We start from the raw sequence: 144,179 nt of genomic DNA on the forward strand, positions 1-144,179 counted from the left end.
GAACAGTAGCCAAGGGTCTAAAATGAGCCCAAGGCACTGGTATTTATAGTCCAGCCCATGACTAGGGCCTGTTTGGCTGCTAAGGTCTATTTCCAAAATACATTTTTGACTAGATTTTTAGCCATTCTGGGTACTCAAGTGGGGTCCACAATGATCCAGGGGTATGAGGTGGTCCCTCAAACTCCCCTCAACCTATGGAGGGTACCCATGCCCAATATGGGTGGTCCCCATAATTTAAATCCTTTAAATAATGTTGTTTTACGCTCTGGGCGATGTCTCTGGGTGATGTCTGCATCGCCCAGTGATTTCAGCAAGGCTGAAACTCTATGGGCTTGCACAGGGGTTTGATCCAAGGTCGGGGCCTTGTACCCATATGTCACTTAGGGTCTTTTACACACATTTCCAGGGGTGGGACCCATAGTTATGGAGAGGAGAGAGAATACCTGGAGTCCAGGCAATACATTATGCTATAAGCTGTGCAGTTGCAAGGGTCAGTGATCCATCTACTGACAAGCATATAGGAAGACATGCATAGGGTTTCTTCATCAATTTCAATCACTGGGGTGATACTCCACAGTGTGTTTGGGTGCCATGTCTGGGGTTCCTGTCCTTCAGTCAAGATTCCAGTTAGTCAGGGCCAGGGTTTGATATTCGATAGGCCCATAATGGGTACGGGAGCTTTTCTAGCCAATCCTTATGGGTATTAGCCATTTTCTACAGTATAACTTTGATATTCTTGTTGGTTGCTTCCATTGCCCTATCAGTCTGTGGTTTATAAGTCGTAGACCAATGCCTTTAGATACCAAACTTAGTGCAAAACTTGTCCGCCTTTCCCCAGAAATGTGCCCCTTAATCGGATATTAGGGCATGTGGCACTCCATATCTGCATCTAATGTTCTCTTTGATGAACTTTCCTACCTTTGCAGTTATCAAGACAGCATAAGACTATGCCTCCACCCATTTGATGAAATATTCTATGGCCACAAGGATGAATTCCATTGGATGCCTTTGGCGTGACTTTCCCAATTATGTCAATGCCCCATGTTGAGAATGGCCAGGGAGCATTTAACAAATGGAGCTCTGTTGGAGGGATGTGGAAGATATTGGCGAATATTTGGCATTTGTGATATCTTAGCATGAATGACGCGTAATCAACTTTCATGGTTATCCAATAATATCCTATTCTGAGAATTTTCTCAGCGAGCATCCTGGCAGTCATGTGTGGCCTGCAGATTCCCTGATGGATTTCTTCCATGGTGACTTGGGCCTGTTCCTCATCTATGCACAGTAGTTGTATACCATCGTAGGACCTTTTGTATAGCTGGTCGCCTTAAAGTACAAACTACGTAGCTTGCTTCCGCAACCTCTTCTGTTCATTGGCTATGGAATTCAGAGGATATTTGCTTTCTCTAATGAAATCAATGATGGGTACAGACCACTACCTCCCATCAGTTGTTAGAGCATTTACTGACTCTTCATATACTGGTCCATGCCTTTTATCTACCAAAAATGGGCAAACTTGAGTATCTGGAGTGCATTCAACCATTGCAGCCAAAGTAGCTAGGGCGTCGGCGAACCTATTATTGTCCGTCAGCAAATATTCATAGGTGATTTCATCGAAGCTCTTAATCAAGTTCTTCAAATGTTCTTGGTAAGGCTTCAGCTTTTCATCCTTTTGTCTTCCACTTCCCTTTAGTTTGACAAATAACGATCGATGAATCTCCATAGACTCTCAGATTCCTGATCTCTAGTGCCATGGCGGCTTTGAGGCCAGTTGCACATGCTTCATATTCTACGATGTTGTTGGTGTAAGGGAATTCTAGCCGAAATGCAGATGGCAAGTAGAGATCATCTAGGGTTATCAACAGTATTCCTGCCCCATATCCTCTCTGATTGGTTGCACCATCAAAGTACAATTGCCACCAGTCTTCATAGTCTTCATTCTCCACACATGCCAAATCCTCATCTGGGAATGAGTCTTCCAACAGTTGTGAATCTACCCCGGTTGGGTATGCTGCTAAATAGTCTGAGATTACTCGTCCTTTTATGGATTTTTGGTTAACATATGTTATGTTAGATTTTGACAATAGCAATAACCACCTGGCCATCCTTCCAGTCAATGCTGGCTTCTCGAAGAGATATTTAATCAGATCCATCCTTGAGATGAGCCAGATTTGATGTGCAATCATGTAATGTCTAAGCCTCTTGGTCGCCCACATCAAAGCAGTACATGTATTTTCCAATGGGGTATAACGAGTTTCATACTCCAACAATTTCTTGCATAAGTAGTAAACTATGTGTTCTTCCCCACTCTTCTGATCTTGTTGCGCCATCATGGATACCATTAATATTTCGCCGATAGATAAGTATAATAGCTGAGGTTCTCCCAATACTGACGGAACAAGGATGGGGGGATTCATCAGGTATTTTTTTATCCTTATGAATGCCTCTTGGCACTTATCATTCCATTGCTTCGATTCTTCTTTCTTTAGGAGCTTGAAGATGAGTTCACATATGGTGGTTAGTCGGGCTATGAACCAACTTATATACTGAATTCTTCCTCAGAAACCCCAGATTTCATTTTCTATTTTTTGGTGCTAGCATTTCTGTTATGGCCTTTATCTTGTTGAGATCTACTGCTATCTCTCTCTCGTTGACGAGAAATCCTAAGAGTTTCACTGTTGTTGCTCTAAACACGCACTTCTGAGGGTTCAACCTTAGCTTGTACTCCTTAATTCGTTCGAAGAATTTCCTCAACACCGTAAAATGCCCCTGCTAAGTGACCAACTTGACAATCATGTCATCCACATACACCTCCACTTCTTTGTGTATTATATCACGGAGAATGGCCGTTGCCGTCCTTTGATATGTTGCCCTAGCATTCTTCAAACCAAAGGGCATAACCTTGTAATAGTAAGTTCCCCAGGTGTGGTAAACACTGTATTCTCTCTATCCTTTGGACTCATGTTGATTTCATTGTATCAGGAGAATCCGTCCATGAATGATAACAAGGCGTGTTTTGCCGTGTTGTCGACCAATATGTCAATATGTGGCAAGGGAAAGTTGTATTTGGGACTAACTTTGTTGAGGTCTTGGAAATCCACGTACATTCTCACTTTCCCATCTTTCTTGGGAACGGGGATAATATTGGACAACCACTGAGGGTACTGTGTCACTTGTAGAAATCCTACTTTCCACTGCTTTATGACTTCTTCCCTGATCTTCTCACTACATTTAGGTTGCACCCTTCTGGGCTTTTGCTTGACCGGCCGTGCATCTGGATAAGTAGGCAGTTGGTGTTGCACTATCTTTCGATCGATGCTGGGCATATCTTTGTTTGACTAGGTGAACACTTCTTGAAATTCCTTCAATGGGGTTATCATTTGACCAACTTCCTCTTTGCTGAGCGAGGCACCAATTTTAACCATTCGTGGGCATTGTTCAGTTCCCAAATTTATGGGGCATATGTCCTCTCAGACATGTTAGGCTTTTCTTTGTTTTAATTACATTATTAAATAATGATGTTTTAGGATATCCTCGTCATCGAAAGAAGAATCAAAAGAGGAATCAGATGGAGAGGAGACATACTCGGAATGGTTGATTTCATTCATGATAAGAGTAGGAATACAAGCAAACTCGACAAACTAGAAGGCACTACCCTTCTTGATTCCAACAGACTCATTGACAAACAAGACTAACTCGGAGCTAACTACTCACTAAGATTCTATCTTACTAAACCTTTCAGAGACACTAATCCAGTTCACAATTGGCTCTTGGACAGGGTGAGTTAACAGATAAGGTTTTGGCCCTTCTTCCTCCCTCACAGAGATCATGACTATTTCAAATAGTCCTCTGATGTTCAGTTCTTCTTCAGTGGCTTTCAACTTCATCTATTATACTTTGAGGTCAATCCAATCGATGTCTTCCTGAAAGAAGATTTCAAACTTTAGCTGGAGACTTCCACTGTCGTGATCGAACTAAGGCTCAATATTTCCATAGTAAGGGAAGCTGTCACCTTCTTTGACAAAATATCCATTTAAAGTCTTAAAGTATGGAGATGATTTCTTGGCCTTCTGACGTTCTTGGCTCATGTGCTTAGGAAAACTTTCTTTCTCTGATACCTTGTATCCTAGCCATCGATGGTTGTCATAGGTAGGAAAGTCAGGGAATTTTGGAATCCCTTGTTGGTTCCTTCCTAATCCGAGTCCCAAAAAATATCCCATGTTGCTCATCATCTTCAAAATTGTTCCCGCTCCATGCGGATGGGTAATTGCATGAAATTATCTCCTTCATTTCTGAGGCCATTACACTAATTGCCCCAATCTCAAATCCTCCCAACTGGATATCTGCCAGGGCTTCCCCACCAACTTTAATGCTTGCCAAGGTGTAGATAATCTCTGGGTTGCCAAAGATAGTGATCATTTTTCCTTAAAAATAGATAAATTTCATTTTCTGATGCAGGCTTGAGGCTATTACTCATACAGGATGCAGCCAAGGCCGTCCCAACAACATGTTAAATGATGCTTGGATGTCAATTACTTGACATTCCAAAGTGAACAGAGTAGGTCCGACTCAGATTTCTATGGTCAAAATGTCAATCACCTTCCTTCTTATGTTATCATATTCTCAAATTGTCTGGGCAGATGGCTTTATTTGGGTTAGATCCAACCCTATACAACTTGTAGCCTTAAGTGGTATGACATTGAGAGCTGATCCATTGTCAATCAGAACTTGAGAGACTCGGTTCCCATTACACTTTATTGTAATGTACAAACCTCGATTATGGTCCTTTCCTCTAGGCGGGAGATCATTTTTTGAGAAGGAGAAAAACTTCATGGCATAGGTGGCCCCTACAATGTGTGATAGTTCTTTAGGACCCATTTCTATGGGTACTTGAACCTTGTTGAGTGCTTTCAAAACTGCTTCCCGATGTAACGGGGAGACCATCAATAATCCCCAGATAAAGATGTTAGCTTGTACTTTTTTCACCTGGCTTAAAACCTAATTTTCTATCTCGTACTTGACTTGACTGGGAGCAAGTACATAGGGCTTTTCTACAATCAATCCTTAATCTTTGAAGTTCTTTCCACTTTGGGTTTTTTAAACCTCGGGCTCCTTCCCTTTTATGATGGGTTTGACTGGGCACAGCTCTTCATCTTCCAAGTCACTTTCAGTTATCACAAGGGTTCCCACTATAGGACTCCTCCTTCTTGGGCTAGTGACTTCGTATTCTACTTTCAAAGCAACAATCGTCTTTCGGGCCTTCTGCAGAATTTTGGATAAGGCTTCTTGTTTTTCATAGAGGTGTTTAATGAGCTGGTCATGATCTGGCCTTCACGGTCCTACTTGCATCATCTATTTGATCATCTTAAAGATCTCGCTGGCTAATTTTTGAAATCTCATTGCATCGGATAAAGATCCAAAGTGTTCTTCCTTTTCTGATGAGCCTTCTTCATCACTGGATATGACCAGATAAATGTTTTCCATGGGATCTTTCATGGGCTCTTCCATATTGATGTTACAAAGGTAAAACCAGTGGTCATGTGCTTGCATGCACTCATGGTATTCCCCACTTCCTTGGTCTGGAGATGCTGGAGGACTTCCACATAAATCTTTCGCCAGGGCAAACACGATTGTGATGGCATATTCCAATTCTTTCATGAATCTAGGCAAAGGCCACTTATCAACTACCGAGTGGTATCACTGCAACACCTTCTGATATCTTACATCTGTAGGAGCTACTTCGAATAGTATTTAATGAATATTATCCACCATTCAGAGGATTTTCTTGCTTGAAGGGGAGAGCCCAAGCTCTTGGTCAACAAATTTCCTCATACTGGTTGAGAGAAGGTTCTACCTCCATTTTAGATGCTTCGTCAGGTGATTCATCACCCGTATCTTTATCCATTCCCTCTTCATTCAGATTTTCATTGGATGCTTCTTCATCACTTGAATCATCCCCTTCTTCTTCACCGTTATCAACAAGGTGTTTTCCTTCTATTGGGTCAAAGTATGGGTCTTCAGTATTAATGTTACCGATCCAAGTCTCCCATTCTTCTGTCATCTTCGGGGGCCCAGAATATGGCCAGTTGTCTGAGTACAACATGGGATCTTAAGGAGGATTCCCAAAGAAATCCTTCTCCAAAGAGAGATTTAATCAGGTCATGTTCCTTAAGTCATGTAATGTTCTCTGGGGAAAGTCTTCTTCCGTTGGCAACTCTATCTTCTCGCATTATGCCGCAAAGTGTTCGCACACCTTGTTTGGGAAGTAGGAAGTAGCCTTATATAGGATGTCATGAGTGGTGGACATTAGCTCAAGAATGTCTAGCACTTAGTAGAAGATGCTCATATTCCATTCGTCAAAGTCTTCCCCTTTGACGCACTATACCCTTCTTCGATTTACTGGAGACCCTACTTCTTCGTCATCGCTTCTTCCTTCGTCTTCTTGAGGGACAGGCTGAATGAAGTTTGTTGGGTTTGCTTCATCATCGTCAATCTTGATGCTATTTATCCATTGTAGGGTTTCAACGGAGAACTCATCTTCAGATTGTGACTCAAAGTCTTCTTCTTCACTATCGTTGGTCCCTCCTCCCATCTGGATAAGGAAAGTGTCTCCAGATAGAGTTTCACCAAGGGCTAGTGTAGATACAGCTTGGATCAGACTTGGTGTGATCTCTTCAACTGTTCTCATGCTGTCTTCTGATGACCCCTCCTCAATGGGTTGAATGTGAACCATGAAATTTTCTTCGTCTTCTGAATTCTCCACATATGCCATATGACTAATCTCATAGTCGGTGAACCCGAATGTTCTCAGTTGCGCATTGGGTCCGAGGCTATCAAGCCCATTCTCTAGAAACTCAAGCTTCATCATCCGATGGTCCAAGGCCAGGCCTTTTCCTTGGTCACAGCGCTGTCCGTCTCCTCTGAACTTTCTGTTGTAGTTTGTCCTTGCACAATAAACACATATCATCATTCTTGTCACTCTCCATTTCTGAGGTTACATACTCTGGCCACAAAATGGTGTTGGCTGACTTTTGACCATCTCTTCTTTGTGCATTTCCTTCAGGAAGTTGCTGATATTGGTTCTTGCTTCTATAGAGAGATCCATCTGCCACATGAGGCAAACTTTGTCCCTCTATACTGTTCTCAATTCCCTCAAAGGTTCTTTCACAGGTTGGATTAGAGTAGTTGGGTCCAAACCCATTGTCCCTTCTTCCAAAGCATTCACAGATCCCATGGATGATCTTGAGGAGTCGAGTTCATCTTCATCAAGCGAACCATTCAGGGTGGCAAATGTTTTCAGTATCTCACGCCGCTGAGGGTATAGATACTCATGATACACTCCATATAGATTCTCTAGGATTATCTCCACTTGCTCTTCCTCCATTAGAGGGGGCTGCATCCTTTCGGCTCCTTTACAGAACCTTTCGATGAAGTCGGAGAATCCTTCATTCGGCTCTTGCTTTAGTGCCTCCAATTCTTTTCTTTTCTTTGTAATCTCCTCAGTTTGGGCTGCTAGGATAGCCCTATAGATTCGAGTGTCCATCATCTTTCACTCTTGCTTCACAGGTTGAATCAGGATCGTCACCTTAAAGAGAACATCCTCTTGTAACATGTTCAATTCATGATCTGGCAGAGGGCTGGTAGTCACATTAGGCTGTTAACCTGTCTTCAATTAAATTTTCCTCGCATCTATCAAGTCTTGGATTGCATGCTTGAGGTGTATGCATTTTTTTAGCTGATGGCCCTTCTGACTGTGGTAATAACAATGCCACTCTAGCATATATTCTGGAGGTGGATTGGCTTTATTCACGGGCTGTGGCGGTACAACATCCAACGTCCCTTCCCTCGTGAGTTTGAAGAAAAGGCGAGTGGGTGTTATACTACCAAAGGTGAAATGTCTAGGAGGGGTTGACTGCTCAGCCTGGATCACCAAAGGAGGAACAATTATTGGTGAAATTTGCTTCTCATTGTACTGAACGATAGTTACTACATTCACTTCGGGGCCTTTCCTTCTTTCTCCTTTGTTGTTCTTGCCAGAATAAGATTTGGAAGCCTCTTTGGTTGAAGTCTGGGCTTGTTTTCTTTTGAAGAGCTTGTCCTCAATGCGCTTCCCAATGGCTATAAGTGCTTCGAAGGTCTTGATGTGATGACAGTAGAGGCGATTAAGGTATTCTCCATGTAGGTTTTCCAATATGATTTCCACTCAAGCAGTTCCACATCTTGGATGTCTTTTCATAGAACTTTATGATGAAGTTAGAAAATCCCTCGTCGGCTTCTTGGTTAGGGTTTCCAACTCATGTCGGGTGATGTCCACTTCAGTGTTGTAAGAGTACTGATTGGTGAATGCCTTCACAATCGCCGACCAAGTTTGAGTTTGAGTTTGGTCCAATTGGGTTAGCCACCTTAGAGCTGATCCTGCTAACGAGTAAAGGAATGCTTGTTGTATTTGATTTTCTTTGAGATTCCACGATTTGGCTACTATAATAAAAATCCTAAAGTGAGCTTGGGGATCTCCTATTCTGTCGAACTTGTCAAGCTTCCATTTGAAATCTTCGGGTATTCTTTCTCCAACGAAGCAGACCATGTCTTCTTCTGGTTTCTCAATAGCCTTTCCTTTCATTGTCACTTTGAGCTTCTCAACTTTCTCCTTCATCTACTTCTCCCTCTCCGTTTCTGGTGGGTCTTGGTGAGCATTGATGGCTATACCCTCTTCTTCTATTATGATCGTGGGGTGCACCCTAGACATCGTTGGGGTCATCCATGGCTCCCCGGGGGTCGGTGCATTGTCTGCTCGAGATTGACCTTGCATTGACTGGACCAACTGCTTAACTAGCTATTTCATCTCCGTCATTTCCCTCTGCATGCTAACCATTTCCTGACTCAGTGCTTCCTCTGAAGTATTGGCCTTTGATAGATCCATGGTGCCCGTGCCAAGGGGCGACCTTGTTGGACTTTGTGTCGGGGGACCAGAAGTCAAGGGAGGTGAACTAGAATTTTTAACAAGATTAGAAGGTGGAAACTGGTGGAGAATGGCTCGGTTCAATCGGCCGACATGACAATTCCACATGGGTAACGAGAATTTTCTTTGTCACAAAATTGTGCCTTACAAAGGTAGAAGAGGACAAATTTAGGACAAGTGATTCATTTTTTATCTTGTTTTAATATTTTATATTTTTTTTTGTTTACAAGTAAATATACACACACACATATCTATATATACAAACAAAGTGATAGTGCGCTTTTACTTACTTGATTCTATTTTACTCGGGCAATCGATGGTAAGATTTGAATCTACGTTCACGACTGCTCGTAAATAACCCTTGCGATCTTGTGATATGATGCAAGCTTGCCATAGATCCTTCAACGTATAATAGTTCTCGGAGATCAAATTTGAATAATCATAAGGAGATCTAATCGAGGACTTCTTAATGACCTACCTTTTCCTAATACGAAGCACGTCTCGTCAGAATTCAATCATTGTTGCATTATTTAGACAGTGTATCTTTCTCCGAGGGACAATCGAGGCTACATTTTTTAATACACTAACCTAAACGGACCTGTGACATGCACCGAGGGACAGTTGAGGGACATTCGAGGGTCAAATAAAGTTCTTCCCCTGATCGGTATTCTGCATTAAGAGAAAGTACGTTGCTGATATTTCCACTTTCGACCTCGAAAAGCTACGAGGCTAGTTTGTGGCATATCCTAGTCATATATGGTCAAATTTCTTACATGATGCATGCAATAGGTAGGCTGATAGGTCAGAATAAGGGCACCCTTGACAGGACCGATATACCTATTGCTCGTGATAGCGAATTGCGGGTACATTGTCAAGCCTACCCCTGACTGACTGGAATTTTGAATGAAGGACATGGACCTCTGACCAGTCACCTAAACACACTATGGAGCATCACTCCAGTAGTTGAATTCAATGGAGAATCCCCGAGGATGTCCTTCTATATACCTGTTAGAAGATGGATTGCAGACCCATGCGGCTGCACTGCCCACAGCATGATGTAGTGCATCAACCCCAGGTATTCTCTCTCCTATCTATAAATGTGGGGCCCACACCTATACAGATGTGTATTAAACCCTAGATGAGGTGTTGGTGCAAAGCCCAAGCCCTGGGCCAAGCACCTGTGTAAGCATAGGGCCTATACAGCATTGTTGTATTCTCTGGGCGATGCACTGGGCGATTGGCCCAATCACCCAGAGAATCGCCCAGAGTGGCTAAATTGTGTATTTTGGACTCCAGACATGTGGAGACCACCTATACAGACCATGAACACCCTTTAGGGGTATATAGGAATTTTAAGAACCATTACCCACCCCTGGAACCAGGTGGACCCCACCTGTGCAGCCAGAATGGCCCAGAATCAAGTTAAAAATGCATTCTGGAAGGAGGGCCCCAAAGCCAAACAGACCCCAGTAGGGGCCAGCATTATAAATCGAAGGGGGCAGTACATAATTAGTTTACTGCCCTAGCTGAAAATAGAAAAGGAGAGAAAGAGAGGAAGAGAACAGGGAGAAAGAGAAGAAGAGAAGGAGAAGAGGAGGAAAGAGAAGGAGGATCACTGAGCTGCTGCCTCCCCTCTGTTCCTACAGTACATTCATCCTCAGGTAATGAACCTTACCACCTGATGCTGCTGTTCTCAGTATTTCCTTATGGATCCCTGCTCTGTGTGGTGTTTCTAGCTAAGTAAAGCCCAGAACACCTTGGAACTGCTTTAGGATGCCTCAGATCTAACATGCAAAGTTGTTGTATGTAAGATCTGAGCATTTTATATATGATTTCATTGTTGTTTTACAGCTGGGACTAAAATCAGTCTCTGTGCCAGATTGCACTGCCCAGTTACACCCAGAACAGGCAGTCTGGGCATGGATCTGCACATGCAGGATGATCCTTACTTAGATTAGTGTAGGGACAGCATCCTACCATTACTATGTACGTAAAACTACCCTTGCATGCAGCCCAAATCGTGGCTCTGAGCTGGAACACAGCCTAGGCTGCTGTTCTTTGAGCTGTCTGGACAGCTCCTGGTTTCCAAATGGGTGAACCAAGCCAAGAACCATTGGAACCATTGGATTGCACTCCAAATGTGGTCCATAACCATCCCACATGCATCCATGGTCGATCCCATGGCTGCCCATGCAGAAAAATCTAAGAAACCAGGCCTAAACTCGTCTCAAACAGGCTCTGGGCGATGCACTAGGCGATTGGCCCAATCACCCAGTGAAACGCCCAAAGATTTATTTTGGGCTGTATCACTGTCCAGACTCTATGGGCCTTCACCAGTGGACCATATACTATGTGTGGAGGTGGTAAATGACCAAAATACCCCTCCTCACATATGTTTAATGATATCCATACCTTGGGTACCCAAGTGGGCCCCATAGGGCCTGGTCACCATGTCAGGGTTGGTCCAGCTAAACTGCTGACCTGGGAACTATTTTGTATGACTATCTAGAGCATCTATAGCTGACCATACTGCTTTGTACCAAATCAGATCCCATTCCACATCTTTGGATGATGCACCGGGACATGGATCCGAAAGCCCAGTGCAAGACCCAGAGAATTCCAAGTAACACCAAAATAAATACCGAGTTAGATCAGTGAGCCTAGACCAACATTAGGTTATCAAAACAGTTTGAAATATAATTGACAGACATTCTTGATTTAATAAATTAGGAATTGATCCCGTGCTCGACGTGCACAGCCAGACATCGGCCGGAGCTGAACCAACAACTGAACCAGTACAATCAGGCCAAGGTGAGTTAAATTACACCGTGTATGTAAATGTAACATAACTAAGATGCTAAAATGAATTATAATATATTAATATTATGCTATTTACTTGTTGCATAAACCTTGAAATCTGAAACAAGAATATGTTGACTGTTGGAATCTGTGAATGAACATTAAATGTTGTGTGTGGATTGCTAGACTAGATGCCGTAGCTAGCTTGAAAATGAGGCCTATGGTAGCCCATAGAATGGGATGCGGTTGACACCACCCGACTCATACGATGCCATATAGATGCATTGGGCTAGAGTTTCATCACCCGTGCTACACACCGTTGCCAACAGGGGTTAAGGTGTTGGATGCCTGTGGGAGTGACCATATGAATGAGTGATGAGCACATTTATGTGTGAAATCTTAGGGCATAAAGCATACATTTTTCCACATTGGACAGAGTTACTTCGGTTCTTTCTTGTGCTTTTCAGGTTTTAGGTGAATTCTTGTGAAAATGGAGCAAAAAATGCTAAGAAAAGTTGGAAGCGCCCAGGAGTCGAGAAAATCAAGTTTGGATTGAGGACTGAAAAAATCACACCAATTAGTCAAATTTGAACATGATTACAGTGGGCCCCTTAGCATAATTTTGAGGTGTTTATAGTATGGATGCTTAGTCCATCCAATCAGCTTTGCAATGGTTCAAACGGCACTTGATTCCGAGTTGAAACGAAGAAGTTACGGTCGTTTCCGTGGACAGGGTTTATTTATAATTATTGACAGTTGGCTGGGGACAAAGTAAAGCGGAAGTTCGGATTCTAGGGACCTTAGCCCAATTATTAGAAGTTATCTTTCTGTCAGCCGAAAGATTCTATTTGGAAGGCTCTGGAGCAGTCCAACTTCAACTTAAGATATCTTGGGCTCCCGAACTCCAAATTGGATGAAATTTGGGTCTATTTTGGGTGATTTTTTGTAAGAAAAACAACAGTGAGGCCCATATAAGCATCACATGCTCCACATTTTTTGAAGGATAGATTTAACATTTTATTAATTGTGAGTGGAATCCTAGTCATCACCCTTGCTCTCTCTCTCCTCCAACTTTCCAAGGACACTTTTGGAATTCTACTTGGGATAGATTTCTTTTGAAAGATATTCTCTCACCTATGGAAGGTTGAAAAGTCAAAGATATTTTGATCTCATTGCTTGAAGAATATATCTACAAAGAAAAGGAAGCACAAGTTAGAATTAGAAAGTTACTTTTTAATAAATAGAAGATTTATGTATCTAGGATTCTTTTCTCTCCCTCTTTCTACTTTTTTTATTTTTTTCTTGGGATTCAAGGCAATGTAAAGGAGGAAGGAGAAGAGAATATTCTTTTTTCTTAAGGAATATTTCTCCTACCACTTCTCTCTTCTCTCTTCTCCCTTCCCCCTATAAATACCCCTTGCCCTTTGGGTTGTAAGTGAGTTTTTTTTTAGTTAATTTTTAAGTTAGTTCTAGTTCAGTTTTTTTAGTTAGTTTTAGTTTAGTTTTAATTCAGTTTTTAGTTCAATTCATTAATAAAATTTCTTCTTTTCTCCTAGTTTTTGCTTTCTAGTTTTGAGTTTTGATTTTATGCTTTCAATTCCTTGGTTGTAATGCTTTTGATTCATGCTTTAATTTTATGTCTTCAATATGATTATAATAGTTTTAGTTTAAGGCTTCCTAGTCTAAGTTCCTATGTTGATGACAAGACTTGGAGATTTAGAAGAGGAAGCCATGGTAAGTTTATTCAAGTATTCATGCAAGCAAGTTCAATTTGATTCAGTTCACTGTGCATTACTTTTAAGTTAGTTAAATAGAGTGGTGTATATCTCCTCGTGTTTGACCAGTAGCTACGATTGACCTGTGCGCTTGCGATATTATTTTAACTCAAACAAGTTTTTAGCGCCGTTGTCGAGGAGATTATTGTCCACTTTATTTTTTTTATTTTTAAGTAATTTGAAGTGCTTTATTTTATTTTACCTTTTCTTCTATAAAAAAAAAAAATTCAGCTTTTGAAAACCTCATCTTGTTTCTCATCTGTTTCAAAGACTGTGCGCGTCCAATCTAAAGTCCTTCTTATACTCAAACCCAATCTCTTTTGGTGTCCCTCATAGGATTAAGTTGCCTATGATGCTGCATCTTGACTTGGTTGGGTGGAATGACATATGACTTATCTTTGGAGGTGATCAACTTTGATAACAGGAAAGCAACATAGTGAGAGATTTTGAAAACAGAAACGTATAGTAGTCCTCCACTCTACATCAGAATCCACTAGGAGTCGCCCGTAGGTGGCTCATGAAGACTATACGGGTTCCCTTACTATCAACCTATATGGCAACCTTACAGCTTTGGAACCACTGTTTTGATTTTTGAGGGATAGATGCACTATCTACCTTGGGCTCCCTCTTGTTTTTAGTGAATTTTTTTCTAGTCTTTTATTTTTCTTTAATTTTTCTAAGGGATACCTCAATTTGGGATAGGTGGTTAGTTTAGAATAATGGGAGATACACTTCCACATATGACTTTGGGGGAAAGATGGAACTATGTTAAGGCAACCATGACTTTAGAGGATATGTTTAAACAGGCTAGGGAAGCCAAAACAAGTAAGATAGAGAATAATTTTGCACCACCCCGGTACAATTTTGCTCCCCAACCCAACTATGAGCTTTCGGGAAATTTTGATTGGTCACATCCCCAGACAATCCATGTTATGGAAGAATGCCCTAATCTTTATGGGGGTAGCTATGGTGATGAGAATGTGAGTCCTCTATTTTAGTACAATTCTTTTGGCACTTACAATCAGGGGTGGAGTGAACACCCCAATTTCTTGTGGGATCAATGGAATAACCAAGCTGGACCTCCCAATTTTCAATATCATGGTCAGTTTGGTCCTCCAATGCCCAACCCTCCATTGAATCTCAATGGGCCACCTCTCCTTGAACCATATCACCAACCCCCTGAGTTTCAGAAAATGGGTGAGGAGGCCAGAATGAGTGAGCTTGAGAGGAACGTTGCCCTTTTCATAGAAAGAAGTAATAACATGGAGAAGCAACTCTCTCAACTGATCACCATGTTACAGGAGAAGGAAATGGGTACATTACCTAGTCAGCTTGAACCTAGTCTATGTTACTAGATTTCTGTTCAAAATTAACCACCCCATCCCTAGTTTAATGATGTTGAAAGTCCACCACCCCGGTTTGAGGTTAATGAGAGTCACTCCCAACAAGATGCTTTTCATGATGATTTATTTGTTGAGATTGAGTCTCCTAAAGATATTAGTGAAGCGAGGTTTTATGAGCTACCTGGGGAAATCCACCTTTTGCCAGAAATTTTTTATTTTAGTGAGCCTAGCGTTTTTATTGATTTGGAATCTGATTTTCATGAAAGCATAGAAACCCAAGAAATTCGATCTCCTCCTCTCTCTTTGGAAAACCCAGAAGATTGTCATTTTGAGGATTCCATTCTCACATGTTGATTTATCCAAACCTCCTAGGTTTGGTGATTTTATTGAGGAGAACAATGTTAATCATGATGCTTTTGAAGTATATTTCCATGATCCTTATTTGGTAAACCAAGTTATGCAAAGAGCGGATAATTGTATTGCTAGGATTGATTTGAGTAAACCTCCCATTTTTTATGATTATTTTGATGAGGTTACTGATATTTATTATCCTTTTGATGCTTATTGTGATCCATTTTTGGTTGGTTTTTTAAAGAATGACAGGTGTTCTACATTGCAAACGGGAGAGAAGGGACGGATTTATGGCCTGAGTTTTAATGCCTTCATTTTTCACTGTCCCATGAGGATAGATTTTTCTATTAGATATTTCTCAGTTGTGCTTAGCTTCCATATTATTTCTTGCTTTACTAAAATTCATGGTCAAGTGTTTTCTGGTTCTAAAGCGATTTCTCCATTTACTGGCCATGAATTGAGATTTTTGTTGCTGCTCCTAGCACTTTTTATAGAGCTCATGACTCTTTATGATCCTCTTTGTTGATTATATCTGGTAAGCACCTTCATCTCCTCCTTTGTCCTTATTCTTTCTTTTATGCATGCATTGAGGACACTGCATGAATTAAGTGTGGGGGGGATGTTGGGCTTAATTGGTAAATTTTGATTATGGCAGTAGTTTGGTGTTGTGCATACATTCTTTGATTGCGAACCAAGAGAAAGAGGGAATTAGGTGTCCTAGCATGCTAAATAATAAAAAATCCCTTTTCAAGGATGGTAGTTGGTTTGTATCCTGTGATGGGGATTGAGTTTGAAAATATGAGCATTATTTCATTTGATGGCTAGATTTCTCTATGTGTTTTATGAACCCTTTGATCTTTTGGCTAGTAGTTGAGACCAATTTGTTTGTGGCAAGACAAGGCATGAAAATGAAAGTGAAAGAAAAAAAAAAAAAAAAAAAAAAAAAGGAAAGTGGAATTCCATGGGACTAGACAAGGCACTGTGCCTCATGAAGCAGGGTGACTTGATTGAAATTCCTTGGAAGAAAGCTCAAAAAAAAAAAAAAAAAAAAAAAAAACTCTTGCATCAATGTCTCAATGTCTTATGGATATATGCAAAAAGCGAAGCTACCAAGTATTTGGGTGTCTAGTGTATGCTCCACCATGTCATTCAGAGAACAGTAGTGGAGTAGAAATAGAGTTTGTGGTTGAGAAAGAAAAAAAAAAAACTTTTGCCTTAATGCCTGAAAAAAGAAAGTATGGTCAACAATACTCAATGCCTAAGTCTTTGGTTCCATCGATGTTATGAGTGGTTTACTTGAAGGTGAGTAGTGTTCAGAAAATATGAGGAGATCCCTTGATCTTAATGCATGCTTGTTACTTGAATTGATGTGGGGTGATAAAATTCAAATGTGGGGGAACCTTTGGCTCCTTGATCTTTAGTTGAGCATTTTTTGGGATTATGTGCACTATCCTACTTATGCCATGATTAAAACTTGCAGCATTTATTTATAATTAAATTTTGGGTGTACATTCACTACAAACACCCACGAGACACAACTCGTCCACTATGGGTAATCTAGGGATTTAAAGGCTTGTTGCACCTGCTAAGTGCAACCGTGATTCCTACAAAAGTGAGTCAGGATTTTTTGCATTCTAGGTTAGTTTTTCTTTTTGTTTACTTGAGGACAAGTAACGTTCAAGTGTGGGGGAATCTGATGAGCACATTTATGTGTGAAATCTTAGGGCATAAAGCATCCATTTTACGACATTGGAAAGAGTTACTTCGGTGCTTTCTTGTGCTTTTCAGGTTTTAGGTGAATTCTTGTGAAAATGGAGCAAAAGATGCTAAGAATAGTCGAAACCGTCCAAAAGTCGAGAAAATCAAGTTTGGATTGAGCACAGAAAGAATCACCCCGATCAGTCAAATTTGAACATGATTACAGTGGACCCCTTAGCATAATTTTGAGATATTAATAGTATGGATGCGTAGCCCGTCGAGTTAGCTTTGCAACGGTTCAAACGGCACTTGATTCCGAGTTGAAACGAAGAAGTTACGGCTGTTTCCGTGGATAGGGTTTATTTGTAATTATTGACAGTCGGCCAGGGATAAAGTAAAGCGAAAGTTCAGATTTCAGGGGCCTTAGCGCAATTATCAAAAGTTATCTTGCTGTCAGCCGAAAGATTCCATTTGGAAGGCTCTGGAGCAGTCTAACTTCAACTTGAGATATCTTGGGCTCTCGAACTCCAAATCGGACAAAATTTGGATCTATTTTGGGTGATTTTTCGTAAGGAATACAACAATGAGGCCCATACAAGCATCACATGCTCCACGTTTTTTGAATGACAGATTTGACATTTTATTAATTGTGAGTGGAATCCTAGTCATCACCCTTGCTCTCTCTCTCCTCCAACTTTTCAAGGGCACTTTTGAAATTCTACTTGGGATAGATTTCTTTTGAAAGATATTCTCTCACCTATGGAAGATTGAAAAGTCAAAGATGCTTTGATCTCATTGCTTGGAGAAGATATCTACAAAGAAACGGAAGCACAAGTTAGAATTAGAAAGTTACTTTTTAATAAATAGAAGGTTTATGTATCTAGGATTCTTTTTTCTCCCTCTTTCTATTTTTTTTATTTTTTTCTTAGGATTCAAGGCAATGTAAAGGAGGAAGGAGAAGAGAATATTCTCTTTTCTTAGGGAATATTTCTCCTACCACTTCCTTCTTCTCTCTTCTCCCTTCCCCCTATAAATACCCCTTTCCCTTTGGGTTGTAAGTGAGTTTTTTTTTAGTTAATTTTTAAGTTAGTTCTAGTTCAGTTTTTATAGTTAGTTTTTGTTTAGTTTTAATTCAGTTTTTAGTTCAATTCATTAATGAAATTTCTTCTTTTCTCCTAGTTTTTGCTTGCTAGTTTTTAGTTTTGATTTCATGCTTTTAATTCCATGGTTGTAATGCTTTTGATTCATGCTTTAATTTTATGTCTTCAATATGGTTGTAATAGTTTTAGTTTAAGGCTTCCTAGTCTAAGTTCCTATGTTGATGACAAGACTTGGAGATTTAGAAGAGGAAGCCATGGTAAGTTTATTCAAGTATTCATGCAAGCAAGTTCAATTCGATTCGGTTCACTTTGCATTACTTTTAAATTAGTTAAATAGAGTGGCGTATATCTCCTCGTGTTCGACCCGTAGCTACAATTGACCCGTACGCTTTCGGTATTATTTTAACTCAAACAATGAGAAAAGAAAAGAAAAGAAAAGAAAAGAAAGAAATATTATTGCACCGAAAAGGTAATTATGGGCTATAAGCCAGAGAAAAGAAAAATGATAAAAAGGATGGATGCCTCACAGGTTAATCCCAGAGGGCTGGTCGGGCTGACCTTGGTGACTAATGCTGGAGCTGACTAGTCGTCTCCAACAACTCCATGGGTGTATCGCGAGAAGGGGTTAAAAGCCCACACCAGGGATACATGTATTGGGGATTGTAATAGTACTAACCTGCCTTAGTTGTGATGTTAGGTGGCTAATAAATAAAATGAACTGCACCTCATGTAGGACTTATGGTTGTGATTGCATGTGCATGCATGGTGATGTATTTCATTCACGGGTTCGATGGAGCTCACACTCTGTTATATATGTTTTTCTGTTAGATGATCCTATAGGTGGATGTTACTGTGGCGAGGAGACTTATCACTCAGAGGCGAGCTATGGTGGTTATGATTGTATAGGTATGGACCCGGACGGAGGTCATACCGTCAGTGCTAGTATTTTTGGTGACAGCTGAGGATGACCCTTGAGGGGTGTTGCTACAAACTTTTTTTTAATCTTGGGGACTCCTTTTGTTTTTGTCTAAGTTTTTCCCCATTTTATTTTACAGTTTTCTTTTTGGGGCTCGAGTTATCCTGCCCTGTATAGATTTCTTTTGTTTAAGAGCTGCATATGGTAGAGATAGGTACTACTGTTTTCTTTGTGGGAGTGAGAGAGGGAATGAACAAACATAGTACTGTACATATTTTCATTTCCTGTACTGCTAGTCTTTTTAAATCTTTTTATGTAAATATAGCTTTCCGTAGCACTTTGAATTTTACATGATGTATTATGGTGGATGTGTGTGTCTGTGAATGGATTAACTGCTTCTAGATCCGTGGGATTTGGCGGATTGCTGTCATGCAATTCGGGTCACCTACCTAATTCTCCCAAGGGGTGGTTTGGGGTGTGACAGAATTTGGTATCAAAGCGAGAAGCTCTTTCTACATTCACAAACAGCGGAATAGGAATAACAAACTTGCAAGAAAGTAAAATAGTAACAATTAAAAGTTATAGGGAGGCGAATGTAAATAAAAGACAAAACATAAACATTAAGCTTTACTAAGAACTGAAATGTGGCAAAAGCCACTACATAAAATTTCAAATGGAAGTACTACTTCCAACTACATCTGCAAAAGAATAAACAAAAAAAAACTACATAATCCATGATAAAAAATAAAAAAAAACTACATTCAAGTCAAGTTAGAGTAAGAAGCCTAAATCCTAGGCTAGGAACCGATACTGGAAGGCTACTCCTGGGGTGGAACATCACTTGGTGGAGGCTGAGTCTGTCGAGAGTCAACGCGATAGTAGGAGTCCCAGAAATATAGGCACTGCTCAACAAAACCTACTCTCCCCTCCAGGGAAGTGAAGCCCTGATCCATCTGCGTCGACATCTGAGCTAGCTGGGTGTGGAGACCCCGAAACTGTGCCATCATATCAGACCACCCATAGGACTCTGGCATCTGAGAACTAGAAACACCAGTGGCTCATAGGTGGGCAGATCTACAAACTGTGCACTAGTACCCACTGGATCACCCTGCTCACCCAACTTTGGCCCCTCTGCTACCTCCTGATCCATCTCCATCTCTTCCTCGAACTCTGGATCGCTCTCTGGCTCCCCCTGCATCTTCATCTTCTGGATCGAGGTCTTGCTGATGGGTTTGGACCTGTCACCATTCTCATACTCTCTAGTAAGTGGAACCCCGAAGTAATGGAACACAAGAGTTAGGAACTTCCCATAGGGCAGGTTCCCATCTGATGGGTTCTGAGCGTGGTAAAGCATCACCTACATTAGTAATATGGGAGGTTGATCACTGGACTCCCCTTGTTGGCCCCCAGTAGACAATATGTGATGTATGCCTGGAGCATAGAAATACTACCCCGGTTCCCGCCCTTTGGATAAATATTATAAGAAATACACCTACTGATGATCCTGGCTGTAGGCTTGTAATCAGCCTCAGACTTTGGAACCCCATCTGTCCCAGTCAAAGCTCTGAAGACCATCCTCCTGGTCTTCGAGGAAAACATGTTAGAAATATCTACCTGAGGCTTGTAGTAACACCTATCACCTGTGTCGGGTAGTCCAAGAATCTTTGCTAAAATGGCAGTGGCGAACTTTATATCTACTCCCTTCACCCTGCTCTCCAAACCAAATCCTTGCACCCCAGAGGCTAGTACAAGGTTGCAATAGAAGTACCGAACTAGGTTCGGGTAACATGGTAGTGTAGGTGACAACATCAATGCCCAGCCTAGGGCATTAAAGCTGGCATAGAGCCCATATTGGTGGAAGTCACTAACTTGCACCACCCTTCCATTCTAATGTTCTTGGATTTGAACTTTGCCTAGTCTTGCGAATGCTCGTATCTAGAGAACCAAAAGTGGTCAAACTCTGGTTCCTCGGATGAGGAATCATCTTCAGGCGATGCAGCGGGTACTGTCGAAGGTGAAGAAGGCATAGGATCAGACCGCAGGCGCTTGCGGGTCACTGCCTTCCTCGCTGTACTGTGTCTACCACTTGTGGACATGGTTGTTGCGAGCAAGAAGGGAAAAAAAGAATAAATTAGGACTTGGAATCAGAAATTATAACTAAAATAAAATGGAAAAATGTGGACAGTAGTCCAAAGATGAAGAAAATGTGAAGAAATCTTACCCTAGACGCGCGTGGATGCTCGGAACACTTGTGAAGACACTTGGATTTTGTGTGGAATCAGTCAAATAGGCCTTTGGAGCTCTGCCCTAGGGGTTTGGGACACTTAGAATGAAAAATGGATTGAATATGTGAGCTCTCAGACTGATATAACCTATGCACTGATTCTTTGGGGGTGCACTGGGTGATGGAGCCAAATGCCCAGTGAAATGCCCAGAGAATGGATTTTCAGCAGGGTTTGGACTATTGATGAATGAACTTATGGTTTCTACACTAAAATGGCATGATTAACACTACTACTATAGCATTTGAATGATTATGTGAATAAAACAATAATAATATATTTAATAATAATAAATAATAAATAAAAATAAGCAATAATGAATAAATAAAGCAATAATAGGCAAAACTATATAGGTGTATACCAGAATAAGATGAGAAAGTAAGAAATTGGGGGAGATAAATTTCTCTCTGTATATGGCCTAATATGAGCATAATTATTATATTTAAATACTATATATTGATATATACATGTATGTATGAACCACTGTATGAGTGATGCTGTGCAAAACTCAAACATAGATACGTAGGCATATGGCAATTTGTGGATGTAGAGTCTTGGGAACTTAGGCATTACCTAGGACATTGTACCTGCAAGTAGGCTATACTCTACCCATAACCTAGCCCAACTAAACCCAATAGGTTACAGAGTAAAAAAAAAAAAAAAAAATACCCAAGCACTGCACCTATTCTTACCTAGGAAGTGTGTGACTCCAGTAGATTACTGTAACCTTGTGTGCAACTTCGAGCTGACCCATTTAATTTTTTGCCTATGCTACTTTATTTACCAATAGTGCTGAACATAATTTTTAAGTTAAGTAGCCACAGTAACTTGATACTTAGAAATTCTCCATGACAGGACTTAACTGTGTTGTTCGGGCGAGGAGACCCCAACAACATGCTTTACATTAGACGACTGAGGAAGAGACTAGCTTGGATACGAGAGATACAGTCCCGGGGCCGAGGACCAACTGATTGTCTTCTTGGCACTTGCAGATACTAGTGGACAGAAGGGCCGTGCCATCTACCTTTCCCTAGCAGACGAGGTTAGGGGTGATATAGGATACCTTTACATACAGGCTCTTATCACCAGGACGAAGTTGCAAAGACTTGCATGCTAGGTACAGGTATAAAACTAAGAAATTGCCGCATAATATAAATCTTCAACATAACATCGTGCATAACATATCATGCCATAAAAAACCCAACCAACATAGAATACTTAACAAAAACATTCAATAAATAACATACCTCACTGGGATGATAACAATATTACACTAGAACTGTGGAATCGGTAATGTACATGTGATAGTTAGGAATTATACATTGCTCCCGATATAAGTGTGGGGAAATATTGAACATATAGCTTCTTTTAGAAAATCGATCATGGTCAACGCTAGATCAAACCGAGGTGGTCATCGCAGAAGACACCCTCAATTTGTTCCATAAGTTGAGCTACCAAGCGGAGCCGAAGCTTAGAATTTTGAGGTGTTGGTTACTTCGCCGAGGGTACCAATGGCTTCCGAAGCTACTGCCACTGCACCTCAACTAGGTATAGCAGCTGGAGAGGTGAACGCCTTCATGACCGCCATGATGCGGACCATGTAGCAACAACAGGAGCTCCTGGGCCAAATGTCTACACAATTTGCAGCCATGATGCAAGAGCGAGCAGTACTACCACCAACCAACCTGCCAATACAATTCCCACCACCTGTGCCTCAACACAGAGCAAAAAACTCTATAGCTAAGGTGATGGAGAGATTTAAGAAGCTCCAGTCGCTTGCATTTTCTAAGTCAAATTCTAAGGCAATGCAGTAGGAATGGTGGATTAGTGCCTTGGAAAAGGCATTTGACGTACTTGAATGTACGGATGCGTAGAAGTTGATATGTGCTAGATATGAGCTATAAAATGAGGTAGAAGCATGGTTGGAGGCAACCAAGCCCAATTTTGAAGCAGCTCATCCAAATCCTAACTGGGAGCAATTCCAAGAAGTTTTCTTTAAAAACTACTTCCCTGAGAGCTTTAGGGACAAGAAGGGGGCAAAGTTCTCTGCACTCGTGCAACGAACAAAGTTTGTGCTGGACTACCAGTAGCAGTTCAAAGATTTGTTCCATTTTGCTCTGGAACACCTGAAAGGGGAAGCTAGTAAGATGAAGAAATTTGAGAAAGGACTCAAACCCAAGATCAGGTCAATCTTGTCAAATATGGATATTCAGGACTACGCACAAATGATCGACAAGGCGAAGACTATGGAAGATAGATTGAAAGAGAAAGAGAAAGAGAAAGCTACAACGTCGCCCGATTTGGGCAAGAGGCTAAGCAATTATCAGAATTTTAGATGCCCGAATAAGGTTTTCTGAAGAACTAGTTCGAGCCCTAACCCGACTCCGTATCGTAGATCAGATGTGGGCCAGAACCCTTTCCACCCCACTTATAACCGGTCTGCCCAACCAACTGCAAGTCAAGCGACAACTGCGGCTTTGCCAACCCAACTTGCAATGAGCCAAGTGAGCTAGGCCTCATCATTGGTCGTGTTGTCCAATAGATATTACGTGTGCCACAAGGCAAGACATATGGCCAAGGAATGCATACACCGCAGATACAACACTTACTCGTCAAACCAGTCCCACACTCGACCTTTCCAGCCACGGGACAATCGGACTCGAGGAAAAGTGTTCATGCTGACTAACGAAGAAGTGGAGGCAAATCCCGAAGTGATGACAGGTAAGTCCACCTAACATTACTAAATTATAGGAAATAAGCTATGGATGCAAGAAACTTAATTGCATCCTTATCTTATACAAACCCTAGGTGCCCTGATTATCTCGTCCGTCCTCGTGCGAGTGCTATTCAACTCAGGCGCATCCCACTCTTTTGCTTCCACCACCTTTGCGAGTAGGATGGCTATTCAACCAAGGGACATCGGGCATGATTTAATAGTCAGTACACCAACCGGTAGTGTCGTGAGACTGAAGGAAGTCTATGACCCCTGTCTGGAGGAAATTAGTGGGAAGAACTTAACCACATGGCTGATTAAGCTCGACATGAAGGAGTTCGATGTGATACTAGGCATGGACTGGCTATCCACCTATGGAGTGAACGTCATATGTGCGGAGAAGAAGATTACATTCAAGCTGGGTGATGGCTCGGTTCTCACCTACCAGAGTGAACCGATGAGGAAGCCCAAAAGGATAACTTTATCCGCCCTCTAGGCGCGAAAGTTACTGAATGATGGATGTCAAGGTTATTTGGCCACGATAATGGATACCGAGGCAAAGATAAAGTCTTTAGAAGAGCTTGACGTCGCTAGGGAATTTCCCGACATTTTTCCTAAAGATCTGACCCAGCAACCTACTGCCTGATCATGAGACAGAGTTTGCAATCAATTTGATTCCTAGTGCGGCATCGGTATCCAAGGCCCCATACCAAATGGCACCCATTGAGTTGAAAGAACTGTAGGTCCAACTACATGACTTTCTAAAGAAGGGTTTCATACGACCTAGCGTGTCTCCCTGGGGAGCACTCCTGCCATTCGTGAAGAAGAAGGATGGTAGTATGCGTCTGTGCATCGACTATCGAGAACTAAATAAGCTGACAATTAAGAATCAATACCCTTTGCCACGCATCGATGACCTATTTGATCAACTGCAGGGAGCAAGAGTTTTCTCCAAGATTGATCTTAGGTCCGGATACCACCAATTGAAGATCAAGAGTGGTGATATCTATAAGATGGCGTTTAGAACTCGATACGGACATTATGAATTCTTAGTACTGTCGTTCGGGTTAACCAACGCCCCTGCAGCATTCATGGAAATGATGAATAGGGTATTCCATGATGTGTTGGACAAGTTCGTCATTGTATTCATCGACGACATCTTGGTGTATTCTAAGAGTAAAGAGGAGCACGCTCGACACCTTACTTTCGTGTTACAGTGATTGCGGGAGCACCAGCTGTTTGCCAAGTTTAGTAAGTGCGAATTTTGGCTCCACCAGATTGGATTCTTGGGGCACATCGTCACCAAAGATGTCATCAAAGTAGACCCAGATAAGGTAAAGGTGGATCTCGAGTGGGAGACTCCAAAGAATGCCACTGAGATCCGAAGTTTCTTGGGTTTAGCCAGATACCACCGCTAGTTTATTGAGAATTTTTTGCACATTTCAGCGCCCCATGACAAAGTTGACAAAGAAAGGCGCAAAGTTTGAGTGGAACGATGCTTGCGAGAAAAGCTTCCAAGAGTTAAGGAATCGATTGGTGACGACGTCCGTTTTGACTATTCCAGATGGCACTGGAGGAATAGTGGTCTACACCGACGCATCCTGAACAGGATTGGGTAGCGTATTAATGCAGAGAGGTAAAGTGGTCACCTATGCCTCAAGACAGTTGAAGGAACACGAAAAGAACTACCCCACTCATGGCCTAGAGTTGGCTACGGTAGTCTTCGCGTTGAAGATATGGTGACATCATCTCTATGGTGAAAAGAGTGAGAACTTCAGCGATCATAAGAGTCTGAAGTATTTCTTCACCCAGAAGGAGTTAAATATGAGACAAAGATGGTGGTTAGAATTGGAAAAGGATTATGACTGTGAGATTCAATACCACCCTGGCATGGCTAGTGTAGTGCATTAAGCAGGAAATCCCAAACCGCATCCCTCGCTTCCTTGGTCGTAAGTGAGAAACTGATAGAAGAAGCTCAAAAATTTGACCTGGAGCTTATGATTGAGGGGACGGCTATGCAGTTAGCAGCCATGGACATATCGCTATTGATCAGGGAAGGGAAAATTAAGAAGTAGCCCAAAGACCCCGATCTAGCCAAGATAATCTGGGAAGTACAGCATGGAGTCCACAGGGACCCAGACTTCTCACTGGCCCATGATGGGGCATTAAAATTCAGAGACAGATTATGCGTGCCTAATGACTATGATGTGCAGGATCGAATTCTTAAGGAGGTACACAATTCACCCTATTCAATCCACCCCAGAAGCACAAAGATGTACAAGGATCTAAAGAAGTACTATTGGTGGATGAGAATGAAACAAACCATAGCTATATACATGTTTGAATGTCTCAGTTGTCAACAAATAAAGGTGGAAAGACACCGACCGTATGGATTGTTGCAACCACTCCCTATCCCCAAGTGTAAATGGGAAATAATCACGATGGATTTCGTAACCAATCTACCCAACACCAGGAAAGGGATGAATGCAATTTGGGTGATTGTGGACGGACTGACGAAAGTGGCTCACTTCATTCCCATTAGAATAAACTATTTGATGGAGAAGCTCGCCCAACTATACATTGAGAATGTAGTTTGCTTACATGGCATACCTGTGAGCATTGTATCCAACAGGGATCCCTGATTCACCTCAACATTTTGGAAAAGTCTATAAAAGGCATTGGGATCTCAACTGAATCTCAACACGGCTTTCCATCCTCAGACGGACGGACAGTCCGAAAGAACAATCCAGACTCTGGAGGACATGCTCAGAGCCTATATATTGGAAATGAACGACAGTTGGGATGCCCACATAACCTTGGTGGAATTTACATACAACAACAGCTACCACTCCACCATTAGCATGGCACCATATGAAGCTCTTTATGGTTGGAAGTGCCAGACCCCATTGTATTGGGACAAAGTCAGAGAACGAAAGTATCTTGAGCCCGAAATGATACAGGCAACCTGTGAGAAGGTGAATATCATCAGAGAAAAGATTAAAGTGGCCCAATCAAGACAAAAGAGTTATGCCAACAATCGGAGGAAGAATATAGAATTCGGGATCGGAGAGAAGGTATTTCTTCGAGTATCTCCAACGAAGGGATTGCTATGCTTCAACAAGAGGGGCAAACTGAGCCTAAGATTTATTGGTCCTTACGAAGTCCTCAACAGAGTGGGACGCATAGCGTACTGACTGGCCTTACCGTCATCCTTGCAAGACGTCCATGATGTTTTTCAAGTGTCAATGCTAGGGAAGTACATCAACAACCCGACACATGTACTCTCAGCTAAACCTGAATAAGTAGATGCAGATATAACCTATGAAGAATAACCTATGGAGATATTGGACAGAAAGGAACATAACCTCCACATGGTTGCATTTTTCAAGGTTCAATGGGGAAATTGTCCCACAGAGGAAGCATCGTGGGAACGCGAAGAGGAGATGCGGGAAAAGTATCCTAAACTATTTGAGCTACAAAGTAAGCCAATTTCGAGGATAAAATTTTTGTAAGGTGGGGAGAAATGTTAAGCCTGCCCTTGACTGACTGGAATTTTGGATGAAGAATAGGGACCTCTGACCAGTCACCCAAACACACTGTGGAGCATCACTCTAGTAGTTGAATTCAATGGAGAAACCCCGAGGATGTCCTCCTATATGCCTATCAAAAGATGGATTGCGGACCCATGCGGCTGCACTGCCCACAGCATCATGTACTGCATTAACCCCAGGCATTCTCTCTCCTATCTATAAATGTGGGGCCCACACTTGTACAGATGTGTATTAAACCCTGGATGAGGTATTGGTGCAAAGCCCAAGCCCTGGGCCAAGCACTTGTGCAAGCACAGGGCCTATACATCATTGCTATATTCTCTAGGCGATGCATTGGGTGATTGGCCCAATCACCTAGAGAATCACCCAGAGTGGCTGAATTGTGTATTTTGGACTCCAGACATGTGGGGACCACCCATACAGACCATGAACACCCTCTAGGGGTAAATGGGAATCTTAGGAACCATTACCCACCCCTGGAACAATGTGGATCCCACCTGTGCAGCTAGAATGGCCCAAAATTAAGTTAAAAATGCATTCTGGAAGTATGGGCCCAAAGCCAAACAGACCCCAATAGGGGGCCAGCATTATAAATAGAAGGGGGGCAGTACATAATTCATTTACTGCCCCAGTTGAAAACAAAAAAGGAGAGAAAGAGAGGAAGAGAAGAGAGAGAAAGAGAAGAAGAGAAGGAGAAGAGGCAAGAGAAGGAGGATCACTGAGCTGCTGCCTGCCCTCTATTCCTACAGCACATTCATCCTCAGGTAATGAACCTTACCACTTAATGCTGCTGTTCTCAGTATTTCCTTATGGATCCCTGCTTTGTGGTGGTGTTTCTGGCTAAGTAAAGCCCAGAACACCTTGGAACTGCTTTGGGGTGCCTCAGATCTGACATGCAAAGTTGTTGCATCTAAGATCTGGGCATTTTATATATGATTTCATTGCTGTTTTATAGCTGGGACTAAAATCAGCCTCTGTGCCAGATTGCACTGCCCAGTTATACCTAGAACAGGCAATCTGGGCATGGATCTGCACATGCAGGATGATCCTTGCTTAGATTAGTGTAGGGACAGCATCCTACCATGAATGTGTACCCTTGCATGCAGCCCAAACCGTGGCTCTGAGCTGGAACATAGCCTGGGCTGCTGTTCTCTGAGCTGTCTGGACAGCTCCTAGTTTCCAAATGGGTGAACCAAGCCAAGAACCATTGGAACCATTGGATTCCACTTCAAATTTGGTCCACAACCATCCCATATGCATCCATGGTCAATCCCATGGCTGCCCATGCAGTAAAATCCAAGAAACCAAGCCTGAACTTGTCTCAAACAGGCTTTGGGCAATGCACTGGGCGATTGGCCTAATCACCCAGTGAAACGCCCAGAGATTTATTTTGAGCTGTACCACTGTCCAGTCTCTGTGGGCCTTCACCAGTGGACCATATATTGTGTGTGGAGGTGGTAAATGACCAGAATACCCTTCCTCACATATGTTTAATGATATCCATACCTTGGGTACCCAAGTGGGCCCCACAGGCCCTGGTAACCATGCCAGGATTGGTCCAGCTGAACTGTTGACCTGGGAACTATTTTATATGACTATCTAAACCATGTATAGCTGACCATACTGCTATGTACCAAATCAGATCCCATTCCACATCTCTGAATGATACACCGGGACATGGACCCGAAAGCCCAGTGCAAGACCCAGAGAATTCCATGTAACACCGGAATAAACACCGAGTCAGACCAGTGAGCCTAAACCAACAGTAGGTTATCAAAATAGTTTGAAATATAATCCACACACATTCTTGATTTAATATATTAGGAATTGATCCCGTGCTCAAGGTGCATAGCCAGACACTGGCCGGAGCTGAACCAACAACTGAACCAGTAGGACCAGAACAAGGTGAGTGAAATTTCATCGTGTATGTAAATGTAACATAACTAATATGCTGAAATGAATTATAATATATTAATATTATGCTGTTTACTTGTTGCATAAACCTTGAAATCTAAAACAAGAATATGTTGACTGTTGGAATCTGTGAATGAACATTGAATGCAGTGTGTTGATTGTTAGACTAGATGCCGCAGCTGGCTTGGAAATGAGGCTTGTGGTAGCCCGTAGAATGGGATGCGATTGACACCACCTGACTCATACGATGCAATATAGATGCATTGGGCTAGAGCTTCATCACCCGTGCTACGGACCCTTTCCAACAGGGGTTAATGTATTGGATGCTTGTGGGAGTGACCATATGAATGTGAAAAGAAAAGAAAAGAAACAAAAAGAAAAGAAAGAAATGTTATTGCACCAAAAAGGTGATTATGGGCTGGGACTGCCTAGGCAAATAGGCCTTAGTTCCATATAAACTATAAATAGGGGCCTAGCTCAGAAATTAGACTTCTACTATTCCTAAATAGCAGAGAAGAAGAGAGAAAGAAAGAAAGAGAGAAAGAAGGAAGAAGAAGGGAGAAGAAGGGGGGCTTGTGGCTTGAGCAGCCTTGGCCGAATTCTTCCACAGCTTAAGGTAAGCTCACCAAGCCTAAATCACACTCAAAATCATGCCCCAAATTTTGTTCTCTGATTTTGGACCCAAGAGCCATAGCCATATAGCTATCTCTGTAGGAATTTCTATGGAATCACTGCCTAGAGCTCCAAGACTGCTTAGATCATGCATGCATGTCTAGTTTTAGGAAATTTACATGACTCTACACTGTTTCAACTTGCTAATAGATGCATCTTAATTCCAGCCATGCATCTAGCTAGATTTCATGCCTGATCATGTATGCAAATCATGGATGATGAGCTAGGAGCATGGATCTCTGCATGCATGAGGTGTTTTGCATACTGGGGCTTAGGATCTTGGCTATAATGCATGTGCATGTTTGTTTTTGTGTGTATTATGGTAGTTTGTGAGGCTGTATGTGTAATCTCAGCCTTGCATATTTGAATTGTTTGATGCTTGAATCCAAACCCATCAACCACTTGGCAAACCCTATTTAGGAATCACCAAAACCATTGATTTAGCTTAATTATAAGCGATACTACCCCCTGATCTCATCCCAAATCGAAGGTGGGATGATTCCAGTAGCCAAAACCAATTTCTGAGCAAGGAAACTCGTGTCCTACAGGGACTGGATGATGCACTGGACGTTTGGTCCAAACGTCCAGTGAATCATCTAGTGTTGCTGTACTTGGTCAAAACTTATCTCAACTTATTAGACCATCACCCGCAGGCCCAGGACAGTTTGGGGGAATGAAAATCACTCTAAAACCCTACCCCAACCATCCTTGTTGATAACCATACCTTGAGAGTATCAATGGACCCAAAAAGAGGTCAGAACCCACACTGTAACCCAAGCCAAACCTGGGAAAGGAACCATGCTACTGTTTCCCCTAGTTGCTGAACAATGAGTAAGCAAACCTAAACCAATCCTGGAACTCTAAGATCCTTTTAGACAGCATTTAACATGTTCTAATGGTCTGGTTAACATAGGTTATAACCCCAAACACGAGGTGCAGCGTCAGACACCGACTGGGACTGAGCCAACTAAAGAACAAACATGATTGGCACAAAGTGAGTGGAATTACACCATGGGTGCAGGTGTAACATGACTGATGAGTCATGACAACAACAACAACAATATTTACTGTTTTATTTATTTAAATTTCTTATATTCCTATTTGATTTCTGATTCATATCTGATGGCTATTGGAATTGAATGCTAATGTTATACATGTGAAAATGCTAGATCAGATTTCGTAGCCGGCTTGGAAATGAGGCCTACGGTAGTCCATAGAATGGGATATGGTTGGCACCACCCGACTCATACTACGTCATATAGAATGCATGAGGTTAAGGTATCATCACCCGTGCTACGAACCCTTGCCAACAAGGGTTAAGGTGTTGGATGTCTGTGAGAGAACTTATACCGAAAAGGTATCTACTCAGCTGGGTGCCCATTTTCTAGTAAGGTGGTATCACAAGCTAATCTAAGAGGGCTGGTCAGGCTGACCATAGAGAGAATGCTAGAGCCGACCAGTCTTCTCCGATAACTCAATGGGTGTATCACGGGAGGGGGTTAGAAGTCCGCACCAGGGATACATGTATTGGGGATTGTAGTAGCACTTTTACCTATCTTAGTTGTGATGCTAGGTGGCTTAATAATAATAAAGAACCTCATCCCATATAGGATTCATTTGGTTGTGCTTACATGTGTATGCATGGTTATATTTCATTCACGGGCTCGATGGAGCTCACACTTTTGTATATTTCTTTTTAGATGATTTTACAAGTGGACGTGATGTTGCCTGGGAGGCTCATCTCGAGTAAGAGGGTAATTAATGTTGATTATGACAGTGTAGGTGTGGACCCGGACGGAGGCTATCCCTCTAGTATGGGTTATTTCGGTGACAATTGAAGATGGCCCATGAAGGACGGACAGCTTACCTCATCTAACATAGGAAATTCTTTTGATGTAGATAGTAGTCTACTAACTTTCCCTTTTTGTATAGCTTGTGTAGGGCCTCTGTTGATTTGCCCCTTTTGTTGTTTTACAAAGCTATTGGTTGGAGGTGTAGTGACTGCCCGGTTGGTGGTGTATGTGTAAACAGTAACAGTATGGCATGTATCGCAATCTTGAGAGTTAATGTAAATATTAATTTCTGCTGCACTCTGTATTTGAATTTTATCCATTATCATGGGTGGGTGTGTTTGTGAATGATATTAATAGCTTCTGGATCCTCGGGGTTTGGCGAATTGCTACCTTGCAATTCAGGTCACCTTCCTAATCCTCCCAGAGGTGGTTTGGGGTGTGACAATTTAAATAAAGTTAACTTGCTGACTTTATCACTTAACCACATAAAACTAACGATGTGGACTATCTTGTAATATAGTCCTCTAATTAGGAGAGGTCTAAGTGAATTTTCACATAAGAGGGGGTGCATTGAGTATGGATTTTTCTCCTCTCAGGTTCCCCCATCTGTAAGTTCTTGTAAGTACCCCCTGCCTGCGTGACACCTGTCCATTTATCATCCAACGACCAAAAATAAACACAATTTAAAACCCAACCCAACCAAATCCAACCAACCCCTAACTCTCAAACCCAACTCTCATCTCTCTCTCTCTCTCTCTCTCTCTCTCTCTCTCTTTTGTAACACTCGAAGACAGAAACCATTGCGGCGGTGACCTAACTCTCCCCAACAACCCTCTGCTTCAATTTCCTGAGCAATCTTGAAGCTATTTTACTGTCATCACCATTATCATTGTTTTTCTGTCAATAAAGCTCTGACCTCTAGAGCAGGAGAGCCTGCAATTCTGTCCTCGATTTTTCCCTCTTTTCTTTGATCATCATCCTCGTGCTTGAAAAGTAAATATGTCACAATTCTGTTTCTCCTGTAGATCTAAAGAATATCCAGCAATCATATATCTTGACTTTCTGGATTACCAACTAGGTCATGGAAAGAGCTATATAAATTGTACACCAAGTCTAGATTGGTGGTACTTTAATTCATGGTTTTTGACTGAAATCATTCATTTATGTATACATTTGTTAATCTTTTCTGTTAATTCTCTCATATCAACAATGGAGTCTTTTTTCTTTTTTTTTTTGCAGTAAGTTCTGAAGCTTTTTTCTTGTCCTATATTTTTCAGGTTTAGTTGTTCAGATCTTCAGCCTTGCAGTTGGGATCAACTATGGCCAGATTGCTGACAATCTCCCATCTCATTCACAAGTTGTGGTTCTCCTTGAATCTAACACCCAACAACACAAAATCAAAGAAGACAGTAATTTTCACAGAGAGAGAGAGAGATAGAGAGAGAGAACTCTCTCAATTTGATCAAAAATGCAAACTATGCATAATCAGAGTCCACGCGAATCCGCAGTCGCTAGGAAAGATCCTGACTCGTCCTCGCCTATTTCTGCCAATGAGATCTTCTACAATGGCCAGATTCGTCCCGTTTACTCGATTTTCAATCAGGATCTTCTCTTTGCCGACGATGATTCCAAGCCTCTTCCCAAAAAATCCTCGCCCCTTCGTCTTCCCCTTGAAGCAGAGGGTTTTTGGGGAGGGTTGAGTCGCCGCCACTATGGTTGCCACAGAGAGAGAGGAGAGAGATGAGAGTTGGGTTTGATAGTTAGGGATGGTTGGGTTTGGTTGGGTTGGGTTTTAAATTGTGTTTACCTTTGGCCGTTGGATTATAAATGGCCAGATGTCACGCAGGCAGGGGGTACTTACAAGAACTTACAGATGGGGGAACCTGCGAGGAGAAAAATCCGTTGAGTATGGGGCAAAGTACAGGGGATTCCATGTAATATTATATATATATATATATATATAGGCAAGAAATCCCTATCTGAGTGTATAGCAGTATAGCGTTCGCACTCGTGCGAGAGCCAATGAGCGCGCTTATAGGGGGATCAGTTGTAGGGGGATCAGTTGGAATGATACTTTAGAGTTCTTGGGGCTGAACGGTAGATACATGTAGTCCTATGTCTATGCGCATGAACCATGCGACCAATTAACATTCTTTTTCCATTTGCTCAAAGACTTTTCCATTCTATTATAGAGATTATATTTTTTGGGGGTAGAAATTATATAGAGATTATCACGAGACTTGTTGTATGAACATGTTTCTATCGTGGGACTCGGCTCCTGTCCAGCACTCTGCCCAGGCTGCATGTGTAGCACCGGACACAGTGAGGCGTGAAAAGACTGCCTCACCCCTACTCGAGCGCCTTGCCCGAGCAAGGGTGAGGTGATCTTTTCAAGCCTCACCAGGTCCGGGGCTGCACGTGCAGCCCAGGCAGGGTGCTGGACACAATCCTTTTCGTCTACTGTGGGAGAGTGTGTTTTGGTTGGGGCGGAAACCCGGCAGATCCCTGATCGACCCAACAAACCTCCTTTAACAACAAGTCGGATCTGCTGGTTGACCTCGTAGGCTTGCACGGCAACTCTGCTGGGTACATAAAATCAGATTCCAGACAACCGAATCCAAGTGCTTTGATTTTTGTTGTTTGGTAATAAGTGCTTTGAATTTGTGCCAGAGGAGCTGTGGAGGTTCAAATCTTAAAATCTCAAAGAGACGTCAGTCAACAAGAAAGAGAATCACAGGTCACCACATGATCCCATGCTATAGAAGCTTTTGTCAATCAAGCTCTGTACGTATACTTATAGAGCTAACTCTCAAGTTCCAACTCCGAACTCGAATTTTATCTCCCTCGCCTTTGTGTCTAACTTCTCTCGTCGATCTTCGAGAAAGAAACAAAGAAACCTTCTTGGTTCTCCTCTCTCTCTCTCTCTCTCTCTCTCCAAATCAAGAGAGGATGACGAAAATCGACTTTCTCCGTCGATCAATCTGCCCGTGCTTCTTCTCTAGCAGCCCCGCCACCTCCGCCGCCGCCCCAACCAACACCACCACCAAGAAACGCATGAGCGTGTCCCTGAGAGACGACATTCAAGAAGATCAAGACAAGCAGAGGGAAGAATCAACAACGACCACAGAGACAGAAGAAGAAGAAGAAGAAATCGTCAACAACGATCATCGTCAACAATTGCCACCAAGGCCGTCGAAATCAATGGTGATAGGCACCATCTACGGCCACCGCCACGGACGTGTCTTATTTTGCATCCAACACGATCGTCTCACTTCCAGACCCTCTCTCCTTCTGGAATTCTCCATCACCACCAACCATCTTGTCAAGGAAATGCAATGCGGAGTCCTTCGTATCTCCCTAAAGTGCGATCGACTCGACATGAGAACCTACCCATTGCACTCCATACCCGTATGGACAATGTACTGCAACGGACGTAAGGTTGGTTTTGCCGTGCGAAGGAGGGCAACGGATAAAGACCGTCAGATCTTGAAGACCATTCAATCAGTATCTTTTGGGGCTGGAATCATTCCTAATGATCCCACCGAGGAGGAAAAGAAAGATGGGGGGGAAGTCATGTACATGAGAGCCAGTTACGAGCGAGTCTTGGGTAGCTCTGATTCGGAGTCGTTTCATCTCCTCAACCCGGTTGATTGCTCTGACCAGGAACTCAGTATCTTCTTGATCAGGTAGCTGTCTTCCGTCTTCTTGATTCCATTTCTTGTGGGTTGGCTAGCTTGAAAAGAGATATTTATTCATTGCTTTGGAAGAGAAATTTAATTAGCATTTTTGTTTTGCCATTTGGAAAAGGAAGGACCAAGGAGTAAGGAGGGCAAGGACGAGAAAGTATTTATTTTCTGTATTTCATGAATTTCCATTCGGTGTAAAGAGATATACATAAATACAAAACATCTTTGAGACAAAGGAAAACAAACACTTGGTTATAGTAATTGATGCCTCCATTTTTCTTTTTGTGTGTGTGGGTGGAAGCCTGAAGCCTGGAAATGGAAGAGTAATCAGTCGATCACAATGGATGGTGATCAGTGATCACATGAACAGATTGGTCCGCCCGTTTGGACCACTAAACCAGACTTGGACCAAGAAGATGAAATCGCTGACGGAAACAGACACTCTAGTTGGAGCGGATCCAGATCTTCTACGGCGCGGGCTGTCGGTCCTACGGTGCTATGCAGACACAAGGCGGCGCATATTGATCGCCTTACCCCTGCCCGAGCGGAGGTAAGGCAGTCATTGTGTGCGGCCCTGTGTCTGCTCAGCACAGACAGGACAGGACAGCGCGCCGTAGAAGATCTGTGTTGAATAGGAGCTGGAAACCGTTATTATGGTACTAAACTGGAATACTATGTTGCATCGGTTGAACGGATTCCCATTCATTGCCAACATCTTAGGGCTCACTAATTCTTATAGGATTTTAGTATAAGTTGAAAATACCATGATTCAGATGGACCTTCCAAAACCGTTTCTCCATTTAGGATTTCTTTGTCCCTGACATACCTAGGCATACCTAGGACGGGCTCACAAATCCTTATACCGATTACTAAAACCCTATTTCCATCTATCTCAAGCCCACGGTGAATGGATTTCCAATCACTATGGCTGAAGGAAAACTCGATCCAAAAAATATTTAGTTGGATACATTGTTTACAGATTTCAATTTCCAGTGTGTCAAAAATCTAAAAAAAGAGTATATAGCTAACAGACTAACGCCCTTGCAATTTAAAGCAGGAATTTCACGAGATTTTTTGTCGTTTTTTTTTTTTTTTTTTTTTTTTTTTTTTGGGGGGTGGGGTGGGGGTGGGGGTGGGGATGGGGGTTGGGGGGGAAGGGGAGGATTTGGCTAAGCGTCCATTTGTTTAGTCTATTTTTTTCCTGTAAAATTAAAATCTACAGTGAGGAAAAAATGAATGCTACCTAATTGCGTGGATGGCATGTTTCCTGTGCCCAAAACAGGAATGCATAAAAAGACCATTCAACCCCTAGTGAAATCGAAAATCTATTCCAAGCCAATGCCTCTGTGCACACTCATTGGTTCTTCGTGCAAGGATTACACAACCAGTTAGCATTCTCTTACCCATTAAAAATTTGTCAAAAAAAACCTTTTACCAGACACCACACAATCCGGAATAAAGTTTAGGCAAAATTTCAATGAGATTTGTAAGTAAAACGTTCCCTTGTACTCAAGTGAGCCATATATATATATATATATATTTGTATATACTGGTGCTGTGTGTGGGCATGTACTTGCGCCCAGACACAACCCGACATGAAAAGACCGCCACACCCCTAGACTTTTTTGCACCAAGACACAACCCGACAAGGAAAGACAACATCACCCCCTGAAAATGTGGAAAGGTCCAAGGGTGCAGCAGACTTTTCGCCCTAAGCTGTATATGGGAACAGGTATATGCCCACACAGAACACCGGTTAGCATTCTTGAGTGATGAAGGAACCCTTGGGCACCAAAGAATTTCATTGCTCTTCGTCAAATCAGTGCATCGTCGATCTTAGACTCTTCTTTCTATAGATAGACAGTCCAAAAGGCTTTCAACAAGCTTGAAGCGCAAAAGAACCTCCTCACTACCTACATGGAAAACCCTAAGAATCCAGACGACACAACATTCTTATTCAAATTTAAGCCGACCATACCTATGATGGTTCCCAACGATCCAATATCACCACCTAAGTCTACATTCCCACGATATTGTTCTATGAAACCGAGCTGGCTTAGCTTAAAATTTTGGCTTTTCTTCTTCTTTTTTTTTTTCTTTTTGTTTGAGGGGGGGGGGGGGTGTTGTCATAGGAGAGGGCCATCAACTAATTTGTTTTCCATCAGAGCTTCAAGAGAAAAACCTGGAAACCTTAGAAGAGAGATTTCGATACCAGAATACAGTCGGACGCCGTTGTCCATGTCAAGGAGCAGAAAGCAGATAAGCTGTTGGAATTTGAAAAAACGTTTTCTTAGACTCCTAAATTGATGAATAATGGAACTCAACGGGCTTGATTGTATTAAAACGGAAGAACAAAAATTTCTTCGGTGATTGCAGAATCAGTAGGATCTGCAGGGGTGCCATTGCGATGATGAAACAATTAAACATCACCCTTTAGCCAACTAGTATTCCCTGGGGCCTTAAATTCCCCTTCGAACTTGCTGATGCTACCTATTGTGGTCTAGTTTAGTCGTAACCATACAATATATACTACTACTACTACCCCAAACTCTTGAAGTCCGGAAATTGTGATAAAAACAAATATGTACGAGAAGAAAAGAAAGGGAAGTGGGCTCATAAGGGTAGAGCAGTGGAGAATCGCAATTGCTTAGTCAAAAACCAAGCCCATGTCAAGTTGGAGAATGTACTCTAGTTGGGCAAAACCACAAGTAGATTGCACTTTCTACCAACCATTTCCTCAAGTAATAATGCCTAATTCATTAAAAACTAATGAAACTTGATGTTCCTGACCATTAATTGTGATACCATCCATCAATGTTAATCCTCACGCTGCTGGGTGTAACTCGAAGAAATTGGAATTGTAAAAGCAGCTCAACCAGTGTTTTTGTGATCCATTCCATATCCAATGGCCACCATCACTTGAATTTGATCCAGCAAAGTGAGATTTCTTTTTTAGAGTGTTATTTCTGGGTCCAATCACAGAAAGATACTGCATCAGGGAGTGGACACAAGCATCTTTTGGCATCCACAACGTACAACCATAGCAACGTGAGACTTGTGTACATGGGTACCACATTTCTCCATACAGAAAGAAAAGGCAATGGCAAAGACATACCCACCTTCTGCCATGCTACACAACAGTTCTTGAAACTCCCCTATAATAACACCTCCACAGAACTAATACCTGTTAGATGGAGTGACAACACCAATGTACCACGTTTGTATTTCCTCAACTCCGATGAAAGCTGAAGAATGAAAGCTCAAATCTTCACCATCTTGGCCAAAGGTTACAGAGAAGAAAGACTAGCTGCAAAGCAATGGAATTGCCAACATAAGCAAAACATGACGCACATACATAAACACGGTTAAGATAAAACAAACTGAAATTAAAGGATAACAAAACAAGCTGAGAAATGCCCGGCCAAACAAAACTAATTCAATTCTCATCCCCAATAATTTCATTGCACAAACATTAATTTAACTGAGAAAAGTATCTCCTAGGATACATCCGTTAGATAATAAAGACAAAAGTTTTGTTCTTTTTTTTTTTTTTGTCGTGTGGGGAACCAAGGGATTATTATGGGTCTTATTCGAAAAACCTGCAGTCCACTGCAAAACAATGGTTGTATTCTCACAAAAGATTACAGTGAAAGAAAAGAAAAAATCTGAAACTTCCATCTCCTCTTGAATAGTAGAAAAGTACACATAAAAATTGATTAAATATCCAATAATTAGAAAATTAAAATCTCGAACAAGGAAAAAATTTACTCAATCTACCAACCATTCAAATGAGAAATATGAAAATAATAAATGTATAAGCATTACGGTTCATATTCAAGAAAAAAATATAGCTCTATGGAATGGACTCACATCTAACTATGGTTTGTCAAAAAAGCGACAACCACAACCTAATATAAATTAATAAATTCTCAAATCAATACATTTCAAAAACGGCATTAAGGCCCATAGAAATTAAATTAGATCCAGATTTACTTTGCTGGTTCAACCATCTGAAGAAGCCACTCCTTCCCATTGTTGTCAAGGCATAGCCTAGGCATCCAGACGGATTTTTGGGGGCCTAGGCGACTGTCGCCTTAGGCCCTTATTCATGCCAACACCGTTTAAGTAAATGTTTTTTATATTTATTATTTCATTTACTTAAAATATTATTCTTAAATAAACAAATACCCCCTAGTTGAATCCAATAAAAATAGTTAAAAAATCAAATTCCAAAAGGATAAAAAGTCAACTCCTTAGTTCAAGAAAAATGTTCGGTCCAAGGGGGTGTGAGTGAAGTTCGGTCCAAGTATAGACAGTTTCTGATGGTGGAATTGAGCTGTGCAGGTTTTAGGGTTTATGGGGTTTGATTTAAGAAATGAAGGGAATTAGGGTTTTAATGGTGGGAATTGGCAGTAGTGTGGATCTAGTGTGTGTTATGGCCAGAGGGTGTTATGGCTGCAGTTTAGTGAATTTCTGATGGTTGGTTGTATCTAGACAGAATTATGGTTGATGGGCAATTGAAAACAAAAAGCGGAAAGCTAGGGTTGGGGATGTAGAGGGATAGGAGAAGAAGATTGGGGATGGGGATGATCCAAACTTACTTGTATTTGCAGATAGGTATGGGCAGGAGCTTGTTGATGGAGGAACATGAATAAATGAATCTTTGACTGAAACTAGAACTTGAAGAGAAGCACCCGGACTTCACACCGCAAAGTGTCTATTGGATCAAACACCAATCACACCATGGTACAAAATTTTGCGAAATTTCCCCGATATATCAGTAAATTTCGGTAATTTCAAGCCTACCGAGACGAAATGGCATGGCGAAATGAAAAAAGTCCATATTTCGGCAATATTTTGGACCATTTCGGCATATTTCAGCGATAAACCATAGAAAAGAGTCACTTAGTTGAGAGATTGGTGTAAAACATGATGGATGTGGGTAAGAGGATTTGATGAGTTACCAAGGGGTTAAGGAGTTCTGGGAAGACATTTCAGACTTGTGGATAGCAAAGACAAACAACGATTCAAGGGGAATGTTGACTTGGGTGATTGGACGAGCTTGTGTGGCAGGGAATTAAGGTTTTGGTTCCGATCTTTCCTCTGTGGTGATTGATATGGACTGGCGGAGGGCGCATAATTGATGCCTTTGGTTGTGGGTTGCCTAGCTATGTTGCAAGTTGTGTGCCATGTGGGTTCTTGTGTATAGAGGGGGTTGTTATTATCTTCAGGTTCTTGCTTCTCTTGGCCAGTTTTGCTTTGGGTTTTTTCTTCCCTGCCTTTTACTTTTTCCATTAGATTTTCTCCCTCTTGCCATGAACCACCACCAAGGCAGCAAAAAAAAAAAAAGAGCAACCCAATGCACGAGTATCCTGCCACTGCAGGGTTTGGGAGGGGCAAATGTATGCAACCTTACCCCCTTCTTCTCATGAGAGGTTGTTTCCAAGTTTTGAACCTGCAACCAATAGGTTGCATTAGTACCATGGTTCAAAATTTCACGATATATCGTCGATATATCGACATATTTCGGAAATCTCAACATTACCGAGACGAGATGGACTTCCGAAATGAAAAATGTTCAAATTTCGGTATATTTCATGAAATTTCAATATATTTCATGAAATTTTGGTATATTATTTAAACTATTTATACATAAGGGTCCAACCGTATACTATCAATCAAGGGTGCAAACCCAAAACACCACTTTGAATTCATTTATTTGCAATATGAAAGTTTAAGTGTGCTTATTTAGCTTAAATAAGGGTGTACAAGAAGTATCAAGCCTTAATATGGCCAAAAACCCACCGCGATGGAGTGCCGAAATATTTCTTTCCCCTCAGGGAGCACTTCCATGGGAGCATAGTTGTCATGGCGTCGCCTTGGCGCCGCCATGGAGTCCTGGCGTTGGAGGAATGCGCATATCGACCTACGCCATGGCGTCCTTGCGCTCTTTCCCTCTTTGATTTCTTCTTCCTGTCTCTCTTTCCCACTTCGATTCTTCTTCTTTAATATTTTGTTTCTACCCCAACCTTAGACCCACTCCCTGTTTCCCCTAATATCCTATTTTAGCCTTGATTACTGAATTTTTTCTTTCTAGGCAGTACTACCAGATTCTGGAAAGCCATCATATGTTCCTTAAACAAACATCAACTGGTTCTTAGATTTGATCCATAAGTTCTTTTCTCTTGGGTGGTCCATACCTGGAAGTTTCATATCCAGAAGTCTCTCTTTCTGAGAGATTCAATTTTTCGAAATAACCTGCAACCAAGACATCCGCCAGATCTGATTTCAGATCTCACCATTCGGTTGCCAGCAGAATTTTGGGGCTTTTTCTCGTTGGGATCGATAGACCTTGGTGCTGCGATTTTGTTCTAGAAATTACTGGGAGAATCGTCTTCATAAGGAGTTTCCTCTGCTGGAACTACTCCAGTTCACCGCCTCTCTGCCTCTCTTTCTATTGTGTTATTGCAAGGTTGAAGAAGACATTACGTCATCAAAATTGCAAGGACAACTTATATTATTTATATAAAACCCCCTATATTCTCTATTGCTATTCTGTTTAGCCCATTCACTTTTCTATTTAACTCCATTAAATTACGTTATGCCACTCCTTTACAAGTTCAAATTAATTACAATTCTGCCATTGCATTTGCCATTCAACTTTGCCATTCAACTATGGATTTAATTTCAATTCTACCATGGTCAACATGATCGCCATGGCGGGCGACGTGTCGATATATCGATCAGACACCCCACCACCGACTTGGATCCCGTGACAACTATGCATGGGAGTGGAATGTGTTTGGCAACAAGAGTTAAGAAATGTTTCTTGTACACAAAATGATCTTCACTCTGAACTGCTGTTTCTTCAATTTCCTAACCATATCTATAGTTCCACCTCTACTTAACATCACTTCAATCAGACTTCAACTCAAAAAATAATAACAAAAAGAAAAACTGAAAAATATTTAGCGCATAGAGGTGTCAGGAGAGACCTAAGTTCATGGGATTAAGAGCTTTCGGGCGGTCGAGGGGAAGACGTTTCCCTTCATGAAACCTTCTCTCTTCCCTCTATCCCATCTCACCTCTGACCAAAGAAGAAATGCAGAAGGCAAGTCGAAAACAAAGCTGAATTGGATAGTTCTAACCAAATTTGAGTTTTGGGTCTAGTAGGATATTTAGGAAATAAATTGGGTTGACACTGCAATCTTTTATTTTATTTTATTCTGTTTTATTTTGGTAGGAAACTGGATACGTTAGTAGCAACCAGGAGATAGGATTTAATTTTACATATTTCAGATTTAAAGTTTGGTCAGGAAACGTTGCTTTTTTTTTTGTGTATATATATGTGACCAAACGTAATGAACAGAATTGAAGATTGAAATTGAGTTTTTCATCTTTTGTTTGAGTGGATGCCTGCGTAGCCTGGGCACCTTGGCTGTCGTCCCTTCCCTCTCTTCCCTATGCTCAGAACCTCGATTGCAGGAGTGCTTTTCATACCTCTTCTTCCTTATTTCTTCATCTTCCTCCTCTTATCCCTCTTACCCTTCTACTCATTCATTTCTTCCTCTTTGCTTGGTTTCTTTGATGTATAGCGGCTCTTTTCCCTCATCCCCTATCACCAACCCGAACTTATCTGGGACCCGGGCAACCCCCTAAAAATTTTATTTTATTAATTAAAAGATTGAAAGAATACAAGGGGGGGACATTCCGCCTTTATCCCAACCCATAGAAGCACTAACCCTCTCAACTAAGACCTGAAACCAAGCCCATACAATTCGTGAAAAACAGCACACTAAAGACAGCATTACATTCTGCAAATGGGCAAACCAGCTGTCTTCCCAAAGGACCCTTTGAAGATCCCCCAAGAGCTGGCCCCCAAAGTGAAATAAGGAAGCAGAAGCTGTATCACAAGCTAAATTGGCCAGCCAATCTGCAGCCCTATTACTCTCGCTGAAAGCATAGGAAAAGAGAGGCCGCGTAGAGCGCAGAAGATCCATAATTTCCTGAAACCAGTACCACCCCCTCCATAAATTACAGTGATCATGCTAACTGTGGTAGCAGAATCAGAATTAACCACAATATCTGTGTAACCCAGATCAGAGTACAACCTCAAGCCATCCCTCAGCGCTCTCAACTCCGCAACCAAGTTTGTACAAACACCATAGAAGCTAGAGAAAGCACCCAAAACAACCCCATCCATGTCTCTAATAACCCCTCCACCCCCTCCACAGCCCGGATTACCTCTACAGGCACCATCCACATTAAGTGTAACAGAGGCAAAAGGGGAACACCAATAGATCGGGAGAGGGAATTTCAGTCGGTTAGGGGGGGCCGACAAACCAAGGCACTGTAAAATTAAACCTTCTCTAGGAGAATTCAAATGCTTCACCTTAAAGGGAAACGAGATGCGCCTCACCCATTCTTTGATGTCTTCAATAATAGTACCTGCAGACCACATGCTCCCTCCATGCCTTCTATGATTTCTCTCCTTCCACAGTTCCAATATCACAAAGGAGGGCAAGATCTTTGTAATATAAGAACTGAGACTCCTAAAGCTTGCTAGACCTTGCCAAAGTAAGATACGACCCCTGGCATCCTGAGATGGTAAGACAACTACATCAAAAATTCTTGAAAAAAAATTCCAAATCTTAGAAGCAGTGCCCCCTGCAATCAAGCAGTGAGAAGATGTATCCTTTTTGGGATTTCCACAAAAGCTGCACTTGGAAGCGAGCGGAATACCAACAGCCATAAGAGACTCATTCGTGGAAAGATTACCATTAAGGAGGTGCCAGGTAAAAAACGCAATTTTCGTCGATAAAGCTTGATTCCAGATCCACCTAGCATAGGTAACTTCAGGAAAATGCTGCCTCACCTCATTCCAGGCTGATTTGGAGGTGATCCGACCATCGCTAGGAAGGGTCCAGACTATAACAACATCCTTATTAGTAATTGAAAAATTACCATTAACTATAATATTCCTCACCTCAACCGAGTCAATCTGGCAAAGAATTTTCTAATTCCAAATGCCATCCTCGCCCAAAATGCCCTTGACTTGCAAGGAAATATCTACCTAGAGAGCATTATCCACAAAATCAATCAAAGGGCCTACCCTAAGTTAATTATCTAGCCAGAAAGAAATATTGCCTTGGCCTATTAACGACCTAGACTTTGCATGCATAAAATCGTTAAAGGCCACCTTCCTCCAAGACTTCGAACCACGCCTGATCGACCCTGCCAAAGCAGCATAATTATTTTTAAAGAATTTGGCTCTGAAAAAATCACTCCATAGGGACTTCTCCGATAGAACCCTCCAAAAGCCTTTTAACCTCAAGGAGAGACTAATGTCTTCTGATGAGCATACTTATGTGTTCATCATAGGGGTCATAAGCATTCATTTTGCACACTTGTACAGAGTTACCTTGGGTATTTTCTTGTGTTTTCAGGTTTTAGGTCTAACTGTGAGCTTAAAGGCTATTGTAGACTATCGGGTGTCGTATCTTCAAATTGACACGTAAAGTGGTCCAATTTCTTTTCATGGTTACGAAGAGGACGAAATTCTGAGCAAGATGGACGGGTTGCATGAAAAGTACACATCCGTTTTGACGCCCATACATGAGATTATTCTTTTAGGGCCAGAAAAGAATAATGGGCTAGAAGTGAACTAAGATGAAGCCCAAGCCAGTCTGCGATTTTTCCAGGGCCACGTTTAGCATCAAAGAGGATAATTATGATCAAGGGTTGAGATTGCCTCAGGTACAAGGACCCTTTCGACGTTTTCCACTTTTAGAGGAGAGAGAGAATTGCCAAGTTAATGACAACTCATACATATGTCGATTTTTCTCTATGGAGGAGTTTAGAGTACCAATTTTCTCTCACACATGGGACCTACACACGTTTTCTGCGTTTCCAAGAGAAGGAGAGAGAGAGTGGATCGAAATATGTGAGTATCCATGCTTGAGAGGACTCTTTGAATATGTGGAGATTTGACTTTTGTATTTATCCTCCACATCACCACAAATATGGACCGATTTTATTTTAGAGGAAAGGTTGAGATTGAAATTCCTATTTTATCTCCATCACTCCACATCTTATGGGCAGCCAATCTCCCAGATTTTGTGGACTACAATGGGTGCAATTAATTCAATGGTTTGGATTTTCAGATGAGAAAACCAACTTCCCAATTTTTCCTCGCAACAACTCACCATCCCACACATGCAACGATTTGGACAGCTAGGAGGAGCTTCTCTTCTCAACCATTTTTGGTCAAGGAGGGCCTCGTCAACAAATTTTGGAGTGGAAGATATTTTTTTCTTTATCTCTCCCCTAGATTTAATCCTAGCCATCCATCTCCTATCTACTTGGTGTAACCCTAACCTCTCTTCCTTCTCCTTTCCCTATAAATCCATAGGGGGTTGGGGCTGTTTTAAGTGCTCATTGCTATTGAAAATTCTAGTCTTCTTATTTTTGGCTTCTAGTTTTCTAGTTTATTTTTCTGAAGTTTTATTTCAATGGTTGTAATTCTTTTTTATGCAAGTTTAATTCAAGGGGTGTTCTTCAATTGTGGTTGTAATTTCTTCAATCTTTAGTTTCTAGCTTTTTGTTTTAAGCTTTCTAGTTCTAGGACTTAGAGATTTGGAAGAGGAAGGCATGCAAGTTAATTCAAGTTTTTGAGGCTTCATCAACAACGTTCATCCAATGCTCAGTCAACACATTCACTTGCTCGTTTGGTAGAAGGGAGTATCGATCCTAATTTTTTCTTTCTTTTATTTTTATTCTCTCTGTTTCTTCCATTCTCTTTATTTTATTCTCACTCTCATCCTCGTTATTTCTTCCATTCTATTGGGCTTTTATTTTTTTGTCTACTCTCACCCTCATGTTTTATGTTAGATTCTTAGTTTGATAATTTTTATTTTATTTTTCAGATTTGGTAGATGCGAATTCAAGTGTGGTAAAGGAAGCTAATCAAGTTCAGTCCAGTTCAAGCAATCTTCGGGTTTTATTTCTTTGATCTCTTGGATTTATTTTCTTTGTTTGTGTGCGGATGTGGTGATTTTAATCCGTCAATCTCATGATCCACATTAGTTTTTGATAGGTTAGATGATGAATGGTTAGGACGTCAATTCGGTAGATGCATGTGTAGGACCGTTAATTTAGTTTAATCATTAATTTAGTTTAATCATCTTAATCTGATTCACTTTCGCGTTACTTTAAATGAGTAAGATAGAGTGGCTTATCTCCTTGTGTTCAACCCGTAGCTACGATTGACCCGTACGCTTGCGGTATTATTTGTTGACAAACAACTTTTTGGCACCATTGCCGGGGAGATAATTGTCAACTTTGTTTTTCTTATTTTTAAGTAAATCGAGGTGTTTTATTTTCTTTTTCCTTTTCTTTAAAAAAAAAAAAAAAAAAAAAAAAAAAAGAGAACATCATCTTGTTTCTCTTCTATTTCAAAGAATGTGCGCTCAATCCAAAATTTTTCATATGCCTAAACCCAGCCAATCTTGGTGTACCTCATGGGATTCATCACCTATGACGATGCCCATTGATTTGTTTGGGTGATTTGGATTGGCATGTGACCTATTTTTGGAGGTGACCAACTTTGATAACAGGAAAACAACATCATGGGTGCTTTTGTTTGGAAACAAAAACGTATAATAGTGCTCCACTCTACATCAGAATGCACTTGGAGTCGCACGTAGGTGGCTAGTGAGAACTATACGGATTCCCTTGCTGTCAACCTATATGGCAACATTACAGCTTCAGAATCATTGTTTCAATCTTTGAGGAGTAGATGCACCAACTGTCTTTAGTTCCCTCGTGTTTTTAATGTTTTTTTTAATCCTTTTATTTTTCTTTATAAATAAAAAAAAAAAGACTTCTAAATCGGTTTAGGTGGCTATAGTGTGGACCCATGACTCAACCAACCGTCTTGTTAGAATACCACCTTCACCTTTACCAAGTGGACAAATCTCCCCAGCAACGGCGCCAAAAACTTGTTTGTCAAGAAATAATACCGCAAGCGTACGAATCAATCGTAACTACGGCTCAAATACAAGGAGATAAGCCACTCTATCTTACTCGTTTAAAATAAGGCGAAAGTGAACCAGATTAAGATGATTAAACTAAATTAACGGTCCTACGGATGCATTTACCGAATTGACGTCCTACCCATTCATCATCTAACCTATCAAAAACTAATGCGAATCACGAGATTGACGGGTTAAAATCACCACATCCACACACAAACAAAGAAAATAAATCCAAGAAATCAAAGAAATAAAACCCGAAGATTGCTTGAACCGGACTGAACTTGATTAGCTTCCTCTACAACACTTGAATTCGCATCTATCAATTCTGAAAAACAAAATAAAAATTATCAAACTAAGAATCTAACATAAGACATGAGGGTGAGAGTAGACAAAAAAATAAAATCCCAATAGAATGGAAGAAATAGAGAGGATGAGAGTGAGAATAAAATAAAGAGAATGGAAGAAATAAAGAGAATAAAAATAAAAGAAAGAAAAAATTAGGATCGATACTCCCTTCTACCAAACAAGCAATTGAATGTGTTGAATGAGCATTGGATGAACGTTGTTGATGAAGCCTCAAAAACTTGAATTAACTTGCATGCCTTCCTCTTCCAAATCTCTAAGTCCTCTCACAAGAATTAGAAACCTAGAACTAGAAAGCTTAAAACAAAAAACTAGAAACTAAAGAATGAAGAAATTACAACCACAATTGAAGAACACTCCTTGAATTAAACTTGCATAAAAAGAAATTACAACCATTGAAATAAAAATTCAGAAAAATAAACTAGAAAACTAGAAGCAAAAAATAAGAAGACGACTAGAATTTTCAATAGCAATGAACACTTAAAACAGCCCCAACCCCCTATGTATTTATAGGGAAAGGAGAGGGAAGAGAGGTTAGGGTTACACCAAGTAGATAGGAGATGGATGGCTGGGATTAAATCTAGGGGAGAGATAAAGAAAAATATATCTTCCACTCCATTGGTGAAGAGGCCCTCCTTGACCAAAAATGGTTGAGAAGAGAAGCTCCTCCTAGCTGTCCAAATCGTTGCATGTGTGGGATGGTGAGTTGTTGCGAGGAAAAATTGTTGCATGTGTGGATAGAGGACTTATTGAATTTTGGGTGTATAGTCTCTGCAAATGCCCATAAGACCTCACTCATCCACCAAGCGTAACCTAGGGGTTTAAAAGGCTTGTTGCACATGCTAAGTGCAACCGTGATTCCTATGAAAGTTAGTTAGGATTTCCCTTCTTGCATTAGTTAGGCTAGTTTTTCTTTTGTTTGCTTGTGGACTAGCAAAGTTCAAGTATGGGAGAAGATATTTTTCCTCGCAACAACTCACCATCCCACACATGCAACAATTTGCACAGCTAGGAGGAGCTTCTCTTCTCAACCATTTTTGGTCAAGGAGGGCCTCTTCACCAAATTTTGGAGTGGAAGATATTTTTTTATTTATCTCTCCCCTAGATTTAATACTAGCCATCCATCTCCTATCTACTTGGTGTAACCCTAACCTCTCTTCCTTCTCCTTTCCCTATAAATACATAGGGGGTTGGGGCTGTTTTAAGTGTTCATTGCTATTGAAAATTCTATTCTTCTTATTTTTGGCTTCTAGTTTTCTAGTTTATGTTTCTGAATTTTTATTTCAATGGTTGTAATTCATTTTTATGCAAGTTTAATTCAAGTTTTTTAAGATTCATCAACAACTTTCATCCAATGCTCATTCAACACATTCAATTGCTGGTTTGGTAGAAGGGAGTATTGATCCTAATTTTTTCTTTCTTTTATTTTTATTCTCTCTATTTCTTCCATTCTCTTTATTTTATTCTCACTCTTATCCCCTCTATTTCTTCCATTCTATTGGGATTTTATTTTTTTGTCTACTCTCACCCTCATGTCTTATGTTAGATTCTTAATTTGATAATTTTTATTTTATTTTTCAGATTTGGTAGATGCGAATTCAAGTGTTGTAGAGGAAGCTAATCAAGTTCAGTCCAGTTCAAGTAATCTTCGGGTTTTATTTCTTTGATCTCTTGGATTTATTTTCTTTGTTTGTGTGTGGATGTGGTGATTTTAATCCGTCAATCTCATGATCCGCGTTAGTTTTTTATAGGTTAGATGATGAATGGTTAGGACGTCAATTCGGTAGATGCATGTGTAGGACTGTTAATTTAGTTTAATCATCTTAATCTGGTTCACTTTCGCGTTACTTTAAATGAGTAAGATAGAGTGGCTTATCTCCTTGTGTTCGACCCGTAACTACCATTGATCCGTACGCTTGCGGTATTATTTCTTGACAAAGATCTTCCATCAGCCTGACACCCAGGCCCCCCCTCTTTTATCGGCCTACAAATTTTTTGTCAACTCACCCAATGGCATTGTTGACCCCATTCCGAAGAAGCTCAGAAGAAATCAGAAAAATTCTATTAATCCTTCCAATGACTGCCTTAAGCGGGTCCAATGTCGCAAGCACATGGATAGGCATCGATGCTAGGACATGTTTAAGCAGAGTAACACGACCTCCAGCAGACAAAAGCTTTCCTTTCCAACCAGACACCCTGTTCTTAATTTTACCAATTAAATCATCAAAGAAACAAATCTTCAGCCTTCACGAAAACAGCGGGGCTCCCAGATAAGTTAAAGGAAGATTCTTTCTTGTAAAACTTGTAATAGTCCCCACTATACGGACCGTAGCATCAGAGCATTATCATTCAACACAAAACAACTTTTGTGTTTATTCACCAACTGCCCTAAAAATCCTTTATACCTGCTAATAAAGCCTAGAATCTGTTTCAAGGAATTCTCTAAACCCTTCGTGAAGATGATCGTATCGTCTGCAAACAAGCAATGCGAAATACTAGGACACCCTCTTGGAAGATGGAAATATGTTGCCCGACCTTCCAAGAACAAATTTTTAACACCCCTACTAAGAACCTGCTCAGCCAGAATGAACAAAGCCGAAGATAAGGGATCCCCTTGACGCGGGGCCCTTGAAGACATAAAAAAAACTTGATGAGCTGCCCCCGATAACAACAGAAAACCAACTATTCTCCATAGTTTTCCTAATTAAATCAATCCAAGCATCGGCAAAACCAAATTTTACCAAAACCAAATAAAGGAAATTCCATTCAAGTTGATCGTATGCCTTTGCCATATCCAGCTTGAGGATCACATTGCCTCCCCTAGTTTTCATATTTAAGTCTTGTACCACTTCTTACACAATGGAAATGTTGTCATGAATACACCTGCCCTTGACAAAAGCATCCTGCTCTTCCGCTACCAAGGAGGGGAAAATCACCGCCAATCTTGAAGCAATAATTTTTGCAACAATTTTATAAGAAAAATTACAGACTAATGGGGCGAAAATCAGACATTACCTCTGGGTTATCAACTTTTGGGATCAGAACCAGATTTGCCAAAGTGAAGCTTCTTGGGAGAGAACCTCCATCAAAGAAATCCTTCATCGCTTTCCAGACATCACTCCCTACAACCTCCCAGCAAGCAGTGAAAAAATATCCAGAAAATCCATATGGGCCTGGAGCACCGTCACTAGAAAGGGAGAAAACCGCCTCCTTCACTTCATCTAACGAAGGGAAAAGCAAAAGAGAAGCATCATCTTCATTGGACACCAAATGGAGGATGTAATGAAGCAGCTCCTTGTCAACCACGTGACCTTCAGAGGCGAATATGTCAGAGAAATGGCGCACAGCCTCAGCTTGCACCCCCTCCTGATCAGTAATCCAAGAGCCATCACCGGATTCAATTTTGTGAATACCATTCCTTTTTCTTCTGACATTTACCATAGAATGGAAAAACTTGATGTTGCGATCCCCTTCTTTAAGCCAAGACACCCTGGACTTTTGCTTCCAAAAGATTTCCTTTTTCTTCTGAGATCCCCTATCACCTGCGGTGATACAGATTAAACAAGAGTCAATAAAGCTCTTTATTCACCCATTTGTTGGACCTGAAGTTCTGAAGGGGAAAACAGTATCCGAGGGCGACCCAAAGCCCTAGAATCTCTTCCTCAATCGATCCCTATGTTATGTCCTACTTTCTCAAGTTACAAACCAGCCCTGTAACCACCATCTGATTCTATTTTGAGAAATTTTCTTTGGATTGTTGGTTGCCATTTCGATTAATTACCACTAGGAATCAGTAGGGCATGGGGTTGAGATCTTTGCTCCAAAATTGCAGAACCATCGAAATTCAGGTCAAGGAGTTCTCTTCTCCAGATTGAGGACTAGTTTCTGACCCCTGGTTCGCATCTGTAGGTAGGAGATGACTAACCCCCCTACTGCAGAAGTCAGTTCAAGTAAGAACCATTCTACAGTAGGATCGATGATAGGTCAACAATAGGTTCCAGCAACAATGATCTCTAGTTGAATGATGAATCAATAGTATTTTCCAATTTATAGATCTTTTAACCAGCAGTAACAATGAAGCTTCGGTTGTATCCTAGATGAAGATAAACTCACAGCAAAATATAATAGAAAGTAAGAACAAAACAGAAAAAGAGAGACGGGGAAGAAGGGATAGAAGGATAGAAGGGGGGGGGTTGGGGATAGATGGCTATCTCAGCCTTGAGCCTCTCACCCACAGCTATCTCAGCTGTTTAAACAATGATCTCTCTCAGATCTCAAACAAGCAAACTGCAACTTCATTGATTAAAACTGTAGAATATTACAACTGATGGCCCCCTTTATATAGATTGGTCAGGCTTCTCAAAAATAGAACTTGAAGTTTAGAAAGTTATAAGAATAGAAACTTACAACCAAAAAGGAAAGAACACAGAGAGACTAGGTTCTGAGGGATTTGAGTCCTATACGGGATTAAGTAATTAGCTTCTATCTGTAATGTTCTAGAATAGTTTCTATTTTCAAGAGAGACTAGGTTCTAAGGGATTCATCCTACCATAAAGGGGCTTCTTACTTTACCAATTGTTATGGAGTTAAAAGGAGAAGGGCCTAGACCCTCCAACAATTTTGACAAAAACCATAGTTGATGCAATCCCAGGGTAATCAGTTCGGATCGCTATTGGGCCCACTCAAACACTAAGCAAATCAAGTGTTATGATTAATGGCAAATCTGTTTGTATCACTGTCCAGAACTTGATAAATATAAATATAAATACAATCGCACCATAGAGATCCAAGAAAACAAAAGGAAAAAAAGCTAATATTTGTTTTTTAACAGTCTGGGGAATGGAAACGGAACTTCGTTTTGGTTCTCCCCGAAAACAACCATCTTTTTTTAAACCAATTTTAAAAGAACTTGAAAAAAAATTCAAAAAGTGAAAAAGAAATTTTTTTTAGTTCTAGAAATTTTAAAAGAAAACAAAAAGGGGGCCAATAACAAATCATTGGCTCAACTGGTTTAACTGAATAACCAAATAAATAGATAGACCTTTCTGATGCAGAATCATCACCAAATAGGGCTTATTTCTTTCGAAATAGGCCTAGGATTGGGTTATATACATGTTGGGCCTTTGTTCCCAAGGGTTTTTTATGTATTAGGCCACTATAATGAGCCTAAACTAAGGGGACATAGGTTGCATACGGGATTAGCCCAATACTTAGTTTATTTTTATGTTTTTTTAATTGAACCGGTTCAAATTGGTTGCATCCAATTGGTTCAATTTAAGTGATCATGTGACTTGGTTAAGTGGTCATGTGACAACTTAAGTGGTCATGTGATGTAAGTTGGGCTGGATTAGGACTCTATAAGTCCAGCCATGTTTTGAGTCTATTTCCTTTAGTATTTTAGTTTCCTAGTCAATTTAAATTAACTAATAGGTTAGGGATAGGATTAGGCCATTCCTTTTTAGTGTCTAAGTCTATTTTTGAGTCTTCTATATAAGTTCCTAAGGGAGGCCAGCATTGTACACGAATTTGATTAATAAAAAGCTTTTGTTTGCTGCCAATGCTGCTGCCCTGCTCTGTTGAGTGTTGCTCCTTGTGAGTGTGCATCATTGTGGTTCTATCACGGTGGAAAGGGACTATCCGGTTGACTCCTTACGCCGTGACGGCTGGGAGGATCTTCTTCAATTTGAAGGTGGTTCTATCCTTCACATCTATTCAAGCTGCCAGTGAAATCTCCAGTAAGTTTGACACCCAATTTCTTCTTCATCCTTTCCCCCAATCAATCCCCTTTATTTTTTGTTTGAATCCCATAAACCCTAACTCCATTAAACCCTAGATCTTGCTGCCCAGCCATATTTAACCATTATAATTACTTCAAATTCAAACCACAGCCTCTCCTTAACACCCCCTCGACCCAAGCTGCTGCCCATATTTGTCTTTCAAAACCCTAAATTTGACCTAATTTCTAAAACCTAAAATCTGAAACCCTAACCCTAATTTCTGGAATTTTGGATTCTCATCTAAACCTAACCAAATCTAGCTTTCTAAACTCCCCAAAACCTGCCTAGTTTAATCGTATAAACTATATTCCCATTATTCTACCCTAACCCTAGGAATTAACCTAAATCCTAGTGCTATCCATTCGAACCAGCAGCCCCTTTTGTTATTTGATCCTATTCTTTGGCTCCTAGTAGGTCTCCTACCTATCTAGGACTACATTACTTTGTCTTCGTCTCAGGTCGATGGATCTTTTCTCATTTGGAAGATCTCCTATATGTTGAATACACATTCCAGTTGAACGAGCCTAATTCTAATTGTTTTGTTCCGATTTCCGAAGCAAAGATATCCACGGGGGCCGGTTCATCCTATTCAGATATTCACGACCAAGAAGTACTGGATTCTCTTTCGGATAGGCCCTAAAGGGAGGATGAGGGCTGGATTTTTTAAGGATACATATACAGAATTGCACCAATCAACAAGAATTTCGCTCTTTTTACCAACTTGATGTTGAAATATCCATGATCTAGAAATTCATTTTGGACAATTGAACCTTCTCAAACTGTTTCTTTTTAAGAACCAAAAAAATTTGTGCCAAAATAACAGATGCCAAGAAATTTGAATGCGTCAATACATGAGATCTGCCCAGTCATTTTAGTAGATGAAGTGAGAGGGCATGTTAAGTTGACAATTTCGAACATCGTAGCAGGGTTGAGTTTCGAAGTTTCCAGAACTCTGATGGTGACACCGAATCAAATGACACATCGAGCGAGACCATTTTGTTCCATTGCGAATGAGAGACATTTTCGACCAACATTTATTCATATCCAGCTTCATGTCATTTTTTAACACAACGATCAGCAAGCTGCTCTAGCACAGTACTCTGGCTCGCTTCTGAAAGCAACAAGTGAAAATACAAGTAATGCCAGTAGTGGCAGTGTAGTAATTAGTGAAAGTCAAGGCCACATTGAGAAAAATGAGTAAATAAATGGAAGGGTATTCTCAGAAGAAAAGGTAAATAAGATTTGGAAGAGGGTTCCCTCCGATGCCCGTGTGCAGTTTCAGGCGAAGGAAGGGGGTATTATGGGAAAACTAATCAAATAGGGGGGTTATGTACACGATTTCCATAGGGAGGAGGAACAGTAATATGGGTGGGGCGTGCAATTTAATTTTTGTGCTGGCACCATGGGAATTTTTTCCCATAAGATTTAATGGGAATAAAGATGGGGGAAAGGGATACTATGGGAAATAATGGTTAAAACAATACATCGTGAGAAGGGGAAAGATCTCATCTTCAACCCTTGGACAAAACAGGGGTGGTAACCAATAGCTTGTGGAAGTTCAAACTCGTTCCAAAGACCTCAATCGAACCTGAAATTTCAGGGGTGAATATTTAACACACGGAACTTTTGAATACCTACCAAAGGCCTCCCAAACAGCAAGAGAAGAAAAGTCATGATTTTTGAAACCCAAATCCAACGGTAGGAGTCTGACCAGATGTGTTCTTCCTCGAGAATTCACAGTTCCAGCAAGGGTTCGATCTAGGGACGTGTTAGTGGGATCGCCCAGAGGTAAGGACAGATATCCTAGAACACGTTAGAGAGAGAAGGAAAGGAATGTGAGAATCTGATACCCAACTTGATGGTATCAGTTCGGAATCAGAGATGACAGAATGAATTAACTTGTCATTAATGACACAGGTCCTCTCATTTATAATGTGATTACAACCCTAACAGGGGGAAAAAAAAGGAAAAAGGAAAATTAGGGAAAAAATATAATACCCTAATACAATAAGATAAAATACCAATCCCAACGGTTCTCAACACTCCCCCTCAAGTTGATGCAAATATATCATACATGCCCAACTTGGAGACCAGTGGGTGAAACATCTTATAATTTAATCCCTTGGTGAACACATCAACGAGCTGATCAGAGGAACTAACAAATGGGACACAAATAAGGCCTTGCTCCAATTTTTCTTTAATAAAGTGGCAATCAATCTCGATGTACTTGGTCCTATCATGCTAAACTGGACTATGGGCAATACTGATGGCAGCCTTGTTGTCACAGTAGAGGCGCGCATAGGAGCTTCAGTAGTAACACACAGATCTCCCAACAATCCTTTAAGCCACATTAACTCACAGATGACCTGAACCATAGCACAACACTCTGGCTCTGCACCGGATCGTGATACAACAGATTGTTTCTTACTGCGCCATGTGATTAGATTACCCCCAGGAAAGGAACAATAGCTGAAGGTAGACCGTCTATCATCAATGGATCCAGCCGAATCAGCATCAGTGAAAGCCTCAAGCCTTAGAAGAAGGCTTGGCAGCAAAGGTATTAACCCAAAACTTCATTCAATTTCAAATCTCACCAAGAATCGTTGCTTACATAATGTTATATAGAAGAAGCAAATAAACAACTCCTAATCCTATCCTAAAACTGAAATCTGAACTTGAGTGTAACTCTAAAGCTGAAATAAAGTTGGACTCAAACTCCACTTGCTATTAACGAATTTAAAAAGATAGAGACAAAAAGAAAAAAATAAATTAAAGGTATTAAGCCTAATTAATCCAACATCTAACTGCATCATAGCTCTTTGCTGTGATTTTCTGTGACATGCAGTTCTCTTGTGAGATGCAATGGCAACCTTGGAGGAAGACTGGTGAGATTTGGTGGAGTTCTCGGTAGGAGGCCTAGTCCATATCTCTCTCTTTTTCCTTTTTTTCTATCTTCTTCTCCTCCTCCCAAGGTCAGATTCTGTTTTCTCATTCAATGCTATACTGTGTCACTCTTCTGTTTTGATCTCTTAAGCATTGTTCTGTCCACCAAATGTTGAGTTTTTGCTCTCAAGCTGTAGGCCAGATTCTAGTGCTGAGATAGACATCCAAGCACTCCGTCAATTCTACATCTCCTTTGATTTCTATTTTCTGCTTCTTTTTATTTCTGATCTCACTTACTAATTATGGCGATCCCGATGTAAATAAAGACAAACTTAAAGGATAAGTTGGTAGTTAAATGGAGAAGAGATATAAGGTGATCATTAAATAAAGGTAGGGACATAGTTGGAATAGAATGTCAGGTAAGGGACAAAACAGAATAAAAGGACACTAGAGGGGTATAATGGGAAAACCAGAATAAAGGATTAAAAGATAAGTCACGATAGAAGCCAGTAGGTTATCTTCAACCTTCATCCAACGAATACAGCAAGGAAGTCCAGCAGGTCGTGGGGTACAAGCTCAGTCTCTGATGAACCTGAAATTTCGGGTGTAGGGTTGTCAACCAAAGCTTTATTGACTCCAGTTAGTATCCACTTGAACAGCAAGTCGGAAAAATGGTAGGAAGACCTGCAACACAACTGGGCTGAGGCCTGACAACCAGCAATAATGTCTGATGGTTCACAGTAGGGTAGGGATTTGAGAGTGGAACTTCAGGGATAAAATCGACAGAGGGAAGAGAACTTATCCCCTAAAATTCCAGACCAACAGGATTGGTATTCTGTAAGTTCTAACGAACTCTTCCAAGCCCAGGGTACTGCTTACGATAGGGAAACAAGATGGGAAGAGGGTGGAAATAACACCAAAGAGAGAGGACAGATAATACCTGGCAAGAAGATGGTTCAGAAACATAGAGGTTCAGAAAAGAATAAGTATGGAAGAGAAGGATGAGAGAAGATCTCGCAACGGAAGGGGAGGAGAGGGAAGAGATGAGAGAGAGGACACGATAGCCAGCAGGTCACGCCACACCACGGTAACTCCAAAACCAATTCTTGAAACCAATTAAAAATGGAAACAAAACAATCTAGGCAACATCTCAAATAAAGAAACTACAAAATAACTCCTACATAATCTACTCACCCAAACAAAATAAAATAAACTTAGATTTCATTTCCGGCAGAAACTATAGTCTTCCTCACTAACGATCCACGGGATCTGAAACAGAGAGAGTACAGGGCCGGAATTGATCTCCGGGAGGACTCTCCCACGATAAAGTCAGTGTAATGGATAGAATGAGTAACGGGAAACTAAAGATTAATTCAAGTCCTTTACGGCCTTACCTCACACCCTGGGTATGGAGCAGATCCCTTGATGAGCAAGTCGATTAGAATTCTGGTAGAAATAGAGTCCCTGATTCGATGGGTTGTTTCCTTTCCTCCTTGATATTCTGAAGATGTGTGTTAGTTATAATAGGAATATAATAGGTTACTAAATGTGGTTGATATCCGATTGGATTTGCTTCCTTTTATGGAGGGTCCTTGTTGATCATGTGGTTGTATGTTCACGTGTCTATTTGGGCATGCTACGTGGTGCATGTTCATTGGCGGTGCATAATTGTCCACATCACTTGCCCCCCACTCCCTTAGGCCAGATTTGGGCTGAGGGAGTACAGTCTTCGTAGCCGAGCATAACATCTACCGTGCTTGGGGTTCATGTTCATCCTCGTCTTGGCCCTCTTCATCTGCATCCTCTTCGTGATCAGCTAACCCAACAGCTCAGTCAGTACTTAGGACACACGTTGGACTAGCTCGCCACACCTATAACATTTATCAACAGTTCCTTTGTTTCTCGTATTATATCCAGTCTGTGATGTACTGTAACAACCACCGTTGATAGAACTTCGGTAAGTAGCAAGATCAAGCGGGAACAGTAAACGATTGTTTTTCAGTACTTGATGAGGGTCGCGAGGGCTTCATAGGAAAGAAATGTCAAGGCTGTCATGCTGACAATCGTTTGGCCTTCAAAGCCATATTATGGACATGTTCAACGAGAACACATTTTGCAAGTCATGAAGAACTTCTCAACCTCCATATTATGGACCTCGTTCAAAGAGAACACAGTTTGCAATCCCATGCGATCCTGGATCGAGTACTTCAATCCATTGATGTATCGTACCGCTTGTTGCTCCTCCATTTTTGAGAGTCCGCAATGAGAGAATAATTGAAGAAATTCCTTTGTATATGTTGCAACGGTCTGGGTACCTTGAATACACTTTTGATAATGCCGGAATAGGTATTGCTGGTAATCATGTGACAAAAACCTACTCCACAGAAGCTGTTTCGTCCAGCGCCATGTTTGGATATGGCCCTTTTCTTTGACACTGGAGAGATTTCTGTAGTTGATCCCACCAGGAAGCAGCTCCCCCTTGCAACTTGTAGTCCACAATCTTAATCTGTTTCTCTTCTAGTACCTCCATCATCACGAAGAACTTCTCAACCTCATAGATCTAGTCAAGGAAGGCTTCAATGCCCAAATTTCTGGAGAAGTTGGGAAGATCAACATTGAGCAACATTCATCGGCGTCCCAGTTCTACCCTTCCGCACCTCAACTACAAATCCTCCATCTTCGTCTTCTGAATCATCATTTTGTCATAAGCGTGCTGCCTACGAGGATTAAATCGTGATTAATCCCGATTATTCTCGCTTTCTCGATCTAGGTTAAGACCTCCAGCATGATTATTCCCGCCTTCATCATGATTCCTTTTGAGTCTTGATCAGGCCATAAATATTCATAGAAAGTGTTATTCAATTTATAATTTAATTTAATATTCATGATTAAATTGGTATCACTTTGTGATTTTTATGATTGTAGGCAAACGATGGCAACCCAAATATTTGAAGCTAATTGGCTTTAGCTGTAATAGAATTTTGGTTCACTTCCTTCGTCCCATATGGCTCGGCTCAATTGAACAAGATTGGTTCAGATTTTGGTTCCATTACATAATGGGTCATTACCATGATGATGTAAGCAAGCACTAAGGCATGGCAACTTAAGGAGTTCAATATATCACATGCGTGGACATCAGCCCATATATATTATACATAAAAAAGAAGATTCAGAGCTGCCACATGTCATTAAGAGAAGGTGGGACTCTAACTCTCTCCACATGCCACCCACGACTCTCATCTCTCCTAATTTCTCTCTTCCCTAAATCAATCCCAATCTCTCTTCTCTAAAATCTCTTTTTTCTCCTACGATCTCTCTTCTAAAATTCCATTCCTCTCAATGTTTCCCCACGGCTCCTATCTTTCTAAAATCCTCTCTGACTCTAAAATCTCTCACCCTTCCCTAAATAACTCTCCACGGCTCTCTATCTCTCTTATAATAAAAATCCCTCTCTCGTTCTATCTAGGCCCTCTTTCTCATTTTTCTTTTTCTTTTACTTTTGTTTTGATCTTGAGGTCGGCAAGGGAAGGAGAGAGTGATCACGTAGCAGCAGCCTTGTCGTCACCATTGCAGCCGCTCCAGCTCTCCACTTGCGTTTCATCACCATGGAGAATAGTTGCTGCCCCCTGTCAATTAGCTCCATGAGTGGCTAAGTATCTTCTGTCTTTAGGTGTAGATGAAGCATTGAGTTTTGTTAATTAAATTCTGGTTTTTAGTACACTTGATTGCTTGATGTGTAGACCATTCCATGTGAATGATTTTAATTTATTAATATAGTTTAGGAAATTTGTCTCTGTGATTCAGATTTTCTATTCAAGCAATGGTTTTATTGTGATTCTGTTTGTACCGATGATAGTCTATATCTGACTGAACTAAGCGTGCTAAGCGTATGAGAAAGACGATAGTGATCGACAAGATAGGCTATAACTAGGATGAATTACAATTATCATTGTGTGGTTTCATTAGGCTTGTAGTTGTAATGAGCCGAAGTGTGCGTCGGAGATTAATTAATGGATCAGTGTGACTTTGAAACTTGAAGACAGTCTTCTTTCATCGTTTTCTTCTTCTTCATCGATTTTTATTAGTTCATTAGTTCATAGTTTATTCTTAATTGCATTCTAGATAACTGTTTTTCAAAATCACTTCCACATCATCTTAGTAGATTTAGCCTTCCAGTTCCCCATGGATTCGATCCCTTCTTACCGTTATTCTAGCAGAAATATAGGTTTAATTTTTATACGATAACGACTCGATCAAATTTTGGCACCATTGCCTGGAACTAAAACACGGTTTGCTAAGATTGATTAGTTGTTTCATTCTATTTTGTTTCAATTTTAAATTCAGAATTTTTATTTTTTATTTTCTTCTTTAGTTCAATTTTAGTTCAGCCTAAGTTGTTTTTATTTTGTTTTACAGGCAGCCTAGTTCGCAAAGCAAGGAAGAGTGCACCATCTTCAGCACAACTCGTTGAACTCGCATTCAGCCCTCCTGCGCATCTTGGTTGTGAGTCTTCTTATTGTTAGTTTTCTTTCTTTTTGTAGTTTTTAGTTTAGTTAATGCATGGTCGTCGTTCCTATCAACTTGAATTGGCTGATTTAGACCCTGAAATTGAGAGAACTTTGCGTTTAATTCGGAAAAATAAAAGAATGGGGGAAAACGTACCCAACCAACGCCCATTGAGAAAGCACTTCATTCCCTCGACTTATAAGTCGACCTCATGTATTAGGATTCCTGTTGTTCAGGCAGAGCTCAGTATGAGATTAAGTCTAGTGTTATTCAAATGCTTCCATGCAATGAGGAACCGTATAAGCATCTAGATGATTTTTTAGAAATATGCCCAACTGTTAAAATCCAGAATTTTTTTAAAGATGCTCTTAAATTGACCTTGTTCCCATTTTCCCTCAAGGATAAAGCCAAATAATGACTCAATTCCTTGGATGCTATAGTGATTACTACTCGGGCACAAATGCAACAAGAGTTTTTGAAGAAATATTTCCCCATAGGTTGGACCAATCAAATTCAGCGCGCCATCACTAGCATTTTGCAAATTGATGGTGAGCAATTTCGTGAGACCTAGGAAAGACTTAAGGACCTGATTCGAAAGTGTCCCCATCATGTTGTACCTAAGTGGCAATTAGTTCAATGTTTTTATGATGGACTGACTAATAGACATAGGCAGATGGTAGATGCTTCTTATGGAGGTACTTTCATACATAAGAGCGAGAATAAGGCATGGCAATTGTTTGAGACCCTTAGTGAGAATTCTTTACATCATGTGTCAACTTCTAGAATTGAATCCTCCACCAGTGGACCCAAAAGAGAGGTAGCCTCTATGAGGTAGGTCAATATGTGGCCTTAAACACCAAAGTGGACATGCAATCTGAAAAGTTAGACCGTTTATTGTCATGAGTGATTGTCCTTTAGCTGTGCAATTCCCTAAATATGTTCAAGAACAAGCACAAGCTGCCCAGAATTTCTCTAAACCAGGTAATGATCCATTTTCTAATACCTATAACCCCAGTTGGAGGAATAACCCAAACTTTGCATGAAAACAATCCAATGTTTTCCCAAATGTACCCTATAGGCAGAATTTTTCCAATCAGCAGAATGCCTATAGAGACCCGCAACAACCACTTCCTCAACCTCAGTTTAATTCCACATTAAAGAAAAAAGTGTTACGAGCTCTAAATGGGTTGGACCAAAACACTCAATTTTTACACTCCCATACTCAAATCTCTCGCTAAGCTAGAAACACGGTTAGGTCAGTTAGCTGATGCCATAAGTAGAAGAGAAGAAGATCAACTACCAAGTCAAGTGGTAGAAAATCCTAACAGCCAGCCTAGTGACCGAGTTTTCCATAAACAAGCTAAGGCAGTCATGACTTTAAGGAGTGGCCAAGTATTAGGAACCCCTGAACAAGGACCATGAGATTGAACAAGGGAAGGGTAGAAACCCTGATATTTACATGCCCAGAGACCCTTTTCCCTCTTGTTTAGAATCTCCATCTTCTTCTGCATTTGGCAAGAAGGGTGCAAGAATAGAAGAGATGATGAAATTGTTCAAACAAGTCCAGATCAACCTCCCCCTTCTAGATGCCATCAAGCAAGTTCTAGCTTATGCTAAGTTCTTGAAGGACTTGTGCACTCAAAAGCGTAAGCTGAAGACCCACATTCCTAAGACTATCCATCTTACTGAGCAGGTTAGTGCGGTAACTTCCCACTAAGCTTAAAGATCCTAGAGCACCACTTCTAGCTTACACCATTGGGAACCTCCCCATTGAACGTGCACTCCTTGATCTAGGGGCGAGTGTTAATATTTTACCTAACTTAGTTTATGATCATTTTGAATTTGGAGAATTGAAGCCTACAGAGGTTATTCTCCAACTTGCAGATTGTTTCATTAAAGTGCCTAGAGGTTTCATTGAGGATGTATTGGTTAAAGTAGACGAGCTCTATTTTCCTGTGGATTTCCTAGTCCTTGACATGGAAACACCAACTAATGGGAAACCACAGTCGATTATCTTTGGACGTCCATTCTTGGCTACTGCCAATGTATGCATCAACTATAGATGAGGTGCAATGGATATTTCCTTTGGTAATAGGAAGCTCTAATTGAACATCTTCAATGCTTCTTTATGGACCCAAAATGAGGAAGAGTGCTTCTCCGTTGATGTTATGGATGAGGGAGTAGCAGAGTGCACACTGATGATGTTAGCAGATGACCCATTGAAGCAGTGTTTGACCTTTTCTGGAGGAGATGGTTTTGATATTGATGCGTATACTGCTAAGGTCAATGCGTTATTAGATGCCCCTACTCCTCAGGACTGTCCTTCGTGGACTATCAAGTATGAGTCACTTCTTCCTCTGGTTGAGAAGCCACCATTGAGTTCTGTTGAGTCCCCACCGGTGTTGGAATTGAAACCATTGCCTGATTCATTAAAATATGTTTTCTTGGGATCGAATGAGATGCTACCTGTCATCATTGCTTCCAATTTGACATCTGATCAAGAAAGCCAACTGTTGAGTGTTCTCAAAGAACATAAGGCTGCCATCGAGTGGTCCGTGGCTGATTAGAAAGGTATTAGCCCATCGATTTGTATGTATCGTATCTACTGTGATGATGGTGCTAAACATTTCCGGGATGTGCCGGGATGCGCAAAGGAGATTGAATCCTAACATGCGCGAAGTTGTCAAGAAAGAGGTGGTGAAATGGTTAGATGCAGGCATTATTTACCCCATTTCTGACAAGTGGGTGACTCCCACTCAGGTTGTGCCTAAGAAATCGAGCATCACTGTCATTGAGAAAGACCAGGGTGACAAGATCTCTCAGGTTGGTGGGTATGCATTGATTATAGGCAATTAAATGTCGTCACCCGCAAAGACCACTTCCCTCTCCCTTTCATAGCCCAAATACTTGAGAAATTAGCAGGCCAATGCCATTATTGTTTCCTAGATGGCTATTCAAGTTACAATCAGGTGTCTGTGTGCCCAGAGGGCCAAGAGAAAACCACTTTCACATACATTCGCTTTTAGGCAGATGCCCTTTGGTTTGTGTAATGTACCCGCCACCTTCCAGAGATGCATGATGTCTAAAATGCGCCTCTTTCCCGGTAAGCTACGTTCTCGATGGGATGGTCCCTTTGTTATCACCCCAAGTGTCACCCCATGGTGCTATTTCCAATCAAAATCTGCAAACAGGACACACTTTTACAGTTAATGGGCAGCGTTTGAAGCCCTATGTGGACAGTATTACAAATAGGTAGGTAATTGAGTCTGTTGACTTGATTGACCCGATTTATAAGTTTTCTTGAGTTCCTACACTTTATCTGGCTGAAGACAATAAACTTAGCGCTTGTGGGAGGCAACCCACCATTTTACTTCAGTCTTTGTTTTTCTTAGTTTTTCAGGTAGACAGTAGATAGCTATGGCAGGCGCAGGTTGATGGTCGTAGCGCTCCATTCCACAAGGTTGTATTGCTCCTTCCCTTTGTTTTTATTTGTTTCCCTTTGTTTTCTATTGCTATATTCTTTTTGCATGCCATTGGGGACAATGTCATTTAAGTTGGGGAGGGAGCACAATGAGAACAACTCTGAATTTTTCAAATCCATGCTTAATTCTTCACCTTTAAAGCACACAATGTTGTTGTCAAGAATCATAGCATGAGATTTTGACAGTTTGTCGATCACTTCAACAGTTGGTTAAACATAGAACACTATTTTTCTCTCATTGTTTGTTAAATTTTTCCACTTGAGATAAACATTTCCCATCTTTTGTGAATGCTAATGATGATTCATGTGTAACTATGCAAGCCCAAAATTTAATTTTTATCATGCTTTAAATAAAAATTTTAAAAATAAAAAAAAAAACCTGCACCTTCCTTCTTAGTAACCGGGCCTCTTTGCCACCAGCATTGAGTTTCGCGTCAAACGGTTGGAATGTCCAAAAAATGATGAAAGAAAATTGCTCTTTGATCCAGTCTTGATGATGCAAGTCCAAGCACTAGGAAGAGGAATAAGAAGCCTTGAAAGGGCTGCTGTTTTGTTGCTGTTTTTATTTTTCGTTGGAGCTTCCATACTTGGTGTTTTCTCAGTACTTTAGTTAAGGGTATAATGGTCATTTGACCTTTTTAATTAGTTATTGTTTTATTTCTTCCCCTCCACGATTTCTAAAGGAGGATTTGTTTTTTTAAATCAGATTATAAGATCTGATCATATTGTAATTAGGATTCAGAGCTAGGACTACAACTCCTACTCTGAGTAGGATTGATTGGTTGATTGATGGATCAGCCTTCATTATTAATAAAGCAATTCGTGGGAGGCTCCCCCACAGTTCAATTAAAAGATTTTTGCTTCTAGCTTGCTGCTGCCATTGCCGATTGCTCTCTGAGCTTGCATCCATGCGGATCTCAAGGTGGCACAGGGTGGGTAGACTCCTACGACTCCTTGCATCGTGAAGATCGGGAGGTTTCTTCTAGTTTCAAGTTGCTACCATTGTTCTCTCCAATCCAGTGAGTTTGAAGTTGCAATTTTATTTTAACCTTCTTCTTCTAATCCTCTAACCCTATCCTACCTATACTGTCCAACATTCCCCTCCATTAAACCTACTCCACTTCCCTCTCCATCCATCAAACCTAGCCCTCCATTAAACCTGCAACTTCCACCTTTGAATCATAGCTTAGTTTCTAAGCAACCATCATCCCACCATCAGATCTGTCCTAAACTTTCAGCATACATCCACCACACTCCCCCCTACACTTGATCCTACTTTCAGCCCAATCAGATCACTCAAACCCTAATCCCCCTCACCTCCCACAAAACCCCAAAACCCTAAAACCATTCTAAATTCTGTCTAACCCTAATTAGCCATCAAAACACCCCCAAAACCTGATCGAGTCATCCCCCTACTGCCAGCTACGCTCGACCATAAACCCTGCCCCAAAGCCCCTTCCTAAACCCTAGAATTAGCCTAAAATCTAAAACCTAAAACCCTAACCCTAAAACTGCAGAACCTCTAAACCTATCCAAACCTACTTTCTTTATACCATATTAATCCCCTAAACCTGCATATTAAAACCCTATATAAACCATATCTGAATTCCTAAACCTAACCTTAATTTCATCCTAAACAGTCCACATCTGTAAACAGTTACAGAATTCTGTTTTTTCCTGGTTCCTATTAGGCCTTGCCTATATAGGACTACATTACTTGACTTGAGCCTATTTGACTCAAGTAAGCCTGAGGGGTGTTCTACACCTAATTCCTTAAAGCCCTAGTTTGAGAGTAATTGGCATAAAGCTCGTTACAAGAGCCATCTAGAAAGCTTAAGAGGTCAAGACATTTCACGGATTAGAGTAGTATGTGCTGAAAAAAAGAAGAGAATAAAGCGTGATAATGATTGCATGTATAGTGGGCTTGTGTAGCGCTTGGACATTATGGCTTAATTTAAGATGAGTGGACTTGAGTGTAAAAGTGGAAGTTGGCTGACCATGGGAGAGTTTCTTGTTCTTTGCTTAAGTTTGTGTTGAACTTCATTGGCAGTCTTAAGGATCCTTGTCATGAACTCATTGATAGAAATTTTATTTGCTTTGAATTGGTTGAATTAAGCTGATTTCTTGGGATAGTGGAGTAGTTTTTGTTTTCTTTCACTCGAGAACAAGCAAAAGTGCAAGTGGGGGAGTGAATGAATTACAATTATCATTGTGTGATTTCATTAGGGTTGTAGCTGTAATGAACCGAAGTGTGCACCGGAGATTAATTAATGGATCGATGTGGATTCGAAACCTGAAGATAGTCTTCTTTCATCGTTTCATCGAGTCGTTATCGTATCAAGTCTCAAATCGGCAATAGCATCACGGATCTGCCAAAATCCTCGCTCCATGGCCTGCCGTTGAGCCTCCAACGTTGCCCAAAGAGCTTCAATTCCACGCTTGGCTCTGTTTGGGCGAGGTATTTCTTCTCCGCCGTTAGACATACCAGATCGCTGAAAAACTCTACTACCACTTCACGCAGTCAAAAGTATGGGGGCTAGATGTCGTTCTAGCAATAACAAACCCTCGAATCCACATGGTTACAGAATGCTTATAGAATTCCCAAGGCCAGAAGTATGGGGGCCAGTGTAAGGTTGGAACAACTTAATAAAGAAAGGGCATCATAGTAACAAGGAGCCAAGCAGATCACAGGAATAGGTTCAACTCATTCTGCATCTGGTCCTGGCGGAAGAACAAGAACAAGATTCAAAACCTGGTGTAGGACTTTCAGTTTTGATGGTATTAACCCTTAGACGCTACAATCTGAGTCACCCTAGAATGGTGTTTCGGACCCAAAAGTTTGAGGCTGACAGAGATTGACTCCCTCTATGGCTGAACTGGGTTAGTGCAAAAACACAGTAAACAAAAATGGACAGCACTAGAGTTAGGAAGGAATAGATGATGGAGGAAGAACAGAAGAAGTACAGAACGAAGAAGATGAATCACACCTGTGAAGAGAAGATCAGGGGAGAAGTAGCCGTACTCGATCAATCGCGGCTCTTGGCAGCAACACCAACGAAACTTTCATTCCAATCAAATCTATCCCATCGATGGGGAATGACAACTTCTTACTGGATAACTAAATAACAACCAAATCTCCTATGTAAACCCAACTTCCGTCAAATAAAATAAGATTGCAAAACTTGTAGTAAGATCGATATCACCGAGATCTTGCTTTTATCTCGGTTTCGTGGACTACCGTAACAAGATGCTTGGCAATATATAAATATACCATATCTCAACCGAAATCTCACTATCTCGGCGAGATCTCGGTGCTTGTTTTGATTTCGGTTCATCTCGGTCAAACCAGGCCCATTTCTATTCTTATAAATACCCAATTTTGACCCAGAATTCGACAAAACTCACCTACCTAGTTTGGAAAACTCCTCCAAACAGTTGCTTTTCACTATTTTTGTTGGGAAACGTCACATAAACTGCTGGAGATTGAGGATTGGAGATTGTTGATTGTAGCTTCAAGAACAAAGGAGTTGCATTTCTTGTCAAAAACAGTGTTAGGTAAAAACTCTTCTCAAAAACTATAGTACACTGATGTTTCCATTTATAGGGCTGTTGTGGACGACTTCAAGCGTTACTTCCAGCATAATATGTCATGGCCAGCGTTTGTTATTCAATCAGGGCAGAGCTTGATTCGACAACAGCAACAGCAACAACAACAATGTCATTTTGATGATACGGCCTGATACTTGTTTCAGTACTAGCTTCTAGGATAGTATGATCCTAGGACTTGTTACACTTGTATTTGTTTAATCCATGTCTTTTTCAAAGTTTCAAACAATTATCAACAAACCATGTACGATTATGAATATGATGTCTAATGCATTAAATGGTTTATGGTTTGATGATTTTTAATTCCTAATGCTTAATTAAGTTGTTTTACACATCTACTTTAATTACACATGTTCTAAATATTGTGTGGAATAACCTAGGATAGAGCTCACCTACGCCATAGACCACCAATGTAGGGTCCAAAGTCATAGTTATTTTGGGTTTGAATTTGTAAAAAGTAATGTTTCCATTGTGTTTAGAAGGCCTAAAATAGGATAGACGTCAAGTTTCAGGACCTACCTTGGCCATATGGCCACCAAGTCTTGAAGGGAAAAAATACACCAACTCGCCAAGATCTCAGCAGAACTCGGTTTCGTGGCTGGTCGAAACAATGGGCGAAACCGAGTCCTAAAACCTTGTAGGTATCTAAATAACAACTATATCTCCTATGCAAACCCAACTTCCCTAGAACAAAATAAGATAACCAAAAATTACAAAGATAATCCAAATGCATAACCAACTTCCCTAAAATAAAACAAGATTGCAAAAATTACAAAGATAATTCAAATACCCTACATAATCCTACAGGTAACTCATCAAAGTTGAATGAAAGATTGTGTTTCTACTGCTGATCCTTAGTACTTGAAGGTGCCTATTCCTTCAATAATATTGGATCAGACCTTGAACTACGGCCTGTCCAAGGAGCATTTCATACCAACCCACCTATAATCCGCATAGTACCACAAACACCCTACCATCTACTGCAGTCCTTATACTTCCACCTATTTTAGGTGCTGCTTGGTCTGTGCTACATCACATGCTCTCAACCATTTTTTAATACAGCAATTCTACACAAAAACCAGTTAGTATGAACAATTTTATCAAGAAAAAGAAAAAAACAAAACAAAATACTAAGAGCGACCTACAATGTAGAGAATCCATCCACATTTTGATAAAATATTACCATTAGTGGAACAAAACAAAATATTAAGATTTAAGACTGGAAAGTAAGTAAAATTATGTCACTAACCTTTACAATACTAGGAAGTACCAGAACTTCAGAAACGAATTCAGATTTTTGTAGACATCATGAATTTTGTTTTTCTTTCAGCAGGCTTTAGAATTTGGAAGGAGCACATTAAACTTTCATCTACGCTCATCATTGCACCAGCATTATCAAATTCACCACAGTAATTTGGGGCTGAGAATATTGTAACAAGTTGTCTATCAGCAAAGAATTCATAGCCATCTTCCACAACCTGGAAAAAGGAAATATATCAGTATACAGGATCTCAAAAAAAAGCAAAAAAGGTAGTGTCTAAATGTCAATAACCTGATGGGCACGGCAGACAAGGTCTAGATCATGCTTCATCAAGAATTCTGACACTATATCAGGGCCGAAGGTGTATGAAACTCCTCTGTCGTTCATTCCCCAGCCCTTAACTTCTCTACCTGGATCAGACCAGAGTAAATCACAAAGCAAACCAGTATCTGGAACATCAGTTGGCCTTGTTAAGTTTTTTATTTGCTCCAAGTTTGTCAGATCAGGGGACAGGCCACCATGCATGCATAATATCTTGTCATCTATAAGAGCTGCCACAGGGAGGCAGTTAAAACAATCCGTAAAGGCTTTCCAAAGTCTCACATTAAACCGCCGTTTGCATTCATCATAAAATCCATATATGCGATTGATAGAAGCACATTCATGATTTCCCCTTAAAAGAAAAAAGTTTTCGGGGTATTTTATTTTATAAGCAAGCAAGAGGCATATAGTTTCCAAACTCTGCTTCCCACGATCCACATAATCTCCTAAGAATAAATAATTGGCTTGGGGAGGTAAGCCCCCATACTCGAAAAGCCTTAAGAGGTCACCATATTGCCCATGAATGTCACCTGAAAATTCAGAAGAATTGCAAGATTAGAAACTACCTAGTCTGTTGAGAAAAAATTTAGATTTGTAACAGGGAGGAAGAATACACAAAGGAGAAATAAATCCCCTCAAACTGTGCAATTGGATTCTAATTGTGGCCCATATAGCGAACCTAGCATGGTTTTCCGAACCCCGGGATCGCATTAAATCCCCTCAATCAGTGCAATTGAAAAGGCATTCTTTTGAGTTTTTCTTAATAGATATTTATGAGGTGGGTCTTACTATTATACTCTTCTAAATGTAGCCTTGGAATCCTAACAAACTCAATTAATCTCATTTAAGTCCCAAAGCTAGAAATCACCAAGTACTCTTATATTTTTTTTTAAGTAAAACCTCAGTACACTAAAATGAAATAACCATCGATAAACAATAAGGCTATATCTCATATATAGCTCAACTAGTAGCTGGTCCCTCATTTGACTGTTAGCTTATGAATTGGTGTATTACATCCATATAGTTGAAACACGCTAAAGTTCTTAAACCCCCCCCCCCCGGATAAAAAGAACCCAATATTATATCTTTTTTAGTTTTAATAAAACCAGGAACAAGTCCGTTATTATTGAGGGATATGTATTAATAAATGATAATATGCTAAGTTTTTTTAGCTTTTTAGTAAACCCGTGAAAAAGTATATAGTGAGTGTTCTCTATAAAAACTATAACATTGTAGATACAAGCATATAACTGATGGATCATTAAAAGATAGAGTTAGAGTCCCCAGCTAATGATATAGATTCAACTAAAAATCACTAATTTGAAATATTTAGAAGTGGGAACTGTCAGACTACACTGCAAATTGTGCATTGACAATGACGCATTTCCACACAAAGATCACCAGAGATTGATATATTCTACCTATACGGCTATACTCCATGGTATGTGTGGTCTTGAAATTGACCTCATTACCAAAGACTCCAAAATACTTTTTTTTTTCTTTGGTAGAGTTTATGACCTAAACTATGATGCAGAGCATCCTGCTGATCCACCAGCGACAAGGAGGCCAGACCACTATTTTGCCAAGAAATACCCTAGGCTGAAGGCACAGTCCAAGCCCACCAGCAGGCAGCAGCAGCCGAAGGCCCAGACCAGCAAGAAGTTCCAGCCCAAGTTCCCAATTGGGCCCAGCAAGAACTAAGCTTTATTTTGGACCCAACCAGTCCAATCATGGACTCTTGGGGCTGCCAAGTTGGGCCCACAAGTCAACAAGAAGTCTTTTCAACTTTCTAGATTTATTTCTTGTTTCTTGTTTCTTGTTCCTAGGTTCTTGTTTATTGTTCCTAGATGCATGGGGAATGTTTTCTATGTAATGGACTAATGGGTACTCCACTAAGTTGGGAATACCAACAGTCCATTGATTACCATATATGTATCTAAGGGTTTTTGGAAGCTCTTCCTCCCCTACAAATACAAATCATGGAAGGCTGCTTTGGCATTCCAGAATTCATCAAAAAAAGAAAAAAGACTTAGTCCTCTTCCCTTTAAGAAATGCTTGTGAGTTTATCAAGTGGCCTAGGTGGGACTCCTATGATGGGACACTAGTGAGACTCTAGTTGTCTTAATTATCTATCCTTCTACCATTTCCAGTTTAGACTACCAATCACAGCAGCCAATCTGCAAGTAAGTTCATCAAACTATCCTATAATCTGTCCCTGCACCCTTCTTTCATTTACAACCCTTTCTGCCCATATAATCCCACCCATCCGTAACCCCTCTTTCCTCTAACCTCACACAACCAGAATCGGTCTTGGATTGTAGTCCTTTTAGGTCTCCAACAAACTATGCATCATAGCCCTATTGTGGTGTGAGCTAAGGGTGTCAATTGGGACGGTTCCCGGTATTTGGGACGGGACAGTACCGGTTCCGATATCAAAAGTGTCAATCCCAGTACCATCCCATTTAGTTAACGGGACCAAACCTAGATCCCAGTCCTGATTACTAGCGGGACGGGACGGTACCGGTTCTTAAACGGTTCTAGGCACTGTAAAAAAAGGGAGAAAAAGTTTAATTGTTTCTAACAAGGCAGGGTTATTAATGTTGTGGAATTTTTTCACTATCATGAAATTTAAATTGTCTATTGCTTTTTATAAAGCAACTTAAATTATGAAATCATAGTTTTACTTCTTCAAACTCCCTAAGATCACATGTAATAAGCTTCTCATTTTTTAAATCTAGAGAAGTCCTACAAAATGGAAGAATGCCATTGTATTTCCTCTTTGATTTTCTGAAACAAAACTCTATTTATCACACATGTCACATGGTAGTATGGTACGAAGTACGAAGTGCAAAAAGGAATAACCTGGTAGATGTAGTTGGTCGAGGGAGGAGGGAGGAGCATTGTAGCAGGTTCTGTGAGGAGAGACTTCAAGCTACGGCTGTTGACCTATTGTTCCTCTTTGTATTCAAAAGACAATTAATGAAACCCTAACGAGCTATAATTCTTATACCTTTTTTTTTTTTTAAAATCTTATATACTCTTTCTTTTTAAACGGTACTAGTAGTTTCGGTACCATTCGGTACCTAATTGGTATTTCGGTACTGGTACCGTTGGGAATCCCGTCCCAGAACCGTCCCGTCCCATTTATCATTCGGTACCAAAATCAGATACCAGTACCGTCCCATTTATTAATGGGACGGTCCAGTACCGGGTTTTAGCAGGACGGTATTGGGACAGTTCCCGGTTCCGGTCCCAAATTGACACCCTTAGTGTGAGCCCAGGGTTGAAACCTAAGGTTGGGGTCGCTATGGGCCCCATAGCCGTCATGGTGTCTAGGCAACCAAAGGCATTGGAGGGGGCCTAGACACAAGGCAAAATCAAAAAAGAGACCAAGGCGCCTGGACGCCTAAGCCGACGCCTTGACAACTATGATGGCACACCCAAACACTAAACAAATCAAATGATATGGTCAATGGCAATCTCATAATTATTTGAAGTTATGGCCCATTGAATTAGAGGACAACAGAATCTAGACTCAATGGTAAAGAAAATTTGATGAGGGATCTTTTCTATAATGAATAGTACGGGTTGAATAAAATAAACTAAGTTCAATGACCAAAGGCATTTTTGTAACTCAAGTAACAATCACCACCAAAATAAAGAAGACATAATCTTCAACCTCCCGAAAAAGGTGAGGAACAGAAACCCAGCAGAACCATGAATCAAACCAAGAGAGAAATCTCACTCATTCCACCATGGTGGATGGCCAGTAGGGGAGAAGGGAATCTGAAAGAAAAAAAAAAGAGTTGCAGGGGGAGAGAGAACAAATCGCATAAGGAGGAAGGGGGGAGAAGAAGAAGATGGCCACACAACCATTGCTAAGGCATTGTACGTCACCGGTAGCAATAAACAAAACTCAAAATTCTATTCATCAAATCTGCCACTTGCATGGTTACAAACTGGTATTTAAAGAAAATTAAAACTCTTAATTATAAACTAAAACTGAAAATTAAATTCCTAAATCAACTCTACTATTAATTAGCCTATTAAAACTAAAGTATGGAAAAGACTCTACCACTAAGTAGCCCATTTAAAATAAAAGATTACAAGATAAAATCCCAACTAATTAAAAACCTAATAAATAATAAATGAATAAATTAAATATTCTACTGAACTCAAAAACCCAATTGGACCCGGTTCATCATCACATGGATACCCAAATGGTTTGTGTCGGTCCTAGGCAGTGCACCTGCATCACACCATGTTTTGACAGAGATTCCTAGGGTTAATTCGTAACTACAGCCAATATTACAATGATCAATAATCGGAATCATAGGTGGGAAGAATGAGATGAGAGTTGGACCTGCAACTGTTTGAGGCAATAAAACCAGAATTGAAAAGAATCAATCGAGCTCTGTTATCCAACCACTGATCGACTTGGAATTTCAGGTGTGGGGTCACAAGTTAATAGACCTACGGATTCCATTTAACCGATACCCAAAACAGGAGGTAGAAAACCCAATAACAGATCTACACTCAAAGCCAGGAGGTAGATACCGGTGATGCAGATAAGTTACCTAAAGGGCTTAATTTATTGAAAATAAGCTCTGGGTTGGCTTATGTAGGTGTTGGGGTTTTTATCCCGTGGATTTACTTTGTAATTGGCCAATTTAATGAGCTTAAAATATGGGTAGAAAGTAGGAAAACAAGATTTACTTCAATAGTTTAGTTAGAGTCCTATTTTGAGTCTGTTACTGTTGAAATATGTAATCCAGAATACCGTGGGGGTATTTTGGTCCTTTTGGGGTAGTTTTATTCCTATGTTATTCGTTTTAAGTGGCTGCTCTTATAGAGACAGCCAGTTAGGGGTAATTATGTCTACAGTTGGCTATGTGGGTTTAGTCCCACATCGCCTAGTTCAGTCCTTTGTAACTTTCCCCTCTATTATAAATAGAGGGGCTTACCTATCAATAAACATAACATTCTATTCTCTCATTCTCTCTTTCTAACCCACGATTCTTCCAACATGGTATACCAAGGTTCAACCATCATGGTATCAGAGCAGGTCTGATCTAGGTTAGAAAAAGAGAAAAAACCCTACTCCATCTCTTCAACTCTTTCTCGGCTTCTCCTTCTTCTGTTTTTTTTTCCTTCTCATCCTTGTAAGGGGGCAGCACTAATGAGGTAAATATAATATCCAATGATTTAGTAGCTGCCCTCCTCCATTATATCTATTTTTTTCTATTAAAAACTGTTGGAACCATCTCTGCAATTTGGAGTTTCCCAGAATTCTTTGGAGATCAGAACCTTATCATCATAGAAGACTGACCTTCCACCATTGGAGCTCCCTTTACTATCTTTTCCAGCACCTTACTACCCTATTCTAGTGTCCTACTTCCCTTTTTTCTTTTTCTCCATCACTCATTAACCATTCAAGCCCCCTTCCCCACAATCGATCTCAACTTTTAGGGTTTTGTTAAAAACCCTGACTTTAATCGATCTTAGGGGAAGGGATGTCCTATCTTGCTGATTTTTTTAGGGGACTTTTATCACCATCAGAGGAGTATTCGACCCAAGTTTCAGCATCAATCATGGATTTATTATTGAAAAAAATTCAGGCTCATCTCATGGCTCGATTTTTCCAAATATCAACCTATTTTACTGATTCCTATGTGGCTGGCTGCTTAAACTACCTATTGGATCTGCTGAGTTATTATCTTATATTTGCTGGTTCTATTGATTGGCTTCTGTAAGCATGACTGGTTGACATGATATTGCTACCTTTATGTGGACTACTGCTGCCCTATTATTGAGATTGAGTATCCTTCTATTGGAGATCGAATTTCTTTCATTGCCGAAGACTCGAATCTACTACCCTGGAGATCAGCTTATTTGGGATTACAACAGTGTGTTCCAAGGTTATTGGTTGCAACTATGAACCTATTCAGTTGTGTGAAGCTCTTCTATTGGTTCATATCCAGCTTACTTTTGGAGCTTGATCCTAGCATTATTCACTAATTCAGATCTTATCCAAGTTTTTGTTGAAGCTTATTACATCAATTATGTCTAGATATCTTCGTCAGTTCTATTTAGCATGTGAGAGTTTATAAATTGGAGTTTTGCACACTTGTTCTTCCTTGTTTAAAGATTGATCAAGCCTTGAAGATTAGAGTCTTTCCTTACTCCAAATCAGATCTGTATACTTACAGATTTGACTATTAGAGTTAGGTGTTTCTCCCCTGCAGGAGTTTCCATAAAAAATGTTTGTTTGATCGTTTGAAGATGGTAGACAATTTCTATGTTGCATTGTTTTTCTCCATAATTCATTATCCCACTGCTTCTTTTCACTTCACCACCTCTCATATCATACCTTTGGCATATACCCATAACCACCTTGGAAGTTTATAGCATTCTCTAAATTGCCATTTCTTCTCTTTCCATTACCCTAAGCACTTTTTGGAAAATTCTGGAATATAATACTTTTGCCCTATCATTTACATCATCTCTGTTATGTCCACGTGTACTACTACATGTGCGGGGAAATTATGTACAGTACACCAACAAACATTGTAGAAGCAGAACCTGCAGGAACACTTGGTGCAAAACATAGAAGATCAGAGTTTCCACCATTGCCATTGGGTATCTCCTTTGTTATTGGGTTGAGTTTGCCGTAAGGGGGAGATTGAAGTATTAAAGTATTGAAGATGTTTGGTTATTGCCTGCCTATATGAGGTTCTACAGTTGGGTTGATCATTTCTGCTGCCCGATTTATTTGTTTCCGCTGCTTGCTGCCCTAGTTGCTTATCTTCAAGATTATCAGTCAGAGATTCATCACTGGACAGCTGTTGAAGATTGGTGAAAGTTTGCTGATCAAGTCTGCCCAGGTTTTGAAGATCTATTTTTCAAGTTCTTGAAGGTTTATTTGGGAGCTGCATTCATTTATCAAGCTGGATTCTGCTGCAACTTAGTTTCTTCCCATTTTGTTCAAATTAGGCATTAATACCTTGTATGCGCCAACTTGAGGAGGAGTGTTAGCATTATTATGGAGTTCTTTTTTTATTTAGTTCAAGCTGGATTTTCCTTTTTCTCTTATTTGTATAATCCAGCTTGTGGGGGAGTGTTGAAATATGTAATCCAGAATACCGTGGGGGTATTTTGGTCCTTTTGGGGCAGTTTTATTCCTATGTTATTAGTTTTAAGCGGCTGCTCTTATAGAGACAGCCAGTTAGGGGTAATTATGTCTACAGTTGGCTATGTGGGTTTAGTCCCACATCGCCTAGTTCAATCCTTTGTAACTTTCCCCTCTATTATAAATAGAGGGGCTTACCTATCAATAAACATAACATTCTATTCTCTCATTCTCTCTTTCTAACCCACGATTTTTCCAATAGTTACTCTGTTTGTTTCATTATTTTAGTTTCCTAGTCACTTTATGTTATATTAGTTAAAGATTATGTTAGGCCTTTCCTTTTTAGTGTTTGAGTCTTCTATGTAAGTTTATAAAGGGCTACAGCCTTGTACACGAATTTGATTAATGAGATTGAGAAGAAAAAAAACATAGCTTTGTGCTTTGCTCTGTGAGAGAGTATGGTGAGATGCCATTGGTGAGAGGCCGTGGATGAGAGACCCGGGAAAGAGTGGGATACTCGATTTCAATCGATTTCATTGTGTGATCTATTACAAGTTCATCAATTGTTGGCTAGTATTTTGAAGATCAAATCAGCATTAAACTTTATTCAATAAGATCCTGCCTGGGACTAGGTCCTTCGTGATCCAGCCTTACATTATTTGGTATCAGAGCCCATCACCTCCTAGGGTTGATGTTAATACAACGAAGATGAAGTCAGAAGTACCTTACTTTGTTGGACAGAGGGATCTGTTCTTCTTGATTGGTTGGATTCTCTAGAGGACTATTTTGGCTGGTACAACCCAGCAGAGGAGCCGAAGCTTAGTGATGTAGGGAAAAACATAGAGACTGGGGTTCCTACAAAGGCCGGTTGGGTAGGCTATACTGAAATGAATAAACCTTAGGGATGAGCTGTAAACAACGACTGGCAGCAACATACATGTTAAACAAGGAGATTAAAAAAAAAAACAAAAAGACAGAATTTAATGAAGCAATGAACAATAGAAATCCTAGCTAACATGCAACAACTTAACATAGCATCAATAGGGAAATATAGGGATAGGGAACATGAGCAGCATAATACAAATTGAGGGCAAGTTCATTCACAATTCCGAAAACAATGGGCGCCATGTTAGGTCATAAATATGCAGCCAATAAATAAAGAAACAGCAAGATATTCAATGCAAATAATCCTCAAAACTGTGTAAGAGTTAATAAAGCCATAAACAGGGGAGGGAGAATTAATTCTGAAAATCGTGGGGGTGGGAGATAATATTCATGGACAACAGTAGGTGGGGAAGAAGAAGTAGAAGAAAATAGAAGAAGATAATGGGAGAAAAAGAGAAGATCGACTTACCTTAGCACACTAAGAAGAGACAAAGAGAGGAGGAGAAGAAGAGAGTGCTGCACGATGGGAGACAGAGTCGTTGGAGAAGAGTCCAAGAAGTATTTTTCGGAATTCATCAAATCTGATTTGGCCGAAGCCTTACAAGCTTTTATAGACTAAAAGAATAAAAGAAATCCTAACCTAATCGATAAAATAGGAAAGAAATAAGATTCCTAATCAATGAACTAGGAAAGAAATAAAATTACATCCCAACAAATCCTAAGAGAATAAAATCTACTAAGTAAAAAAGTAAAAGTAAAAATATCATAGTAACTAATATGAATCGCAAGTGGCCATGTGGGGCTGAACCAATCGAACCAATATAACCGAAGACCAGAAAAATAAATCGATTTCAATATGGGGCCAGTTTTGGTGATTCGATTGTTCCACCTAGCAATACTATAGCCTCTAAACTCATCATCCATCCACAACTGGACTGAAGTAGGTTGATCTCTGCGTCGCCGTCTTAGTCTTTGATATACTTTAAATTCTCAACCTTGGCTAATGTCCTCATCATTTAGGTTTGTTTAGTTCCGAATGATGGGTCGTGCTAGACAATGGTGGAAATTCCATGAAGAGAGACTCAGAGTTGGAAGATGTGAACCTAGGACTTGTAATGTAGCTCTAGATAGGAGAAAAATCCCACTAGAGGCCAAGCAATAGGATTAAAAAAGGGCTGCTGGTTTGATTGGGCAGTTTGGGGTTGTTTAGGGCAAATTTAGGGTTTAGGCTAGGGTTAGGGGTGAATGTGATATATGGTACTGATCAGCAGGTCTCGGGGATTATCTTGATATAAAAATATTGGGATTTATATGAGTTTCAAATTCCTGCAGAATTGGGGTTAGGGTTTCGGGTTTTAGAAATTAGGAAAAATTACCAAAACTAGGGTTTCAATTGGGCTGTGAGGACTGGGATTGGGATCGAGTTTACTAAACAGGGAGGGGAAGTTTCGATCTAAATATGGGCTGGTTCTGATGGTGACATCAGGCTGTGAGGATTTTACACTATTTTAGGGTTTTGTAGGGAATGAAGGGAGTTAGGGTTTAGATGATTAAAACAGAAATTAAAGGGGGATTGAATGGGGAAGGAGAAGGAATGGAAAACAGAATTTAAATTCAAACTTACCATAGGATTCCACCGGCAGCAGCTTGAACAATGAAGGATAGAGCCACCTTCAAAGAGAGAACCTCCTAGCCGTCACGGAGTAAGGAGTCACAGGAGATCTACCTGTCCTTCTTCCTTGATAGATCCACAAGGCAACACTCCAAGGGGTTGGAGCAGCAGCAGCAGCAAACAGTCTTTTGTTTTTAAAAAATTCAATTGTGAGGGAGCCTCCACGATTTATTATATTTATAATATGGCTAATGCCAAGTCCTACTACAAATTAAAGTCTTCTCCTTCACAAAATCGTGGAAGGGAGAGATTTAGATCTAACTTAACTAATTAAAAACAGTAAATTGACAAAGATACCCCTACTAACTTAAGTTAAGAACTAATTAACTAATTAACTGAAATTGGACCACTTGAACCAATTGGATACAACCAATTCTACACCGGTTCAATCTAAAACCGGTTCAATCTAAAAACAGAAAAATAAAGCTAAATATGGAGAATACTAGCAAACAAACCTACTCTACGGCTCCCTAATCAAGCCCTAAGTTCAAGACTTCTTCTTCTTCTTCCTACTTGGAGCTGCATCAACTCTCCCCGTCTTGAAAGCATTCATCTCCGATGAATGGCTGGAGATCATATAATGGTCTTCCAAATCAGGATCAAGGTTCTTGAGTTCATCTTCAGCGGATGGTTCAAGCATGTATGCGGACAGCAGCTCTTTGACGGATGAAGAATGCTGGAACTCTGGCTGGGCAGCAGCCTCTTGAAGTATCACATGAACACCTCGTATATCATCATCATCAAAATAATTAGCCACATCATATTCATTATCAAGAGGGAGTGCATGACTATGATGTGCGCCCTTTGATAGGCTTCTTCTTGTGTGGGCAGTCCTTAGCAATATGCCCCTTGTCTTGATAGTGGTAACAAGTGAAAGGGTCATTACGGCCCGTAGGAGCTTTGCCCCTATCATCAACACGTGGAGGAACAGCAGGGCGGGAGGTGCTGCCTATAGAGGGATCTTGTCGTGAGGTACTAGTGTTGATATAGGCCGGCTTGGAAGTAGAACCCGGCTATTTACTTGAAGCTAGTAGCTCCTCTGCTTTCAAGGCCTTCTCAAAGCAATCTCGAATGTCTGCAACGTCAATCACCCCAATTGCCCTGTTGATCTCACTTGACAAACCCAACCTGAACTGGGAAAGCATTTGGATGCCTTCCTCCCTAATGTCAGTGCGAGAAGAAAGAGCATCAAATTGCCTCATGTACTCAATTACAATCTTGGTCCCTTGGCAGAGGAAGTTAAATTGATCCTGTAGCTGAGACCTGAAGTGCTCTGGCAAATATTGCTTACTCAAGTCGTATTTCATGTCTTCCCAAGTGCGGGGTGCAGTACCATCAAAGTCCATCTCTCTTTCAGTGGTTCTCCACCACTCACATGCTGGTCCGACAAGTTTAGCAAGGACTAACTTCATTTTCCTCTCTTCAGACAGATCATACCAGTCGAAGTAATCATCTATTGCAGCAAGCCAGTCATAAAATACCTGGGGCTCAGGGTGACCATCGAATTCTTTCAGCTCAAGCTTCACCTTCTGGTTGTCTGTGTAGCGCCAATTAGGGCCCTGGTCTCCAGTGAAGTAGGACCTCATATACTCCTCAAAAGTAGGCTGGCGACCTCTATTTCTGTCCCGGTCTTCTCTATCTCTGTCTTTGTAGCCTCGGTGGTAATCTATGTGTTCCCGAGAGGGCTCACGGGCATCTCTAGGTCTGTCTCAACGACCTTTATAATAATCTCTACCATCCCTGCCATCTCGGTCAGTCCTAATTCTGTCCCTGTGACCTCTGGGTCCATCTCTATAACCCCTGTAATCATCTCTAGGGCTCTCATCTCTATCGGGCAGCCTCTGTACCACTGAATGGAGTTGGTACCTATCTTCTTCTATAGGTAAGTTGCTGTCTCTATCAAGGGGAACCCTTTGTTCTTCTAATCGCTGCACCCTAGCTATGATGGCATCGGCAGCAGCCTTTTGGGCTTCAGTTACAGCCCTCTGTTCAGCAGTAAAATTTTTGGAACAAGTCCATCATAGCAGCCATAGGGTCTGGTGGATGTGGCAGCACTGTATTGTGCACTGGATTGCCATGTTCAACCATGCCTCTGATACCAAAATAATGTAACTCTAGATAGGAGAAAAATCCCACTAGAGGCCAAGCAATAGGATTAAAAAAGGGCTGCTGGTTCGATTAGGCAATTTGAGGCTGTTTAGGGCAAATTTAGGGTTTAGGCTAGGGTTAGGGGTAAATGTCATAAATGGTAATAATCAGCAGGTCTAGGGGATTATTTTGATATAAAATATTATGATTTGGATGAGTTTAAAATTCCGGCATAATTAGGATTAGGGTTTCGGGTTTTAGAAATTAGGAAAAATTACCAAAACTAGGGTTTCAAGTGGGCTATGAGAACTGGGACTGAGATCGAGTTTACTAAACAGGGAGGGGAAGGTTCGATCCAAATATGGGCTGGTTCTGATGGTGACATCAGGCTGTGGGGATTTTAGACTATTTTAGGGTTTTGTGGGAAATGAAGGGAGTTAGGGTTTAGATGATTAAAACAGAAATTAAAAGGGGATTGAATAGGGAAGGAGAAGGAATGGAAAACAGAATTTAAATTCAAACTAACCACAGGATTCCATCGGCAGCAGCTTGAACAATGAAGGATAGAGCCACCTTCAAAGAGAGAACCTCCAAGCCGTCACGGCGTAAGGAGTCACAAGAGATCCACCTGTCCTTCCTTGATAGATCCACAAGGCAACACTCCAAGGGGCTGGAGCAGCAGCAGCAGCAGCAGCAAACAGTCTTTTGTTTTTCAAAAATTCAATTGTGGGGGAGCCTCCACGATTTATTATATTTATAATATGGCTAATGCCAAGTCCTACTACAAATTAAGGTCTTTTCCTTCACAAAATCGTGGAAGGAAGAGGTTTAAATCTAACTTAACTAATTAAAAATAGTAAATTGACTAAGATACCCCTACTAACTTAAGTTAAGAACTAATTAACTTAAACTGGATCACTTGAACAAATTGGATACAACCAATTCTAAACCGGTTCAATCTAAAAACAGAAAAATAAAGCTAACTATGGAGAATACTAGCAAATAAACCTACTCTACAGCTCCCTAATCAAACCCTAAGTTCAGGACTTCTTCTTCTTCTTCTTCTTCTTCCTACTTGGAGCTACATCAACTTGAGAAGAGATGAAGTACAAGTTGAAGAACAAGTACCTGCCGGAATATGTCCACAGAAAGTTATCCCTTCAACAAGATTACCACCAAAAGGCATTTACACTTGAAGAGAGCATGAAGCAACTAATAGACCAAATGGCCTCTTTTGAGCAAACATTTAAAGTCACATTTGGTCCCTACTGCCCTCCACCTCCAATGAATGCTACCATAGCAGTTGTTGAGGTTTTGAAGATGGAAGAGCAACAAGAGAAGAAACCTTCAATTAGTGAACCAGAACATGAAGTTGAGGTTAATGTTGAAGAGGTTCTAGAAAAATCAGTCAACAAGGAAAAGTCAGTCCTTAAAGTTTCAAATGTCAAGGCTTACATTGAAGAATTTGAAGCAAGCAAAATTGAGGCAGTGAACGATGTGAAACTTGGCACTACAGTAAACGAGGTGGTTGAAGAATCATCTAAACTAACTGAGAACCACCAGGAAAACAAACCAAAAGAGCTCCACGTTGCATCAGAGGTTGAAGAGGTCTAACATACAATTGTAGAAGACCCCATGGACATGACTGCTGATTTTGAAGTCGAGCACATAGAGTTCGACAGGCCACCAGAGTTTTTTGAAGAGAAAGTTTCATGCCTTGAAGACTACATTCCTAACATCCACAAGCTGTCTGAATACTGTTATGGTTTGAAGATAGAGATGTTCACCATATAAAGTTGATTCTTCAATTTTGCAAAATTCGAGGTTGAACTTTTTTCAAGCAGGGGAGAATTGATGCAAATAAATTACCTAAAGGGCTTATTTTATTGAAAATATGCTTTGGGTTGGGTTATGTAGGTGTTGGGTTTTTTATCCCATGGATTTACTTTGTAATTGGCCAATTTAATGAGCCTAAAATATGGGTAGAAAGTAGGAAAACGGGATTTAATTCAATAGTTTAGTTAGAGCCCTGTTTTGATTCTGTTTCTTTCTTCTTTTTTTAGTTTCCTAGTCAGTTTATGTTACCTTATTAGTTAAGGATTGTATTAGGCCTTTCCTTTTTAGTGTTTGAGTCTGTTTTTGAGTCTTCTATGTAAGTTTATAAGGGGCTACAACCTTGTACATGAATTTGATTAATAAGATTGAGAAAAGAAAAGAAAATAGCTTTGTGCTTTGCTCTGTGAGAGAGTGTGGTGAGATGCCATTGGTGAGAGGTCATGGGTGAGAAACCCGGGAGAGAGTGGGATACTCGATCCAATCCTATCCTTCTTCTCTATTTTCTATTTTCTTCTTTGTTTCTATTTCAATCGATTTCATTGTGTGATCCGCTACAAGTTCATCAATTGTTGCCTAGTATTTTGAAGATCAAATCAGCATTAAACTTTAGGGAAAAATATCTCTACTTGGTGGTGTTTCCTATGCCCTCTCACAAGGCACCGTGAATTGATGCCTCTGCCCCCTGGGTAGATACCCAGACGTGCTCCCCCATTGGCCCAAACGCTTGTGTGAAGACCATACAACTAAGTAGAGATCTCATGCCCTAAACTTTATTCAAGATGATCCTGTCTGGGGCTAGGTCCTTGGTGATCCGACCCTACATTAACCAGTCATGATTGAATTTTCAGAGAAGGGTCGTTCAACAGAGATGGTTTCAGAAGCCAAGGCACTAAAGTTAAAGTTACCCCATGTAGGGAATTCACGCTCACAACCTGAAGGAGAACAAGGGCAGAACAAATTATTTGTTCCCCCTTAGGTCTAAACCAATCTGACATGGAAGAGGAGATAAAAGGAAATCAAAGAAGGGAAGAGTTCACGGCCAGCAAGCCCTCGCACACATCAATAGGCAACCACTTCATTAACTCAATTTTCTATTTCAGTTTATGCAATTCTCATCAATTGTCCATCATATAAATAAGAAGAAAAGACATCTCAAAATAGAAACCTACTCTACTTAAAAAATTAGAATAAACTCACATTGGAAACACAATATAATATCCTATGTAACCTACCCAAATAAAAGATTACTCTACCATCCCCTTTAGAGCAGAAAACCAGGTTAGACCCGTTGCATCTCCATTTGGGTCGTTCCAGTCCAACCATGCTAAGGCAACTGCATCAGCTCACCTCCTCTGAAAAGAACACGACGGAGTCGAGTTCGGATGGATACTGAGGATCCCATTCGAGTCAACTCATTTGACGAGAAATGATCTGGCGGTCTGCTTGAGCTTGATGGCGGGAAGGTTCTTTGTAGGAAGAAGTTTCATCTCAATCCGTTTAAAACAATTGGATTTAAACAGTCCGCTTGAGCTACAATGAGATTATATTCCTATTGAGAGGCTGGGGTGATTGGTGAGACACTAGCCTAAGCTTGGGGTGAGACTCTTGAAGTCATATCCTTCTTCAAGTCTCAATAGGAACATAATCTCATAGCTCTAACTTAGCATTAATCCCTTCTAGCCTAACTTAGGCAGTCGATAGGATGTCGCACTGATCTGAGGATGCAAACAGTTTCAAAACTAGGCCACTAATACCTCCTCATCCCACTCAAAATCAGATCCAGTGGTTTGATAAAACAATATGGCGCCAGGTACTCCTCAACTATCATGTTGTCCTGCCTCAGCTACGCAAACTTGAGGTGCATTCGCTGCTTGTAGTCGACCGGTAGGATTCTCCACTTCATGGCTTCACTCAGCAAGTAGTGACTATCTCGATGCCCTCGAATCCAATTTGTTGTTAGTAATTGATCCACCAAACTCAATAGGAACATAATCTCATAGCTCTAACTTAGCGTTAATCCCTTCTTTTTTTGGATCCATGTAACCACCCCATCAGATTTCCAAGGTTGATCTTCATAGCTCTAACTTAGCGTAAATCCCTTCTTTTGTCTCATCCACCAAAACGATACCCCCGACAAAGAGCATATGCCACAAGATCTCGTCTTGAATGCTCTTGGTTAAGTCATCCATAATAAGTGCAAATTGATAAGGGCTTAACCCGATCCCTGATGTAACCCAATCGTAATTGAGAATTCCTTGCCCTGACCTCCCACAGATCTTACAGTAGTCAACACACCCTCATACATATCTTTAATTACATCCAAATATTTACTCGACACTCCTCTCTTCACTAGAATATGCCGGATTAAACCTCTAGGGACTCAATCATAGGCTTTTTCCAGGTCAATAAAGACCATATGTAGATGAAGTCATTTACAAGACAGCTGTGGAGGACTACGCGTGTTTCTTTTCATACAGTATGACATGGCATGCATTTCTCAGGCAGTTGAAAGAAAATGAACATCGGCTCCATCGGACCATGAGTGGACTCGATCTAGCACGTCATAGTTCCTATTAGCACTTAGCAAACACTATAGTATTGTTGGGACTTGGGAGACTTGGGACTTTAGTGTTTATGTTAATTGTACTTCATAGTTTGTACTATTTCATAAACAATTATTCAATATTATATTTCTTCATTCATGGTCCATAATTTACTTATTTTACTTACCTATTTTGTCTTCTAGTACTAAAACAATATGTAAAATAGGCAATGTTACATAAGGTACACAATAGAGTTCAACGTTTGCTGTCAACCAAGGGTATAAATCCAAAACACCACTTTATGTGACTTTTCTTGCAATATAAGGCTTACATATGTTTATATAGGCTAATACGAGGTTTCCCCAAAGTATCAAAGCCTATTATGGTTAATTGGCCACTGAAACAGCCAACTGAAATAGACTGCCCAAGAATACACTGTTTCAGCGAAATTTCGGTTGTCTCAGTCTAATAGAAACGGTCTACTGAAACGAGTTTTAGAACCTTGGTCATTTAACCAGCAATAACGTATGGGACTGAATGTGGAGCAGTAAAGAAAAAACATTTAGGCTTCATTTGGTTGCAAGGGGAATTAAAGTGAAGGGAAGGGAAGGAAAGTGAAATTTTCATACTTAAAAAAGAAACTTTTATAATCATTACCCCATGTGACTATATCACTAATTACAAATCATACCATATTTCGTAATTAAATTTCACTTTACTTTGCATCCATTTCCCTTTGGTTTAAAAAGTAAAAGAAAAATTACATGTAAAATGTATCATTACTAAATGTGGGAAGAAATTTAAGTAATTTATACAATCACATGGGATAATGATTACAAAAGTTTCTTTTTTTTATTTGAAAATTTTCCATTCCCTTCCCTTTAATTTCCCTTTCAACCAAACGTAGCCTTAAACAAACTTAATATAGCTGAAATTAAGATGTTGAAGTGGATGAGTGGTAAAACTTGAAAAGATGAATAAATAATGAGCAAAATAGAGCAAACCTGGGTGTCGCCCCTATTCATGATAAGTTGCAAGAAACTAATCTGAGGTGGCATGTACATGTGCAACAGAGGCCTTTGAATGCTCCAGTGCGGAGAAGTGATTTATTTCAAATTGAAGGAGCTGAAAGAGCAAAAGGTAGGCCTAAAATAACCATAGGAGAAATGGCAAGGAAAGACATGTATAACTTAGGACTGGAATCTTGTATGGCTTTGAATAGAGCTGATTGGAGAAATAGGATCCATGTAGCTGACCCCATTTAGTTGGGATAAGGCAAAGTTGACTAGCTGAGTTAAGTTGAGTTGAGTTGAATAGTCAGTAACCTAATGGACTAAAACACTAACTCTGACTAGATTAAAATTAATAACTCCAAAAAGAACACTATCTAGCTAATAAGTATCCTTATCTAATTCAAAAACTAAAGAAATTAATCTCATGTACCCTTATGGACCTAAAATTTGGGCTTATAATTAGGATCATTACAAATAAAACACTTAAAACAAAAGCCTACAACTAGATACCGCTTACACACAAAAAAAAAAGAGCCTGCAACCAGATACCAAAAACTTAAAACCAATTTTTGGACTATGCCTGCATTACTTTGTGTGGGGAGGGGACATGATCCACTTAATCATAGACCTAAGAATCCCATAGTTAATAGCATTTTGCAAAGAATTAAGGATTTTCCATAAGCAATTACTCATCTTTGTTGTGTTTCTTGCATTTTCTTTTTATATTTCTTGTAATCAAAATTTTGAATAACAATTATTGAAGACATCATCAGATTTTTCAAACATGAGGCCAATCCAATTGTTGGTGCAAATTCTCAATTGTGAAATCCTATACAGTAGGTCCCATTTTTTAACCCACCCTAGCAATGTGAAACGTGCAACAGTTTATTTTTGACATTTGGATCCCCACTACAGGAAATACTAACATCTCTCATTCTCTGTCTTCTATGTACCCTTACTGGCTTTAGAGTGTTTCTCACTGATCAGGAAAACCCCAGTTCTCCACCCACAAAAAATGGCATTTAATGGGTTCCAAAAACTATCAAAAACGAATCACAGGATGCTATTTCATTGAATGATATTACTTGAAGCAGTAATATGAAGCATAAAGGGTCGGTAAAGAAAAACCCAACGAGAAGACAAGAAGAGGGATATTGGATTACAGAATAAAGAGCCAGGGAAGGATCTTAAAATTTGATCTGAAAGGGCAGTTTCTTGATAAAACGGCAGTCATTGAGATGACAGTGAGGAATAACATCAGTATGATGTTGTAATACATGGGTAGTGGGAGGAGTTGTATATGGTTACGTAAGTGCGGGTGAGCAATGATTTAGATAAGTCACTTAGGGCTCATTTTATTGGAAATAAGCCGTGGGATGGGTTATGTATGTATTGGGACTTGAGTCTATGTGTTTATTTTGTAATTGGCCAATTTAATGAGCCTAAAATATGGGTAGGAAGTAGGAAAACGGGATTTACTTCATTTGTTTAGTTAGAGTCCTATTTTGAGTATGTTTTCTTTATTATTTCACTTTCCTAGTGAATCTAGGTTACCTTATTAGTTAAGGATAGAGTTAGGCCTTTTCTTTTTTTTGTCTCCAAGTCTATTTTTGAGTCTTTTATATAAGTTTGTACGGGAGGCCAGCATTGTACGCGAAGTTGATTAATGAATATTGGTTTGAGCCTTTGTGAAAACCTAAGATAGGATGGGTGAGATGCCCGGACTCAGATAGCCAACCCAACTTTTCCCCATTCCATTTCCCCCATCCTCTTCTATCAGTTCTTGAATCCAAACCTAATTTTGTTCAAATCGATCTCAAGAGTCTTACAAGCTACTAGGATTTCTTTCAACTGATTGTCACATCGATTTCTTGAAGATTACCACATCAATATCATTGCTACTTCAACAGGTTATTAATTTGGTGGGATTATTTCTTTTAGTTATCTTTTGAGGTCTCATCATTCTTCTCCAACCAATTTTGAGATCCCATTGTTCTCTTTGGGATCCCATTGCTCTATTTCTTGTTCTTTAGAGATTTTCTATTTTATCCTGCCTAGGATTAGACCTATTCTGGTTCTAGTCTTACATTAAGTAATTATCTACAAGTAGAAGACTGTGTGTAGTTAGTATTTATCTATCAGGGAAGGAGTGTGTAGTTATTGCAGTGGATAGTTAAGTAGCTACTACTTGTACGTTAGGAAGGGAATTGAAAAATCCTAAGCAAATGCTCTAGCAAGTAAAGAGAGAGGCTTCTTCCATAAAGCCAAAAGGTAATGGCTTCCTCCATAAAACCAAACTATCCCCTACATTTTCTCTTTATCTCTCTCCTTATCTTCTTTTTTTATCTCATTCCTATCTTCTTCCATATTTTCTCCCCACCCACATCCACGCACGTATCATTTGGTATAAGAGCCCAGGGATGGCCCTACCGACGGATTTCAAACTGATTATGTATTCCATGTCTCACTCCTAAAGAAGAAGATTGGACGGGGTAACCTAGTTTAAGGGAATCTCCCAGTAGTTCTATAGGCCCTCATTCATTAGCAAGGGTTGTCGCCAGTAGAGGGAGAAACAAATCAATCTTATGGTCTTGAGCACAAACAACATAAAGAGGGAAGGAATGTTACATGTATGAGTATTGTAATACATGGGTAGTGGGAGGAGTTGTAATTGGTTCATTAAGTAGTGGTGAGTAGTTATTATTGAGTGGAAGAGTGTAGTTAGTAGTTATATATGAGTGAAGGAGTGTGTAATTATTGTAGTGGGTAGTTAAGTAGTTACTACTTGTAAGTTAAATATATTCCTAAATGAATGAAAAATCCTAAGCAAATGCTCTAGCGAGTATAGTGGGAGGCTTCCTCTATAAAGCCAAGAGGTCATGGCTTCCTCCGTAAGGCCAACTATCTCATACATTTTATCTTTATCTCTCTCCTTATTCTATCTTCTTCCCTATTTTCTCCCCATCCGCATCTATCAAATTTAGTCCCATGTTGGTTAGCAGCAACTTTTACCACTTTGCCTAGATCAGTGTGGGTTGAGCAATGTTCATCAGTGTTCATAACAAATTTCACCAGCATTTTGTAGTTCTGGTTCTGCCCAGTGATTTAAGGTTCTAGAGAATAAATTGCAGACTTGCCAAACTCAACTACATTCCGTGTGCCTGTGCGTGCAGGAATGTGTATGACCAGTTGACAGGAACCAAGAGAATATGATGCCTGTTAAAATCTAATTCTTTCTTAGTCAAACTGTAGAATCGCATGGGCAATCTGACAAGTATAATACTTCTAGTGATTGATCCATTCCATGTAAGAACCTACGCAATGGCCAAGGCACCTGCATTACACTCCAAGGAACCACATTCCAGCTTAGTTTCATTAGTTGTTCTTCCAAATCCTAATCAGATGGAAAATCAACCAACCGATAAATGAAGAACATACCAATAATAGGCAAAATTTGAAGGAAACAACAAAGATCCCCCTTTTCCCCCTTTCTCAGAGCTTCGAACTCCAGTTACACGACCAGGCCCCACATAAAGAGTAAAAACAGAGGGAAAAAATGAATCAATCACCGGAACCCGTTGAGCAGTCGAGAGAAGAACATACCGCATATCTTTATCGGGGCTTCAAGTTCTAATAGATTGGGTTGCACGAGGAAGATTTCTCTGGAAGCAGCACAAAGCTGGCGGATCTCAGCCTCTGAGAGCTGAACTTGCTTTCCGGGTCTGACAGATCGGACTTCTAGAAGCCGATTAATGATATCGTCAAGAACGGCAGGGTCGATTCCCTGCCCTTGTAAGGCCATGGATCTTCTTCTTCAAACCTTATAATTTCAACGACCAGAAACGCGCAGAAACCCTAGAAACTGAAAACGCCCACAAAATCAAATAACTAATAAATCGATACTCTAAACTCGATAGAAAATATTCTGTCCCTCTTCTACGTCTTCTAATTTAAATAAAAATAAAAAAACCTCCCTATCTATTTCTTTCGAATTCTCCCTCTGCAGGGAGAGCGACAGAGATCGCGGGAGTGCGCAAGGAAAGACTTAGAAGGGTATTGAAGTAATACATTATTATGTAATACATTATACCTTTTACAAAAAAATTCACCTAAAAAAATACATTATACTACAAAATTAATTAAAGGCCTGTCTGGATGGGATCATGATCGTCCACGGCACGCTGCCCATAGCGGCCATAGCAGCGCACACACAAGGCATGGCACAATGACCGCCTTACTCCCGCTCGGACAAGGCGCTTAGGCAGCGGTAAGGCGGTCATTGCGCCGCATCTTGTGTGTGCGCTGCTATGGCCGCTATGGGCAGCATGCCGTAGAGGATCTGAATACATCTAGATGTCATTTAGAACTTGACACCTTTTAATTGTCTTGTCTTGTTCTCACAAGTTTAAGCAACTAATATAAAATGTTTTCTAATGTATAAATTACTAGTATAAAAGGTTTTGTGGGGCAAGTAGTCTCAGAATAAGGGTATTAAAATTGACCTAGGCAAGGTGAAGGCAATACTTTAATGGGAAGTGCCAAAGAATGTTGGTGAGATCCATAGTTTTTTGGGACTGCCGGATACCATCGAAGGTTTATAAAGAACTTCTCACACATTTCAGTCTCTATGACTCGACTGACATGGAAGGGTGTGAAATTTGAGTCGTCCGAGGAGAGTAAGAAGAGCTTCCAGGAGTTGAAAAAGAAGTTAGTCACAACCCCAATGTTGATTCTTCTAATCGGTACCAATGGAATGACAGTATATAGTGACACTTCGAAACTGGTTGAGTTGTGTGCTAATGCAAAATGGCAAGGTTGTTGCTTATGTGTCACGACAATCGAAGGACTACGAGAAGAATTACCCCACTCATGACCTTGAGTTGGTGGTGGTAGTATTTGCATTAAAGATCTGGCACCATTACCTATAAGAAGAGTGGACTGTACAGCGACCAAAAGAGCCTTAAATACTTCTTCACTATGAGGCAGAGGCGATGGTTAGAGCTGATGAAGGATTATGACTACACCATTCACTACCATCCAGGGAAGGCTAATGTTGTAACTGACACACTTAGCAGAAAATCACAAACAATGTCATTGGCATCATTGGCTATTAGTGAATAGCTCATCGAAGAAGCCAAGAGGCTGGACTTGGAATTGTTGATTGAAGGTGCCACCATGTCGCTTACAGCTTTGGTGGTACAACCATTACTTGTGGAGAAGATTAGAGAGGCCCAGTCTACCGACATGTCTTTACAAAAGTTGATAGATCGTATTCAGGTAGAGAAACAACATGATCCGGACTTTACCTTGATCGAGGACAGAATCCTCAAGTTTAGAGGCAGATTATATGTACCAAGTGTTGAACATTTGAGGAAGTAGGTTTTAGACGAAGTGCATAGTTCATCATATTCTGTACATCCCAGCAATACCAAGATGTACAAAAATCTGAAGAGGAATTACTGGTGGACCAAAATGAAAGATGATGTCGCGACGTATGTGTCAAAGTGCCTCACAAGTCAGCAAGTTAAAGTAGAGAGGTAGTGACCACATGGCTTGTTACAATCATTACTTGTTCCAGAATGGAAGTGGGAGAACGTCACAATGGATTTTGTCATCGAACTACCTCGTACAACTAGAGGTATAGATGTTATCTAGGTGATTGTCGACCGTTTGACCAAGACAGCCCATTTCATCCTGATGAAATTGACATTTCTAATGAACATGTTGGCCAAATTATATGTGGATAATGTAGTTCGCCTTCATGGTGTCCCAATCAATATCATTTTCAACCATGATCCTAAATTTACATCTAAGTTTTGGGGTGATTTTCAGAAGGCCATGGGCACACTACTGAAATTTAGCATGACATTTCACCCGCAGACCGATGGGCAGTTAGAAAGGACTATTCAGACCCTATAGAACATGCTCATGGGTTGTGCCATTGACTTGAAGGGTAGTTGAGATGAGAACATTTCACTCATTGAGTTCATCTACAACAACAGCTATTAGGCTATAATTGGCATGACAGCCTTTAAGGCTCAGAATGGTAGGAAGTGCCAAACACCATTGTACTGGGTTGAAGTTGGTGAGCGACATATTTTGGGCCCTGAGTTGATGTCAGCCACTTGTGAAAAGGTAGACTTGATAAGGGACCAAATCAAGGCAACTTAGTCTAGATAGAAAAGCTATGTTGATCTAAGACAGAAGGACCTAGACTTTATAGTAGGCGAGAAAGTATTTCTTGGGTGTCGCCAATGAAGGGAGTGATGCGGTTCAGCCAGAAGGGAAAGTTGTGTCCTAGATTCATTGGACCATATAAGATTTTAGCCAGGATCAGACTAGTGTTGTACAGATTGGCACTGCCCCCATCATTGGCAGGGGTTCATGATGTATTCCACGTATCGAAGTTGTGGAAGTACATTCCCGACTTGACACATGTTTTGACTCAGGAGCCACCTGAGCTTGTTGTCGACATGACTTATGAAGTACTTCCCAAAGAGATTCTTAAACGTAAGGAGCACAATCTCCACAATCGTACTTTTTACTTTGTAAAGTATGGTGGAGTAATTGCTCCGATCAAAAGGCATCTTAGGAGTGCGAAAGTGAGATATAAGCAAAGTACCCTCACTTATTCGGACTTACAAGTACATCAAATTTCGAGGATTGAAATTTCTTATAAAGTGAGGGGATGTTACACCCGTGCCCAAACTAGGTTTAATTTGAACTTTGTGTGTAGGCTCGATAACTGTGTACACCAGAGACTTATGGGCTATAACAATAAAGTTGACACATAAGATCATTGACCAGGTAACGAGAGAACCTGTTGAAGATAGATTCATTGATAAGTGGATGGGAGGATTTGTCGATTGTGGAAGGTTTGTCGACTACCCTCTTTGCATATGTCAATGGTGTGAAGAGAGTTGGATAAGATACTCGAATGCACTTTCTGGATGACTGGTGGTAAGTACCTAGCCATGACTTGTTCAACCTAACTATGCATGTTAGCTAATGGCGTTTGATGCATATGAACCATGGCATTAATGTCCTTGAGCGTATACGAGTGCACCGGAGAAAGTCCCAACTCATTCGGAGGTCAAATGACTTAACTAGGAGGTATTAATAGAGCCAAGTGGTAGATCCCAGTGACCTGCCAGATGGATCTGCCACACAGGCTATTTAGGCCAACCTGTCCTTGGAGTGGGACCCATCCCCATATGATCTCATGAAGTGGGATATGTGCTTATGTCAACATAACTTTGGTGATGCCTAGACTGTGGGCCCACATGGGTTAAAAATAAGATTAAAGTGGTTTAATGAGATAACTTGAGGTGATCAGCCAAATAGGCCATAGTTGTTCTCATGTATATAAATAGACATGAGGCTCTCACCTCTCTTATTTGAAACCCCAACTCAAGAAAGTAGAGAAATTGGTGGAGAAGAGGAGAAGAAGGAAAGGAAGAAAGAAGGGGAGTTTGGTACATCCACCTCACCTCTTGGTCATTCTTGGTGGGCTCCTACACTCACTCTCTCTTCTCTCATTTATTCAAGCTAGGTTTTAGGGTTTTGTTGGGATTTTGGGGTATTATCCTAAGGGCCACTACATGGCCATTGTGAGGAACCTCTATTGGAGTGATTAAACTCCATTTACCACCCCAACCTCAACCCCATTGAATGCCTAACCACCATTAGTGAGAAATGACCTAAAATTTGGATTCTAGGCCTTTGACCTTGATTGAGTCAACTCTCTATGAGTTGGAGGCAAACCTAGGTTAGGTTAGGTCCCATGGCGTGTGGGAAGACTCCCCACAAGCCCCATTTAACTCATGTGAGCTTAGGGTAGGAGGATGCTCCATCCCTAGCTAAAAATATAGCAATCTAGACTCGTGCCGCATGTCACAAAACCTTGCAGGAAAGGTTAATAACTCCATCTGCCACAAAAAGATCGACCAATTGCTTGACCTACTACACAGAGCAGTTTAGTAGCTCTCAAGGGACCATTTAGGGAATAGACTTTGGGGGCATAGTACTCATCTAATGCACACCTAAACTTGACTTTTTAGAGTAACTACAACCTATGGGAAGGTCGTGAGGGTACACGAGAACCAAAGTTTGGATCGAATTGCAAAGTTGTGAAGACTAGGTGAGTGGGTTGGATTCTTGGCTTAATTTACGGAGTGTTTACAACATGGACCTTGAGTATGTGCACCCATGCACGTTTTAAATGATGTATGCTCAATCTAGCTCTGCATGTTGTGTTTATTACCTTACAACCCTCACTATGCTTGTTTGTTAGGTATGCAATACTCAACATGCTTATTGTGTTTTAAATGCTTTCCTAACTATCATTATGTATGCCTAATTTGTCTTGATTCTTAGAATTTATTTTATGTGCATTGAATCATATATGTTATGATGGTTGAGATGGTTGTGTGGGAAATGAGAACCGGGAGCCGAGGGGAATGTCAGGCCTGTGATTGCCATACTATAATTAGGTCATATGCATTTAGTTAGATGGTGTGGCCGATGGGAATTCCGATACCGTATTTTTTGTACTAACTGCTTTGATTTATATAACTATTGCATTAAAAATTTATGTTGCATTAGGCATTGGAAATGGGTTACAGTGTGGCCGATGGGAATTCTGGTTCCATATTCGTCGTACTTATTATATATGTGTGTCTATATTAGAGGAGATGGGAGGATAGCGTGGCCAATGGGAATTCCGTTACTATGATCTCGACCTCTGGTATATGCATATGCATGCGCCACTATTCATGTAGATGTATGTTGGTTGGATGAGACATGACCTAGTACTACGACCCCTTGTGGACAGAGGGTTAGGTGTTGGACAACCCACTAGGATAGGCTTGATGACATTTTTTGAGATACCCTTTCTGCGGTACGATGTGATTATTGCTAGAGGTGGCCGAGTTTGGCTGACTGATGGCAATTCCGGGACCGAACGCTAGGACAGAGTTGTTGGGGCTTGCTGGGTAACCCATGACGCATCCGGGGAGGACAGACTTCCGTTCACAACTAGGGTTTGATATCGCTGGGTGATCAATGTACTATTATGGGAACAGGGATACTACCTAATGTGTTACAGTAGTATATTACTCCCAGACTCAGAATTGTTGCTTAGGTGGAAATTAAAATGAACTCATTCATGCATTCATGTATAAGTGCATTCAAGGACTATGTGTGTATGCGTGCATGTTCTAGCTCGTCATTGGGCTTAGAGAAGCTCACACCATGTGGTGTCCTCATTTTAGATTGTAATGCAATTCTTCCCATGCTAGCAAGCACAAATGTTATTCTCTCTATAATTGACGTTAGCGATGATTGGTGGGTACCGGACCTCGAGGGACATGAGGCTGGTTGTGTATGAGATGACTGTGATTATGTGGCACATTGATAGAGGATACTGATCCTGCCATTCTTTTTAATACATTGATGAATATTTCACTTTTTTGTTACATTGATGTATATTTTAATGTTATAATACTTATGTATTGATGGAACATTGAATGAAAAAAATGGATAGTGAACACACAAATAAACAATATGATATCACTTGGTAGATTCCAATTCTAGATTTTATTGCTATATTTTGTCTTCCGTTGCTCTGAATATGATTATGTGATTGTGGACTGTGAGTCGAGCTACTGCTTCTATGATCCTAGAGGTCCGGTAGGGTGTTTGCATACATCCTAGTCACACTACTCTTGGTATAGGAAGTGGGGTGTTACAGTTAAACAGAAGATCAAATCAGTACTGTTGTTGGCAATATAAAGTGACGTTAAACAAAAAATCAGTCAGAACTGTTGTTGGTCAATGGAGCACCATTGAAGAGGTAACCAATTAAACACGATTTTTTCTCAAGATTTTTCAAGACTTCTTTGGTTCAGGGCCCAAAAAGATACCGTAGAATTCTCAAGAACATTTTAAATTCTTTCATGAGATATACACCTTGGTACCCTTATAGACGCTAAAGTTTGTGATCCCTTGGCAACTATGACAACAGGACATGGATGGATGGACATATATCTCTCTCAAGAAGGACTCACCCCACAACCACTTAGCCTACCCTACCATGATCCCGATAAGTTTCAAACAAATGATTTTGAATGCAAAATACTTGATGCTAACTAGTGGTGCAGAAGCAATGTTGAAAAAGACTATCGGGAATTCCCTCGCACCAAATTAGGGTTAAATACCGGTACTGGAAGACATCTTGTTGGTAAAATATCTAATTAATTGCTAATTCTTATCAAATCATAAAATTATAACTGAGACATTTAACCAATGCCAAAATCCATGCTAGTTACAACAAAATAAACTATCTAACAAATAAGAGTTACAACCATGTCCACATTCCTAACCTATTGGTCTTGAAATGTTATGGTCTTCTCAAAACTTTGATGAAATCACCTTTAGGTGATCAGTCATCTACTTTGCAAAATACTGCAGGACCACTCTAACTTTCAAAGAGACCACCACCTTTGGGTGACTAGTCACTTCAGGATTAGGGTTTTTCCTACTTGTATACATTCAATTTACTTTGCTGACATCACCTTTGGGTGATCAACCATCCACTGTGCTACCTATACTTTAAACCTTGGATCATATGTACTACAGTGGAATAATATCTTACCACCTTGGTGGGTTCAATCTCATCCTACCATAACACTATACAACTATACAAAATTGTAGCAAAATGGGAAATTTACATTCATTATAAAAAGGGTTTATAATCAATCATGTATACATTCAATTTTGTACTCTAACTATGTGTCATATCAGCCTTGCTATTAGTCCCTGCTCATTAATATTTTAAAATAACTCAAATAAGCAATTAAAGTGGTAGAAATAACATAAAATCAAAAAAATCGAGGCCTATTTTAAATTAGACTAAGCCAAATCACATATTAGAATGTAGAGCACGAACAACCAAACAACCTAGAAACAACCGCACCCCAAAAAGCCCCTCCACACGCTCCTAGAATTTGGCATGTGGTTTCACTCGTGACCCGATTCGGGTCTATACAAACCGTCCTATTCAGACCAAACTAGGTCAGGTTGGACCAGACCAAACCAGTTCATAGTCGGGTCACATTTTTGTGTTGTTGGGTCGGATCCTGGTAAACGGTCGAATGGGTCTGGCCAACGGGTATCTGGGTTTGTTGATTGGACCCTTATCTTCGAGTCACCCAAACCGGTTTGACCCAGGTAAAATTGGTGTCACTGAGTCAACTTGCTAGGGTTTTTGAGTTGACTCGGCGACGACCCGCCACCACCAGTTCAAGAGCGTGATTTCACGTAATTTTTCAAGCATTGCATTTGGCAGAGTCCAATGACGGTCCACATACCGATGTGACCGTTGCGATGAGACCTTTCCATCTGTATGGTCCTCTTTCCCGCCTGACTCCGAAATTTTTTTGGCTGATTTGATTTGCATAAATCCCAAGAAAAAAATCCAAAATTTCGGCAGGGAGTTTACACAATTTTCAACCTTGGGAAAAAAAATTTCAATTTTACACCCTTATTTGGGATCAATTGATCTTAGCATCATGAAAGTGGCTTTGAATACCAATTGTTAGGATTTTCGTTTGATCATTTCCTATCTCACTCCTTGACAATGGCTAGAACACAATCTTAAGAATGTAAATAATTAAATCACATACTTGTTGGTCGTTTGCAGTAGATCCACAAGAGATGGTGAGGAAACTTAATCAAGATGTGAATCTTCAATCTCCCAAGCTTCTCTAAAATCCTTATTGCCTGCAGCCTTAAGTCTTCTGTCGTCTTTCCCACTCAATTTCCCATAATAATTCTCGTGAGTAAAAGTTACGTTATGGGATTAGCAGACGATAGGGACCTAGAGCAACTATTTATAATAGGGTAAATTACATGGCACCCCCTGTAAGTTTTCCAATACTTAACTCAACCCCTCTTATTTGAAAATACACATCCATCTCCCTCTACAGTAACGGTGTTAACTTAAAACAATCCAAAAAATGAAATGACAAGTTTAACCTCTCTATTCTCTCCTTCTTCTCTCTATGCTGCTATTATAAGACCAATTCTACTTCTACGATCGATTCTTGTTCTTTGCTATGATAGTTTCTTTGCTTTTCTTCTCAGAGTTTGGCTTCCGCTGAAAGTTCAACGAAGTTGCAAAAACTGGTGATAATAATGAAATTGACGATGATATAGAGATACAGATGAAGAGGATTCTGAGCTTTACTGTTACACCCGCACCCGAAATATACCCTAGTACCCCGGGGCAATTTAGACTTTATCCAAAGGGTAATGCCATGGTGGCAATGTTCAACACCTATGGCCGTGAACTTAAAATATTATTATAAGTGTTCCCTCGAAGTCGTGGATATGTGGGCCAAAGCCCCACATCCTCTATTGTTGATTTCAGCCTTGACAGCAGGAACGGACCCACGATTGGATCCACTGCTAGTGTATCTGACCGATAATGTGTCCGTGCTGTCATGCTAGTTTTAATTGTTTTCCTGTGTGGGGCCCACGTCCCTATGTCCCGGACCTAGGGGCTATGCCCCTGGACATAGTGGACCCCACCCTTGACCTTTGAATGTTGATTTTGCTATATTATGGGGCCCACAAGGCGTAACTAAAACAAATAGTGATTTTTCTTTTAATTGGACCAAACTAAACAAGCCCTAGATTAAAACACATTTTCGGGCCTTAAGCTAAGCCAAACATACCTTGACCAATTGGACCTAAGAACCTTAGCCAAACTGACCCTAAGGCCCAACTTGAGTTAAATTGGATTTTTGGAGATTTGGGCTGCCAACCAAACTGGCCCTAAGGCCCATTTTGTTTTATAGCCAATAGGTTCTTTTTAGGTTTGAGAATTTGGGTTAGTTCAAGGACCATGGGTTTAATCTTGGCCCAATAATCGGACCATGGCTTGTTATAGGGAAAAGGAAATAAAGGTACGGGTAGTTTGGGGAGTTTACATTTTGTTGTTTATTTTAGCCTTAAGAGGGTAAAAGAGGAGGAATCTCTTAAGCTTTCCTCATTTTCTCCAAAGAGCAAAACATGGGAAGGAGAGGAGAAAAGGAAAGGAAGAAGGAAGAAGAAGAGGAGGAGGAGGAGAAGGAGAAGAAGGTGTTCAAGGGGGCTCACCTAGCTTTGGACCTTGTTCCCTATTGGAGGTGAGTGATATTTCCAACTCTCCCTCTCTATTTCTCTAATTTCTAGATTAGGGTTTTAGATTTTAGAGTTTGGATTTGGCTTGGGTTCCACTTGGGACCCAATGCTCTTGTTGGGGGCATGATCCTAATCCCTTTGTGTGCCCTTTGCACACCCTTGCACCTCTCTTTGAAGTGCCATTCAACCAAACCTTGCAAACCTAGGTTTTTCACCCAAAAATCCAAGTTTGGGTTGGGAAATTGGGTATGGACCATAGATGGATTAATGCATTGTGTCATTAGGTTTATTAGGACCCTAATTAACTTTAGGAGCCATCCCTATAAGCCCTTGAAGCCATTGGGGGCCTTGGGAATCAATTTGGATGAAGTTCGGACTTTAAAAACTCATTCCTACTGTGAGCGGACTCAGCGGCGGACCCAGAATCGTGCATCCGCCCATGGACCCCCCTCTCTTGGGTGTGTCTTAGGGTTCGAACAGATGCACGAGCGGACTTACACAACAGAATCCGTTCGTGAATCCGCCCGCAGTTGATAGCATGACCACTGTTCAGTGTTTTGGCCATATCTTTGTTTATACATATCATATCAATGTGATTCAAGTTACATTATAAAATAGACTCAAAGGGATACATTTTATATGAAGAAACTATAGACCTAATCCAAATAAAAGATCCTCAAAAGTGGGCCCAAACCTAACTAATATGTTTTGATAGCAACTTAGGAACATGATTGTAATGCGGTAACCTCGCCCACATTGTGGCTGCTTATTTAAGACTTAATAAATCTTATTGGGGGTTAATTATCACCTAAAGTGCCCCCCAAATATATTAATTAATTGACCTATCAAGATGCCAAGGTCTACCCTTGATGCCCTCAAAACCTCTTTGCTGTCCTAAGGGACTTGTGACCTCATCCTAGAATTGGAAAAATCCTAAAGTGATTCCAAATCCGTGAATCCCAAGACTAATGCTTAGACTAGGTCTTGGTTGTCTTATTGGATTTCAAAGTGATCCTTTTGGGGTCCTAAAAGCCATAACACCTATAAGGATGAAGATTGAAAGTGATTGACTTAGGAAGTTGTGTTGTATTTTGTCAAACTTAACAATAGTAACACTAGGGGAAAACCTTGGAGAAGGATCCAAATCCCTTGAATCCCCTAGGTTTCTTACAGGACTATGTATTTTGGACCTCCAACGAAGGATTGGACTTACCTCCCCAACCTTAGGACTTCTATGGTTCCATAGATGAAGGGTTGAAGGTGGAAATCCTCTTAGATTTTAAAGGAATGTCGACGGATCCACGAGCGGATCCACTGTCGTGTATCCGCCTGTCAGTCCGTCTGGTTTAACCTAGTTGTTTAGCCTGGGGCAGAGCCATGAGCGGACCCACTTGATAAATCCGCCCGTAGCTCAGGTCGCTCTCAGGAAAATCTCAGGGTTTGAACGGATGCACGAGCGGATCCATGTTCCACATCCGCCCGTGAGTCCGTTCCATGTATTTTTTGGGTATGGCCTGGACGGATCCACGATCGAACTCACCTGGCTGCCTCTGTTCCTGCATCCGCCCTTGCTGTCTTGACCCAAACTTCAAATAGATTGTTGGGACCCCTCATGGGACCCACCTATATACTTCTAATAATATTCTCATGCATCCTCAGACTTTGTAACTGGTACGGGAGTACGTGCACCAAGGTAAATCTTACCAAGCACATCGAACGACAAGCAAACAAACAGTGAGTGGGGGTTGGACTTTGTTTGTTCATTGATTGATTTTATATTTATATGATATGTTTCATTTGCAATCAAGTTACTTGTCATACTTCATGCATAATGCATATTTGCATTATTTACCAATGATTATGTTCATGTATATGACAATTGGTGGCCATATGTTGTGATTGTGTTGACAAATGGATGAAATGTTAATGTGGTTGTTTAATGTTCTTATCATATGCTATATTTGGCCTGTTATGTGCTGTATCGTGCTGGTACCTGGGTGATAGATGGAATGGAATGTTGATGCACCCGGAATATCTCTCGATACAATAGATTCATATAGCATTTTGCACAATATTGCATTTGTAATTTTGTGTTAAAGGGACATGGGAGGTAGATGTTAGGGTTATATCGTTGGGGATCGAGGGTAAGTTCTGATACCAGGGATATGGCTCTACTATGTCGTAGATTAATGATGTTGTATCATTGGGGATCGAGCGTAAGTTTCGATACCAGGGATACAATTTCAGTACTCTACACAGCATAGCATTCATGCATACATTACATCTCATCATCATCATCATTATCATTTATCATTATTCATATTGCATATCATATTACTGTGTATATTGCATGACTATAAATGGATCTGATGTGCGAGTCATCATTGGTGGTATGGGACATCAAGGATGTTTGCTCATCAGGTTTGGCTTGTAGTCTCATAATTGTTGTGTGTGTGTGGTTCAACTTTCTGCTCATTGGGCTAGTGGAAGCTTACCCCTTGGGGAACCCTTCTTTTTAGATTGTGATGCAGGTAGTACTATATCGAGGTGCGATGGAGGACTTGGACGATGCGGAGGTGAAAGCTGGATTATGGGTGTTGATACTTTAATTATTTTCTGTATTTCATGCTGCATATGTTACTACATTTTGATGTAATGTTCTCTTTTCTTTGTATTTCAAATCATCTTTTAAATGTAGTAACTTTTAGATTAAGTGTTGTACTCAAAGATAACCTTTTATATATGTAATATCACTATAGTTATTTCTCTAAATGAGACTCAGCGATATTTATTTTAAGTCTTCCGCTATTCTGATATTAGCCCTGATTCTCGACTGTGTGATTGTGAGGTAAGCCACTGCATCCGTGATCCTGGTGGTGATTAGGATGTTGGAAAGCATTCTAGTTATACCCTTTATTTAATATTTTATTCCTTATTGGGATGGGGGTGTGACATTTGCACTCCAAACAACCGTCTGAAACCTATTTCTAGTTGAGTTCTTTTGCATGTGGAAGTGAGACTGAAGGTTTATTCGTACGAGTAAGAAAAAAGAAAAACATTCCCTAAACTTTGAAGAAGAAATCCGAAAGGAATAGACCAGAGCTACAATACAAAGAGATAATGTTTAGGAAAGAAGCCGGAACCAAAAGAAAAAAAACAAGCACAATGGAGCTACAAGTGCCAAAATGTGATTTCTCATGTACCAAAAAGAATATTGATATAGTGGGGTTCACTAGCCTGACAAGTCTTTGTGTGTGTACGTTATTCACTTTCTATACATTTTGCATTCTTTAGTTTTGGTTTTGTACTCGTAAGACCCCACGTGACAATGGCAGCACTGAGCAGTCCATGCATCTACTAACCCCCCTCTCTCTCTCTCTCTCTTTCTCTCTCTCGCGGACTTACTTTTACTCTTACCTCATAGGCAAACCATCATATGGGTGGTAAGCATAAACACAACAATAACAGCTAACGACGATCGCTGGGAGTTTGAGAGATAGATTTCCATCCCCAAATTCAACGCCAAGTCACTCCGCAAGTTCGTGGGGACCGTCGTCGAAGCCATGCTCTCCGAATACCTCCTCCCTCTCCTCTCCACCTCCATGGTTGGGAATTATGTTCTCGATCTGCAAGACATACTCTAAAGGTTTGCGTTTGACAACATTTGCAAGATCGCTTTCGAGTTCAATCCCAAATCTCTCTCGCCGTCTTTCCCATAGCCATAAGTCAAATTCGCCGTTGCGTTCGACGAAGCTGTAAATTTAAACACTGGGTGATTTCTACCATGTTTCCAGCAGTGTGGAAGGTGAAGCGAGCACTAGATATTGGATCAGAGAAACAACTAGGGTTAGCAGTCTCTCACGTTCGTCAATTCACTAGAAGCATCGTCAAAGAGAAGAAATGAGAGCTAGAAGAGAAATTTTTTCTAGAAACAGTGGATCTCTTATCACAAATCTTGAATTTAGGTTCTTGTATGAAGATTTAGTCACGGGCCTGGTCATTAGCTAGAAGAGAAATCCCATTGGCTTTTCTTTCCTTGCTTTGGTTATGGGGTTCTGGTGGGAAGAAAGAAAGAGTCAGGCATTCCAAAAAGGGGTGATTACTATTGGCTTTTGTTTGCTATGTCATTTTATGCTTGGAGCAAATATTGCTTTCAGGTGCAACAAAGCCTGAGAGACTGAGAATCAGAGATTTTTTGATACTCAGAAGAAAAAGCTTATTTTGAGAGAGATTGAGAGAGAGACGCCATTATCGGAGCCCTTGAAGCTCCATTGGTTACAAAACTGACATAACAAGGACGATTCAAAAAATTGGACTGCTTTTACCCTAGACTTCTTCTTTGATGCATCCTAGTTATGGCTCAACTGGACCGACAGAGAATGAGTTACAGGTTATTACATCAGGAAACTATGTCAGAGCGTCCTGTGCCTGCAAAAGGAAGATTAGCAGAGGATACCGGGCTGTGCCGACGATTCCACTCCGATGCTTAAGTTAGAACCCTTGCAACAGATGAGAGTAATGGAATTTAGATGATCGTAGAGGGATGTTACCTCCCTTACTTATGGTGGATGATGGGCAGAACCGTGCCCTAATAGGAAAGCTGGATTCTCGGAGTGGAGTGAGAGTGTTTAGGAGTGATTTCAAGGATAACGTTCATCTTATGATTCCCTTAGCGCCTGATTAGGCACCATACGGGCAATAATCTTGGGTCACATTGGTTAGTGGCAAGCTTTGAGTTAGTTAGGTGAAGTATTGAGGTCGTCCCTCCTTGGCACGAGCTAGATGGTTGTCCTTTGGGTGGTGACACAGTGACCTCTGACAATGGCACGAACTGCGCTCTTGTACTACGGCCTGCGATTTATGTCCCTCCACTATTCTCGCTCTTGGTGAGTTCGTCAGCCGGTGTCTAGTCGTTGTGGCCTCAGCTCGTCCCTCGCGTACACCTCAGATCGTTCTTGTGGAGAGAGGTCTCTTGACTTATCACGAGCCCCCCATTCCCTTCGGTGTTCTCGCTCAGGGGAGTTGAATCTATTTTGAATTCTCTGGTGTCTGCCCTTTGCACGTGCAATCATGATGTTTCGATAGCTGGACGTGACTTAACATTCTAGTCGTTGGTTGACGCATGGCCTAGGTCATAATGGCGCCTCGATTAGAACCCTCGCCATTCCAGCTTGGCGACGTTTGATGTCCCACACGCTGCCAGCCACATGGCTGTAGGTATTATGAGGTCTAGGCTTGATCTATGACCGCTTGATCTCTGTCGCTGTGAGATGCCCATTGGAGGCTGGACACGTGTCATGAGCCTTTATGATGCCTCAGGTAGCCTAACGTCGTTGGTTCTCGACCCTTCGATGGCTTTTGCCCTGACCGTTGGATCTAGACGGTTCTTCTTCCTCCCTTGGCCTATAAATTGGGGCTTTCTACCCTAATGCGCTTCTTATTGCTACTTTGCAATTTTAGACTCTTACCTTCTCTTTCTTTCTTGCTGCTGCTCCTTGCTTCGATGCCCTTGACATTTTCTTCGGTCACCTGCCAGCGTCTTTATCAGTCTCTAGCATCGTGAGCTCGTGTTGTGCTTCTACTCGAGCCCTGCCCTTTACCTTTCCACGAACTTCGTTCCCTGTTCTTGTCAATCTTCTAGTCAGTAAGTTTTCCATACCCCTATCTTTTTCTTCCTCTCGGTCGGAGTCCAACAGGGCCTTCGGTGAGGTTGCTGGCATGAACGGGGGTTCTGACCCCGAGGTTAGCTCTGAGAGGACCCAGGAAGAGCGGTCTACGCTCTTCAGGTTAAAGAAATTTACTGCCAAATACGATCATTTGGCCCATTCTTCGTCCACCCACCCTAGTGTGGGCACTCTAGCCCCTGCTGTGGCTATGGAGGAGCGAACTGCCGAGGGAGGTGAGGCGCATGACAAGGAGGAAGTGGGAGATTTCATCTTTGAGGCCCCTGAAGAGGAGGCCACCAGAGTAGAGACCTATGAGAGCACTCTGATTGAGCGCTCTCTGGCTACTCTGAGGGACCAATATGGGTTCCTCGAGGATGTGCTCACCTGGGTGCCAACCCCAGAGGAGAGGCCAAACACCCCGCGCCCTGGCACCGTGTGCCTGTATGAGGTCGCTTTCCAGAGCGGCCTCCGCCTGCCCGCTCACCAGTTAGTGGTGGAGGTCCTTCACCACTATCCCATCTCTTTGGGTCAATTGGTGGCGAACTCCTGGAAATAGCTCATCGGCTTCTACATGTTCTTCGCCCAGCTTGGTTATAGGCCATTGTGGGCCATTTTTATTTTCTCTTTATGTTGAAGAAGACCTCGGACGAGTGGTTCTATCTGGCCCTGTGCGGCATGAGGGTGTCGTTGAAGACCGTGCGCTTTATAAGCTACATGCCTTAGTCTGCGAAGAAGTGGAAGGATCGCTTCTTCTACGCGACCATTCCTGGAGACCCCTTCAAGGTAGAGTGGGAGAGAGTGCGGTTGCGAACCATGATCATCGTCCCTGAGCTAAACCGGTATGACCAAGAGTCCCTCAGCTTGTGCATACAGGGCGTGGCCTTTCGACGTGCGCGAGCTGAAGAACGAGGATCTATTGGTCAGGCATGGTTTGAGCTCAGCTCAGGGTGAGAGTTTTGCCTTTAGTTTAAATTTACTTTTCTTGTATGCCTTTGCGAGTCAATCTCCTGACTTGTGTTTTCTTTGCTTTTCCAGTGAACTTTAAAGTGAACCCGAGGACGCTCCGCTCCAGTGTAGCGGAGGACAAGAAAAAGGCCCTCAAAAAGGTCTTCGAGGAGCAGGCCTGGCACGCCCCGGGCATCGTCATTAGGGGCTCGTCCAAAGCCCCCCTAAGGAAAAGGAGGTGCCGCCTCCAGCTCTACCACCAAAGGTCCCTCCTAAGGATAAGAGGGCCCGTGTTGACTTGGTCGACCTGGAGGCGCCCGCCAAGAGGACCGCCCTGGAGAAGGGCACGTCTGAAAAAGCCCCCGAAGACTACCCAGGAGGGCGCTGATGGGAGCTCGTCTTAGGTTCCACTGAGGGGGAGACGCTAGCTCAACTTCCGGTGGAATGTCTACGAGGGCGATTCAGCCTTCGGTGATCCAAAGGTCATGAAGGAGCTGATGGACTACGACCTCCCACTGGACCTGACGGCCATCCGCGAGCTCCCATATGACGAGCTGGCGAACTCGTTTGCCATGGATTTTGCCAAGGTAACCCTCGATCATAGCTGTGTTGCTTTTCCCTTTTTTGTGGCTCAAGAGTTTTCTGATTTGGTGTTATCTTTCCAGGTCGCTCGCAAGGCGAGGGAGATGAGACAAAGGATGGAGGCCCTCATTAAAGTGTGCGAGGATGAGAAGAAGAAGAGGAAGGTCGTGGAGGAGCAGGCCTTGGACGTTGCAACCAGAATTTCAGAGCTGGAGTTCCAAGCCAAGGACTATGTGGAGACTATCAAAGTCTTGATGGATCGTAAGGACGAGCTAGAGCAAGAGCTTGCCTTGCAGAAGAGGAAGGTCACGAGCCTCCAGAAGGACCTGGTCGACTAGGAGGCCCGTGAGGCAAGGGCCATCGAGAAGGCTGTAGAAGCGTACCAGGTCTCGCTGGAGCTACACAACTTCATTACCGGGAGGTCGATGAGGGTTACAAGGTTGGGGTGGGCGACACCGTTCGCTACGTCCTCCAAGAAACCCCCGGCTATACTTTCTCCAAGTTTAAGTACTACACACCTCCCATGCCTGAGTCTCCAGACGTCCCAGCCTCTCTTGTGCTTGAGGACCTTGCAGTTCCAAGCGAGCTTCTCGCTCTAGCAGATCCTTCCGCTCTCGATCCAGCTCTTCCGGCCGAGGTGGCCACTACTTCAGATCCTCTGCTAGCCCAAAGTTGAAGAATATATACTTTTTTTTTTTGTACTGCCTCTTCTTTCTTTTTTTTTTCATTTTTTTTTTAATGTAAATACCAAATTCTCCATCAATGAAAAATATACTTTTTCCAACCTTTGAGTACTTCCTTTATTTCTTGAACTCCTTAGGTTCAAAAACTTGGTGCCAGTCCTATGGACTAGTCTTTCGTGCCGACCTTAGAGGTCGGTCTTTTATGCCAATCCTATGGACTGGTCTTTTGTGCCAACCTCGGAGGTCGGTCTTTTATGCCAGTCCTATGGACTGGTCTTTCAGGCCGACCTTAGAGATCGGTCTTTTATGCCAATCCTATAGACTGGTCTTTTGTGCCAACACTTGACGTTGGTCTTTCGTGTCGACCTCAGAGGGAGGTTGGTCTTTTATGCTAGCCTATTAGGCTGGTCTTTCATGCCAACACTTGAGGTTGGTCTTTTTGAGTTTCCAACTAATAAATACAAAATTAACACGAACTGTATTCCATTAACATTGATCGCGAACAACTCTTACAGTGGCCTTACTGGTAAAATTTTCATAAATTCTCTGAGTTCCAAGGTCGTGGTACCTTGTTTCCCCCTGGGGTCTTCACGCGATATGTGCCTGGCCTTATCTGCTTGGAGACCATGTAAGGTCCTTCCTAGTTCGCGTCCAGCTTCCCTTAATGCTAAGGTTGGGAGGTGCTCACTTTGCACAGAACCAAGTCTCCAGCCCTGAATACCCTTTCCTTCACCTTAGAATTGTAGTAGCGTGCTGTTCTTTGCTGATAGGCTACATTTCTCATTAGGGCGTCTTCTCTCACCTCGTTGAGGAAGTCCAGGTTGGCTCTCAGCCCATCCTGGTATGTTCTTTCGTTGAAGTTGAGGCTCCTTAGTGAGCCCATTAGTACTTCCACTGGGACCAAAGCTTCAGTCCCATAGGCTAACCGAAACGGGCTCTCCCCCGTGGGCATTCAAACAGTAGTTTGATATGACCATAAGACGCTTGGTAGATCATCCACCCATTTTGCCTTTGCTTTGATCAATCTTCTTTTTATCCCAGCTAGTAAGGTACAATTGGTGACCTCTGCTTGGCCATTTGCTTGAGGGTAGGACACCGATGTCGTACTGTGCACAAAATGCCCTGAACTTTCAATTGTTGAATTGAAGCCCGTTGTCTGTCACCAGTATTTTAGGCAGCCCAAACCAGTAGATGACTTTATCTCTGAAGAATTTCTCCATTTGGTGTCGTGTAATTCTTGCCAGTGGCTCTTCTTCTACCCATTTGGTGGAGTAGTCCACCGCGACAACGAGGTACTTCCTTCCTCCTGAGGCCGGGTGAAGTTGTCCAATATGTCCATTCCCCACATAGCGAATGGAATAGGGCTAAGTATTGAAGCCAGCTCAGTGGCCGGTTGGCGTGGTATGGACGTGAACTTCTAGCATTGCTCGCACCTTTTCACGTATTGGATGGTGTCCCTTTGCATATTTGGCCACTAGAAGCCTAGCCGAAGCACCTAGTAGGCTAAATGGCGACCTCCTATGTGGCTACCACATATTCCCCTGTGCACCTCTACTAGGGTGTTCAATGCGCGAGTAGGCGTTAGGCATTTCAACAATGGGGTGGATACTGACCTCTTATATAGTTCTCCCTCCACCATAGTATATCTCGCTGCGCGACCTTGCACCTTGCGTGCCTCGACCCTATCCTCTGGTAGGACATCATCCCTCAGGTACGTGACGATTAGGTCCATCCAACTTGGCTCTATCTCGATCGGCGCAACCTCTCTGACTTGGTGGGAGGGTTCAGATAAATTTTTGATATACACTAACCCCATCCAATTGAGCTAATGCCTCCATTGAGAGGCGTGAGAGCGCATCTGCCTTTCCATTCTTGTTCTTTGGTATTCTATGCATCTCGAACACCTTGAACGAGGCCACCAGCTCCTTGGCCATGGAAAGGTTTGCCGCTATGCGGTCGTCCTGGGCCTTATAATCCCTGTTCACTTGATTCACGACCAGCTGTGAATCACCTCGTATTGCCAATCTCTTGACCTGAATGGCCTTGGCCATTCTAAGGCCCGCTATCAGTGCCTCATACTCTGCTTTGTTGTTAGATGCTGAGAACTTGAAGTGCAACGCGAACTGAATCTTGAAGCCCTGCGGACTTGTCAAAATGAATCCTGCTCCACAACCTTCTGAGTTACTCGACCCATCCACGAACATTGTCCAGGATGGTTCTGAACTAAACTCCTTTTCCATCTGGTCCTCTTGTTCTGGCTCGTTCTCGCCCTGAGTGCCCTCAACCACGAAGTCAGCCAGGGCTTGGCCCTTTATGGCTATCCTTGGCCTATACTCGATCCGATACTCGCTCAGCTCCACTGCTCACGCTATCAGCCTTCCTGACACATCAGGCTTGTGGAGCACTTTCTTCAACGGCTGGTCAGTCATGAGTAGGCCTGAAAATATGGCCTTAGCTTTCTTATCGCTTTGACAAGTGCGAACGCGAGCTTCTCGATGTTTGGGTAGCAGCTCTTGGCCTCTAACAGTACGTGGCTAATATAGTACACTGGCTTTTGTACCCCATCTTCCTCTTTTACTAGGGTCGCACTTACTACCATTGACGACGTTGCCAAGTACACCAATAGTTCTCCCTTCGGATCAGGTTGTGCTAATAGAGGTGGATTGGCTAAGTACTTCTTCAGATCGTCGAAGGCCTTTTGACAGTCCTCGGTCCATGTGAAGCCCTTCACTTCCTTTAAGTTCTTTAGAGTCTTGAAGAAAGGCACGCATTTGTCCCCAGATTGCGACATGAATCTGGCTAGCGCAGCTATTCTTCTATTCAGCCTCTACACTTCGCGAATAGTCCTGGGTGGGCTCATCTCTTGGATGGCCTGTATTTTTGCTGGGTTGGCCTTGATCCCCCTTTGGGACACCATATATCCAAGGAATTTTTCTGAACTTACCCTGAAGGCACACTTGGCTGGGTTCAGCTTCATCTGGTGAGCTTGCAGCACCTGGAACACCTCAGCTAAGTCAGCCAAATGGTCTTCGCTCGTATGCTTTTAACCAGCATATTGTCCACCTACACCTCCATGTTCCTACCAATCTGGGCCTTAAACATTTTGTTGACCATTCGCTAGTAGGTCACCCCTGCATTCTTTAGGCCAAAGGGCATGACTAGGTAGCAGAAGTTCTCCTGGTCTGAACAAAATGCCATGTACTTCTCATCCCCTTCTTTCATCAGGATCTGGTTATATCCTGAGTACGCGTCCATGAAACTTAATCTTTTATACCCCGCTGTCGCGTCTATTAGGAGGTCAATCCTGGGGAGAGGGTGCTCGTCCTTGGGGCACTCCTTGTTAAGGTCGGTGTAGTCTACACACATCCTCCACTTCCCATTTGGCTTTGGCACCATCACCACGTTGGCTAGCCATGTAGGGAACTGCTCTTCCTTGATAAAGCCAGAGGCTTTTAACTTCTCTATCTCTTCTTTCATCGCAGCTTATCGTTCTGGGGTAAAGCTCCTTCTCTTCTGCTGGATTGGATTCCTTGTTGGGTCCATATGCAGGGCGTGCTCTGTGATGTGGCATGGGATGCCTGGCATGTGAGCCGCTGTCTAGGCAAACACGTCAGCGTTCTTCTGGAGGAACGACGTGAGCTCTTTTGCCTCTTCCTCCTTTAGTAGGGCCCTGATCTTCATGGTCTTTGCGGGGTCCTGGTCATCAATCGCGATCTCAACGAGCTCTTCGACTGGTTCACCTTATTGGTAGCACTGATTGCCTATGCGGTTGTCAGTGACTTCTACTGCGAAGGCCGTTCCCCTGTAGTTTCCTTTGATCTGCTTTAGGAAAGCAGCGTGGCATTCCCATGCTTTTTTTTGTTCAGTTCGGCATTCTCCTATGCCGTTTGGTGTAGCGAATTTGACCTTTAGGTGCTTGGTGGAGACCACGGCCCCCAACTCGTTCAGACTTAGCCTACCCAGAATGACATTGTAGGCAGTAGCGACCCGAACGACCATAAAGTTTACCTTTATGGTTTTTTGATAGGGGGCGGTCCCCACTGTCATCAAGAGTTCCACCGACCCCTGGATCAGGGTGGGCGCTCCTGAGAACCCATACAACGGCGTGGTCTCAGGTTTCAACATGCCCGGCTCGAACCCAAACTGCAAATAGGCATCATACGATAGCATGTCGACTGATGCCCCCGTGTCCACCAAGATCCTGTGCACGGGCCGGTTGGCTATGACTACCTAAACCATGACTGCGTCATCATGTGGCCAACCCAGCCCCTCCATATATTCATAGGAGAACGTGATCATAGGCTCAGTCCGCGCTCTCTTCTCAGGCATTTCTACCACTGCAATGAACCGTGCTTTCGACTTTGCCCTACGGGATGACTCCTGCCCCGGGCCTCCCAGGATGGTGAGGATAGCTGGTGCTATGGAGGTGTTGGCTTCAATGTCAGTTCTCCTGACTTCTCTGCAATCGTCTCACCGATCTTCTCGACGATCTCGATCATCTCGTCCCCTTAGTCTGTCATCCCTCTTAGGGTCGCCCCTTGTGGCTTTGCGATCCCTAGAGGAATCTTTTCCATCCTCCTTGACATAGTGCCTCACATGGCCTTTCTGGATCATGTCCTTGATCTCTCTCTTCAGCTGCCTGCAGTCTTCTGTGTCGTGGCTGATGTCTCTGTGGAACTTGCAGTATTTCTTTTTGTTCCTGTCCTCAGGCCTAGAGAACATTGGCCTGGGCCACTGTAGCAGGCCTCGATCATACACCTCCATTAGGATCTTAGTCCTACTGGTGTTGAGGGACGTGTAATCCGGGCTTTGGTCTCGGTTTGAGTACCGATCTGACCTCGGTTTTTTAGTATCTTTCTTCTCCTCTTTCTTGCTCACTCTTTTCTTCTCTAGGGCCTTGGTATCAGCTGTCTTTCGTGCCTTCATAATATCAAACATGTTGGTGTACTGATAGTGGCAATCCAGCAGCTGGGGCATAGTGGTGATCGGCTCAAGGGCGAGCGACTTTACCAGGTCGTGGTTGGTTACCCCATTATGCAGGGCGTTGAAGGCCATGGCATCATCCAGGTCCTTAATCTCCACAGCCTCTCTATTGAAGCGTGTGATATAGTCCCTTATGGACTCATCAGGCCCCTGTTTTACCGCCAGCAGGTTGGCAACGGTCTTCTTTTGCTTGATACTGCTCTGGAAGCAACTCATGAATGCCTTGGCCAGCTCCGTGAAGCTCTCGATGGAGTTGGGCTTCAGTTTGGCGAACCAGAGTTCCGTCGATCCCTTTAGTGAGGTAAAAAAGAACGACACATTACGATGTTAGATCCTCCATACATCATCATTATCACGTTGAAGTAGCTGATGTGATCGTTGGGGTCGCCCTTCTCATCATAGGCCTCAAAGGTGGGAGGCTTGAAGCCTCGAGGAAGCTCAGCCCTCATGATCTCAACCGTGAAGGGGTGCTGGCCAGGCTTGAAACTCTCCTCGGGGACGTTGCCCTTCTCTAGGGCCTCCAACTTAGTGTTGATTTCTCTGAGCTTACGGGCGAGCTCGCTTTCAAATACCTGGTTAGCTCTGGGCTCAGCGGGTGCACGACGCACGTTTAAGTTGTACCGAAGGTCCTGTCTGATGATCTTTGTTGGCTGACTCACTCAGTACGTGCATCTGAATTTTTGGAGCAGCTCTGCTTAGTCCTACCGTGGGTCCCCCGATGGGTAGACACTGATTGCTTTACCACGCGGGAAGGGTCATTCCTCGTGGGTAAGTGTCCGATGCGAACGATCACCAGCGGGGGTGGATTCCTTCGGGATGGGTGTGACTACCTAGCCTTGCTTCCTGCCCCTCGTGCCTCTTCTCTGAGGGGCCTTGCATTTTCTCATGCCGGCCTGGGGGGCTGGTACTGGGGGTAAGACCGGCGCTGTGGCGGTTGTAAGATTGGCTGCTCTCACGACTTGCAGTTCTCTGACCACCTCTCTGAGGAACTCGTTCTGTTGTAGGACTTATCGTTGCTGATCCTGTATCTAACCCACTGAAGCCGATGCGTCTGGATTCATAGTCACCGGGATGAATCCCTCCGGCAAGGGAGGTGGGGGTGGCAGAGCCCTTGGACTTTGACAGGCCTACCCCCTTCTGGAGCTGTACTTGGCCCAGCCACTCTCGCAGCCGATGGTTGGGATGCTGTCGTGCCTGCTGCAACTGCCTACAGTTGGGATCCGGTTGGTGCCGCATTCATTCGTCGTAGGGTCTGCTTCCCTGCTTGTCCTCCTCCCCAGGTGTTTCTCGCCACTCAGCATACTGCTAGGTTCTCCATAGCCTGTGGAGCTTCAGGGTTGGTGGGAACCACGTTCTGTTCGCCTGCCATGGTCTCTAGTTGACTGGTGGAGGCGATTGTCGCTCCCACAGACGGCGCCAATCTGTTGCATCAGGAAACTATGTCAGAGCGTCCTGTGCCTTCAAAAGGAAGATTAGTAGAGGGTACCGAGCTGTGCCGGTGATTCCACTCCGATGCTTAAGTTAGAACCCTTGCAACAGATGAGAGTAATGGAATTCAGATGATCGTAGAGGGATGTTACCTCCCTTACTTATGGTGGATGATGGGCAGAACCGTGCCCTAATAGGAAAACTGGATTCTCGGAATGGAGTGAGAGTGTTTAGGAGCAATTTCAAGGATAACGTTCATCCCATAATTCCCTTAGTGCCTGATTAGGCATTGTACGGGCGATAATGTCACGCCCCTATCCCGATGTAAGATATTTTGCCACATAAGGGGATGATTGGGACAATACATGTCATCCCAACACCTACCAGGATCGCAGATACAGTGTCCCGAGCCAGAGTCCACCCTGTCATATTGATAACAGAAAAGAATGTACCAAAATGGAATATATCGTTCCAATTACAGAATTAGCGGAAGCGAAATTAAATTAAATCATGTGAAATTATAGAGCATCGGTTCTCTAATGATAACATATATTACACTTTTCATATTTGTAACCATTCAATCTCTCCTTATAAATAAACATACAGTTTATACATGATTGTGAAATGAATACAGAAATTAAATAATAACTATTTGCCACAAGGACACCATTCTTGGGTGTACGTCTACTTCCAAGTCACAGCCGCTGACTCCACTTGATTCACATCCAACAGTGCTCATCAAGAGTAGTACCTCCTGCATATCAACTAAAAAGGGTTGCGCAACGGGGTTAGCTATACCAGCTAGTGAGGGAGCAAAGGAGAATGCACACGCATATACACAAATAATATCAATATCAGAATGATGCATGCTAATGTTAGATTCATTTTTCACGTAGCACATAAATTCTATCGGTCAAGTATATGCTACTATGATAACTTGGGAGACACTGAGGGTCACTTATCCTATCGCCCCAGTGAAGCCTCAGTTATCACGCAGGAACCTACACCAGTAGAAACCATCAGGTCACCTAGTGGCAGACTCCGATAGTCATCACTACCCCTGTCTTGCCCTCTCCCGCCTCCACAGACCACATGTGCTCAGACTATCCAACATATAAACCCCTGTTGGCAAGGGTCGTCGCATAAGGGAACAAGCATCCTAGCTACAGATATACTATATGCAGGTCCTATTGTCCCGAGAGGTATTTCGGGTGCATCAACGTCCCATTCCATCTAGTACCTGGGTACTAGCACAACACGACACATACAGATCAGGATGGCATATAACAATTTTCATAATTAAATAAATTGGGGTTCTGGTACCGGCACACCCGACACCATAGCCCGATACAATGGTGAGAATAATATCGCAATCATAACAGTTCACATTTGAATAATAATGCAATGCGCACAATGCTTATATTTATATAGTAGCTTGCTTAAGATTGCATATTATATATATTTAAACCCAACAAAGTCACCCAGAACCCACTCACCTAACACGGGTGTCACCCGGCGTGGTTGACATGAATCTCACCGGTGCACCAGCTATCGGACTCACAGACGATTGCAGCAGAGGTGAGTCCATCCTTGACTCCGTTCAGGCCAAAAGGTAAAAGCAAAGCGTGTGGATCCACGGACGGAACTTGTTACTTAGATCCAGTCGTGCATCTGTTTGAGTTCTGAGACACACCCAAGAGCGATCGGACCCATGGGCGGATGTGTTTCCTTAGTCTGCCCCTGCATCCGATCGATCTCTGAGACATACCCGAGAGTGAACTGACCCACGGGCGGATGCAACAAAGTGAATCCATTCCTTCATTCATCCAGGTCATTTCACAGGGATTATACTGGGTAGACTGACGAACGGTACCACAATTGGTGGATCCGATTGTGCATTCGTCGGCAGTTTTGTGCAAGATTTCAAAGGGCTTCTGCTCCAGCTTGAAGCTTGGAGCACCTCAGCACCTCAGGGTCATGGAGGGGGTGTTTAGCCTCCCTAGGGTCACTAGATCCTAGGCTCACCTCATGGATCCAAGATCCTACAAGGGTTTGGTCTCAATTTAGTCCAAGGGTTGGGTTTCAAGGTCCAAAACCAAGGGTTCACCAATAATGGCTGCAATTGCAGCACTTAGGGACCATTTGTAGAGCTAGGCCAGCACCATTAGAGCTCCCAATTAGGGCCAAGCATCACCTTGAGTCCCAAATGGAACCCTAGGTTAGCTCAAGCTCAAGGAATTCATCAAAATGGAAAAAGGGAAATGGAGGAGAACCAAGTTTGGCGTCTTACCTTGGTGATATCCTCCTTCCAACCATCCTCTCCATCTCTTCTCCTCCTCTTCCTCTTCTCCTTTAGTCCGGTCAGCTCGGGGAGGAGATGTGGGGCAGCCAACCATCTTGGCATAGCTTCCATCCTCTTTCCTTCCCCTCTCATTCGTCTCCTACTTCTACTTCTTCTTCTTCCTTCCTCCTCCTTCTTCTCTTGTCTCTTCTCCTCCACGGTTTGCTTGGGAGGGGGAGAGATAAGGGAATGAGGGAGTTCTTTTATCTTTTAAGGGGTTAGAAGGGGCCTTAGGTAGTGTTTGGTTAGGTGTCCTTGGAACACATTTAACCCCTTAGGTCTTAAATGGGTTTTAGTTTAGTCTTAGGTCATGTTTGGTCCAAGTCATAGACCCTTAGGTCCATTTAGTTAATTAGGGTCTGTTTGGGTTGCACCCTAAGTCCATAGGACTTAATTGTCCTCTAAGGTCTGTTTGGTTTAAGTTGGGGTATATAAAACCCATTAATTCCTTTAAGTTAGGCCTTATGGGCCCACTTTCATGGCTCATTTAACCAACTAATGGTAAGGGTAAGGGTTCATATGGTCCAAAGGTCCAATTACAGTGTCTGGGACAAGGGTATGTGGGTTCCACAGAAAAAATTACCAAAAGGACAGGTGACAGCACGGGCGGATTCTCGAGCGTATTCAGTTCGAGTGAGTTCGTTCGTGACTCCGGTACCGCTGTCAGGGCCCAAACTTCAAGGAAAGTTGTGGGACTTTGGCCCACACTTCCAGGTCTTCGAGGGCTACTTTTAGTAATATTTTAGGTCTGGCCACTTAGGCATTACCCTTTGGTAAAGGTCTAAATTATCCTGGGGCACTTGAGTATATTTTGGGTGCGGGTGTAACAGATAATCTCGGGCCACGTTGGTTAGTGGCAAGCTTTGAGTTAGTTAGGCGAAGTATTAAGGTCATCCCTCCCTGGCACGGGCTAAATGGTCGTCCTTTGGGTAGTGACACAACGACCTCTGACAATGGCACGAACTGTGCTCTCGTACCGCGTCCTACAATTTATGTCACTCGGCTGTTCTCGCTCTTGGTGAGTTCATCGGCCTGTGTCTAGTCTTTGTGGCCTTAGCTTGTCCCTCACGTACACCTCAGATTGTTCTTGTAGAGAGAGGTCTCTTGACCTATCATAGGTCATGTGAGGAAGAGGATCGATTTTGGGGCTTTTAGATCCAAGGGTAAAACAGTAACTCTACCCATGGCCAGGGGTAGTTTGGGGATGTAAAAAAAATTAATTTGTTGACTTCATCACTTAACCACATAAAATAAGGAGGTTCTACGAGAACACAAGAACAAACTGTATTTACCAAACAGTTTTGAGGTGTTTTTTGCGTTCCCGCAAAACGGAAGAATAAAAGATTTGTTCCTTGGGTTACCAAACACAGCCTTCTAGCCCCTGAACTTTAGCTTTAGAGTTGAGGAAGTGAATTTGAATCTAATTCTTGTCAGATTTTGGATACTTTTGATCTTCATATGATACTTCTCTTACATGACATAGGTCCGGCTTGCAAAGCCCTTTCCTAAACTAGGCCAGGCCAGGGTTAAAGGGTATCAATATCAGTATCTGTGGCCATATCAGTCATCGTCATTACCAATATGAATACCATACGAATCAGATCATACTGGGAGTATATTTAAAAACAAAAAACATTTTTGGGATGATACTCCCAATTCGTATCGGTATTAGATATCGATGATACCGATACAACCAATATGATACCGATGCCTTGATCCATGGTCAGACCTTGAGGTTAGGTATTGTCCGATCATTTGTAATAATGCTAGACATACTTCAATTCAAGATGCACTTTCTAAGTGGAAATGGTTTTATCTATACTATCTCTTAGTTGGGAATAGTGATCTTAACATATAAGGTACGATAGCAAGAAAACCCCTGAACCTATAATTCATATAAAGAATTCTCATATTACTTGGTAGACAAATGAGTAAAATGAGTAACTTTATAAACAAAAAAATATTTATCTAAATATTTAGCCCAACAACAATAATTGCTTATAGAATAGATAAACATTAAAATACTCACACACACGAAAATAAAAATAAAAATGGCACATGCAAGGGATTTACACATTGTGTTCACATATATTGCCATCTCCCACACCAAGCCAATGAACGGATGGAAGGGGCGTTAGAGTTTTGTAGGTGCCACAAGGTGTATATCCTTTTCCTATATACTTAATTTATATGTACATAACAAGGGACTATCTAAGTTAATGACACCTCATTGTCCCCTATCTTATTCCAAAACTTCTTAAGGTAAGTGGTAGTAAAAAAGAATGTTTAAAATAATATGAAATCATATGTGCATTGATTTGCTTTTGAGAAGGGTATCATTAAAAAATCTCATACATTTGAGAAACTCTAAAATTCTTTTGCAATAGGGTAGCAATTTCTTGCTCGATCTCGTTGTTGCGATGTTGCTGCTGGAGACACTTGGCATCCTTGCATTTCTTGACAGAATGAAGTCAATTTTCTGCAAACTAGAAATTCATGAGAGTGGGTGGGGGAAAAACTCAACTCAACTCCGCCTTAACTCAAATAAACAGTGTTTTCATTAAGGAGCGCAAATGGAAATTTTCACTTTTGGACAAATTTTTCTTGAATAAAAGTTCTGATTTTTTAAGCCTTGTTGCTGATTCATCTCTCAAGGAACTTGTTATCTGTAATGGAGCCTCTGTCTTTGATTGTTCCATCTCTTCAATTCCTTCCCTACATGAAAAATGAGACGACTATACAGGTTTTGATTTTGGTTTCTCTAGATTTCTATTTTGAGCTTGGAGGGCAGAAGTGATAAGGCATGGAATCACCTTGCCAATCAGATGCTGCCACCTGGCCGAGCAGAGGTCAATCCAAGGACCGACCTGAATCGAGGGAAGTTGGGCCGACCCGGTCCCTAAGAGATCACATTTCTGAGCTGAGCACCACGACTCAGCCCACAAAGCACCCCCAAATTAGTCATCGGCCCCGAGCCGACCTCACACGAGTCAGCCGAGGCCGAGGCCTAGCTCTGAGGCTAACCACTGTGGTCGAGTCCTACACAAAAGCCTTTGTAACGGCTCACCGAGAATCGCAAAGCCACGTCAGCATAATCCGAGAATCGCGAGATAAGGATCGAGCCACAATCCTACCGTGATACGGAATCACACTTAGATATGGACTCTTACCTTAACAAGAGTTTGACCCCGAAAATAACTCTCCACTTCGCTCTACGCGAGAGAGCCTTCCAAGAGATGAACTCCTACCATACTAGGACTCTCCCAACCGCCTCACCTCACTCTATAAATACTCAGGTATGGAGCTTAAACACTCATCTCACTTTTTACTAAGCTGTTACGCTGTTGCACTGGAGACCTGACTGGAGCGTCGGAGATTCCTAGGCCGGAGCCACACCGGCTCTCTTGCGCTCACTCAGTTTTTTACAAGCTCATCCGAGGGCGAACCGGGCAACGAAGGTTTTCACACGCAACAGATTTGGTGCCGTCTGTGGGAACGACGTCAGCAAGCCATCGTCGTTTCTACCAACTTCAAGAGCAGGAACAATGGTGCATACGAGATCAGGGCAGCATGGCTCGACTTCCCGTGGAGATGAGCTCCAGTCGGTTGGGTAGGCGAGCCGATCACCGCCCCCTGAAGCATCACGGTAAGGCACGATCGGAGACCCCCTCAGGCAGGGGGTGTGCAGCCCAGCACGGGTGCCTCGGCCAATCCAATTCCCCTACCGGAGGGTGGGAATGGTGGAAGTGTGCTGGACACAGCAGTGGCTGACCGGACACAGGTCGAGCCAAACTTGAACGGGCTGAGGCTACCACTGCGGCCACCCTTCTCGGAGAATTTGGATTTGGAACCTTCGGTGAATAACTGGCAAGTTATGGATTTACAGCTGCAGATGCTCCACACCAACGAGATGCTGCGTACTTTCATGACCCAGATGGCCTGGGGTGGGCTGATGGGTCAACCACTGATCGCGCCCCCTCCAGCCCCAGTTTGCTTTAAAGGGAAACTTGCAGCAGAATGGTGGTCGGCATCGGGCCGAGCCAAGCCGAGCCGCATTGTCACATCCACCTCGTTAGAAAACTCCTCCTCCGAGTCCCAACCGAAGCCCTCGGTGGGAGGAGCAGGAGCATCGTCGGAGCTTGAAGACCGGGTAAGAGATCGAACCAGCAGCATCGGTAGCGAGGAGATTGGTATTTTAGGGCTGGCTCAGAGAGGATGGAGAGCCGAGGGCACACTGAGAACAGCAAGAGGTAGCCCCCCGACACCGAAGCCCACCGCCTCTTCGAGAAGAGCAGCCGAGAAGCCCGTGTGGGTCCAATTTCCAGATGGAAAGAAGAATAAGGAGGGGTGATGCTGACCGAGCTGACTAGAATGGCCGACCTCAATGGGACAACCATGTGAACCGATCCCGAGCTGAAGGACAAAATGGCTAACCTCGGCCGAATGAACGGGATAATTTGTATTAGGTGGATGAGCCGAACGGCCGAGCACCTAAAACCAAATTGGAAAAGCGGTTATAAGACTTGGCTGAGCAGGTGGAGGGATTAAAGAAACAGGCGACCCCGGACGCCTATTCCCTGATCGGACGACACCCTTATCCTCCTGAGATCATGGCCGCGCCACTACCGGCCGGGTTCAAGCCACCTCCCTTCGACCGGTATGACAGGATGACCGACCCGACGGATTATATCAACTACTTCAATGCGATGATGACCATGTACGGTGGAACCGAGATTGTCTCTTGTCGGGCTTTCCCCTCATCTCTCAAGGGCGCGACAATCTTATGGTTCTCCTGGTTGCCACCGAACTCCATAACGAGCTTTGCTCAGCTCTACCGAGCCTTCGTCATGCGCTTCCAAAGTAGCATGAAACACAAGAAGACGATGGTCAACCTCCTTAGCGTGAAGCAATGATCTGACGAGTTGATTTGAGCATTCGTCTCACGTTTCGACAAAGAATCCTTAGACATCAAAGATTTGGATGAGGCCATGGCCCATACTGTGATGAGCAACGGTCTCGCTGACATGGACCTCATCAAGGACTTGACCCGGAAGTCGACCAGAAACCTGGCCGAGCTCTTGGAGAGGTGCAATGAGTTTGTAAATATGGCCAAGGTGCTCCAAGCCCGGAAGGGAAACGAAGGCCGACCCGAGAAGAAAAGGCCAACGACCGATGATCGCAAGGAGGAAAAGCTGCCCAGGACAGATTGTTGAGCCGAGAGATGAGACTGAGCTTGCAGTCCCGATTACACCCCACTGAATACCTCGCGCAAGGAGATTTTGATGCAAATACAGGACGACCCCGACTGATACAAGCCGGGTCATTTCGGAATCCCAACAAGTATTGTCAATTCCACAAGTACATCGATCAGGACACCGAGGATTGTTATCAGATGAAAAGAGAAATTGAAGAGCTGATAAAAGTGGGGCACCTGAAGCGGTATGTCAAAGGAGGTCGAGAAGAACGTGGGGGCCAGCGACCTGAAGATCGCGATTAAAGGAGAGCTGAGCCGAGGCGAGGCCCAAAAATTGGCAAGTTGAGCGTGACGAAGATAAAGCCCAAGCTGAAAAGAAAGATGACGGATCCGGACCGAGCAATGACAAGGGCGCTCCCATATACACTATCCTTGGATGGCCCAGACAAGAGTCCACTTGGAAGGCCCGGGCAAATGCACAGTTCGTAGGAGTCGCCGAGATGCCAAGCAAAAGGCCGAAGTTTGAGGCAACGATCTCCTTCACCAAGGCCGACCTGGAAGGTATAAGTTTACCTCACGATGATGCTTTGGTAGTGTAGGTGGAAATTGCAAAGAGACCCGTTCATCGCATATTGGTTGACACGGGCGCATCCATGGACCTTATGTCGCTAGACGGGTACCGATAATTTGGCTTCGGCGATGAAGCGCTCAAGCCGGAGGGTACCTCACTTCTTAGGTTCTCGGGAGCCGTCGCCACCATCAAGGGCTTAATCGACCTATTGGTCACATTCGGACAAGCTCCATGTCAAGCGACGATCCAAGTCAAATTCATGGTAGTGCACTCGGTGGTGGCCTTCAACGCCATACTCGGCCGCCCATCATTGATCGTTCTCCAAGCCATCATCTTGCCAACACACTTGAAGATGAAGTTCCCTACAGAGAACGGCATTGGAGAAATCCGAGGTGATCAAAAGAAAGCTCGGGGGTGTTACGCCACATTCTTCAAGCAAAATAAAGGCAATGTCCATGGAATGGTGATGTACGTCGAACACCTCCCAGAAGACCAGCGGGATGAACTCACAGAAAGGCGCGAAAGACCTGTAGAAGACCTCATCCCGTTCTCCCTCAGCGATGAAGATCCGACAAAGACAGTACAACTCAAGTCATTGTTGAGCGAGGAACAAGGAATCGGTTCGAAAACTTCTTGAAGGTAAATACCGACGTCTTTGCCTGGTTGGCCGTCGACATGCCCGATATACCTCAGCATATAGCCGAGCATCAACTACACATAGATCCAAGCCGAAAGCCGGTTCAACAGAAGAGAAGGACCTATGCCCTTGATCTCCAAGCCAACATCAAGGAAGAAGTAGAGAAGCTACGCTGATCAGGATTCATCCGAGAAGAAAAATTCCCGACTTGGATGGCGAACGTCGTTATGGTTCTCAAGCCGAACGGGAAATGGAGGATGTGCATCGACTACACCGACCTTAATAAGGCCTGCCCAAAGGATGAGTACCCGCTACCTCAGATTGATCTCTTGATTGATGCCACGGTGGGGCATGAAATGCTGAGCTTTATGGATGCGTACTCTGGCTACAACCAAATCATGATGCATGAGGAGGATGAGTCGTACACGACATTCCGAACTAACGAAGAAAATTTCTGTTACAAGGTCATGCCGTTCGGGTTGAAGAACGCCAGAGCAACATATCAACGGCTGGTGAACTATATATTTCCTGGGCAGATTGGAAGAAACATGGAAGTCTACGTGGACGATATGTTAGTGAAGAGCTTGAAGGCTGAGCACCACTTGGCTGACCTAGAAGAAGCCTTCGGCGTGCTAAGGAAGAACCAAATGAAACTGAACCCCGCCAAGTATGCATTTTGCGTGACCTCGGGAAAGTTCATCGGCTTCATGGTCTCCATCAGAGGCATCGAGGCCAATCCAGCAAAAATCAAGGCCATCTAAGAGATGAGCCCTCCAAGGACGATCCGAGAAGTACAAAGGCTAAACGGGCGAAAGGCGGCGTTGGCACGATTCATGTTAAGGTCGGGTGACAAGTGCCTACCGTTCTTCAAGGCCCTTAAGAACATCTGAAACCCGAAGGACTTCATCTAGTCGGACGAATGTCAACATGCTTTTGAAGAGCTGAAGAGATACTTGGAGAACCCGCCTCTTCTCAACCGACCCAAGCCAAAAGAAGAGCTTCAAGTTTACTTAGTCGCTACCCCGGTGGCGGTTTGCGCAGTGTCGGTAAAGGAAGAAGGCCGAGCTCAAAAGCCCATATACTACATCAGCCATGTTCTTTTCGACGCCGAGATGAGATATTCCAAGTTCGAGAAGGTAGCATTCGCTCTTGTCACGGCCGCGAGAAAGCTGAGGCCATACTTTCAAGCTCATCCAATCGCGGTGCTGATCGACTGGCCTCTCAAGTAAATATTGCACAAGCCAGACGTGTCAGATCGACTGATTATCTGGGCGGTTGAGCTGAGTGAGTACGATATAAGCTATCACCCGAGGACCGCCATAAAAGGGCAAGCACTTGCTGACTTTGTCGTCGAGTGCACAATGCCCGACCTCGAGGTCGAGGAAGAGAAGATAGCAGAAGAAGCTAATGTGGGAGCTAAGACCGACCCAACCTGGACCATTAACGTTGATGGCTCTAGCAACCCTGGAGGGAGCGGGGCTGGGCTGATCTTAGTCAGCCCCGAGGGCTTTTGCATACAATACGCCCTAAGATTCAAGTTCCCAGCCTCGAACAATGAGGCTGAGTTTGAAGCCCTCCTAGCCGAGCTCCGAGTGAGCAAGGCTGTAGGCGTCAAACAATTGAGGGTACGAGGAGACTCACAACTTGTGGTCAACCAGGTCAATGGACACTATGAGGCGAAAGATGAAAGAATGATAGCCTACTTGAGCCGAGCGCGGGAGATGATTTCTGAGCTCGACCACTTTGAAATGAACCGAGTACCGAGGAAAGAGAATGTCGTGGCTGACACCCTGTCTAGGTTGGCCAAGGCCGACCTCCCAAATCTGAGCCGATCAGTGTACATTGAGATTCTGGAAAAGCCCTCCTTGCAGGAAGAAAGCGTCAAACACATTGAGGAGGATGGGGCGACCTAGATAGACCCCATTGTCAACTACCTGGAGAATGACCAGCTCCCGGAGAATCGGGAAGAAGCAAGAAAAGTCAAAATCTGAGCCGCCAAGTACACCATGATCGACGGAGTTTTCTATAAGAAAGCCATCTCAGCTCTCCTTCTCCGATGCCTCGGACAGAAGGGAGCCGAGTATGCCTGGTCGAGGTGCACGAAGGAATATGTGGGAGCCACATGGGCGGTCGAGCTCTAGCATATAAGATACTTCGATAAGGGTTCTACTGGCCGAGAATGCAAGAAGAGGCCATAAAGTATGTGAAGACATGCGAGAAGTGTCAGCTCTTTGCACCAGTGCCAAGCCGACCTGCAACAAAGCTGACCTCTATGCTGAGCCCGATCCCTTTTGCTATGTGGGGGATGGACATTCTCGGAGATTTCACCCCGACATCAGGGAACCGAAAGTATGTGGTTATGGCGATATACTACTTCACCAAGTGGGTCGAGGCTGAGCCCTTGGCAACCATCACCGAGAAGAGCATGGAGAAGTTCTTTTGGGATAAGGTCATCTACCGGTTCGGACTACCAAAAGTGCTCATCACAGACAATGGCACGCAATTCAATAACCCAACTTTCTGAGAGTTTTGCAAGCACTTCTATATTGACTTTCGACTGATCTCAGTAGCTCATCCACAAGCCAATGGGCAAGTAGAAGTGTCAAACTGAACACTACTTACGGGGATCAGAAGTAGGTTGGATGAAGCCAAAGGTAGATGGGTGGAAGAGCTGCTAAACGTCCTATGGGCATATCGGACAACCATGAGAACACCGATCAGGGAAAGTCCTTTTCGGCTAGCATATGGAACCGAAGCCCTCACTCCCGTCGAGGTCAAAGCGTCATCATACCGAGTGCTCAACTTCGATGAGAAGACCTACGAGGATGGGCTTAGAGCCAACCTCGACTTTCTCAATGAAGTTCGAGAGAACGCCTTGCTTCGGAACACAGCTTACAAACAGAAGACGACAAAATACCATGACTCGAGGGTGAAGGAGCGACTTTTTTGCCAAGGAGACCTCGTCCTCAGAAAGCTTAGCGCGTCCCAGCCAAGGCAGCAAGAAAATTTGGCACCAAATTGGGAGGGCCCGTACATAGTCTCTAAGCAAATTCACCCAGGAACGTATCGCTTATAGACTCCGGGGGGCAAGAAGGTATCAAGGCCGTGGAACTCGGAAAATTTGAAGAAATTTTTTTAGTAGTCTTCTTAGATACCCTGCTCGGCACAGTCTATGACGAGCATATTTTGTACTCGGCTTCGGCCTCGACGTTGATGATTCAATAAAACAAAGTCTTTCTCCACTACTTAGCATCCTTTCAAACTTTAAGCATGCCGAGTCATAAGACCAGTCCTCATAAACCTGGCCGACGTCAAAGACCGACCCTCATAGGTCGACAACCAAGTCGTAAGACTGGTCCTTATAGACCTGGCCAACCTAAAAAAGACTGACCCCCATAGGTCGGAAACCAAGTCGTAAGACCGGTCCTCATAGACCTGGCCGACCTAAAAAAGACCGACCCTCATAGGTCAGAAACCAAGTCGTAAGACCGGTCTTCATAGACCTGGCCGACCTAAAAAAGACCGACCCTCATAGGTCGGTAACCAAGTCGTAAGACCGGTTCTCATAGACCTGGCCGACCTTAAAGATCGACCCTCATAGGTCGGCTAAGTCAGAAGATCGACCCACATAGTTCGACGACTAGACCACCAAGCACAAATTCTCGCCACAGCTGAGCCGAATGAAAGATAAAAAGCAAGAAAAAATATCTAAGACATTGTGCTCGGCTATAGAGTCAGCTCGACCGCACAACCAATCGAGTGGTAGCTGGCCCGAGCTAACTGGGGAAAACAATAAGTTAATAAAGATGGACGATAACATGACCTCATCCCATCGCAGACGTTTTATGACCCAGCGGTCAGGCCGACCTGGCCGCCCCAGCACAGCGTAGCTAAAAAATAACCAAGTCCTAGAACTCTGCTAAGAGGCTGGGTCGACAGATCGGCCACGACACACAGATAATCAAGAACAACGCATGCAAGGAAAGAAAGGCAAATGAGCGCCGAGCCCAAACACTTAGACAATTTGTAAAAAGAAAGTTTTCTATTCATTAAAGGCTGACAGCCTGGCATGGTTACAAAAAGTGGGCAGTTCGGCCTAGTACATACAAAAAAAAGAAGAAGAAGAAGAGGTTATCCAAAACCCCGCGCAGGGGGAAGTGTACATCAAAAAAAGAAAAGGGAACCTAGAGCTCGGCGGTGTGGAGGGGGTCCTCGGCAGTAGGGTCCTCGACGGTGACCTCCTTGACGGCAGCGTCCTCAGTGACCTTGTCCTAGGGAACGGTCACGGCCAGGTTGGCCTGGTCGACCTCCACCCCAGCATCGTCTCCTTGCTCCTCTCCTTTGAGGGTAGGGTAGACAGCCTTTATCTCCTTCAGGAGGTCGGCCCGACCAGCCTCATAACCCTTGCCGTACGGTGGCTTCCTTATTTTATGGCACACCTCGGTGTATTCCTCCTACATGAGGTACTTGGTAACAGCCTCGGCTCAAGCTCGTGCCAGGTCATCCTTGGCCTTTGTCTTGGCTCGGTCGAGTTGAACCTTCAAGGCCTTGACCTCTTCCCCCCACTTCACCGCCGCCTCCCCCAAGCTCTTGACCTCGGCCTCGGCTTCCTGGAGCTTTGCTGCGGTCTCCCGACGCCTCAGGACAGCCTTGCTAGCGTCCTTGTTAGCCAACTCGACTTGAGCCTCAAGAGAGGAGTTCGAGGTCAAAAGCCGTTCGAATCAGAGGAGGGTCTCCACGGCCTTGAAAAACCCCTAAAAAAGACAATCGAACATTAGCAAGGCCGAGCACAACAGGTTGGACCACTCAATAAAAGCTGAACAGAAAGCTTACCATATTAAAGTCTTGGAACAAGGAGGAGAGGAGCTCAGGGTTGGTCAACTTCTCAAGCATTTCCTTGTCCCGGGGAAGCCGACTTGCTTCGAGCCATTCATTTGCATGCGGGGCCGACGTCAGGGCCGAGTCCCCTGGGAAGAGGCGTCAGTTCAGCCTCAGTGGGGCATTATTGGCCGAGGCCCTCCCCAGGACGTACCGGGAGACGTTGGTCGGCGAGGCCACGGGCAGAGGATCACCACCCATCAGATTGACCGAGAGCTTCTGACGTTTGATGTCCCTCGACGGGCTCAGCTCGTCCTTTTGACCCTTCCCTCTTCGAGAGGGATCGGCGAGGCTCTGCTCTTCTCGGCCTCGAGGCTGACCACCATGTCAGTTTGGCTCAGCAGCACAGCCTTGCCCTTCAATGTCTTGGAAGACTCGCCTCGAGACTTCTTTTCGGTGTTTTTTCTCCTCCTCTCCGCAACGGTCTTGGCTCTGAGCCGAGCCATGTCCATCGGGGGAATGTGACCAACCACTGTAAGAGAAACAGCATGTTAGAAATATGCCAAAAGAAAGAAAAGGCCAAGTAAACAGGTTGGCTCGGATGCCCCAGCCAACCACGGCAGACTGAAGACAGATCAGCTCGGACTCCTACCAGGGGTCATATGCCACCTTTAAAGGAACCCCTCATCCAGGAGCTGGAGGATAGCGAAAGGCTGATGCTGACGGATCAAGTCGAGTGAGGTCAGCTCGTTCTCGGTCAGTGGCAAGGTCCCGTTGACATAACCTAAGTGGATCACCTTCCACTCGGCCCGGAAGGGGCAGTTCGGGATGGAAGCAAAGAAGAATCGAGGCTTCCAATTTTTATTTGAGGACGGCGTTCCGACCAAAAACTTATGGCGGCTCAGCGCTGCGTTCTTCCTAGTACGGCTGGTGAAATAATACCACCCCTTCTGTGGCGACTTCTTCAGGAAAAAGAGCCAAGAAAAAAGAGCCACACTCGCAGCTCGGCCCATCTCAACGAAGAGGACGTGGAAGCCGTACACAGACAGCCATGAGTTTGGCACCAGCTGACCTGGAGGTGGAAATGGTCTAAGATGTGGTCCACCAGGTCAAGCACGGGAAGCCTAAAGGCATACCTGAAGGGCATCTCGTACAAGGTCACCTCACTAGGACGAATGAAGCAGGCCATCTCCCCAGGGTTAGGAGCTCGGAGCTCGATGTCCTCGGAGATGGCGTAAGTCACCCTAAGGCGTTGGAGGTCGACATTAGTAACTGTGCTCTGAACGGTGCAGACACTTCCTTCTTCAAGCTCGGGAACGTCAGCAGACGAGCTGACCGAGCCGACCCCATCTAGGGAAGAACCTTCCTCACCCGACTCCTCGCCATCGGTCGAAGATGATCCCGAGCCCTCAGCTGGGTCTTCAGGAATTGGCTAGGCCTCAAGGCCAGACTCCAAGGGCAGGGGAAGCTCGATGACGTCGGCCTGATGCAGCTCTGCTATGGTGGACTCGTCCGAGGTTGAGCCCAATAGGTCTATTGTGGGGGAGCAAGCAAGGAGCTCTCGGCTCAGACTCGCACCCTCAGCCACCCCAGCGAACACCTCGCCCGCATGACTACTACCAACTGACATAATGGGCAGAGGGGACTTACTGGTTGAAGAAGCTTCAGAGACGAGCTGAGCACGAACTTGAAAACTGAGAACGCCGAGCACCGAATGAGCTGAAGAATTCGAGCTAGCCAAGCAGTTAAAAACTTGAAACAGTGAAGAATGAATGAAGAAGGGTCGCCAACTTATAGCCATTGAGCAGAGAAGATCCAACGGCTGAGAAGAACTCAACAAGATCTAACGGCCCAGATCAATGGACGATTCGACTTCCCGAGCGTAATTAAGGGGGTGGATGATGTGGCACTGCCCCAACTGTTAGGCCGTACAACGTCATATCCCTGATAGGATGAGCTCGGCTTGGTCATAACGAGAGGCAGCCGAGCAAGCCAAAGAATTTCACTCATTAGGGCCGAGCCAACCCCAGATGAGTGGGGCGGGGCCTGTGATAAGGCATGGAATCACCTCGCCAATCAGATGCTGCCACCTGGCCGAGCCGAGGTCAATCCGAGGACCGACCTGAAGCGAGGGAAGTCGGGCCGACCCGGTCCCCGAGAGATCACATTTTTGAGCTGAGCACCACGGCACAGCCCACAAAGTACCCCCAAATCAGCCATCGACCCCGAGCTGACCTCACGCGAGTCAGCCAAGGCCAAGGCCGAGCTCTGAGGCCAACCACTGTGGCCGAGCTCCGAGGCCAAGCCCTCCACAAAAGCCTTTGTAACGGCTCGCCGAGAATCGCGAAGCCACGTCAGCACAATCCGAGAATCGCAAGATAAGGATCGAGCCACAATCCTACCACGATATGGAATCACACTTAGATATGGACTCATACCTTAACAAGAGTCCGACCCCGAAAATAACTCTCCACTTCGCTCTACGCGAGAGAGCCTTCCAAGAGAAGAACTCCTACCATACTAGGACTCTCCCAACCGCCTCACCTTACTCTATAAATACTTAGGTATGGAGCTCAAATGCTCATCTCACTTTTTATTAAGCTGTTACACTGTTGCACTGGTGACATGACTTGAGCGTCGGAGATTCCTAGGCCGGAGCCACACCGGCTCTCTTGCACTTACTCGGTTTTTTGCAGGCTCATCCGTGGGCGAACCGGGCGATGGAGGTTTTCCAACAGGAAGCACCATGGGCCTGGTATTTCGTGCATACAAGGCCTCCTTGGCCTCGATCTGCCCACATTTAAACCTGAGCATTGGTAATTCTTGAGAGCCTCTACTAGTTAAAATGTCAAATGTGTATTGCAATTTCAGCAATTGCCGCTCATCTGTCACCAAACCTAACCCAGTTGACCTTGCCACCACTACACCCTTTCCTATCTTTCATGCTTTCCTTCACCCAACCTCCCTTGCAACTCCTAACTCATTTCCCTTCTCTTGATTCCACTTGTTTTGCCTTCATTGGTAACCTTACCTACTCCATCATCATCATCATCCACACCACTATCACCTCTCATTCCTTCACATGCACCTTATGCATTGATCCCACTTGTCTTTCTCCTCTTCCTTGTCTCACCATGGATTAGAACCTACCAGAACATCTCACTACATAGCCACATGCACTTTTTACCCTTTTTTTTTTTACTCTTGTGCACTTAGCCACATCATAAACTATACCTATCCAATCCCTACTTTGTTTAACCACACACACTTTAGAAAATAGTTGTAGAACAAATTTAATATCCAAGAGAATAGTAACAAGCACCCATGGCCAGGTTCCCATACCTTCGCCTACCCATTCAGTCAAAGGTTGGCAATCAGTACAAAGGACAACAGTTGTGGCTCCCAACTCTCATGCATTTTGAAGCCCTTGAAGCATTCCCCTAGCTTCGGCTTCCTAAGCACTTTTTGTATTACCAAAGTCCATAGAAATAGTGACAAAATTTTTCTCACATATATAACTATATAAGTACAAGGGTCAAGTAACTCATGATATTTAGCAAGGCTTAAGGGTTAAGGCATAGGAGGAGAGAAGTCAAATGCAAGCAATAGAAAATTTAGATCAACAATCCACTTATCAACATTCCTCATGGTTAAAGAAGGATTAGGATACCATTTAGATCTTAAACAGTGGATCTAGCAGTCCATAAGAAGTAGCATGCTACGGAAAAAAAAGAAAAAAACCCTGACATCTTTCTTTGGTATAATTGATGAATAGACCAAGTTCTCAAACAAATTTGGTAAAGATGTTGCCTAGACGAATTTAGTTCCTGAACCCAAAATTCTTGCTGCTCATAGTAGCTTTGAAAAGTAACTTGATAAAAAGAGATGCCATTTTGTTTCTAATTTCAGAGGAAAAAACACATTTGTCATCAATATTAAGTAAATGACAACGCTTATTTTTAGTAGTTAGGCCTCCCTTAAGTAGTTTCCACAGAAATAATTTAAATTTTGAATGCATTTTTGATTTCCACAATATGGACCAAACACTTCAAGGACATCTAAGAGAAGAGGGCACCAATGACTGCTCAGAATTATTGTTACAAGAAAAGCTATTTAACACCTTATGGTTATCAAGTGTTGTCAATAAAGCTTTGGTCACAGCTTACTTGCAAAGGTGAGGTGGACGATTCTGCATGGAATGCTCAAGGCAAGGTGGAGGTTTCTCTTATGGAGGCTGATCGATATCTATTTCATTGGTCCACAAAATTTGTTTTCCAAGCTATTGTTCTCCTTTGTCGCCGATCTAAAGTTCGTGTTGAGCTCGTTATCAGGTATGGGAGGCTGCACATGTTTTGCTATTTTGATGAAATCGAGTGATATAGGAACCATGAAGACCTTCATCGATATCTACGCCGAGTCCGAATTGTTTTCTGGCAATAGTAGCCTTTGCTGGAGAAGACTATGACATCGAAAATCTTAATGCTCATTAATTAATTTCAATCCTTAATACACATCAAGTGGGTCTTGATTATCAAGTGGTTACAACTCATTAATTGATTACAAACTTCAAAGCCTATCAAGTGGGCCTTGATTATTGTTGCGTCAAGAAACCTCCGGTGGGTCCTTCAAGAGGCATCTGCACCGAGTAGTAAACAGACAAGGCCACTCTGCTGTTTGTCTCCTCATAAATTTTTTTTGGATCAATATGTATTAAATCATATAAGGTCCATCAATGGATAAAAACAAGTTTTTTCATAGTAACATACATACTTATACATTAAACATGTATTGTACTTGCAAAAAGCTACATGGACTGAGGAGGAATACAAGATTATAATTAAAGCTTATGCGGAATTAGGAAAGAAATGGGTAGAAATCTCAAAGAAGCTAAAAGGGAGGACTGCAAATTCCATAAAGAACCACAGGAATGTAATAAAAAGAAAGCAACTATCAAGACGAAGATTCAAAAGCTCAAAACATAAAAAATAAAATTCTCTCCTACAAAATTACATCAATAGCTTATTTGAAACTTCAAACATTGGAGATAATGAAAGCAATTCATGTACTGACGCAAACATGTAGATTCCTAATTTCTTGATTGAAACTTCAACTTAGCTTGAAGAGAGTGTTGATTTTTTTTGCAGGTGATAGCTACGTGGCCAATTATGATTTTAGCAACATCCCAGATTTATATTTCTTCAATACGATGATGTTACCTTAAAATTATAGTCTTTTGTCTACTTTGTCAGATACATTTGTCATTGGTGATAAAAATTTAGAGAATTTCCAAAGAAAATGCCATTGGATATGGATTTGCTATTACAGTGTGAGACGAAAAGGGATATGAAGTAAGATGTGGAGAAGAAAAGAGGAATAAGATAGGTAGATCGTAATATAAATATAGTATAGTAAGATAGGTAGATAGCAGTTTTAAAATGAAAGAATAACCTTCTCATAATGGGGAAGGAAAAAAATTGTCACTTAATCATGACCAGGTGTAACTCGAAAAAGTCATCAGGTTTTGAGGAGGGCGAGTCAAATCCAAAAATATGATTTTCCTACTAAAACCAAATATGACATTGGACCTTAATAGCACCATTTTCTCACTAGCATTTTGTTAGTTATCTCATTTATAAGGTTTTCTCTTTCTTTTCTTTTCTTTTCTCTTTTTTTTTTTTTTTTGAGGTTGAGGGGCAAGAGGTGGGGTTTGTAAATGTCATAACATTTCTAACAAGCCAACAACTTTTATTCCATATATCCTTTTCCACTCCAAAAAAACGAAAAGAAAAGTTTCTATTCTATTATTTATTTTCCTTTTCCTCACTACTATATCCCTCTTTGTCTCATATTGTAGTAGTGAATCCTTATCCAATGGCAATTACATCTCGAAATTTTTATCACCAATGACAGATTCATCATATGTAGATAAAACACTGTAATTCTCTGCAAAAATTTTCCTATTGATGGAATATAAATATGGGATGTTTCTAAAAGCATAATTGGGTACTAACCCATCATCTGCAAAAATTTCAACACTCTCTACGAGCTGAGTTGAATGTCCGATCATGGCATTAGGAGTCTGCATATTTACATCAGTGCATGCATTGTTTTCATTATCTGCAATGTTTTAAGTTTATATCAAGTTGTTGGTGTAATTTCGCAGGAGAGAATTTGAATTTTGATGTTTTGAGCTTTGAAATCTTCATCTAAATAATGAGTTTCTTTAATTTTATTGCATTCCAATGGTTCGTTATGAAATTTTCAGTCCTCCCTTTTAGCTTCTTTGAAATTTCTGTCCATTTATTTCCTAATTCAATATGGACCTTAATTATAATCTTGTCTTCCTCCTCAATCCATTTAGCTTTTTGCAAGTAAAATACATTACAATGTATTTAGTATGTATGTTACTATATAAAAACAAGTTTCTATCAATTGATGAGATGAAATACATTATGTAAGACCACCAATTGTGGACTTATACGTTTCAATAACGTATTTATCCACAACAAAGTATAAGTAGACAGATGACAGAGTGGTGTGTTGGATTCAATGAATTCCATATATAAAAAATACAAAGCAATGAGGAAGAAGAAGAGGAAGAAGAAGAACCATGATGTTCAGCCTCAGATGGTTAAGTCATTTTTCCCTGCACTGTTTTCCTGTTATTCCTTTCAACTTTTAAGCAATTTGAGACAAACTTTTTCAACCTTTGCTCCCCCACCAAGTGCTCTAAAAGTCTACACATAAACAACTTTGTGATCATTGCTTATTCTTGAAGAAGAAAAAAGGAACCAAAGAAAGAAACTGAGATGGCTTTTGGATGAAACAAAACATTCTATACAAGATGATTCATCATTCATGGTAAGAAGTAAAAAAAAAATTACCTTTGTTCTTCAGCTATCCATTTCTTTTTGGCAGACTAGTCTTTTGTTGGGCATTTTTTGCAGTAATGCATGTTATTAGCTCAAGCAAAAATTCGAAGTTATGTGATCCTAATTCTCAAAAATTCAAAGAGGGATTCTTATCTCGATCAAACACGATCTCGGGTGCGATTCTAGGGGACACAATTCTAGGGGAAATTCATGAAGGCCCAAGTTTTAAATTTATCCATAGCTCCAGTTTCTATATGGGAAATCGAATCAGAGATATTGAAATTTTAAGAAGATTAATTCGCTAAAGTTTTAAACTTATTGAAATACAAATGATCGACCCAAACTTCAATTTTGGCAATAAGCCATACACATGAAACTGATCATTTTGGTGGAAATCTTGGAGATATCCTTCAGAATTGATCCTGTCAAATTTGAAATTTGTGGTCAATCCCTTGTATTTCAATAAGTTTGAAAATTTAGCAAATCGATCTTCTTCAAATTTCAATATCTCTGATTCGATACTCCCTTTATAGAAGCTAGAGCTATGGATAAATTTTAAACTTGAGCCTTCATGAATTTCCACAATAGAATCGCATCCCCTAGAATCGCACCTGAGATCGAGCTTGTCCAAGATAAAAATCCTGCTTGAACTTTCTAGAACTATGATCGCCTAACTTGACATTTTTTCCTGAACAAATGAAATACACTACTGCAGAAATAGCGGGAAATGGACAATTGAATAGGCTAGGTAAAATTTATTTTTTTTTGCTTCTTATCTTGAATGATGAATCATCTTGATTTCTTTCATTCTTTCTTCTTCAAAAAGAAACATTGATCACAAACTATTTATTGTAGACTTTTAGAGCACCTGGTGGGGGAGCAAAAAATATTAAAAATTTGTCTCAAATTACAGAAAAGTTGAAAGGAAGAACAGAAAAACAGTGCTTTGTTGTATATGGTATTCATTCAATCCAACATACCCATGTATTTCAAATGCACACAAACGCATAAAATCACACACACACACACACACACACACACACACACACATATATATATATAAAGGTGACGTCGAGGAGCATGGTTTTCAATAGCCCTACTTGAACTAGCACCTCTGCTAAGATCGTATACTAGAAAATGAGGTGTATACTAGCCCAATTGAAGTTGGGCATCCTACTATTAACTACCTCATATATGGTAACAACACCTGAAGCGTAGGTTTCTTCAGCAAATCTCCTATGAGCCGAAGAAGCTTGAAACTACCTCACTGCCAGCTTGGTGGTAGCTTCCTTCTCCTTCTCAACCGAGGTGTGCAGGGTTTCATTATACTCTTTAGCAGTGACCAACTGCTCCTCAAGGTTATGCTTATGAATTTTCACCTCCTCAATGAAGAGTTCAAAACACCTTTGGTCATATCCCAAACTCTCTATCCCCCCTGTAAGAACTTCACATAAGCCAAATTGGAATCAAGCCTTACTCATACTCATTAGCTTGAGCTTCCATTTCAGCTATGACCTCGGAGGATACCAAGTTGACCTATAATGAATGGTTATCAATAAACAGATTTTCTCGGTACACATCAAACATTACTAAAGAATGACGAACTGAAGAAGATAGATGATGGATCCATTATGCCAAAATATCCTTACAAGAATTCCCTATAAAAAAAAGAGAGAAGAATGGAATGCGTCTAAACTTGGTTCTCTTGAGGGGCAGGGTCGGTGAGCGGTAATGTCTGGGTCTCCTGGATTGTCTACTCGAGGAGCTCCATCGTCTATTCGTAAGGAGGGCCCTAAACACCCTACACAGTGATAACTTGTTCAGCCGACTCCCTCTCCTCCAGCAGCTTTGACTTAGGCAAATTGTTGAAGTTAAAGGACAAGAAAATCTTCTTGACATGAATGCGAATGGTTTTGAACTACTAACAGATACGCGTTCTTCACCCCATCCATCAAGTCAGTATGCTATTCTTTAGAAGACTTGTACCTCAGCACAACCTCCTTCACCGATTCCTGAGCAGCAACCTGGAGCTGCTCAACCCTTCTCAGAGCCTTCTCGGTAGACTCCTTAAGGCCCTTCAGTGTAACCTACACCTCCTTGAGTGCATTCTTAGCTTTGGTCTATGCCACCTTAGCAGAAGCCTTTTCCAATTCAACTTGGCATATTCCCTTTTTGACCTCCTCAACGGCAAGTTCGACTTCCAGCTTCACCTTGGAGAGTTCTTCTTTCTCCTAGATCATAGTTCTGGCCTGCTCCTCTAGGACCTAAACCTTTTTCTCTAGGTTATTCAACTTCACTTCTTGTACGGTACTCTGATCAGCGTAATGATGCATTTGTGCAAGGATCTCCTTGGTATACGTAGTAGAATAAAAACAAAAAGTAGATTTATGCATGGTTGAAAGCAAGTAAAAAATGAACTGTTAAAGTAAAATAAAAGTGTTTACCGCCACCGCACTAGTGTAGGCCTTATCATTTAATATCGCCACACTTAGGCCAGATGCGTAGGCCTGATCATCCGGTGGGTTCCTTCCACCACAAAGTCCCCGGCCACCTAAGCAGTAACCAGGGTAGAATCGATGACCTAGATCTTCCACGATGGTGAGAAGATGGGGACAACATCGCTTTTGGTAGCTTCAACCTCTGCCACCTCCTTCCCCTTCCCAGTAGAGTGTTGGGGGGAAATCAGTGTTCGTGAAGAAGCCACAGTACCCTCAACAATCTCTTGCCAAGCGGGAGTGACAAAACCATGAGTGACCAAGATACTGGTAGCGGGAAACCATTCTCGACCGCCAGAGGAGTTGTCCCGAGTAGGAAGGATCACCCCTAGTGACTTTCCTCCCAACCATGGGAGCTGTGCTTTGACTTTTTTCTCTGGTCGGACCCTTTACCGGAGCTCTATAGCTTGGCCCCCCGACTTCCTTGCTCAGGGCATCCTTCCTTTTCTTAAGCTCGATGGGAGGAGGCCTATTGAAAGGCCATTAGTATCTCTTCACAGTTGAATTGCACTGCTATAATAGAAAGAACAGTTAGAATGATACCAAACAGGGTTAAGAGATAAAACAAACAAAGATTCTCAACAAAAGCCAGTTCAGCTTACACTTTGGAGGACATATCCTTTAACTCTGATGATGATATTGGAAGAGCATCCACCTCGATGATTCTATTTTCTTGTCCTCCTTATCCAGCTTGGGAAGACGGTTACATGAGTTGGAACCAAAATGATTCCACTCAATCCTAAAGGGGAAAGGGCACTCATCTTTCGCCTAGATATACAAGTTCTGCCACTAATGGATGGTTGAAGGCATTACATATAAAATTGTCAGGTCAATGGACCTATGACGGAAATAATACCAGCCACGAAATGATCCGTGATCGGTGAATAGGAAGCATTGAATAAACACGACTATGGAAGGATGACAGTTTCATGAGATAACCTAGAGGGGGTGAATAGGTTATCACTAGTGAAATATTAGCCTTTTTTAAAATTTTCTTTGATTAAGATATGATAGATAAAATAAATACTCAAAGAGAATAATACACAAGATTTATAGTGGTTCGGCTAACCCAGCCTACGTCCACTCCTCTCAACCTTGAGAGAATTTTACTAGTTTATTCCTTTCAGTACAATAGGTGGGAAGTACACTTTTTTCACAGGATAAGAGAATCCTAATTCTTTTTCACAAGATAAGAGAATCCTAACTCTTTTTCACAAAATAAGAGGATCCCAACGTATTAATCTAAGTACAGTCTAAAATAACACAATAATGTTTTCTTAACTCAAAAGCATAAACAATACAATAAAGAAAATGTAAGAATTACCTAGGCAAGGAGTGTGACATGTACTCCTTGCAAGTGATGAATGATATGCAATGATGCTCAATGCTTTGACCTTCCTTAGAACTTCTCTTTAGAATGAAAGCTTGTAAAGGTCTTGAGTATTGAAGTCAATCTTGAATGATCTTGATGGAGACTGCTAGACTTCAATCAATAGGACTTTAGGATAACTTTTCACCCCTCACAAAAGTGCTATTTTGAGTTGTATTGGATAAGTGAAAAGCTCTCACAAGTCCTCTATTTATAGGGTCATTTACTACACTAAAAACATATGTAAAATGAGCTTTGACGGATCTATTTTTGGTCCATCCGATCGACCTGAAGAATGATCCGGTCGACCAATTCATAACCATTGGAGAAATAGATCTGTTGGAAATCAAAATTCCATCCAATCGCATTCCAGTTGACTGGACCATCATCCCATTTGATTCGATTGTAAGAACCATGGATTCCAAAAAAAATCCAAATCCCCCGGCAAGGGGTGGTTCTTTCCTCGTGCGAACCAGATCTCGCCGGTGAACCCTGAAGCAAGGACCCTGATCCCTCCTAAGGGGGCAAATGGGTAAATACTGGAGCCGCCACCTAGATAAGGGTCTAGGAACCGCAAATTTCTCCCACTGATGGGGAGAGACTAATGACTCAATGGATAGGCTATGATCTGTCCAGATCACTAGGTAGGTGTCAAGTTACGGACTGGGAAGGTGTTAGGTACTCAATCCGCCCGGCCGAAACCGGTTGTCCTTCTCTAGACCATTGCAATGCCTAAGCTTGCTTGCAAATCCTAAAGCTAATTATTCTAGAAATAAGTCATCCTAAAACTGGGCACCTAAGATTAGGTATCTATGTACAAAATGTGCAATCTAAACCATATGTCTAAATTATCCTAAGCTAAGGTATAGAGCATAGGTCATAAATCTAAATTAAGCATGGAACATAAAACATAGAGCATAGAATATAGAGTATGAAACATGGAGCACGGGACATGGATCATTTTACAATAACAAACTAGCTGGCACACATCAAATGAACATAAAATCCATGGGCTAGATAACGGGCTAGCCCAAATCCCGTCCTAAAGATCACACATCTACATTCCTCAAGATCCCAACATGTAACACGTATTCCAACTCAGGCCGCTAATGGGCGGATTCCCTCTCACACATCCTAATCTCAAGAGTAATTTCAAGATTGATTATTTGACTCCTATAAGCCAACCGAATTCTAAACAGGGTCTCAAGTGATCTGAATTGGGGTAGGGGGACCAACATGAGAACTATGTCAAAAGACCGGAATTAACAAATCCCGATACAAGTCATAGCCTCATTGGTTTTCAAGGCATGATGTCAAGATCACATAAAACCCTATATTCTACCCAAAATCGTTTTTGAAAATTATTTGGAAACCCGCAACCTCGATTTGGAATTAAATGAATTGGGGAAGTGTAATTTTGGATCCTAAATTGTAAAATAAAATGCACTCATAGGCCCAAAACAATGGGCCCAAACTCTCCACTCAATCCAATCTTGGTTGATGGGTCAATGCCCAAACCGAAGTCAAAATCAAGTGGGCCCAAATCCATATGGACCATCCACCAAAGAAAATCAATGTTCAACAATTGATACCCGAATAAAACCAAATGAGCAAAGGAAGCTCAAACCCCACCTACGGCCCAAACACCTAAAGAGCCGAAACCCATCTCCAAATGATTAAGGTCAAAATCCAAAATCCATGATCAAGACTCTGATAAAATCCGTTTTTATTCTTAATTGATCAACCCTTGACTTTTGGAGGCACCCAGGGTGTTCATATGATTCAATCCGATGTGGGCCAAGGACTAAAAGGCAAATCAGATTTGGCCCAAAACTCCCATTTAAACTTTATGAAACATGAGCCCAATCATAAATAGACTCAAAACACCAAGTCCAAGCAAATAGCCCAATTCTAAAATGTCTTTGTGTTAAAACCCAAAAATGAACCCAAATAGATCGATTCCACCCCATACCCAAAGCACATATTCTAAACAAAATAATTTTTTATTATATCTAAAAAGAATTAATAAAAACCAAAATCAAAGAGCCAACACACCTAAATATTCTCCAATCCACAGATACGAGTCTTGCAATGACCCAAACTCAGCTTCAAAGGAAATCCAAATAAGCATTGGGTGGACAGAAATTTGAGCCATTGCAGCCCTTGAACCTATGGTTTGAATCGGACCAAATCCATATTCAAATCTTTGGTCATCACCATTTTATTAAAACAAGGACATGGTAATCACAGCAGCAAATTCAAATCAAACATGGTGACACATACCACAGTCAGATAGAAAGAGAGAACCAGAAATAAAAGGTTACAGTCAGGGCTGAAACTGAAGGTGTGGCAAGAGCTTAACATGAGTGGGAGTTTAGCATACCAGCAAGAACAAGATAACAAGAAATAAAAAAAAAAAGAATGGCAACATTAAAACAGTGATAAGCTGAAATGAAATACACAGAAATTGAAATGCACAAAACAGAGACCAAATCGTGCATAGCAACAAAGGGGGAGGGACATGATAGCAATGGCAGCAGAGAGCACATGAATAAACAAAGTGAAAATAAAAAAGAGGTTGAGGCAATTACCTGAATGAATCTTGAAGCTGCCAATGAAGCTCGGCTAAGGCAGGTTGATGGAAGCAAAATGAAAAAATTATTACAAGCCAGGAACTAAAGTAGGGGAGGGATTGAATTACAAACCAAATAAAACTAGATAATAGAAATAAAATGAAGTAAGAATGACAGCAACAGCTCTAGCATATGTCAATCCTCGAACTCGATCCCAGACGCGATTGGGTCGTTGCCTCTGAATGTGGTTCTGCTGCCAACGATTCCTCCAAACATGCTAATGGATTAAAAAAAAGAAGAGAAGATGGACTGCAGGTGGTTTCAGATTAATGGAAGAATGATAAAAAAAAATGGAAAAGAGAAGAGAAAAAAAAGGTTTGGTGGATTTTAGAAGAAAGGAGATTAAAAGAAGAAAAGGGAAATGGGTTTAAGTCATGAATGAAGCTGAAGAGAGATAGATGGAAAGAGAAATGGAATGGAGTTGGGGTTTAAAGATGGGAAAACAAAAAAAAGCAAATGGGTTAGGTAGGTTTCAGAAATGCAATGGAGATGATAAGAAAAAGAAATCAAAATCAAAAGAAGGAGAAGTGGAGAAGAAGAAGATGATGTTGGAAGAGGGTCCTCTTCCCCAGCTCAGGGAAGCCTCAGCCTCCTCATCTCATTGCCCTTTTCTTTTTTTCCTTTCTTTTCACTCTCTCTTTCTACTACTCTCTGTTTCTTCTCTCTTTCTGTTTTCTCTCCTTCTTTCTCTCCTGTTTTTTCTGTTATTTTTACTCCATTCTCCTTCTCACTCTGTCTTCTCTCTTCCTGTTTTTTCTACTCTTTTCTCTCTTTCTGGCTCCGTTTCTTTTTTTCGTGGTTTTTGGAATGACGGCTACCCTCATTCAATGACTCATCCACTCTTTTTTAATTCCCCCCCCCATCCACTTTGGGGTTTAGGTATTTTTCCTATATTACCCTCTCAAACAATATCTCATTCTTTTTTTAGAGATTTAGGTATTTTACCCCTTTTTTTTAACTTTCTTGCCCACTTTATCCCTTCCCTCTTTTAGGTTTAGGTATTTCTTTTTGTTACCATTTTTAACCTTAAATGGAATTTCATTTTGGGTTTCCCTTTTTTTAAAAATGGTTTTCCTGTTTTACCCTCCCCCTTTAGCTTTAGGTTTTATTGTTTTTTCCCTTTTTACCCTTTTTTTTTTTAGATTCCCTTTGGATGCCATGTGGCCCTTTTGGACTTGGCACCAATGGATTTTTCCATGGGCCAAGTCCACACACTCTTTTTTTTTTATTTTTTTGGTATGTCTGAGACAGAAGTCGCCGGTCCTTCGTGTATTGTCATCGCTAGGGGGTGACAAAAATCAGGTGTCTACACCGGTCGACCAGACCAAGTCATGGGTACGTTCCCGTGATGCTGCTGCCAGTATCCTGATGAAATGGGTCTTGAGATCACAGTCCCGTTCCCTTGTATTGCTTGATTCCGACAGTTTTGACCGTGGGGTTTCACGGGGTTTTTGCTCTAACATTTTTTTAACATTTCCTAAGGTCATGTAGGTTTAAATACAACCTCCTAAGGTCTCTATATGATGCAAATACAATTTCATTAATATTATAATACAATTTCATTAATATTATGCAAATGCAAGTATGCAAGTGTGTGTGTATTTGTAAGTGTGCACATGAGAATCTTCATGAAGGTCTTCATCTTGAATTCTTCAAGTGATGTTTTTCAATCTTCAATCTTCATTCTTCAATTATTCTTTGGTGAGAATAGTGAGGTGTTGTCAAAGCCTTGATCTTTCAAGCTTTGTCTTGAACATCTTTATGCTTTATGTCCTTCAATTTCTTGGCTTGATCTTCTTGGTTTTATCATAAATCCAATTGACATATTAATACATAGTGGCTTGTGTCAACACGTTTGTTATCATCAAAACAATCATGGAGGTAGGGAAGGTTTTCCCAACAATCTCCCCCTTTTTGATGATGACAAACATAACACAAGTATAATGCAATTATGGAATAAATAAGATGAGAAACACATAATCAATCATCAAACACACAATCATTTTTCTTTCTTCTCCCTTACTAAGCATAATACCAAAAAATGATTCAAATCATAATTCATCATTTCTCCCCCTTTTGTCAACAACAAAAAGGAGCAACGAAGCCCCCCCTGCATAAGAGAATCATATGTAGAATATCAAGTATAGAGAAAAAACATAATATCATTAGCATACTCCCCCTAAAAGTATGCACCACAACAAAATGTTTAAAACATCCAACTAAAACATAAACAACTAATAGTTTGTAGAGGTTCAAACACTGTCTTGAGATTTAAGTACATAATCCAAAAGAGACATAATTAAAAAAGCTAATGATCTACAGGAGGTGGAGGTGGTGATGGTGTAGTCAGCAAAAGTTCTGAGTGAGCATCTGAAGGTGAGTCATGATCTCCCTGTTCTCACCATAAAGTGCACCAAACTAACCATCAAATCCTTGAAGGTAGGGTTCCAGCTTCTCTTGAAATGCAGCAAATTTAGTCCTAGTCACATGATCACCATTAGCATCGTCATCTTCATCTTCATCTTCACTGTCAATGATGGGTTTTGAGGCCTGCCTGCGCCTTGCTTGACGAGGAGGAGGAGGAGGAGCAGGAGAGCCAGAAGGAATACCCATCTTCTCCAAGGTAGAGGAGTCAATAGCACAAGGTTTGGTAGCAAAAAATTCGTCAGAGAACTCTACATCAAAGTGCTTGAAGATAATGGTTAGGAGACGACAGTAGGGAAGGCCTCCCTTGTGGTCTTTCTCAGTAGCAATCTCCATTGTTCTCATAATGATGTAAGGAAGACTAATCTGATTGGAGGTAGCAATGCTCCTAATGAGGTA

The 144,179-nt window shown here is 42.0% G+C and overlaps 5 protein-coding genes across 5 annotated transcripts; 2 read left to right on the forward strand and 3 right to left on the reverse strand.

The window, feature by feature from the left end:
* Nucleotides 1–34,704: 34,704 nt before the first annotated feature.
* LOC122652258 (protein MIZU-KUSSEI 1) lies at nt 34,705–35,587 on the forward strand. Its single transcript, XM_043845950.1, has one exon. The coding sequence runs from the start codon at nt 34,819–34,821 to the stop codon at nt 35,557–35,559; it is 741 nt and encodes a 246-aa protein (XP_043701885.1). The 5' UTR covers nt 34,705–34,818; the 3' UTR covers nt 35,560–35,587.
* A 3,234-nt stretch (nt 35,588–38,821) lies between these two features.
* On the reverse strand, nt 38,822–90,912 carry LOC122652257 (serine/threonine-protein phosphatase PP1-like). Its single transcript, XM_043845949.1, has 4 exons — nt 90,558–90,912; nt 69,759–70,318; nt 69,456–69,684; nt 38,822–38,862 (listed from the first exon to the last, which is right to left on the reverse strand). The coding sequence occupies exons 1-3, from the start codon at nt 90,754–90,756 to the stop codon at nt 69,496–69,498; spliced, it is 948 nt and encodes a 315-aa protein (XP_043701884.1). The 5' UTR covers nt 90,757–90,912; the 3' UTR covers nt 38,822–38,862; nt 69,456–69,495.
* Nucleotides 62,019–63,686, forward strand: LOC122650719. Its single transcript, XM_043844108.1, has 4 exons — nt 62,019–62,100; nt 62,610–62,812; nt 62,976–63,164; nt 63,264–63,686. Exons 1-4 carry the CDS (start codon nt 62,019–62,021, stop codon nt 63,684–63,686), a joined length of 897 nt encoding a protein of 298 aa, XP_043700043.1.
* An 18,887-nt stretch (nt 90,913–109,799) lies between the features above and the next one.
* Nucleotides 109,800–110,255, reverse strand: LOC122650720 (uncharacterized protein Mb2253c-like). Its single transcript, XM_043844109.1, has one exon. It carries the CDS (start codon nt 110,253–110,255, stop codon nt 109,800–109,802), a length of 456 nt encoding a protein of 151 aa, XP_043700044.1.
* Nucleotides 110,256–112,485: 2,230 nt separating this feature from the next.
* LOC122650721 lies at nt 112,486–113,214 on the reverse strand. Its single transcript, XM_043844111.1, has one exon. The coding sequence runs from the start codon at nt 113,212–113,214 to the stop codon at nt 112,486–112,488; it is 729 nt and encodes a 242-aa protein (XP_043700046.1).
* Between the last annotated feature and the right edge of the window lie 30,965 nt (nt 113,215–144,179).

The sequence above is a fragment of the Telopea speciosissima genome, chromosome 2 (assembly GCF_018873765.1).
Source record: "Telopea speciosissima isolate NSW1024214 ecotype Mountain lineage chromosome 2, Tspe_v1, whole genome shotgun sequence".
In the NCBI taxonomy this organism is placed as follows: Eukaryota; Viridiplantae; Streptophyta; class Magnoliopsida; order Proteales; family Proteaceae; genus Telopea; species Telopea speciosissima.

Excerpts from the sequence above, each read along its gene's own strand:
- LOC122652258 (XM_043845950.1), top strand. The coding sequence starts at position 34,819 with ATGACGAAAATCGACTTTCTCCGTCGATCAATCTGCCCGTGCTTCTTC.
- LOC122650719 (XM_043844108.1), top strand. The coding sequence starts at position 62,019 with ATGAGTGATTGTCCTTTAGCTGTGCAATTCCCTAAATATGTTCAAGAA. Across the intron at positions 62,101-62,609 it reads CCAGAATTTCTCTAAACCAG|AATCTCCATCTTCTTCTGCA; the intron begins GTAATGATCCAT and ends CCTCTTGTTTAG. Across the intron at positions 62,813-62,975 it reads CTATCCATCTTACTGAGCAG|CCTACAGAGGTTATTCTCCA; the intron begins GTTAGTGCGGTA and ends GGAGAATTGAAG.
- LOC122652257 (XM_043845949.1), bottom strand. The coding sequence starts at position 90,756 with ATGGCCTTACAAGGGCAGGGAATCGACCCTGCCGTTCTTGACGATATC. Across the intron at positions 70,319-90,557 it reads AGCCCCGATAAAGATATGCG|GTGACATTCATGGGCAATAT; the intron begins GTATGTTCTTCT and ends CTGAATTTTCAG. Across the intron at positions 69,685-69,758 it reads TTGTCTGCCGTGCCCATCAG|GTTGTGGAAGATGGCTATGA; the intron begins GTTATTGACATT and ends TCCTTTTTCCAG.
- LOC122650720 (XM_043844109.1), bottom strand. The coding sequence starts at position 110,255 with ATGGAAAAGGAGTTTAGTTCAGAACCATCCTGGACAATGTTCGTGGAT.
- LOC122650721 (XM_043844111.1), bottom strand. The coding sequence starts at position 113,214 with ATGAGTTGCTTCCAGAGCAGTATCAAGCAAAAGAAGACCGTTGCCAAC.